We start from the raw sequence: 134,865 nt of genomic DNA on the forward strand, positions 1-134,865 counted from the left end.
GACAAGAGAAGGTAAACTCGCTGGGGAAGGGGGTGCCACTGAAGACGCTTTGCCGAAGCGGCCTCGGCAGTCCAAGGTATTGCATGGCAAGGGCTGGCAGGTGCTTACTCAGACTGTACATCGCGATGACAAGTGTTTTAGTTCTGAGCAGCGGCATGGATTATACCAGCATTATGTTTTAGGAATAAATCTGTACAGTCATGAGATATCGAACAATGCAATGAGAGAGAGACGTTCTTCATTTCGCAAGGTGGCCACAGTCGTATAGGTACTTTGTGCAGTTAATATTCATGAAGTGGGCGTGGAAGTGGCGTCGCATAGCGAAGACCGCGGAAAAGACTCCTCCGCTCTACAGCATGACCACGCCCACTCCTCCTTTCAGCCTCGTGCCCGATAGTAACCTCGGCCACACCTCCTGCTCCTGCCCCCTCCCTGCCTGGCTCTCTCCTGTCTTAGGACAGCCAATGAAAAGCCAAGAACCGCCTCACGCTCCGGAGACCGCCCTTCTTTCCCAATAGGAAATGGCTTCCCCTCACTTTCCAACAAGCTAGAAGCCGCCCTCACGTGTGTGCGTGAGGGGAGGGGGGTTGGAGAGGGCGTGGATAACCTTTGCCTCAGTTAAGCGTCGAAATCCTTGCTCCGCCCTTTCCCCACCTGTTAGCCAATGAAAGGCGGGAGCCGGGACTCTCGCGACCAATAGGCCTGGGAGGAAAGCTACCCGGGGTGCGGTTTAGATGTGGGGGTTGCCGTGGCGGTGCCGCCGCTGCTGTCGCCTGGCTCGAAGGGGCAGCGGAGCGGGTCCGGTTGGGTGGCTTGGCGGAGAAGATGGCGGAGGAGGGCGGCGGTGCTAGCGCCAGCGCGGGGACGGGGTTCCGAATAGGCGTCAGCCTGGCGGAGATAGCGGAGTCGTTGGGCTCGTCCGAGCAGGCGCTGCGCCTCATCCTGTCCATCTTCATGGGTGGGTAACGAGCGGTGCCGGGCGACGGGACGGACGGGACGGGACGGAGCGGTGCCAGGAGGGAGGCAACGAAGCCTGCTGTCCATGTGCGGGGCGAGGGGGACCCATCCGCGCACGAGGCGAAGGAGAAAGGTGACCATTGGCCGCTGCAGCGGTGCCTGCTAGAAGGAGGTGCCGCAGCTCACAGATGGTCCGTGTAGCCCGAGGAAAAGCCGCACCTGCCAAAATCCCCCTTCCTGTGTGCACCGTTACGTATTGAAAATGGAACCTCCACCTCCAGAGGCAGCGTGCCTTTGAACGGCTCTTCTGGCAACAGGAAGGATAGAGCACATGTGCTGCGCACGGAAGGAGCCAAGTTTAGTTCCTGGCATCTGAAGCATTTTCGATAGCGAGTGCTAGAAAAGATCTCTGCCAGAAACCTGCCCGTGCCACAACCTGCCTGTCACGAAAGGCAGCAGTGGGATAGGTGGCCTGATTCAGAAAGAACAGCATAATTGAATAGAAGTTGCTGAAGAGGGTGGGGGAGTGAAAAATTTGAGAGGGTGGATGCTTTCCCGCAGGAGCATCTGGCTGGCTGCTGCTATAAATGGGATGCAGTGCTAGATGTTCCTTCCAGCAACATAGTTGTTACGCACTGAGTCTTCTCCTAGCCTTGATAACAGGTGTCTGGCTAGTAATACTGGTTTTTATAATAGGAAACATTATTACTCATATTTTGAGCAGCATACTGTGTCACTGCAGAGGAGGGGACAGCAGGACTCCTATATCTTTAATAGATACGCAGAACAACTTGAGTAAATACAGCAGCCCGGTATGACACCCCCCCCAACTCTCTTTTCTATTACATACTGTCAGATGAGTTCACAAAAACTTAGGGTATAATAAACTTGATAATCTTTGAGGCACTCTCTGTACTTCTGGTTATGGGTATCACCAGTGATGTACCGTTAAGCTGTAGCCCTATAAAATGAGTGAGTGAAAACTTGCAAAGAACAGGGCAGCCGGGCTGCTTTGCATTTCCATGCATGTATAGAAGAGGGAAACAGCAGCTTTTCTTACTTCAGTGCATTTCCTCTTCTTGATAGTTCTTAAAGATATGCAGGCTCTGCCATCTCTTTCACATCAGTAGTCATTTCTTGAATATAGCTGCATGAATTGGTTGTGACTGCTCAGCATTAAAGGTGTAGAGCAGTAAGCATGCAGGCAAGAAGAGGACAGCATTAGCCATGGATTTTATAAATGGTGCTGGGTGGAGCCCAGTGATGCAATTCTAAGCATACCTTCATGAAAGTTGGTTATTTTTCTGGAATTGGTTAGAACTGGGGTGGTTTCAGTTCTAGTAGTGCTCCTCCTTTGCTCTGACAATACTCTAGAAATAAGGAGGCAGTTTCTTGTGTAATTTAAAGTGAAATAGAGGCCTCTTCAAAGTAGTAAGTAAGATTGCAAATGCTGTACATTGCGGTGCTCATGTCCCCACAAGGAAAGTGGTACAGTTAGCCAGTTACCCTGAGGAGACAAGCGTTGCTTCACAGCAGTGTTTTGGAATTTTAGCCACCTTCTTAATATGTTCTACTTTCCAGCTCTCTTCTCTCTCCTCCTCCCTTGCAGCTCAGTGCTGCGCATATGTAGTCCGCTGCTTTGTTCAAAAGAGTGTGAGCTGGAGCACTGGTCCAGCTTGACATTACAAGAGAAGTAGTGCAAGACAACTGACAGTGTCAGCTAACCCAGCTAACCAGAAAGAAAGCACCAGTGGGGGGAAAATCTGTGAGAGGAACCTGCATGTCTTTTCGTGTAGGGAGGAAGGTATTACTGCTTGCTTCAGCGTTATTCTATCACCCAGGGTCGAGGGGAGGTATCCTACAGCTTGAGAGCAATTGGCACATGGTTTTTAGATATCTATGGGGCGCATGTCCAGGAAAAGAAAAATAGGGCTTCGCTGTGTTCCCTTTTAGTGTAATGTATGACATTCTGAAAATGGAAATATGAAAAGATTTCTGATGCTGACACTTGCAAAGGTGATAGTAACACTTTCTGATAGAGCCACTGCTGCACAGTGTGCTTTGAAACGGGACATTGTAAATTTGCAGGGTGTGGGGGGCGGGAGGGAGAAGGTAGTATCTTTTGCGTAAAGAGATACTAAGAAAGATTGTGTGTGTGAAGTCTAACACCAAGAAAGATTGTGTGTGTATTGGCTCAAAAGTAAGACTTGCTAGGTTCAGTGAGACTTGGACATTTCCTAGGAAGTAATTTCTACTTTGCTACCAGAGGAGCCAATAATGAGCCTATGCATGAGTACATGGCAGTAAATTCTAATTAATCTGTGTTCAAAAGTGGGTTGTTTGAGACTATCTTAAGTGTATGCAAGTAATAGAGCCATTGGGATGTGCTAAACATTAATGCTTAATACTGCCTATGCTCACTTGATTCCCACGCGAGCCCACAAAACTATGCAAGTAAAATATGTGTTACACAAAAGTCTTATGTATATCTGGTAAAACTGTCCAAACCTGATAGGGTATTCCCTATCAAGGTGTGGCTACCCTAATAGTAGAAAAGCAGGGAGTGCTAAAACATGGTTATTAACTGTGGGATTGAGAAATTTGCTAATTTTGCAAACCATGTGAGCGTTCTTGTGTAGATGTAATGTCTGAGGGTAAGGCATTGTCAAAATCTATCCCGTCTTGCTGATGGAGTGCTATACACTTGAAGTAGCTGATACCATTCTCTTGCTGTACTTGACAGTCAAGAACATTATCACTAATCTCAGGATCCTCCTAAAATTAATTGTTGATCTTCACTGACAGGTACTCTGGGATCCCTTTGTTTTCGAAACAAATCCATGTTTATGAAGCTGGAGCCCCATGCCATTTATGCTTAGTTTTTCAAATAAGGAACCCCTCTTCTTCCATTCCTCCACCTTACTACCAGTGTCTGTTGACTTCTGGCTGAAACAGACTTTGCATTCTTACTAGTGTTCCAGACATCCACTAGCCTCCCAGCAATTGCCTTCTGTTTCGTTCCCAATAAAATTGGGTGCAAAGTACTTCATCTATTCACTTCCTTTCAGTGTTGGAACTTTTACTCACACGATATCTTGTGCCATCTTTAATTAGACTTTACATTTTTGAGGCTACTGGAGAGAGGATGGAGAAGAACAGAAAAGAATCTTGAAGGAGGGTTTAAATGATGTTTTAGACATAAATGTATTAAATCATGTATAGCTTTATTCTTACCTGTTTTGAAGTTCAGGCAGTATTCAGACAGATACTCTATGCCTATCTGAGATTATCCTGGTGCCTGTATGACTGGTTGCACTGACCTTATGTGTAAGGCGTGTATATTGAGGAAGTGGCTGCCTATTCCTTTTTTCACTTTCCTGAACGGCCCGCTTTCCTACTCCACCCCTGCCTTAAAACTGTGCTAAGGGGACTGCTCTGCAAGGCTCGCCTGCATGGGACACTGAGGCTCTAGATAGCCAGTGTTCTCCATCTTAAGCTGAGAAGGAACCTTTGGGATAAAATGTAGGCACACTAGCCATAGCGCATATGAAGTTCCTACTGTGCACGTCCCGCCACACTTTTCAAACCATGTTTACTACAGCTGTTGCTCTCATGCTGTAAATGCAACCGCTCATTCATTTTATACTGTGTGATTTACATTGTAATTAGCTGTTGTCCTTTTGCTAGAGTATTTTCCCAACTCCATCGGTATGTTAACATTTATATCTCACTTTTCCTTCAAGGAGCCCATGGCTGTGTGCATGCTGTTCCTTCTCTCATTTTATCCTTACAACATCCCTGTGAGGTAGGTGAGGCTGAGTCAGTGATTAACATAAAATTATCCATTGAGCCAAGTGCAGACTAGGATCCAGGTCTCCCGCATTTCAGCCCAGCATTAAGTACTACACTTCACTTACTCTGCATTTGTGTGCTTTCAACTGCAAAGCTGCACCTGAAGCAGCTTCACTCGTTTCAGGAGAGTGCCTAATTACTAGCATCCTTCCACCCAAGGGTGTTGTGTAATACCTGCAAAATCTCAGCCCTTTGAATTTGCATTCAGGAGTATCTTGTCATGATCCTGAAGTTTTAATAGCATTGATTTCCATGCATATACTGCAGCTTTTCCCAACTCTGTGTCCTCTAGATATTTTGCATTTCAATTCCCACTAGGCCCAACCAACATGAACAGTGGTCAGGAATGCTGGAAGTTATAGTCCAAAATATCTGGAGAGGAACTAGGGTGGGCAAGTCTTATATAGTAATTCTGATGATTGCATGTCAGCACTCTCGTGTTCATTTTAACCAGATCATCTGTACATTAGCACAGAATTATTTACTATTCATAGTTAAGAAAACTTCAGGGCTTCTGGTACTTTTTCGCATTAAAGAAATGGCAGTATTAAAGATGGCAGTATCTTAAGCATGGCATAGCATTAAGTAGTCTTAGGATTTGATCTTCTGGAACTCTCATTCCTCCTGCATAGTTTGGCTTTTGGTTTGCTTTTGCTAGATGTATTCACATGACTGCATGTTTACTTAGGTTGCGTAAGGTCTGCTCCATTTCCACCAACACTCACTTGTGACTGTGTATCTAAATCCCTTCCACAACCTGTCTCTGAGAAAGCTGCCAATACGACTTCTGTGTCAGGCCACTGGTTGGTAGCAGCTTTTCAAGGTCTTGGAGGCCTTGAAGGCCTAGCAAAACCACCTGAATTTCTTTCACTAGGGATTCCAGGGGTAGATCTACATGTGGAGCATGTGTTCAGCCACTGACCTGTGGCCTTCCCAAGGTGCACAGTGGAGGCCCAAGACTGTAGCAGAACCAGAATTATTTCTTATTCATTCAAGCTGTCAGGGTGATAGAAACATAAATAATGTATCTGATGTGCTCTTGGTTTATATAGCTGACTCAAAGACAAGGTAATGGTTCTTTAGAGTATTACTTGAGGGCAGGGGCGGCTGTTCCCTGAGACAAACTGCGACAGCCAGCTGAGGCGATAGTTTGGGAGCAGTATTATAGGGACCAGAGCATCAGATGGACAAATGCAAAGCGAAGGATGCAATTAGCTAGGAAGCTCTGTGCAAACCCCACTGGTATGTAGTATTTTGTGCAGTTTCTGTTGGCATCAGCAAAGCTTACACAAGAGAGCTTTTCAGTAGATTGCACCCTATCTGGGATTATCTTCTCTCTTAGTATATGAATTTCTACCTTGGCCCTAAAACAATCCTAAACTAGCTTAGAGTGCCACAGTCCAAAGTAGAATGAAAACATTTAAACATGCAAGGTATCCAAATCTTTAAGAGTCCTGTAAAACTGAGCAGATCCATCTCCAGTTGGCTCAGACTATATACACAGTGTTGTGCATGAAGATTGCTTGCTTTTTATATGGTGCACACAGGGAAATCCTCAGATACTGTGCGGATTCTGACGACTTGTGACTGGAAGTTTCATGGTCTTCAGACCTGTTATTTTAGGACCGCTCCACAATTTTTGCCAAGAACTACATGTACTTCCCACAGTCTGTGGTATTCGGTGTTCTGAGAATCAGTGTTTTTCTTCTACAATTCCTTGCTTATGTAGCTATGAAGATAAGGTTAGACATGTAATGGACAGCAGCTATGATGTATCACAAAGACAAGGAACATCACAGGCAGTAATTCACATCATAATGTGAATCAGAAGGGTTCTGTGAATTTTGCCCTTAAAATGACCTGTTTGTCTTGGATCCAGATCACTAGAGCCACTCTGATCAAGGTATATAGGCGCTCTCAAGCTGGAGATAGACATTAGTTTATATTTTCTTACCCAGAAAGTTAAAATGGTAGGATATATAGTCATGAGCAATGGGTGTGTATGCATGCACATATATAATGCATAACTGTCTTTCTGAAACGTTAGTTATTTTATAGTTGAATAGTCCAAAGATTCTGGGCTGCTTCCTATAGTGCTTTGGAAAATCAGGCAAGACAGAACGATATTTAACCCTTGATTCCATCAGTAAATCATTAAACCTGATACCCATCCGTAGTATGGATTTGAACCTTTGGAGCTGTCCTGCAGTCTTTGGTCATAAAAAATAACTTATCAAAGGCATTTCTTCAATTTTCCAACTTAAACAGAGAGGTAAAATGTAGCTTGCCTACAAATCTAATATTAAAATAACAGGGAAAGCTTTGTGGGAGAAAGGGCATGTGGGCTCAGAAATAAACCACTTCAGGGGAGAGGAGTGCGAGATCTGATTACGGCATCACTTCTACAATATATGGTAACTGGATAGTCATATTTATAGCAAGACTGATTGCAGTGGGGAGCAATTGGTCTTGTAAAACGTGGCTAAGCTCTGGCAGTGCTGGAGCTCAAACGTGGCTAAGCTCTAAGCAGTGCTGGAGCTCAATGTACAACAGGCTGAAGGAGCCAATGTCGGTCTTAGGCAAGGAAAGAACATGTGGGGAGAGGCGCGAGTGGAGGTGGCCCTTGCTCAAGAGACTTGTGCCACACAGAAGTGTAAAAAGAGCTTCAGGATGGACTACAAAAAGCTTGAGTGATGGAACAAATAAACTGCCTCAACAGATTTTTATCACGAAAGGAAGTGTTGCAGGAAATCCTGCCATAGGCTTCTTAATAACTGCAATACATTTTGGAGTAAGAGATGTATGAAATAAAGGAATTTATATGAGAAGAACCTTTGAGGAACAGCGCCTATCCTCATGTATTGCATGATACAGTTTTCTTCTGCAGGATCCCAGCCACTGAAGCTGAGCCATCTCCTATTGGAAGCAAGGGGAAGCTTTGCCACGCAGCAGCAGTGTCCCAAGTGCACCCATTAGTCAAAGCTTTTCCTAGCTTCATCTTCCTAGAATTTGTTTGTTAGTCACATGTTGGAAACAGAAGAGGGAATGAGATCACACAGTGAGATTTGCCTGGGACAGTATAAACCATGTTAAAGTACTTTTCTACAGAAGGATCACTAAATATGTTAACAAGCTTTGCTTGGATTTTGTGAGCTTGGTAGTCATGTGTTAATTGAGGTTCTGCTTTGGTGTGGTGGAGAGGATGTTCCTGTGTCATGTAGGTGAGAGGTTGTCTTTGAGTCTCTCTGTTTCTCTTTTCATCACCACTTTTCCTTCCGTAAAGTGGGTATTTTGCTGCCGGGGGGGGGGGGGGGGGCGTGCAAATGCATGCTTTGGTATTGGGGGCTCAGATCACATCATTGCCCAGTATTCCATTTTTTGGAAAAGTTACTTATTTCTGAGATTCGGATCTTTGACATGGGTATCAGAGCAAGAATCTGTAGGTTTAAAAAAGAGGCTTTGTGTTTTGGTGGTGCAGAGTCTCCAACTCTTATCTTGTACTTAGGTTTTTTTAGCAAGCTGTTTTTCTCTTAGCTGCACCAGTTTACAACCTGGGAAATGGACATTTTTTGACTGGTTTTTACCTGCCATAGCAGCAATTTTGTCAGATTGCCTACAGTATATTCCGTAAGCCCAAGCGTGCTCACTAGCCCAAAGGGTTGTGTAACCTTGGAATAACCAGTCCCAGGGGTGCATAGTCAAGTTAACTTGTGTCATTCAACTGTTACTATATCAGGACAATATTTGGAGGAACAGGGAAAACACATATTAGCCAGTGATTTCCTGCAGCCTAATTCAGGTTGTTAAACTTGGCTTGGTCCAGCAACCAGATTTCTCCCCCACTTCTGGCTAATTCAGCCCTCCCTAATGTCATTTGGCGCTTCCCCCACCCTCAAACGAGGCTTTTTTGCATAACTCCTCTCTTACATTGCTGGTGCTAAAAGTGAGGACTGCTTGTCTTCCAGACTGGCAGTGAATGGACTTGGCCAGCACTTGGAAGAGCAGCTCCCCCAAGTTTTACTTTTCACACTGTTCTTTGTTTAGGATTTAGTGTTTTGGGAGTAATAAACTTGTTCTCTACACCAGCTGGGTTTCTGTTTGTTTCAGGAATATTCTGTAAACCTATGTTGTAGAGTAGGATAAATAGCAGTATAATAAATATTTACACAGGGCTTTTCCTACCTCCATATCCTTACAGCCTTCTAAAGTAAATGAGTATAAACTTCCCTGTTCCAGTCCTTACCGAGCTTAAAGTTAAATGTGATGCGACATCCAGTGAGTTCATAACATCTGAACAGGAGACTTAGAAGTCCATCTACTTTCAGTGGGTTCTGGAAGAATCAAAGGGGCAAGTGGGTAAAGTTCAACTTTTATAGAATATGTTTGTGTTCATCAAGGCTGATTTGTGTTCCCATTCTCTCTCTCTAGGATACCCTTTTGCCTTGTTCCAGCGCTATTTCCTTTTCCAGAAAGAGCTCTACCTCATTCACCTGTACAACACGTTAACGGGGCTCTCACTTGCTTACTTCAACTTTGGTAAGGGGGCTGAGAAGATGGCTGCCCACCTAGTGAGTACCAGAGTGTGGGAGGGTGTGTGATGTTGCATCTTTGTGCAGGTTCTAATCATCTTCATTTGCCCTTTTAGGGACACAGTTCTGCCACTCCTTCATATGTGTCTTCATCCAGTTCCTTATCCTGAGGCTCATGGGCCGCACAGTCACTGCTGTTGCCACAACTTTCTGCTTTCAGATGGTAATCATGTTCTCTCTGTTTCCGTTTGCTTTTCTTCCCTAACTTGATGCTCTTCAGAAGTTTGGGATGTCAACTTCCATTCATTGTCAATGGTCATGAATGCTGGGAATTGTCATCAAAAACAACTGGAAGATACCAAGCTGTGGAAGGCTCGGCAAATACTGTGCGTGATTCTTGGGTAGAGGATATAGGACCTACAGCATAATGTATGATCATGCCTTGCATTTTTCAGTCATATCTGATGTTCGGCTATTACTTCACTGCCACAGAACACTATGACATCAAATGGACCATGCCACACTGTGTCTTGACTCTCAAATTGATTGGTAAGCAGTTCTGTTTCTGAACCGCAACTTCCTTCCAATATTGCTGCTTTACAGTGCATCCTACATGTGTCTACTCAGAAAGGTCCCACTGAGTTCTATTGGGCTTACACCCTGGTATGTGGATTACTATGGGATTACTGCTTTAATGTGTTGTCCTGGAGGTCCCATAGTATCTTTCCTCCTGGTTTGCTAAAAATACGCACTTGTGTGATAGTATTCTCTTCTTGGAGAAATCTTGGAGCAGCTGACAAGGAGCTCAAAACCAAGCAGTGATTAGATCTACACCAACTGAGCTTCAACAGTTATGCCTCTTAACTACTTATTGGGTGTTAAACTTTTTGATCATATTGTCATGTGTTTCTCTCTAGGCTTGGTCATTGATTACTATGATGGCAGAAAGGAAGTGGTGAGTAAAATCTGATTTCCATTCCCCATTCCTCTAAAATCAGGAATTACATTCAGGGACGTGATTGTAGAAAAAAAATGTAGCCATTAGGAAAGGATCCTGTGGCACATGCTGGGTCATTCATGAATGTTGGATTCCCTCCAGAATGTTTATAGAAATTGTACACAATTGGATTTTAAATACTTACCAGGTGTTGACAAATAGAAAGGAAGCTGCTATATCGGAAGATTACAAATCCTAGTACCATAAGCTGGCTCTACATACAAAATAGGGCTGGAGAGCAGACTCTGAATACCTTTAATAACAGACTTCTAGCTTAAAACATCAAGGTTAGCTTTATTAAGGGAATCTGGATCATAAAGGAATTTATTTTTATAGTTCCATCTTTCAAAAAGTTGAAGAAAGTGGAACAAAATTCATAAAACTCGTGTAATGTTTCTGCCTGCAGGCATATAATTGATTATAAATCAGATAGTATTATGGTAAAACAGCCTCTCCATTACATAAATATCCCTCACATACACAAAAGAATGCTTCCCATGAAATGAACAGGTATGTATTTTCATTGGCTGGACAAGAAAAGGCATTTTATCCAATATACATGAGGATTGACAGATTAGGCCACTGAATTTAATACTCAAGTCGTATTAAAGTTGGAAACTCTGTTCACAGCCTTTTTATATTAATTCCTCTTATCTCCTAAAGCATGTAGGAAGTATTAACCCATTCCATACCTGTTGACAAGGGATTATGAACAAGCTAGAAAGGAGAGTGTGCCACTCCTCCTCATGCATTTGCTCACATGTGCTCTACTGAGTCAAGGGCTGTTGGAAACAAGATCAGAAAAAGCATTTCTAAACCAAGTATGACTCACATGTAAATCTGGGATCCTCTTCAAGTGTCTGAGCAAAGACTATACAGAAAAATAAGAAATTCTGTAAATGTGCTCTCTGCCCGCCTTGTATCGTACAAAAACCTTTCACAAAACCTTATCTTGGCCGGGACTTTCAAGTCGCCGATCTTCAAGTGGGGTGGGCATGGAGTGTGTGTCGGGCAGGGTCACTTAGTCCCTTGGAAAGCATGACTTGTTATCAGCACACCAGTTGAGTCAAAGTCTCTGCTGCCAGTATATGTAGTTGGCAAGCGATAGTCCATTATCAGGATTGCTGATGCCACTATGCCAAGTGGTCTGTACAGATGGCTGGGTGGGGTCTTCTGGGTTCTTGACAGTGGATCTCATTACTCATGAGACGGAGACCAACTGAGATTCACCAAAATCTCATGTAGCAAGACCGTTTAACTCAGCGCTGCTAATGCTGTTTTTATTGTGACAATGCAGGAGGCCCTGACCCATGAACAACAGCAATTTGCTGTTCGGGGAGTTCCTTCTTTACTAGAGGTCTCTGGCTTCTCCTATTTCTATGGTGCCTTCATGGTGGGGCCTCAGTTCTCCATGACACAATATCACAAGCTGGTCAAAGGCGAGCTCACGGATGTTCCAGGCCAACAACCCAGCAGGTAATCCACTGTGTTGAGGTGCCCCAAGCACCAGCTCCCATGTACCCATTTGAGCATGCAGCTGTGTGGTTCCTTGTGTGCTAGGCAGTAGCGCTTCTAATAAAACGTGTTGCACTGTGCAAGGGCATTTTAGGGTTCCAGCTTAATAAGGGCAATTGCTTTAGTGAAATGCAGAAAACGTGTGCACGCTTTCGCTTTCTCACGCGTGCACCCCCCCGCCCTTCTCCTGAAGCACTAGATTATAGGATGTCTGATTTTTTTGTCTCCTCACTTATTTCACTTTCAGCTTTGTGCCTGCTCTTAAGCGTCTTCTCCTGGGACTCTTCTTCATGGTAGTCTACATTATAGCAGCACCATATGTTTCTGAAGAATACCTCATCTCTGATGAGTATCTGGTAAGTAGTACTAGAGGGAATGGAAGGTTAACTCCAGAAAGGAAAGAAAAAAATCAAAGGTAAAGTCTTAGGTTTAAAAAAAAAAATCAAAGGTAAAAGAATAAAATCAAAAAATTTTGAAAAGCTGAGTGATTAAGATAATGAAGTCTTTCACTTCAGACCATTTTTAATCACAAATATCCTGAACAGATAGAAAGCATGTCCTTGTAGTTCACCATGCTGCTGTACCTAACAGCCTGATACTTTGTAGCCTACATGCTGTAACTTATTCAACTTTTCCATTTGCAGCTGGGAGGCTTTTGTTACTGACTCTTAACAGTTACAACGTTTGTTTCCTAGGGACCAACTTGCCTGTTATTGGTTCTTCTGCTTCAGTTCAACAAATGCTATCTTTTCTGGTTGCCCCATGTATCCCTTTCATGAGGCAACATAAAAATGTGCAAGAGAACCTTTAACTCTCTAATAAAAATGAAAGCTTACTTTTTAAAACCTCTAAGTTTTAAATCACTTTTTCAGTATTAGGAATGCATTCTAGACACTCCATTTCTATATGTTTCTGCTCTGTGCTTCATTCTGTGTTGGCTTTTCTTTAGAAAGTGCAGGTATCTTATGCAGCATACTGTGGTTTCCCACTGGGTTCTTTCTCCTTTGGGTACAAAAACCCACCTGAAGCTGCCCAAAATACTGAGATCTTGTGGGATGGGGCGTGTGTGTGTCTGTCTCCGCATCTTGCCTGAGCATGGCCATATTCAGTGTGCTGGGTCTCTGTATCGTTGCAGCTTTGTGCCCAGGACTCTTTTCCGGCCAGAAGGCTACATTTGGTGCACGGCAAATTCTGAGACTGGCCCAGCTAAATCCCGTCATAGCAATTAGGCTTCAAATGAACTTGTTCTCTCTGGACTTTTAAACCGAAATTTCTAAGGGAATTTGCAGCCATTAAAATATTTGAAATTCCAATTTATTGTATTTTTAAAAAGTTGTTTAAGGCGCTTTCATAATTTCTGACATTTTACTGTGACACTCTGACACTGTAAGCAGCCTCAGGAAGTCAATGGTTTTGAAAGGCAGCTAAGAAATAGATGAAATAAAGTTAACTTTAGAACTTATTCTGATAGCAGATCTGTGATATGAGATTTATATCTTCCTACAGGAGCAAAGCTTCTGGTTCCGCTGCTTTTATATACTCATCTGGGGCAAGATAATGCTCTACAAATATGTTACATGCTGGTTAGTCACGGTAAGCTTGGAAACTAAACATGGTATGCAAGCCACTTCCACTGGTTTGGTAAGGTAAGATGATGCAGGGCAACTTTATCTTGTGCAACTGTGATTTCTGTTGCAGGAAGGAGTCTGCATCCTAACAGGTCTTGGATACAATGGAAAAGATGAAAAGGGGATGGCAAAGTGGGATGCTTGTGCCAACATGAAAGTGTGGCTCTTTGAGACAACTCCGTATTTTACAGGGACCATTGCCTCCTTCAACACTAATACCAATGCCTGGGTGGCCCGGTAAGCAGTGCTGACAGATATCTGGAGAACAGTTTTAATCATACCTGAACAGGAGGGTGGCCTTGCTGTGAAGAGAGTTCTGAAGATTTTTGCTCAAGTGCTGAAAAAACATAGAATTCTATCCTGGGGGTAGCAGCTTATTTTTAAAAGCACATTTCTAGCTTTGAACAGTTTGGAAGTGTGAACTGTGTCTCCAGAACTAAAGGAGGCTCAATAAGAATTCCAGTGGGCAGAAAAAGATATCCAGAGCTTCTTGCTCTTAAGATTGGCCAAAGTAGTCTGACAACAGGGATCAGCAACAAGGCTTACACCAAGACCCTTGAACGTGCTTGGTAAACCCCTTGGTTTCTTGCCATTGAGGTGTCTCAGAAGCAGTGGCAGGTTAACTGGCTGGCCAGTCAAGCAGAAGCAGTAGGGGTTGGGGAAGGAAGGACAAGAACATGTACCACTAGGCCTCTCAAAAATGTAAAATTTGTCTATGGCCTTGAAAGAAAAGGTTGCTGTGGGCTCAAAAAGGATGTGTACTTTCTTATTAAACTCAGTAGGACTTACTTCTGAGTAAACATGCTTATTTTACTTAGTATTTCAAGCTGCCTTCCCTTAAATGGTCCTTCATCAAGTCATTAACCAGACAGTTCTATTTATTATTTTCTAATATTTCTGGGTACACTTGAGCCTTTGCTGGATTTATGGGTTTGCTTCTTTTCAATGGGGAAAAGTTCTTTGCCCCCTTTTTAACTTGGTAGCCATCTAGCAGTGTTTATGGACAGAGATCCTTAATTTGTGAATAGGCAAAATATTGGTTATTATAAACTGAACACTGTAACCATTAGTGACTTTTAGATTGAGGTGGGTACAACACCACATCCTTCCTCTGCTCCGAAACTTCTACGTCACTAATTGAGAGGGAATTAGACATGGGCAAAATGTCATGGTATTCCTGCTCAGAAATAAAACTATTTTCTACCCTTGGAAATGCCCTCCACGTGGCAAGGTAGTAGTAGGACTTCTAAACAGAAAGTCTCATTTAGAAATTAAACCATTGTAGTTCTTACATCTGTGTATATTTCTGAGGGAATAAAAACAAAACTGCTGCCCCAAACAGAAATATTTTCATCAAAGTTATAGAAGTCAAAGTTCTAGGTTAGCAGAACAGATCCTAATTGTGTGAAGCAAATTAGACTATAGCTCACATCTTGCCATTATTTATTAGATTTATATCCCAGCTTTTTTTTTAAAGAACTCAAGGCAAGTTACATCATTTTCCTCCTTCAGTCCTCACAATGACAACTCTGTAAGGTAGGTTGGGCTGAAAATCACCCAGATGGCTTCATGGCTGAGTAGGGACTAGAACCCAGGCTGCCTGCATCCTTAACCACTACACCACACTGGCTCTTTCAGCCAGGCCTACATTACAGAATTGTTGTTATAAGATTAGAATCAAGATCCCATCATCCCATTTACAGCCTGAGTGCACTACCTATCTGGCCCTGAGGGCCGCAGTTTCAGAAATGCACTTATGCCAAGTTTTCTGTGTCCTCACCCTGTGATCCTGATACAATTTCCAAGCCGGTAATACTGACTCTCTGCTCAATCCCCACACATTTCCCTTGTTGTCTAATGGTAGCAATGTTACAGCCAGGGAAATAGCGGTCAGGTCCCTGATTTACAGGCTAGCTCTATGCCATGTGAATCACATCATGGAACACAACAATACATTTTATGTACCTCTCATTTTTTCAGCTGCTCAGATACAAAACAGCTATATCTCAGTAGAAGACATTCTTCTAGACATAAGGCTTCAGGTTCAGTCTACCATTTCCACTTGCCTCTCATTGCATTTTACTAAACATCTAAATAAATTATTTCTTTCCCTAACCGTGAAAGAGCAAAGAATTTCAGCCATGGGTAAAGATAAGGGTTTAATCTGTGCTAGATTCTACTAGTATTAACTGCTAATTTAGAAGCAGGGTTTTTTTTTTTTTTTTTACCCTGAGTCTCCTGAAGCCCAAAAAAATAAAAAAAGATTGCGCTTCCTTGACCCTTTTTCTGGACCTTCTGATTGTTTCTTTCTGGAGACAATAAAAACAGTGATTGTCTTTTAAGTTGCCAACCCTAACAATGTTATTTTTTGTTCTCCATCAACAGCTATATCTATAAAAGATTAAAATTCTTGGGAAACAAGTTACTGTCACAAGCCATATCCTTATTTTTTTTGGCTGTCTGGCATGGACTGCACAGTGGCTACTTGGTGTGCTTCCAAATGGAGTTCCTTATTGTTATGGTTGAGAGACAGGTGAGCAGCTTTTAAAAGAACGATTTAATAATTAAGGTAATCATCTGGATACTCTGGTTTACTTAGGAAAAACTTCGTTAGGTGAAATGTGTGATGGTACACATTATTGTCTGGATGTGGCAGAACAGTGAGGCATTGAAGGCAGTTATTTGTGACCTCTTGTTTATCTGTTTCTCCAGTGACACCCATTTGCAGTGATGTTCACAGAGGGATGTATTTGGTTTTTTAACCTGTTTTTTAAAATAGAGGATGTAAGATGTTCCTGTGCAACCCTATCCTAAGTGCTTACTAAATACAAACTTATTTAAAATGTAATGGATCAAAGTAGTAAACTACCCTGTTGCACTTCTTTAATTTACAGCAGTCTCATTATTGCAATGTCTAATTTTGTTAAGACTTGAGGCAAAGCAATTTTAAATGGCACCCTATGTAAATACCAGGTAGACAATGCAAACTCATGGCTTGTTTTAAAACAGCCGTTGTTTTGAGCCTGCTGCTGCTACTTATGGCCTGCTTCATACGACTGCAGTCTCAAGCCACTGACAAATTGCAGTTACGCACAGCTACTGCTTTGTCTCAAGAAGTAGCTGCACCAGAGAAATTGAGGTAGACTTTTGAAGTTGCATCATGAGCTTAAGGGGGGGAAATGTCACCCATTGTGCTTAACTGTGTGTGGGTTCTTGACTATTACACAGCATGAGACATTGTTTCTTTTGCAGCTTATCAGCCTCGTACAGGACAGTCCGTCTCTGACTTCCCTGGCCTCACTCACCATCTTAAAACCTGTCTTCTATGTCCTTCAGCAAGCTATCCACTGGATGTTCATGGGATATTCTCTGGTGCCATTTTGCCTCTTCAGTTTTAATAAGTGGATGAAGGTACTAAAAGCCTGAACCCTCTGAAAAGATGACCTCCCCACACTTAACTGGTAAGAGGAAGTAATAGTGGCTTATCCAGCACTGACCTGTGCATTTTTTCCTTCACAGGTATACAAGTCTATTTATTTTGTAGGCCACATATTGTTCTTCACATTACTGTTCGTATTGCCTTACATCCGAAAAATACTTGTGCCACGAAAGGAAAAGTTAAAGAAAGCTGAGTAACAACCAAAAGGTGAGAAATTCTTCTGGCCTGCAGTTGCTTAACAATACTAGTCTTACAAGGTATGCAGCTAAGTCATTTTACTTTTTTTATCTCTTTCAGATTGTACCATGTGTGCATTTATTATGGGGATGGTTGAAGCATCACCTGCCAAACTTCTGCGGTCAAGCCCTGCCAGGGTGACTAGGGGCAAAAAGAGCACAGGGGCTAAGACCCCAAAATGAGGGGTCCTGGCTGCAAACTCCTCCACCCCATTTACAGGTTGCCTTATCTTTTAATGTCTCCCCATGGACACTCCTGTTGCTGGAATTGTCAGATGATTGTAAAGCACTTGATGCAGCTGCCATCTGGGAATGGAGCCACCACTTGACTTTTTCTACTGAACAATTCTGCTAGATAAAATTGGTCCCAGTTGGTTTTTCATTCATGCTTGGGAATGCTTTTTTTCCATTAGTTTCTGCAACTGGTACTGTTTCCATTGTATCCTCACTTCCTGGGAAAAGGCAAAACCCAGTGTTGTATGTGGGCTAAGATGAAGTATGAGAGATATGTTCCTTCTTTGACAGATGTCACATCAAAGCAGAGTAAAAAACAAAAAACTACGGAGAACCGCTCTGGGTTCAGAGTTGGTATGTGCTGCACTTCCACAGCAGGTACCCCCAAGTGAGGCTTGTTATTCTGAACCCAAGGAAGTGCTCCCCTCTGCACTTGTGCAAATCAGACTAGAAACATAAAAGTAATTTGCACATGTTTCAAGTGCAAAAATTTGCTTGGAAAGGCTGCCGAGCCAGTGACGACCCTTCCAGTGTGCCATTTAGGCACGGGGGGGGGGGGGGTTGCCCCTGGCAACAGCATGCCTAGCATCGTCAAAAGCAGCAAGATTTTTGCTGCTCCTACACAGCTCCTTGCTTGCCTCTGCCCTTTATCCACAATGGGACCAGTTGCCTGGGTTTGAATAACATGACAACCCATCATGGATAAAACTATCCACAGGATGTTCTGAGGGGTTATCTGTGTGGCTTCCTGGGGGAAAAAAGCCACACTGCAGTTTTTGTCCAGACAACCCCCCACAGTTAATTACTCATGATGGGCTGCTGTTTGTGCAAACATTTTTTTTTAGCTAGTTATCCACTACAGCCTAAGAGCTTTTCCTTGGCCAATCACCCTTAGCTCAGATGCCATCAGGGTACGTACAAAGCTACCATGTGTTTGCCAGTCTATGCATTCTCCTGTATGCAAAGACACAGCCACTTCACTAAGAAAACTTTTATTTGTCTCAAAAAATAAAGGAATTTAAGGCTCTATTTGCCCTAAAGAAAGGATACACATGCGCTCTCCCTCTAAAAAGAGAGAGTGAATGCATGCAAACACAAACCCTGCAATGTACAGGATAGCAGAATGAATCTTAATTAAATATATTCTTCAGTAATAAGCTCATACTACTCCCCATACTTCTTCAAAAGCTGTAGTGATCTTTGCACAGGTCAAAGCTGCAGAGAGTGGATAGTTGCTGATAGAAACAGACTTCTCGGAGTAGTCGACATTAACCTAGAAGAGAAAAAGAGCAACCACTTCAGTCCGCTTCTGTCTTGTATTTTCGATTCAATGCATTATTATTCAAACCAAAGATAAGCAGCCTTCCCTCCAGAAGGGAGCTTGGGCTACAGCTCCCATAATCCCTCATCACAGACCATGCTGGCTAGGACTGATGGGAGTTGTAGTCCAAGTCATCTGCAAGGCCACAAGTTCCTGACCCAAACCATTTGCTAATTATCATAGACAATATGAGACAAGATGGCCCAACAGTCTGACTCCATATAAAGCAACTTCCATGTCCTAGCAGAATCCCATATAATTGCTATTTACTAAATCATGAGGCAGAGCTAAGCTAGCTTTTCTTAAGCCCCACTAAACAGCCAGGAGGCTACATCTTTTCTACCAAGACAAATTTCTTCCATTGCTATAAGAGGCATTCCTCCTCCCTATAAAGCAACCTCCCATTAGTACAGTACGCTACAATTCTCAAATGTTCCACAGCCGTAGCCCTTACCATATACCTGTATGGTATGTAGGTGTAAATGCAAACTGCTATCTATATAGTGTCTTGTCCTAAGGAAGCGGGAGGTAGGATGTGTCGCCCATAATTTACAATTGTGAAAACACAATTTTTCCCTTACCGAGCCATGGGCAAAAGCTCCAACGATGATAGCTATAGGGTCTGCAGTAGGAACAAGATCACGCACATCTGTCACAGTAGCGGCTGAAAAGGATGTGGCTATTTTTGTACAACCTACAGGGAGGTGATCAGTTACAGGATTCTTAATAACCTAGAGGCAAAAATATTAATTTAGGAGTAGAAACAACCATCTTTCATAGAACCACATGATTCTAACATACAGCATTGTTACCTTTAATAACTTCTGAGGCCCATCAGCAGCTCTTACGCTGAATTTATGCAGCAATTGAACTAAGGAGAAACAGAGGTACGAGTTTTACTTTGGAGTTATAAGATAGACCAGCACTTCATCTGTTTCAGAGTTCCCTGCCCTGATCCATTCTGACTAGTAATTCAAAGGGCCCTTTTCTGTAGACCATACCTGCACAGTGACCCACTAAATGAACATTTACAACCTATGTCCTGCCTCTCAGGACCACATGCAAAACAGAAGCAGAACTGCTTTAGAACAGAAGTAGGAAACTGGTGGCCCTGCAGATGCTGGATAACTGAGCACTGGCCAGGGCAGATGGGGAATTGGAGTCTAACATATAGATGGCCAAGGGTTCCCCACTGCTGCTTTATAGCATCTATTGGAGTCAAACATTTATACTGATGTACGGTTGTCCTGAAGAGCCGCACTGCAGTTACTTTTAAGCAAACAACTGCAGTGCAACTCTTTTGGGCAGTTAGTAGCCTGTAGCATTCAGTTGTGCACTAAGTACCACAAAGCCAGTAGAATGGAGTGTCTGCAGACCACAAATAAGCAGATTATTTGTATATTCCAGGAAAAAGAACTTCAGGAGAGGTGGGGCCCATTTGTGCCCGCTCCCAAGACCACAGTTCCCTCCTCCAAAAAGTAAAAAAATAAAAAAGCATCCTTTGCATAGCCAAATACAAAACAGGTCAAATTTCAATTATGTACAAAGTAAAGTGGACCTTTTTAGCACTCTGCAGTGGCCACAGACACCATTCCCACCACCAAAAGGTGTTTACATCAGGAGGATGCTGTGAATTTGGAAGGCATGTATACTATCTGCTTCCAGTTTAGTTAGGACCACCATATGATACCAATGTGCCACAAGTGTGGCACACGGAACTACATGAAGATTCCACTAATTTGTTTATTCACTGGAAGACTGAAGCCCAAAATACTTTTTTTTTTAAAGTTCAATGTGTACATAGCACGCGCGCGCACACACACTCCTAGTTCCCAACGTTCAGTCTGCTCCCTACCTACACAGAACCCTATGGAAGGCTCATCCACCATTTTCTTCCATTCCTTCTGTACTTTCTAGGCCTTCTCTTGACTCCTATTTTCAGTACATTACCTGATTCTTTACAATACTTATGGATTCTCTTTGCTCTGAGATATAATGCATAATGATTTTCTGCTGGGCAAATTTACTATTTTTTCCTCACTGAAGCTGCAGTATGTATCAATATTTTCTCCACAGAAGTCAATGCAATAACATCATAATGGTGAACAGCTGGGATAATACAGGTAAATCCAAACTTGAACAAAATAGGTCTTTTCAACAGCTTCATAGGAAGAGGAAACAATCCAGCTTCTGCTTCTTTCATGCTTCTGTCCCAGCCCTGCCCTGCCATCTGCTGGCCACCTTCAAGCAAAAAGGGGGAAAGTGCCGAACATGCATACCAGAAGCACAATGTGACAAAAGGCACAGCTTAGGTGTGTTGTCCCACTGCAAAGACATTTGCAGCCTGTCTACCTCATGACTGGCAATACCAACTAGATTACTATACAAACTTAAGTGCTGCCAGGTGATGAACTGTTACAAGTATTAGTAAAATAGACCTGTCCATGTATAATGGAATCCAGTGGAGTCCACCTGCAGACAGACCTGCACTTATCAGAAGAAATGGAAGGGTGCTATTCTCCCTTGCTCCCACCACACTCTTGAAATCAGTTCCAGAAGGGTAGGGGATGCCCTGGAACAGACTGAGGAATTCAGGGGCTGCAGGCAAACAGGAAAACCCATAGTAGAGTTCTGTCTCTAGATGGGCTTTCTAGTCTTTTGACACATACCCCCTTTTTACTCCTGACATTATATACTGTGAGGGGGAATGAATCCTAGTTTATGCTTACCCATGAGGCCACAAAAACGATCAAAAGTGCGAGGAATTCTTGTCTGGGGGTTAACTTCAATCAGGACATTCTTTTCTGTGTGAATGTATACCTGGAGAAGACCAGCTCGGTTCAAGGGACTGTCCATGAGCATCAGAAGGCTCTGTAATGAAAGGGAAAAAGCTAAGGCTTTTTTTAGAAAGAAATGTCATTGTAGTAACGATTGTCAAAAGATTTCACAAACATTGTGGAAAAAAGGCTAGGCCTAAAGAAAACACTCCAAGTTTTGTGAAATAGTAGAATATAGAAAATATTTAGGAAAGTTTGTGGTTATAACCAAAAATAGAACTATCCACACTATTTTGATGGTCTTTTCATGAAATAAAGTAGCTACCAATCCATATTTCAGGAATAGGTCCAAAATAGGTTGTTCATATTAGCTTTACTGTATGGCCAATATACAAACATACCTGGTGGGTAATGTCAGGTCGACTCCTTCCAGGGTCCCGGCCACTCCGCAGAAGCAATGATTTATGCTTATCACAGTTCAAAAGCTCATATGTTTTCCCAACCTGGAACAATATTTCAATTTATTTGTTACCTTCACTAGGTGGCTTTTAGTATTTTGAAAAATTCATTAACAAGCAGTAACTATAACAAGTGGTGTCACATTAAGAAAATGCTTACTAGAATAAAACTGTTTTCAGTGCAGCTCCCTAGGCCACTAACTCTAGTCAGCATTACCACTGGGAGGGCTGCACTCCAAAACATCTGCAGAGCATCAGAGTTATTTCTAATTCTTGATGTTTGCTGCCTTTGAGAATGACGATTCTAATAAATTATAATGGCCAATAGTTGGTTTGAGATCCTTCACCCTCCATGAACCTAATTATCTTCTAAAGCCATGAGAGACTTGGACTACTCGAGCAGCAAAATGAGGCAGCAGAATGGACGCTACCACTTAGGCAATACTATTCGTGCTCTTCCCCATGCACTAATCTCTTCAAATTAAAATGCAGCATAGGCTATGTTAGCTTTTGAAGATCATGGCTGCTTCTAAAGGAAGCGCTAAAACCAGACCACTTCTACCCCACCTCACTGTACTGCACCTCTTTCGCAGCGCCTGTGTAACTAGCAGGGAGCGTCAGGCTCCGCTAAGGCTAATGCTTCCATCACAGCCATTCCGGCCTCCCAGCAGCTTCTCCCTGCACCTTCACAGTCTCCAGCGACGCCCCCTCCAGGATCACCAGCAGCCGCCTTTTCCCCGCGCGGCGAGGCTCCACACCCGCAGCATCGTCCGCCGCACGCTTTCGCACGGGGCCCGCCGCCGCCATCTTAGAACCAGAGAGGCCGCATCGCCGCGCGCCCCAGACGGGCTTCTAGCTCGTCGAGGTTAAGAACTACTTCCCGTTCGAGGCATATTTACTTCCGGTTCTAAGACTGACGGGCGGGAATACTGACAGTGCAAATTAGACAAAATGCTACCACGTCTCCGTCCGGGTACCCGTTTTCCCTTTCCGAAAATGATCTCTGAAGGAAAAGAACAGCAGCGGGATACGCAGCGTAACGCGACAGTTCAGGCCGAAGCGTTTCGGAAGTAACATCTGCCGCGGAGGTTGCCTATCCGGGTGCCATATTGCAAACGGAAGAGAGTCTGCGCGGGCGCCGCCGCTCGTGGGGCGCGTCACTTCCGGTGTCCTTCTTTCGCTGGAGTGCGGCGTGGTGGCGGCCGAGGGTGAGCAGTCGACGCTGGGGCTGTTGCATGGCTGCGGGGACTTTGTGGGTCCAGCCGAGCGCGGCTTTTTTCTTAGGAATAAGCCGTGTCGCTCTCAGTGACGCTACTCTCAGTGAATGTGCACAGCGCTCCCTTGGAATGCTAGTCCGGTGGGAGTGGTGGAAGGCAAAGGCTGAATGCCTTACAATAGCTGCTTGTTTGCCGGAGTTAGGGCTGCCCACATTTTAGCTAAAAGTGCTATCACTCTCGGTTTTGAGCATCTGCAGGCTTTCTTCCTCTGGTGAAAATCAAAATATTTAATGACATGTAGTGCTTTGGGCATGTGCAAAGAGTGATGAAATGGCATTTAAAAGGCTGTGCCATTTTTTAAACAAATAGATCTCTTAAGTATATGCCTTACTGTGAAGAGGATGGCTTTTTTAAAGCCTGTGATGCCCTGATCCAGAGCAGGAATGAAATACTATTCCATTTGAGAGAGGCAATTTCTGTTCTCTGTTTTCATTTTAAAAGCATCTGAAGTCTAATGGTGAAGAATGATCTTATATTCACTTACAAAATATAAATGCAGATTAGGTAATTTATTCAATATGGTGCTTTGCTTGATGCAGTTCTTAAAGTTGCTGGATTCTTGATTCAGAAGAGCTGCATGAAAGAAATGCTAGGCACATACTTTTTTAATGATCATGCACTATTTTGATAGGAGAAGAACGAAATAATGGTTAGCCAGCAGTGATAGGCAGGGTGTAAAAGTTTTGATAGGGGAGTTTGTTGTTCTTCATATAATGTATTTTGCTCATTTTGTGGTCCTTTCTCCATATGAAGGTGACAATGTCTCAGAGTCTGAAGGACTTCGCTGGGCGTTTGCCAGCTGGCCCTCGTGGTATGGGCACTGCCTTGAAGCTGCTGTTGGGTGCTGGTGCTGTAGCCTATGGTATCCGTGAGTCTGTCTTTACTGGTAAGTCAGTTTTAGGAGTTTTACATACTCCTTTTTCCATCTTCTGTACAACATTTGGTAACCATTGGCTGCTTTTCTTTCTTTGCTTCAACAGTGGAGGGTGGCCAGAGAGCAATATTCTTCAACCGCATTGGCGGAGTTCAGCAGGACACAATTCTTTCTGAGGGACTGCATTTCAGGTACCTAGCTTTGGACAATTCAGTATGGGAAGAATGCTTAGGATCTGCTAGAGAGTCTCAAGACGGTGTCATCCCAAAATCAATATTTTCCCACCATACGCCACTTCCACAGAGATTTCCCATAAAAAAAGGCTGAGAACATAAAAAAGCCATGCTCAATCAGACCAAAGCTCCAGCATACTGTAAACGTGGTGGCTAACCAGCTGCGCACAGGATCCCTCAATCAGGATGGGTGCAAGACCGCTGCCTACCCAAGCTCCTCAGCAACTAATGTATGTAGGTACGTATGCCACCTCTGGTAAAGGAGGTAGCACATAATCAGCAAACCCGTTAGCCACTGATAGCTTCCTCCCTTACGAATTTGTCAAAGCTTAATTTAAGTTGAAGTACCAAGATCCTTTTACGAACTTCTCAATTTGTCAGTCATTAAGAAGGTAATATTTCATCAAATACTGATATAATTTTTGTCTTTGCTAAAGAAAAAGTGAGCCCTAAAAATTGGGCTAAAGACACTGAAAATAATTCGCTATTGTAGTGTATTGCTACAAATTGGAATAAAATAATATGTTACTGTGGCACATTATCAAGAGAACACATTGTCTAGACAGCCATGGTAGCGTATTTTTTTCTCACACCAAGTAAGAAAGAGATTTCTTTTTTTCTACATACCTGTGATACATGTGTAGCTTTTTACATCCCTTATTTAGTGAAATCTTTCTTTTTATTACTTCCCAGAATTCCCTGGTTCCAGTATCCAATAATTTATGATATTCGCGCTCGGCCACGCAAAATCTCCTCACCAACAGGATCCAAAGGTGAGGGCACGGGTGTGTGGTGGTCTTTGGTTTTATATCCCAGTCTTCAGGAAGCACTTGTTTTTACAGTAAAGTCATCCAGTGAGTTTCATTTGAGAGTCGAACTGGGATGTGAGACTGCTCAGTCTGAGTCCAGTGCTATCCACAGATTCCCGCATTCTTGCGTTGCCACTTAATGGAAGGGCATGTGGTTCTGAAGGGAGAGAGTCAATAGCAACAAAGAGGTGTGACTTGGCAAAATCTGGGTTGAAGCTTCTGGACTGTGGCTGATTTGATTCTAACTCTAGATCTGCAGATGGTGAACATCTCCTTGCGTGTTCTGTCACGGCCCAACGCTACAGAATTGCCCAGCTTATACCAGCGTCTTGGTCTTGACTATGAAGAACGAGTCTTGCCTTCCATTGTCAATGAAGTACTCAAGAGTGTGGTGGCAAAGTTCAACGCCTCACAACTCATAACCCAACGAGCTCAGGTCTGTTGCCTTTACTTGAAGGAGCGAGCTTTACCCACCCAGCATGACTTTTTGTGGAAGGGTAGGCTAAAAATGTATGTGTGGGGGGGGCAGTCTGCATACTTCTAGCACTGTTTTAAGGAAATTCCCAGGGGAGGGACAGAGACATTTGCAAAATTCCTTCAGACTTTAAAAACTCGGGCTGAAAGAGAGAGCTGCTTTCTGCATTCATAGAGGTAGATGCCAAAAAAAAGCTGTGGTGTCATCATTTCAGGTATCTCTGCTTATCCGTCGGGAGTTGACAGAGCGAGCAAAGGATTTTAGCCTTATTCTTGATGATGTTGCTATCACGGAGTTGAGCTTCAGCCGGGAGTACACAGCAGCCGTTGAGGCCAAACAAGTTGGTAAGTTGATACTCGGCATCAGGGATGGGTAGGGCTGTCTTGCATGGTCTGTTGTTTTAAATAAAGATACAAGCAGTGATGATTTTTCGCCCAGAGTACTGCTAATGATACAGGCGTGCAAGTAAAATGTTTGTGAGAATGCAGGTTCTCATTGGGATTGCGGTACTGGTGGCCTAGTGATTTGTGTTCATTCACAGGTGAGAGCAAGAACTGCTGTGGGGGCAGGTGTTGGTGCTCCTGCTGATGTCGTGCACGGGCCTGGTTCTCAGCCAGAGTCTACAATACTGTTTTGGATTGCAGATGGGGAATAACATGAAAGACATATTGGTTACTCTCTAGGCCTTTGCAGTACTTACATGGTATAAGAAGTAATGCTCCTCAGTAGAACATGTAGAAGCCTAATATGTCAGGTAGACGGGTGGGCTAGAAATCTTCTTCTTGGGATTTTTTTGAGGAGGGGGATTCAGTTGTGTCAGCCTCCATCTTTCTGAAGCATTACAGCCCAGATAAAAGGTTACCATCTCAGGAAGAACCGGCCCGAAGTTTTGATCCCTTTCTTATATCTCTCAGTACGCTAAATACAACTGTCTGGAAACAAGCGCTGATGAACATAGTAGGGCCATTCTAGGATTGCCTTTGGAAGTTATTGGCATGGAGAAATTTGGGTAGATGATCTTGAGGAGATTGCTCCTGATTCTCAGAGGTCTGGCCTGCTTTCTTTTTTCCCTAGCCCAGCAAGAGGCACAGCGAGCTCAGTTCCTGGTGGAGAAGGCAAAGCAGGAGCAAAGGCAAAAGATTGTTCAAGCCGAAGGGGAAGCAACAGCTGCCAAGATGATATCCTTGCTTTGCTGTGGGAAGGCAGGCAGCTCCGCGAAAACAGCCCCTGAACTGCCAGACTCCAACCTTTTGTGTTTGTACTGATACAAGAGGCATCACCTTGCAACTGTAAAGAAAACATCACCAGTTGCTGGTCACCAGGGGGCATTGCTGATTGAAAATGCAAAGAGGGGGGATTACAGGGATAGCAAGGCATACAGAAGATGATGAGTACTGAAAGGCTGGGATGTTCCATTGCTGGAAAAAGACAAGCAGTGGTTTGACGTTGCTGCCTCCTGAGAATTTTTTTCTCTTCCTGGAAAGAGAGCCAGTGTGGTGTAGTGGTTAAGAGCATGGGACTGGGACTCAGAGGATCTGGGTTCGAGTCCCCGCTCAACCATGGAGCCAACTGGATGACTTTGGGCCAGTCACAGACTCTCAGCCCGACCTACCTCACAGGGTTGTTGTGGGGATAAGATGGAGGAGGAGATGTAAGCTGCCTTGAGCCCTTTGTAGGAAAAAGGCAGGATATAAATTGAATGAATGAATGAATGAATGCCTTCCTCATCTTCCCACCTGGAAGCAAGTAAGGTGTATTCAGCGGATGGGAGATGTGGAGTGGCAGTATGGAAAGGAAGACCACTCCTGCCAAAGCAGTATCCCTTCCAGGGGCTTTTTGTGAAGCATTAGGATGAATGCATTTGCAAGGTGGTGCAGCTCGATCCCAAGCGTGTGGGTTCTGGAAGGTGGCAACAGGCTAGAGCAGAATGGGCGGCACGTGGCCTGTGGGCCGTGTGGAGCCCCCACCCCGGGCAGACTCTGCTGCTCTCTGCCGCATGTGCTTGCTTTCAACCAGAAAAAAAAGATTTTAGTGGCAAATGGATACAAAAGCTTAGAATAAACAAGTTTAGCTTACTTTCAAGCTAATTTTATTCATTCTAACATATACATAGTAGTAAGCAGCAGCAAGCAGTAATTTTCCCTTCCCCCTCCCTGCTTTAGGAAATAGGAAGGAGTGTTTAAGTGGGCCCAGCAGAGCAGAATCGCATCCAGGGCTGTCTGAGGTTGCCCACCCTCTCAGTTAGACAGTAGGGCCCATGTTCCAAAACTTTGAGAAATGCAACCTGAACCAGCTTTTCACATTGGTGACGCTCTCAGCAAGAACCCAGGTTACATAAAGCTGCGCAAGATCCGTGCTGCCCAGAACATTTCCAAGACGGTGAGTTTGGGGGTGATGGAGTTGCTCTCATGCACCTGTTTCTCGCACAAGCGCTCCTTGTTCGCTGTATCAGGCCAAGTGATGAACCAAAGGCGAATATGATGCTTCTCCTGATGCCGCTGCCCCTTTCTAGTCCTTGCTTGCATTTGTTGCTCTAACAGGGGCTGGAGTCTCTGACCCTTGTTTTAAAAGTAGACACACATCATGTTCAATGTGCCACACCTAGCCGTGGACACTCACAGACCCCAGTGTCTATTGGCCAGGAAAAGGCTCACAGGAAAAAGAAGAGAAGCAAAATGAAATGCCTAAATTCAATGACTGATGGACCTGGATTGAAAGGAATCTGACAGAGGAGGATTAAAATAGTCTGTGTTCAAAGTCATTCTGGAGTTTGAAATTCAGCTCTTACCATTTCAAACCATTTTGTTATTTTCTGGGACTTAATAAAACTGCACTCATAACTGGTTTTCTCTTCCACCTCCTATTGAGTTTGGCAACCACTTTGATTAAAAATAATTGCATTTCAGTGGTGTATTTTAACTTTAAACAAATGTTTGTTCCTTGTTTCCTCCCCCCCCCCCGCCCCACTGCACAATGTAAGTGAAACCTTTATTTTAAGATTTTATATGCCATTTATATTTCCATAGAAAATCTCTAGACAGTTTGCAGTAATAAAATTGAAAATTTGTCCTTTCTGCTTAGTCCACTGACCTTCTGTATCTTGACTGACTCTCCTCTGTATGTGTTTCTCACAGATTGCTGCATCTCAGAACCGTGTGTATCTCACAGCAGACAATTTAGTGCTGAATCTACAGGATGAAGGTTTTACTAGGTGAGATGCTTTGAAGAATAGCTCCTTTCTAGACTTTTTGCTTTCTTGTGAGCTGCATCCTTAATTATGATTTAGGGAGTATTCTGAAGGCATCTGGTGACTCATGTGCAGTTTTGAATGGGCACCACCTGCCAGGTCTTTATCTAAGCTGCCTTGAGGTTGTTGGGGGTTTTTTAAGGAAAAGCATAGAAAGAAAAAATATCAATATGCACCCATTTACCTTTCTTTCTGAGTGTTGCATAAATGCAGATGTACTGTCAGTTCTCCAAGCTGTGCATCTGTCTTTCTTTCACTCACTTTTTCATGGGCACGTGCCTGTGTAAGTACTGTGTAACTGGCTTCTCAGATCATTCTAACCAATCCTTTGTTTCTGTTTCTTTTTCCTCCACCACCACCTTTTTGCTTCTCCAAAACCAGAGGAAGGTAAGAGGCTGTCTACTTTATTTCAATGTGTTATGGAGTGATGGTGGAATAGTAAGGGTACGGTCATTAACTGAATTGAGTTGTCTTTAGCTAACTAAAAAACCTTAGTAATTAGGGAACACATCTGAACAAAAGGCACTTTGAATATAACTACTTGGAATTTTGCAGCATCTGCCACCTTCATTTCTCAGGAAGAGTGAAGGAGGAATGCCTTTTCCGAGATGGCCCCTGTTGCCATGTGTGTCCCACCTAAAAGCATTGTGTACTGTAACAGGGAAAGGCAGTAATGGTGTTAGGAGTCTTACTTTGATGTGAGTCTTGGTTGTGGAAAAACAGGACTGGGGAAGTGAATCGGACTTGGCTTGTGTTAAAGGTGGTTCTGAGTGGAGCACACAGAAAGGCAGGAGATGGGTTTTTAATCACGGAGAAAAAGAGCTGCAGCTCTGTATGAGGGCTGTGGGCTGGGCTCAGTATGTCCACTTAGGAACCAAACTAGGCATGAAGTCCCCCGACAGTGAGTTTTATTTGTTTCAATTGAAATATAGCTGCAGGGGCTAGGAGCCTGGAGTTTGGGGTGGGTGTTACCCCCTTTCTTGCGTATTGTTTTTTTCCCTATCAAATAGTCTTCCTTTCCCAGTTCCTCTATCATGCGTGTCCATCTGTGTGTGTGTGTGTGTGTGTTGGGGGTAGGGACAGAGAGCCAGCGACTCCACATATTTACCTTCCTCAACTACTTTATGGAGAACAGACAAAGAAGGGACATCTACTTTCTTTTTCCTCTGCTGAAACTGGCAACTTCCACCGATTGCTTTTCAGATGAAACAAGCTAGGAAGAGAGATTGTTTGCATGTCTCTTGCATATTGTCTTGTTTGACTCTGTGCATGTACATTAAAGGGGGGAGCAACATTATTTCTACTACCAAACACTGGCCAAGTTCCTTCTAGATCAGCCCTTCCCAACCTAGTGCCCTTCAGAGGCTTTTGGATCACAACTCCTGGAATTCCCATCCAGCAGGGCCACTGACTGGGAATTCTGGGTGTTGCAGTCCAAACAGGTCTGGAAGGCACAAAGTTGGGGAAGGCTGTTCTAGATGGAATTTAGAACTCTGCACTTTCAGGGCTAATTTCACTGCTTACACAGATACTTTTGAAGTGGTCTAACAAGATAAGGCTTCCCAGAAAACTTTTAACTGTAGCTCCAAACTTATACCCATTTACATGGAAGTAAGTTCTATTGAACTCAGTAGGGTTTCTGTCTGTCTGTCTGTCTATTTATTATTTGCGTTTATATACCACCCTAGTAGCCCAGAGGGCTCTCTGGGTGGTTTACAAACAAGGCATACATAAGGTTGTCTGCTGTTTAGACAATCTGTTTATGCTTGGATGAATATCCTGATTGTCTCAGAAAGCAATTGTACAGATTGGAAATACTAGCTGATACCAGCCATTTATGTGTGGGTCCCTATTGCTCTCCGATGTCTCCATGCCCATGTTTTCATAAAACCAATTTCTTTCTCTCCCAGTGACAGCCTCCTGATCAAACAGCTGAAGAAATGAAGCTAGGGTTGCCTCCTAGAACGATCCAAGTGACTGGCTGCCTGGCTGCCATTGTGGGAGGACTGTGGACAGCATTGGTAGTGCCCTGCCCAGCTCTCCTGCCCATGTGTATTCTCCTTGGCCCGCTTCAGTTATCTTCACTTCTGTCATCTTCCCACCTCACTGCTAATAAGTCCTTTCTGGCCATGCTGGCCCGTTTCAAGAACTGCCAGCGACGGGAACCAGCTCTAGAATCAACGTCGTGATGAAATGGAGATTCGGCTCTTGCCCCATTAGGCACTGACCCCGTCTCTCTCAGCCTGAAGGAGCGGGCAAGCAGAGAGAGGCTGTATTATGCTGTCAGCAATTCTGTTTGCTGCTCGCCTCTTCCTTCGGGACTTTGTGAGCCATTGCTCATCTCTCACTTCATTGGGTGTCTGCTCTCTGCCCCCTCCCCTGTCCTGTGTTGAGCACCTAATCTCAGGAACAGATGGGTCATGGGCTACTGCAAGTGCTGTGATTGCCATTCATCTAAGTTCTATCTCCTTGTGATTCGCATCTTTATAAAAATAAATCAGGTCCTAAACTCTTCCAGTACTATTGTAAGTGGTCTGTAAATATTCCATCACCTTCGCTAGGCTTCCTGTTCAGTGTGTGTGCCAGGGAAATGACATGTGGCCTGCCAGATGCTGGACTACAGGTCCCATTATCTGACAGCTGTTTCACCTTTCTTGAAATGAAATACATTCTTTTGGTGTACCAGCTCTCCCACACTCTAGCAGTCTTTGCCTGATAACACAGGCGGTCTCGGTGTTCAGGACTACTTGGAAATGGCCTTTGTGGGGCATGCTCAGAACTTCTCAACTGTGTGGATCTATCCAATATGTCAGAAGCCATGATAAATATTGTAGATTACATTTGGGAACTGGTGTCTTGCTGAAGCAAGAAAATGGTGGTTGGAAGGTGGGTGGGATTCTTTGTGCCTCGCTTGTCACATTTGGATTGCTTCCCTGTGAGGTTTTGACTCAGCAGTTTCTTCCTCATGGGTGTTGGACTGCAGCAAATCAAGAAACACCCTCCCTTTTTGGAAAGGTCCTTGAACACAGCAGGTCAGTCCTGACAAGGCTGCCGCCGACCACAACATCGATATCTCTATTCCAAACTGGCCAGCTGCACCTTCCCTTCCACTGTAATTTAGTTGATATGAAGGAAGCACCGTAGAAATCTAGAGTATAGATAAGGAAGTCTTATCAATGAGTCTTAATTTCCTTGGGAACTCCCTAGCCCACAGAAATTCTTTTGAGATTTCCTGCATTTTTGGACTCCTGGGCAGAGAATCAAGGCAAAACTTCCTTTAAATACACGGAATTGGAACCTAGTAGAATTTATTGTCTTGCCTAGGTTAAAGTTGCCCTATCCATGTGTTGGATTGCTTGGCAAACATACTGAGTCAATAGTTAAAGGAGATTAAATGAAAGGGGCCTGTCATTCTCTGTGTACAAACTCCATGAGGCTGTCTCCTGGGAGAAGGATAAGGCATGGGAATAGAGGTGGTAGCTAGTCTTGCCTTGCAAGATGGAGCCACAAACATGCCAGTTTATCACAAGGACTGATTAGGGTTGTCCTGACCCTCCTCGAAAACTGAAACAGGTTCCTGAGAGTCCTTGGGCACTTTGCACTTGCCACAATAGTTAGGCTTGTTGACAGTGTGGTCACTCATAGCTTCTTCTGAGATGACTGCAGGTCATGATGACTGTGAGACAATTGCTCCAAGCCCTCTTCTCCTGGATAGAGTCGTTGATTTAGCTGCAACAGCAGAGTGCATGGGGCAATGGCTAGAACACAGGTAAAAGAAATAATAAAAATCCAGTTGTTTAACATGATGATAATGACAAAGCAACCCCACACTACATTCTTGCGGAGTTGACCAGTGGAATTTTACCATCTGGTACTGGAGCTCCTTCAGTGTGGTCAACCAACTGATGCTCTGCAGTGTTTATATCAGAGATTTGTAAAACACATTAAACTTCTGTGTATCACTCGATGTTAAAAAGAGTACAGTAAATTGGGAGTACAGATGTGCCGATTTGGCTTCTGAATAGAACGGATGAGATCTACTCGTGATAACTGAATCTTGTTCCGGATCAGATGGCTATGCTGTGGAAACTGGAAAGGCAGTTCAGTTCGGCCAGGAGACGGTGGCTGATCTGTTTTGTAACTTCAAGTCCCCATCCCTTGAAGTATCAGAGGTCTAGTCTGAGGATGCGCTTAGTCAAGCCTTGCCTTCGGTGGCTCAGTGGCATCTCTGGCGTGAAATGCCTTGACCGGCAAAGGCTGGTGTGTGCTGTGGTCCCCTCTAGGCAGACACAGCCTGTCCATGCTTGGCACGCATTGGTGACAACCCACTCGGAGTGCCCATTCCAAAGACCGCTTGGCAACCAGTATAAAACCACAACAGTTCAACTATGAACTGAGGTAGGTACATGGATCATATCTTGCCAATCTCAGAGCAGTTGCATTAGCTCTAGGTCCGTTTCTTATTTGAGTATAAAGTATGGGGTTTACCATTTAAATCCTTTAATGACTCTCAAGATACCTGAAGAGGTATATGTGAAGAGCTATTTAACAAAGGAATCATTTGAATACTTGCAAGTTTTCAGGTCCTTCTCAGAAAACTTCTGTCACCATAAAGCAGGGGTAGGGCTGTGATGAGGCCTTTCCTATACTGCCTTTGGAAGATGCCTCCTGGGCAGAGCATCTGGGAAAGGCACTCTTGCCCTCAAGTCTGAGTCCGCTCTTGCTAGTGAAAGGCCTCTCTACTTGCCCAGATGTTTTAGAACTTAGGTTTTTGTACAATGCTTGAATCTACTTTGTATTTTTTTCTTGCTGTTACTGGCTTATGCTGCTTTGTGGCACTTAATGTTTCTGCTGCAAGTTTCATAGCCACACAGACGGTAAGATGGAGAGCAGGCCAGGACACTTGCAAATGAAGGTAACCATTGACTGTCCCTGAACCAAGCACTAGGTAGTCCAGTCATATGTAATAGTGTAATAATAGGATGTGGCCACAAGAGGGCAGTACTCTGTCAGGAAACCCTATACCAAGGGCTATGGGGGAGGGAACTGCTACCCCGCAGCTGTACACTGGGGGGAGCAAATCTTAAGTCAACGGGTGCTCCCCAAGTCATTAAGGGGCTTTTCTCCTTTCTACTACTGGCAAGCTATTATGGCAGGAACACAGAGCAGGAAGAGGATTCTTAGCTGCTCATGAAGCAGGGTCTCCTGAGGGCTTCTTCATCCAGAGCAAAGTGGATCCTTGCAAAAGTAATTACCCAAAAGGATTTCTAGTTATTTGTTTCACTGAACTTCTCAGACATTCCATGGGGTTAGGTGATATTAAAAGAGAGTATTGTATTCCAGGTTGTATTCTCTCAGGGTTTGCCCGCCAAGCTCTCAGGACATTATTTTGAGCTAAAAGTCATAACACAAATAATATTGCACCTACTTTTGGTTTTGTTTGTGATGCACTTCAGGAGTAGATGACTTGGCTGGAAAGCAGGCCTTCCACCCCCCCCCCCCCCCCCGGCAGCCTTGGACACGATGCCTGTAGTGGGAGCAGCATAGTTGCTTTGGAAAGGGTGAATACTTACCAGCCCTTTGTCAGATGTTACCCCTTTTAAAGTACACCGTCAGGTGTAGCTGTGAAGCCCCTTTATAGCCCACTAAACTTCCTAACTAAGGCCATTACAAAACTTCTGCTAAATGGCATGTTCAATCATAGTATTGTAATTGGATTAACTCCAGTAAATACTCTACGCCGATCTTTTGTTCACAGGCAGCAACTGCTGTTCTCCATGTAGAAGAATGTTCTGTGCCAGCGATGATGATATTCCTCTCACAAGGCATCCCTGGCGGCTCACATAGTCCTCTCAGTTCCATTTTCTCTCTACCACAATGGCCCTGTGGAATCAGGCGGAGAGAGAATGGCTGGCCCCACGCCACCCACTCAGCTTCATCATGGCCAGGTGGAGACTAGAGCCTGGATCTCACAGGGCCTAGCATAGCACTTAACCACCATGCCACACAGACCCTTACGCTTTGGTCCTGCAAGTAAAGCACCAGGTTTTTGCATAAAAACTCAATTTTTTTACAATTCACTGTTAACATTTTGTTATGGGTGCCTGCCATGATTTGAGGAGCATTTTGCATCCACTCTCACCATAGGATGCTTCAAGTTCCCAATTCCTTTAGTTTCTGCTGTCAGAGTTCTGGTTGACCCTCCTGGGAAAGGCAAACTCCAGCATCCTGCACACCCAAGCAAAAGGGTATCCGAAATTGTGGCTCTGTGTCTCTCCACTTGCCTAAGTTTTGTTGATGTTAGTCGCGAAGTCGTGTCCGACCCATCGCGACCCCATGGATTACATTCCTCCAGGCCTTCCTGTCCTCCCCCATCCCCCGGAGTCCACTTAAGTTCACACCAACTGCTTCAGTGACTCCATCCAGCCACCCCATTCTTTGCCGTCCCCTTCTTCTTTTGCCATCTATCGTTCCCAGCATGAGGGTCTTCTCCAGGGAGTCCTCCCTTCTCATTAGGTGGCCAAAGTATTTGAGTTTCACCTTCAGTATCTGGCCTTCTAAAGAGCAGTCAGGGTTGATTTCCTTGCTGTCCAAGGGACTCGTAGGAGTCTTCTCCAGCACCACAATTCAAAGGCCTCAGTTCTTTGGTGCTCAGCCTTCCTTATGGTCCAGCTTTCACAGCCATACGTTGCAACTGGGAAAACCATAGCCTTGACTATATGCACTTTTGTCAGCAGGGTGATGTCTCTGCTTTTTAGTATGCTGTCTAGATTTGCCATAGCTTTCCTCCCCAGGAGCAAGCGACTTTTAATTTCTTGGCTGCAGTCCTAAGTTTACCAAGTTCGTATTAACTTGACTGTGTCTGCACATGCACTACTGTAGACATCAGTCCATCACAAGGTGCATTTAAAAGGGCAGCTAGATACTCCGAAGTCCCCTATCTGTGAGCACAAAACTGGAAAAGCTGCGTTCTTGCTCACATGCAGAGCCATGCAGGATACGGGAAGCTTTCCCCTTTGATCTGAGGGAGGGGGCAGTGCTGGAGCAGGCCTTCCCACTTCTTGATTTCCCCCCTTTTAGATTGTCTAAACGGGGTTTATGAACTTCCAGTCTCCCTCTTCCTCCTTTGTCTCTAATGTATGCTTCCTCCTGAACAGTCAGTATGTTAGCAGCTACTTTAGCCTCTGGAAAATATGTTTGCATCAACTCAGCTAATTTCCCCACAAAAACAGTTCTCTTCAAAAGCTTAAATGTTTATTAGTCTTGTATTTAAATTGTTAGTTGTTCCGCAAAAGTTACTTCCCCCCAAAGAAACTTGTGCATTTTAAATCTGGGTTTATAATCAATAAATACATGGTTTTGGTATTCTGATAGGTGATTCTGGGTTGCTTCCTTTGCCACGGGTGTCCTATTGCCAAAGCCTAAAGGTCCATTTTGGTGAAAGTGTGTCTAGTAGGAAATGTGCAAGTTTTTATGCCCGTCTAAAAGGTACACATCTGGCAGCAGTGTAATGATATCTGGTGCTGACTTGGGCAGGCATGAGCAGACCCCACATTTGTAGGATCTGGTTTGTTCTTCCTCAAACACTGAGATCCACCCACCAGAGATAGGAATAAAATAATGGTTCAGGAGGGTGGGCATACAGTGAGAAGTCAGGCTGAGGGAGCTTCTAAAGAACATGGTGGGCTGACTTGTCCCCAGCTGTTCTTTTTCAGCAACTATGGTTAAGTGGGGGACAGCTTTTAAATGCTGGTTTTCATTAACCAAAGAGGAGTCAGAAATCCTTGCCAATTTATTATAAATCACCCAGTGATCTACCAGTAAACGTACCTTCTGCCCACCCCTGGTATAGAGTGTGTGCTTTTAAGTCAATTCCCTGCTTATTAGCTCCAAACATTTTTGCATCTTGAAGCAAAATGTATAGTTTTGTTTAAAAAATCAGAATTAGAGTTCTCGGACAGAGGAAGGAGGAAATAGCCGTGCCCTCTGGAATGTGCTGCCTGCAGCGTTTTGCTTCACAGGGGAACTTCTAATCTGGCAGCGGTGGTGAGCCCAGAAGTCTCACCCTGCAATTCTGAGTTCGAAAATCCAATTAATAATTAAACAAAGCAAAGTCTACTAATGAAACACACCTACTAGTTTTGTCCTAAAGTAAAGGCAGCCATTCCTTTAGATTAGAAGACTGTCTCTTTCAAGAGGAACATGGAAAGGTTCAGTTGCTAAATAGAGGTTACAGTTGAAGTGGCATCCCTCTGTTGTTGATAAGAAAATGACTCAAATGAGTAGCAGAAAGAAACTGGACCAGGAAGAAAGTAACGCTATAAAAGCAATATTTAATCAAAGGCAGTGTAACCAGCTTCCTGACCTGGCAAGGCCTGGTACCTGGAAGGGCTCAGAGGTCATGATGAACAGAAGACTCCAGGGCCCATGATACAGAAAAGAGGCAGGAGGTTTTCCAGTCCTGAGAGATTGGATTTTGTCTGAGCCCCCAAAGCCTGACTTTTAAGGCAGGGGCAGGAAAGACCTAATGCATAAACTGGTGTATGTGAGAATCCAAGAGGAATGGGATGAGGGTGGTCGTGTCACAGTTGTTAGGGGCCACAAGCGGCACATCTGCTGAGAATGCATCAGAGGTCCCTGCAGCCCAAAACAAAACAAAACAAGCCCATACGGAAATGCTCTCCGACAGCAAAACGAGTCGGTGAGTCCTAGCTGGGAGAGAGCCAGATTCATTAATAGGAGGAGAAAGTGCCACCTGGATGGTCCAGCTGGGCAGGCTGTCCACAGTTCGATGAACCTCTGGGAAAAGTTCTGAGCAGAGCAGAAGGCGATGCCTGCTGCAGGTAAGACATTCAGGCAGCCTTGCTGGAAGCTGCATGGCATTACTTTTTCTTCAGAGAGCCCTTTGGTTTCTTCTCCCTCCCTGAAGGCCAAGGCCCTTTCTCCTCATGCCTGCCTTTGGTGTTTTCTAAATTCTCATAGAGGGTGAGTTCCTCCTTCTGCCTGTGTAGAGGAAAAGGACACAGAAGATGAGTTAGGGCAAGCTGAACCTGGCATATGGAAGGAAGTCAGAACATGGGTGGCTTAGATGTAATACCAGACCATGACGTGGTGTTCATGAACCAGCCTCGTGAGCACGCTGTCCCTTCCCCTCCAATGTGGGCATGCCCTCTCTTCGTGGCTTGAGGCAAAGCATCTTGTCTTTACCAGCAGACTAGAATGGAAATTAACATTCAAATCCTGGTCTCCAGTCTTGGTTTTCAGGTTGCTGTTTGCCGAACCCTCATTTGCCTCAAGCCAGGAAATTAGGGAGCTGTGCATTTGCAGGGGGTGCAAGGAGGAGAGCAGAGTGCTTGAGGATGGAGATCCTGCTAGGTTTATTCAGGTAGTGTCAAGCCATATCTGAGCCACCTGAGAGAGGCTCTCAGATATAAACCACTGCGACAGAGTCTCGCATCAACCCAGTTCTGTGCTTGCGGCATACATGTGTGCACACCGACAAGTCAGAGTCTTGATCAGCAAGTGCATTCCCATGCTAAGGAAAGCTATTGGTCCTTATTCTTGCCCCAACCCTTATGATAAAAGGGGCCAGTTAACTTCTTTTTTAAAGCAGCACAGACATAGTAGAGCCAGAAGAGCTGGCAGGTATTTTGGAGGTCATCTGGTCAAACTTTCATCTCCAAGCAGAACACAATTACAGCATTCTGTATCTGAATATCCATACTCTGCTCAACCACCTCCATCAAAAGAGAAACTACTATCTACAAGGCAGCAGTTCCACTAGGAAATAACTCATAAAGTCTGAAGTTTCCCCTGATGTTTAGCAGAAACCTTCCCTGTAATTTCTACCTGCTGGGAGTTCTGGTCCTGTGTTCTGCAGCAATGAAGAAGAAATCTGATTCATGTGCTGCAAGACAACCCTTCAGATAGTTGTGGATTAACTTTATCCAGCAGAGCATACCCAGCTCTTTCACTTATTCCTCACAAAACTTGGTTTCCAGCCCCTATTTATATGCATATTTATCTTGTATCTTAGCAGTGAAAATCTTTCAGAAATACATTGAAAAATTAGTGGAAATTTGCAGGGGTCAAGCGTAGTGCAGATTCAAAGTGAATGAGGCTGAAAAAGCAAACTATAAATCTGACGTTTATGTGTTTTAGAATTTGCCTCCAGAGTGAACAGGATTGAAGAAAATTGTCACCACCAAATTACCACTCTCCAAAAGTGACTGTTGCCTTCACCATGAGATACTTACCTGGATGATTTTCGCGAAGCCTTTGGATGTGAGGACTTCTGTGCGGGTGGGTAGGTTATATTTCCATACTCAGACTCACTGACTTTTCCTTTCTAAATATTCAGCAGAAAAAAGAAGAGGAGGTTTACAAAGTGGGGCGCTGTGGGGCTGCAGTGCTGTGTGCGATGACTGGTTTCATTTGTGCCCATCTTTCTACTAAGAAAATGGCACTCCAGGCAGCTTACAATCAAGTAACATTGGAATAGAACGGTAGTTAAGTGATGCAGGAAGCTTGGCTACAAATCTCTAAAGCACAAAACAAATATAGCGAGGATAGAACAGAAACAGCATCCCACCCAACATGCCAAAGTTCAGCTTGACTAAAAAGCACGAGGGTTGCCAGCTGTCAGAGGAACCATGAAATGGTAGCAAACTTGTCCTCCCTTGGCTGGAAGTTCCACAGCCTGGGAGCTGCTCCTAAGGAGGAGAACTTGTGCTCGTGCTCGTGCTCTTGCACACACACAGTGCAACGTGAGCGCTAGAAGCTGGATTTATATCTCCAGCCACAGCAAAAGACACCAGCCAGTTTCTGTCCCACATTGCAGAACTATGTAACTCCATTGTCAGGCTCCCCTGGAGAGTACACCATGCATACCTGAGCAGCAGTCACATGCCTGTCCGGGTTCCGTACCTGCATAATATCCAGCTTTCTCTTGGTGACCTCTATAAACTGGCAGATGGCCATGTAGATGAACTTGTACTGGGCTTCAGTTTGCACCATTCCTGAGCGCTGGGCCCGAACCATCTGAATGACCTTGGGGATATCTATGTCACAGTCCAGCCCTGGGACAGAATGAGAACAATAAAGGGGAAGGAGACAAGCAGTCTGGCTGAATACAATGGGAATTGCACTAGGCAGATCATCAGTCAACGCAACGGGGTGGGAGCAGGCTGTGTCTGCCTCACAGTCCCGGCGCCCTGCCTGACCTCAGACTGATGTGCTTTTCCCCACCTGCTTTCAGCTGACAGCCACACTCTAATGCCAGACTCCTGGATTTATTCTAGGGGGGACACCTGCACATGCTCTGATCTCTCCAAAGGCATCTGGCACGCAGGCAGAGTTTGACTCCCCGAAGCGGGACATCCTGCTTGAACACTCTCTTTGGAGGTACCAAGTCCCCCCAGGCAACCAGACGGACCATGTCCTGTGTGATGAAATGGGCTTCAAGAAAGATGCCCCCAGCCAGTCAGAGGGTGTAACTCCTAGCCAAAACAGGCTGCAAGGCCTGGCAGAGGGAGCAAGCAGGTAGTTGGCTGAAGTGAGCCAAAGCTCCGGAAGCGAACCTTGGTCTTTCTCCCTTGTCCTCTTTCAGTTGTGCATTTAGCAGTAGCACGTGAGACCACATGTGTATTTTACTTCCATTACATGTAAATTCTGTATGAAGGAAGCCCGCCAGTGTCGCAACGAGGAGAGGCTTAAGCCAGGCCAATCCTGTCACTGGTTGAATCTCCCTTGGGGACTGTGTTTACTGTAGGTTGCTGGCGACTGGAATTAAGTTGTTTTTCTTAAGGATTATCATTATTGTAGTGGTTCTACCCACCCACATGCCTTACAGACATTACTTTAAAGGTCATGTGCCTCCTTGTCATTTGGTTGCTGGGCAGCGTCTACTGCTGCGTGGATTGCTCCTCTCGGCCCCGTGCTGCAACGCGTGGATCCGCAGGGGCTGCTGAATCCTGGGGGTTCTGCTGCTTTTCTGGGTTGCTCCGAGGGTCAACATCATTACCGCCTTCACCCCCGCCCCCTGGCTCAACCCTGTGCCTTCAGGTGCTCCATTCCCCACTGCTGCTGGACATTGTCTTGCACAGTGCCATTTACGCACACACAACGGTGGCAGCCTGCTCTGACTGTGCCTCCATCTCTCCTCTCCGTGTGGCTGAAAAAGCTGCTCTGCCTATGCCACCTTGAGTGACCCTGCCCACTGTTCCAGCAGCTGCCACTCCAACAAGGGGGAAAATGGCGAGGGAAAGTGGGGAAATGCTTCCAATCTAAGCATTGCATTCCCCAAGCCAATCCCGCCTTCTTCCCTCCCACAGCAACTTTTAAGCAGCAGGAAGAGAACCATTCAGATTGTCTCTCTCCTAGGATCGTCTATGCCCTATTTTGCTGCTATGAATACATCACGAGAGATGGTAACAAGCTCATACCGAAAGGTGGGAAACCCAGCTCTGGAAAGTAATGCCCTTAAGAATGGAGGGGTGTGACGCCTCAGTGCTGGTGGGAGGGAGCAGAGAAAGAGCTTTGCCATTTGAGCTTGAAAGAACAAGACCCTGGGAAGCAGGTGGGCAAGTTGGAGAAGTTATTGCTGGTGATCTCATGCGCAGGGCAGCAGGTAACTGCAGTAGGTATGTGTATAAATAAAAGAAGCAAGGTAGGTCTCCAGGAAGTTCTCATCAAAAGAAAATGAAAACCTTTAATACTGCCCATAGGAACTCTCCTCCTTCAAGGAAGTTGGATGTGTATAACAATACCTGCCAGCCAGGTGTTGCCAAATGGATAGATTCCCATATTCCCCTGTCCTTGGGGGTTTCCCTCAGGCAGCTGGTTGGCCACTGTGTGGATGGCATGCTGGACTAGACCGATCATTAGTCTGAAGCAGCACTGCTGCTGTTGGCGGCCATTCCTGGTCAAACATTGGAGCTTGACGCTGACAGAATGATCCTAGAGAAGGGCTATTTTTGGTCAGCCAGCATGGTTGGCATGGGGATGCCTGAAGTCTGCCTGGCGGGAAGGAGTGGCCCAGGGACGCAGAAGAGAAGCGACCTCACCTTTTGTTGAGATCATATCCACGATCATGTCAATGACGATGATGGTCCCTGTGCGACCAATCCCAGCACTGCAGGGAAAGGCACAAATAGGTAAGAAACTGCCCTGCTGGATTCTACCAGTGTGGTTTGCCTGGGACTGTGTGTCCAACAGGTTGCTCTAACATCTTGATGCCTCCAGAAAAGCTCCAAGCAGGGCATGGCCCTTAGCAGTGGCTTGTCTGGCGCCCAGAGGCGTCCTGCATTTAAACACAGAGGCTGCAGCAAGTTGTGATGTCTAAAAATTCCGGAGAGATCCACTGCCCTCTATGAATCTGTTTAATCGCTTTCTCCCGGGGCTTGAAGGAGCGGTCATCCCACTTCTTGTGGAAGGGAATTCCAGAAATTAGCTCTGCGCTGTGTGAGCTCTGCCCCTCAGTCTCACGCACAACTTTCTTCTTTGTAGCAGTGGCTACTGCCGCGATCGTGCAACATGCACAGTACGCAGCCCTCTGAAGCAGGCTGCAACCTGTGAGTCCTGCTGAAAAAGGAAGGGCCGGCACGCCCACTTGCCGTGCATAATCTCCCACTGAAGGAGATCACTAGCATCGCAACCTGCACAGGCGCTAAGAAGTAATGGAAAAGCAGGCCTCTGCTTGAGTTGGGAGGGTTGAGACTTTTTTTGTCATGTGCCCTCAAAAATGTAGCTATATGCTTTGGACCTTGCTTGCAGCAACCTGGAATCAGCAACACACCACTGGCTTTCAGGGGGGCATGTCGCCTTTTCCAGATTGGTGTCCTCTCGTGAGCATGCAGCCTTCCTTTCTGCTTGCTGAGTATCCAGCAATGCACTGTCCCTGAGCGAACCGGTGACAGCTCACTCACCTGCAGTGCACCACGATGGGCCCGGCTTCTGGGACGCTCTCCTGCTGCTGATTGATCTGGGTGAGGAAGCCAAGAACTCCTCCGGGCTCACTGGGCACTCCATGATCAGGCCAGCTCAGGTACTGGTAATGCCAGATGTCTCTCACAGCCCCACCCTAGCAGGTAACAACAACACGTCTTTGTGTGGCTCATGTCTGCTGCCTCTCTTCTGTCATTCATCTGGTCCCCTTTGCTCTTCCCATCATGCTGACGGCCAGCAAAAGAGCACCTTCTAACTCCGAGGGACAACGGCCAAAGTGGAAGAAGCCAAAGTGCAGCTCTGCTGGACACTTTAGATGCATCCACACGAAAGATCTTCCATGCAAACCCCAAGGAAATAGGTGCATAAGAAAGCTGTGCTTTTCTGTAGCTTGAATGTATTGCAGGCAAATAACCTCATTTATTTATGTATTTATTCATCCATCCATCCATCCATCCATCCATCCATCCATCCATCCATCCATCCATCCAACTTAAATTCCACTATTCTAGTCTGAAGACTCTCTAAGCGGAGAGAGAGAGAGATGTGGTCCATATTAATTATTCATTCATAGGCGGGGAAAGTACCATTTGGATTTTCTGCCACAGGCACCAAAATCTTTTACTCCATGCCTAACGACCCTGAATCTAGCTAGTCCCTCAACCGGCCAGCAGACTCCCATCTTAACAGCCTTGTGCCAAGTGGTGGATCACGTCCCACCCATGCTGCCTGTTACAAGGAGCTCTTGGGATTTGTCCACCTGCCGTGATTTTTCTGGAGCCAATCAATAATAGTGCTGGAATTGCATAGCCTTTGTGATCCATGAGATGTTCCGGTGAACAAGGCAAGAGGAGAAATTTTAATATCTGAAGTCACCAACTGCATCCAGACAGAGAACTTTATTTATTACATTTATAGCCCACTCTTTTTCCCCTGGCAAAGAGCCCAAGGGAGTGTACGCAATCCCCCCCCCTCCATTTTCTCAACAACCCTGTGAAGAAGGCCAGGATGAGAATCAGTGACAGGCCCAGAGCCACGCAGAGATGGCCAAGTGGGAAACAGAATCCATACCTCCTGAATCCCCGCCCAGCTCTCTAACTGCTACGCCACACTGCCTCTCCAGTGCACTGCAGCCAGTGAGCAAAAGGAATTGTGCGACACTGCCCTCTTTTTTTCTTTCTGGGAAGAAAAAAGGCAGGGGAACTACTGGAGAAAAGTGGGGAGCAGAACTAGCAACTGAAGATGTCACCTGGGCTCCCCATAACAGTTTGTGAATGAGGCAGTATAAAGACAAAATACAAGCCTTACCTGGAGGTGCCCATGGAAAGCAAAGCAAGTTAAGCTGCTGCAGGATCATGGTGAAAAGGAAGAAATATAAAACACCACCAGCAGCAGGTGATACTTCTGTGGCTGCTTCCACACTAAAGAAGGGGTGTGGTGGGTATGACTCTCCTTTGGCTGTGATACTACAGAAACTGGCCACAAAGCTTTTTTGCAGTTCAACCTGTAGCCAAGATAACACTGTAGGACCTTGCAGAACCTTCCCACTCCTTAACTGGGATCTTTCTCCTCAAACGGTGCTCCTATCTGCTCTTTTCCTGAATTTCTATGGATATTGTTTTCGGTTTCATGCATCCCTGCCTCCCACTTCTAGGTTGCCATCTTTTGCTTCTTAGATTTTACTTTCCTTTAGGATCTAGATCAGTTAATGATATTGACCATCCCCAGAACTTGCTGGCAATGCATCGGACCATGAAATAACTCCAACTAAAACAGTTCTGGACTTACAAGCAAAAGACTCCACATTCATCCTGCCACCTGGAGACCTCTGCTTTATAGAAAAAGAGCTCTGGAGGTATCCTGTCCTCCAGACCTGTCTACAGCTATTTCCCAATAGCCTTCTATGTGATGGTCCTGACTCTGCTGTACCTGACACCACAGTCCTGCCAGTCTCTTTTCAATGAAAACAGTATCCTGTTCAGCACAGGCTGGCCAAGCTAATGGTTCCCACAACAGTCTCCAGGGACCATTATAGGATAGACGGGAAATCCCTGTCTGAGTTGAGGCCCAGAGCTGCAATCTCAGAGGAGGAGATCCAGGTTTGATTCCCAGCCTCTGCTTCTATGGAAAGATCTGTGGCAACCCTTTAAATGGTGAGCTCCCAACTAAGGACGTGTTGAGGAATCTGCTCTGGGGGTAGGAATCAGTCGGATTCCCAGGGCCTGGCTCCCCAGGACTCTGTTCTGTTTTGTTGCAGCCCTGAGTCCAAGTTCCTGGCAGGCAGGCCCAGTGCTCAAGCAATGCGTGCCAGGAACTGAGCCCCGTGTGCACGCTGCCCAAGCAATGCCCCTCTTCTGCATCATCTGCAGCAGCCTTTGCTTGTGCTGCACACAACACGGAAGGAAGCTGCCAGTTGTGCAATCTTCCTTCCACAAGTGTTTGTGGACTTCCTTTCTGAGACAGAGCCAAGCGTGAGAGAAGTCTGTGCACACTGGAGGGACAGATGCCGTGGAGCTTCACTGCAACCCTAATCCTAACACTGGGGGTGGCAGGAGGGGACCTTGGGCGTGGTGCAGGTGGAGAGGGGGAAGCTCTGGATGCAAAGGATACAGAGGCCTCTCAGCACCCACCCACGTTCTCAGCGCAGGAAAATATTTCAAGCAGGAGGAAGAACAACCATTAGTTTGGAAAAGCTTGAGCTCTTCAGCCTTGGAGCACGGTTACAATTAAAGGATTGTTGCTGCAGGGGGCCAATCTCATGGTCTCAGGGAACATTATGAACCAGGGTGGGTTGTTGTGCCATCCAAACCTGGAACATTTACTGTGGGTTGGCTTGCTTGTGTGCAACACGCCACCAAACAACCCACGGCTCATTGTATGGATTGTTCTACCCATGATGGGTTGGCCAGTTGTCCAGACTTGGATGACTGTCCCCATCATGGGCCAAGGAAAGCAGTGGGCAAGCTCTTGGCCAGAGTAACACTCCCTGCCCATTCGCCACTCTTGCCAAGCTTCCCTGTGCTGCTGCCAGGGCCAGCTCTCTCCCTCGTGGCCCAATGGCACTTCGGGGCAACTGACATGAGGTATGTCTCCCTGCCATTTTTGCTTGTTGCAGCTTTTTTCCACCTTTATCATTTTTTTCCCTTTTTCAGAAGATCACGATCTCTGGTTTGGCAGACAGTTTCACAATCACCATTTCAAGAACCCAGGCAGCACATAGAGGAACTGCCAGCAGGTGGTTAGACTTGGGGGGTGTTGTAACTACATCACTCTTGTTTAGTTATTGGTCACATGGCCTCTGAGATGCGGGAAGGAAGATTCACATGCCCATGTGGGGGCGGGACAAACAGAACAGCTTTACAATTACTGATTTGTGAGGTGTGGCTGCAGGAATATTGTACCATTGCTGAATAATTTCCATCTTGGAATTATTTTGTGGGACTTAGCTGGTTGGAATTGTTAATCCTCTCCTCAGAGGATGAGAGAGGCAAAAAATGCTATTATTGAAGCTCATGATATATGATTCACTGATTTGGACATAATACTGAGGGGTAGTCCAGCAAAATCCAAGGAACCTTAAGTATAGGGATAATGTGTATCAACATGGTTTGATAAAACATGTTTTGAGGTAAAAAAAGCACTTAAGGCCAGTATATCATCAATATACAACAGTTAACTGCAGTACTATCTTAAAAGGCTTTATAAATTCTGGATAGAAAAATACAAGCCAATGATGTATTCTGATAAATTATTATTTGTAAAAGCACACTAAATGCTTTTGGTCAATAGTTACAGCTGCATTAGACAATCTCTCAGGCTTAAGAACATACATAAGCCATGCACAAGTTTGGGAAAAATATGTTTCTGCAGCTGGTAGGGAATCCAAAAAATGAGATTCAGTGAATTTCCTTCTTTCCTCTGAGGATATTTCTGATTTTTCACACTGGACTCTGGTGACCCAATCTGAAAGAAAGATACTAATTTCCCAATAAAATCTGAAAAGGCTCCATGCCCAGATTTGGTTATGTCTGAACTATTTAATGACACATCTATGTCATTCATTCATTCATGGCTCTATTTAAACAAAGTAATTGCTCTGTTCAATTACTGGCAACTTGTCTGGGATTATTATAATTCCTAATTGCAAGGAAGGAAATAGAAACAATATTTCCAGCTATCCTTGCATCAATCTACTTTCAGTAGCCAGTAAACTGTATGCCTGTTACCTTAGTAATAAATGTGCTGCCTGGACCGAGGAACAAAATGTTCTGAATGATGAGCAGGCTGGCTTTAGAGTTGGTAGATCAACACTCAAACATTGCCTCATCTTAAAAGCCATTTATGAAAAAATACATAAGCTCTCCCAGTAATGCTGCTTTTGTACATTTAAAACCGGCTTTTGATTCAGTCCCAAGGGATAAGCTATAGGGTTAGCTTTATTCCCCTTCCATTAAAAATAATTGCTCTGACTATGCATTGATATCGGAGGACAACTGTACAGGTGAGGTGTGGCATTGAGGGCACCCTGACTTAATTGATCCCTGTTACTCAGGGAGTTAATCAGAGCTGTAAACCTGCACCCACACTACTTAATTCGCATCTTAATGAGCTGCCTAATCATGGGACTTCCAGGTCCCCAAACTGACTACAATTAGTATCACTGTACTCTTATATGCAGATGATGCTGTCCTTCCTTCCTTCACCAAAGTTTGTTTGAAATGAATGTTGAGAGCATTTATAACGAAAATGCCTTAATTATCAATGTTGGTAAAACCAAAATTACGGTCTTTTCTAGGTACTTCTCCCTAAATAAGTGGGTTATAGGTGGTCAGAACATAGGAAAGTTAAAGAGTCTAAATATTCTGGTCTTTGGGTGGCCCATTGGTCCTCTGCTATACAATCAGCATCTAATTGTACCAAAGCTCTATTCTGTTGTTTTTATATTAGAGGAAGTCAGTTTATTCTTGCTCCGCTCCAAATACTTAAGGCTTAGGTGTTGCTACAATTGTTTGGATTCCCAGTGGGAATCGGAAATTTTGCTCCCACTTCAGAACAATTACTCTGAGTCTTTTTATGTCAAATCTTGGAATACCTAATTGTGTGAGATCAGCAGTATTACAGCTTGAGACTGCGTCATCAGTGGAACGTACTGCTTGAAAGTGGATGCTCAGACACTGGTTAAACTTGCCTACGCAAGCTTTGATTCAGGATACTTGTCCCTTCTCTGGGAAGACAAATACATCAGTGGTCTAAAGCTGTCACAGATGAACTACTTATCCTAGGCTTTTCTGATAGCTTTCTCTTCACTCAGGGTATTTCACAAGCAAAATCTATTCTTGCATTCCCAATTAGGGATATAGATAACTAATATTTTCTTATCTGCTACCTGTACTACCTGTTCCCCAATTTACTCAGGCTTGACTTTTGATATTCAGAATGGTGCAAAATATCTTGAAATTTTATTATTCCTAAAAATCAGACAATCTTCTCTAAAACTAGATTCAGTGTACCCTCTGCTATAGTAGATGGTCATTTCCAGGGAATTCCCTATATAAACTGCTTCTATTTTGCCCATGTGGAGATGCAGTGATAGAGTTCCTACCCTATTAACTTTTCTCTTGTAATATTGATTCAATATGACATATGATTTCAATTTTAAATAAACTTCCTGGAAGACCTACTGGTTGGTATGTGACTTGGCTATTGGGTGGTATATACATGAATTTAATAATAAATTACTGACAGATTATTATTACATTGCCTTTATATCTTATCTGTCTTTGGCAAGTAACTCAGCGTGGCTTACAAAGTTCTCCTCTGCACTTTATCTTCACCACACCTGTGAGGTAGGTTAAGTTGAGCAGTACTGACTGGCTGAAAGTCACTCAGTGGGGACTAGAACCTAAATCTCCTAAGTCCCAGTTCAGCACTCTTAATCACTACATGTAATGGCTCTCCATTCTAACACCAGTATTGTTGCAAACATTCATATGTAACACAAGCTGTTGTAAACTTTCATTTTCTGTAGTTAAGATCTGCAAGGATATTCTCCAGATTTATATGCACTAATTTATTGATAGTGTTTTAAATATGTTACTGTTTTTATGTTTTAAATATGTCAAGTGCTGCTGTTCTTTGAGTTATCTATTTTGTCTTATCAATTATTTGTGTTTTAAATGGTGTGTGACTAGATAATAAATACGATGACAATGCTGTGTGCAAACATTTTTAAACTTAAAAAATAGCCACAGTTGTGCAACTGCGGAGGCACAGAGTTCCGTGAGAGTGAAAACAGGGAAACTCATTCCGGCAACGTCCTGGGGGTACCAACCCCAGCAGAGCTCCAAATAGGGTTTTCCTTGTTTTGGCGTGACAGCGGCGAAAAGATGAACTCATGAAAAGGGGGTGGATGAGTGAGATCCTCATCGCTTCTGCTTTTGCCCCGACTGTCCTCAGGGTCCTGCACCTTTTGCACTTTCCTCTAAGGCACTAACTGCTTGGGAAAATACAAAAGTGCATCTCATCCCACTTTGTGGGGAAGGGTATTTGATAGCTAGCTCAGGCTCCCTTTTAAAATAGGGTTTAGATAAGGCCATGGGTATTTTTTGATAGGGACATATGGCTATATATAGAGGAATGGACAGGGAGGGAAAGAACAGGGATTCACAGCCCTCTTGTGCCCCAAGCCCCTGCCTCCCCTTTCAATTAAAAGCTAAATAAACGTTTAGCGGAACATCTGTGCAAATGGTAGGTGTGTAACCTTGCCGCTGTTCGAGTTGGATGGATAGATAAACAGCGTTTGCACTCCCAGGATGGAATTTCTATGGTGGAGCAAAGCAGAAGTTATAAATCAAATGCAAACCCTAACCATTTAAAAAGAGAATGGAGGATGTGTGCAGGCGAGGAAATTTCTTATCACTAATTTCATTTTTTTAAAACCACCCTGATAGGCATCTGTGATACCACACAAGTAAAGCGAACTAATCCCCTAAACCACTGTTCATTACAGACAGTGTGCTGAAGCTGTGAGGGCAGGGACGGAGACTCTTGGACTCTGCTGCTGAGCTTCGCTATCCCTGTCCTTGCTGAGGGCTGCTCTTCCTGTTTCATTTGTCTTCACCACTCCCTTACCCTTCTTCCCAGTGACTCTGTCTCACTCTGTCACCTTTGTCCTCTCAGCAGCTCATTCTTCCAGAGACTTCTCTCCTCCATCTCTTCCTCTTCGAACCTGCATTTTCCTCCTATATTCACTGTCTGCCCAGCTCCAACATGCCACTCCTTTCCTCCTTCATTCCATGTTCTTTGCGCTTTTCCCAGCTCCCATTCCAGGGCCCATCAGAGGAGCAGTTCTTCCATCTACAAAAGGAGTAGGAGTGAAAAGGCCAGAGGCAGGCAGCCCTCCATCAAGTCACTGGCCTTTTCTTTCCTTATTTCTCCTTTTTAAAATGGTATGGGGCATCAAGCTAGAACACATGTGTTCTCCAGTGTAAGGGGAGGAAAGCACCAAAACAGTTGTTTCCCCTTTCCACTGACTCTGTAGTTACTTCTCTACACTAAATGTGTTCCTTCCCCCTATGTATAACATGGAGGGGGAGAGGAATGCAGTGACAGATCCCTGAAAATACTGCTTTAACACTACAGTAGTCCCCAGGTTACAGACAAGTTCCATTCCTGAGAATGTCCTTAAGTCGAACGTTTATGTAAGTCAGAGCACATGAGTAAGCCAAATGTTTGTCGCAGTATATGTATGTACCTTTCTATGCATACAAAACACTTAAGAAACACTTCCATATTCACTAAAACATCTTAAACGCAATATACCATTGTAATAATGGTAATAATACAGTAATGATAAAGTAACTACAGGTACTGAAGAGAATCTGTATGTGTGCAGATATACAGTACTGTAAAAAAACAAATAAAAGAAACAGTTCTTAAAGGAGTTTAGAACATTTTTGAGGTAGCATTAAGCCTGACATTAACTGATGATGATGGAGATTGACCTGGTGCTAGAGAGGCAGGGCTTGATTGTGCTGCTGGAAAGGAGAGTGGCTAGCATTGGAGTGGCTTTCTTGAAGTCGGCCTCAAGGGTTGTTTGTACACCATGTTCTTTTTCTCATCATAAATGGCTTTATGGCAGCTGAGGGCCCAGTTGCAAGGGCAAATGCTGCAGAAGAACCAAAGGGAACTATGCACCCTACACAGGCCCGAAACACCCTGGCTTGGGTATGCTGGAGCTGACTTCCAGAATGAAAAGCCACGACTTCTGTATCTCTAGGGAACTAGGTGCCACTGATGACGCCTTGCCAAATGTGTCCCATAGTTCTCTAGAGATACATCACACCATTCTTCGAGACAGTTATTTGCTAGAAGTAGGCAAGGCTATCTTTAGAAAAAGGCTGTGAATATCTCTAGGAAATATGTTACCACTGATGACATGTCACATAGTTTCCTAGGGATATTTACAGCTTTTTGTTATAGATATTCATATAGGGTTTATGGCAATCCACGTGTCCGTAAGTACAGGTTATTCATAACCTAGAGACTACCTGCATAGGTAAGTCCTACTTTTTCCATCTAGAAACTTCTGATATTGTTCTGTAACTTCTCAGAGGCGACAGGAACAATTTCTCTGTGAGAAACCTCATAAGATATACCATTGCCTTTTTCACAATAAAACACCATTTTACTGACAACTATGGCTTCTTCTAGTGACAAATAGGCAAATACTTTGCAGATCAACCGCAAGCAGAGGAAGAGGCTGGCTGCCATGTGCAGCACAGTGGTGTGCCTCATACCTCACAATAAAATCATTCAGACTTTCCAGTTACCTAGCACGTTTCCTGGGTAAGCCACAAAAAATAAAAAAACAGCAAGTTTCTCGCTAGCCCCTTCTTTGAAACTTAACTAATTCTAAAATGCTGGGATCAATTTTCCTGCAGATCACATTTCCGAAACAATTTGCTGAGTACTCACATTATTGATTGGTGAAAGACGAAGCTGTCGGAGTTTATACTCCAGGGATTCATGTTCTCTAACATTCTCCACTATGTACGGCCCGTACTCTTTGGTGCTTCCCACCTCCGGCCAGTAGGGGACACATTTGTTCTGTCAGGGAACAGGAAACAGTCATTCCTATGGAGCTTGTGCCAGACAGAAGGAAGAGGATAGATCAGAGCTGCCTCTAAAGTAAAACTTGAAGCAAATGTGTGCTCTAAGCCTCAGGTGAATACATTTTGTAGGGAACCTAAAAGAGTTGCAGTGTGACTCCAGCAAGGGAGGATGTACACTGGAGCCCCCTTATCTATGAGGCAAATATTCCCCGTTATATTTTCATATCAATTACTGCTGTACACATTAATGAGCACAGTGCAGGATCCGCTGTTCATTATGCAGTCAAGTGCCATGCTGAAATGGCTAGGGTTATAATTGCAGGAGAAGTGTGAGCTGTCACATGTGTTTTATTATTTGCATTTCTGTGTGTGCACAAGCCACAAGGTACTGTGCTAGTTTCACAAGAAGTGGGAGGTCATTCTGCTATTTCACACCTGTTTTTAAAAAAAAAAAAAAGTTTTAGAAGTCCAGTAAGTGCAATCACACCTTTGCAGCTGTGCAGAAATGCAACTTTTAAAATAGATTGTCTGATTATTCACAGCTGCATAGGTTTGCTGAGAAAAATAGCCTTAAAAATCAGTCCTATCAGAATTTGGGTGAAGAAGGACAAGGGATAGAAAAGAGGTAGAGAGTAAAGATGTAGGGCATGGGGGAGAAAATATAGCTAAATGTTGCTAAACGTATTCTGTGGCTTTAAAGCCATTCCCATCAGGAGGTGGTTTAACGCTGCTAACTGGAGCACATACATTGCTGCTGGGACACCCTGGTTCTGTGCACTGTGAGAACACAATCAAGCACTGAAACTGGAGAAACTGTTACATAGTGCTTGGGGTGAGGGAATGAAACTTTGTGGGAGGAATGACATCAAGGTAATGGACTGCACTGTTCATCTTACAAATGAACCACATGTTACATTACCAAGATAAAACACTTGTACAGATTAGGCCCAACTAAACTTTCTGTGTAATGGACCACCTCTTCCATGAGTGATTTAGAATGGATGAGCAGCAGGGAGACAGGGAAAGATGATGATGTTGTAATATGTTTTAACTGGTATATTTTATATTGTTTTTAAATATGCCTCTGTGAACCTCCCAGGGAACTTGGGCTTTAGGCGGTATAGAAATTAAATTATTAATAATAATAATAATAACCCTTCTCACAGCTGCTGCTTTGCCACTGAAAATCTGATTCTCCTTCCACCCGCAGAACCCCTTCCAAAACCCGTCCCCGTGGGCTTCCAGATGCAAATGCATCTGAAACCCCGTGAGTCAGAACAGTTGCTGTGGGTGGTCCATCTTCAGCAAAAGCACAGTAGGCAGGGAAGGTCAAACAGCAAAGGTGTGATCATTTCGCTGCTCCAACTGACCCTCTTCCCACACTGCTTTGCAACACACAGACTGCTTTGCAAGTGCACTTCCAAATGATTAACTTTTCTCAGAACTTTTCACATTCCTCTGGGACATGAAAACTGAAGAAAGTGAAAGATAAGATATACTGGGAAGCTGGATGGAAAGGTACTTTGTTGGAAAATCATAGATGCCCTTACCCTTCCTTTCTCCACCTCCCGGGTGGTCATTACAATGATGCGTGAATTTTCTTGCCACACCATCTGCCAAAAATCATGGACTGTGGCATCCAAGCAACCTTGGCTGGCAATGTACATTTTACTGCATTCCTCAGGACTGAAGAGCTTGTTCTGCAAATAAAAAACCAGGAAATTTTTTAAAAGACCAGGAGCAAATGCACTCCATCTCTTTCTTTCTGCCATCATAGCAGGATACTTTTTCTTACCTGGATGTAGTTGGCATTGATATAATCAGACCCACAAATGTTTTCATCTCTGTCTTGGAGGATCACCCGGGAATGGTCAACTAGAACAAGAAAGCACTGATGTCACCAAGGTATGCTTTTTGTAAAGTAAACTTTTCAGCCAGCTCTTCCATGGCCCAGGCCAGGCATAGCAACCAAGATACTGGAACAAAGCTAAATAAATAAACAAACCACTCTCTCCTTGCTATAAAAGAGGGGTGCAGACTTATTCAGAATTAGCAAGCCAAAGCAGTGCCACCCTGCTTCTTGGGGCTCCTTCTAGCGGTTGGGCTTAAGGTCTAAGCCTTGCCCCTTGGAAGAATCCCAGTAGCTTGCCTGGGCTGGAAGCAGGTACCTTGCAGGGCAGATGAGGTCTGCAATACAGCTACCACAGGACTAGCCAATGGATTCAGAGGAGTTTGGTTTTCCCTGAATTTGGTTGTTCCCAAATTGCACAAATTCCACAGCCTTGTAAACCAGTGTTTTTACTTTCCATAATTCTATGCAAATTTAATTGTAGAAACATGCAAAATAAAAGACACCCCAAACACTGAACATACATTTTTTGAGGGGATTTGGGAAGATTTGCATTTGGGAAGATTTACACACTTACATTTGGGAATGATTTACATTTGGGAAGATTTACACACTTTCTGAAGTGAGAATTTGCACAATGCCTATGAGCACATTTGTTCAAAATCCATGATGGAATGAAAGACTCCACGAAATGCAGGAACTACACCACAACATTAATGGGTTGGCAGTGAGCTCCCTCATTCAACTGTTTAAGAAGGCACACAGACCCAGAAAAAGAATGGGATACTATGTAATTTATGCAATTTACTACCACAGGGTACTATCTACCACCAAAGTATCTTAGCAAATTGGTTAGATCACTGTCACTAAAGGGAGAAAAGTATCTCCTATAATTCTGGGGGGAAACTGCAGGATAAGGTCTTAATGCTGTGGTTGCCCATTGCTGGAAACTGAATGTTGCACTAGAGGAGACTTATCCAGAAATGCATCGCTGAAGCTATTATTTCTTAGGTAACAACAGCAAGCATTCCAAAGATATAATCGCATATCCACTGCCGCAGAGCCACCTTGGGAGGATTCCAACCATAATTTCTTGATTCCCCGCTCCCCTTTTCTGTGTTGAGAACTTTTCATTCTGCTGCAGTGAGCAGGCATTGGCCAAATCTACACATGAAACAGGATGAGTAGATGGAAGTCTTCTTGAGTGAACTGCTTCAAACTGCAGGTGGGTGGGTAGGTGGAGGTATTATTTTTGAATATTTGTGTGTGTAGAAGAACCTTCCCTGTAAGCAGCTAATTTACACCAGAAGGTGAACACAGAAAGATTTTCACGAGTCTTGCTTTTTGTGAGGTTTCTGCTTCTAGGATGCTATTTTGCTTTCTTAAAGGAAGGGAGCACTCAACAATATGATCTTCTCCAGACCACTGAAATGGTACATGTCAACCTGTCACCGTAGGATTTCTCAGAAAGAGAGGTGGAGTTCTAGACTTACATGGCAATATGTTCTTATAGCGATTCTTGCCCTTGTTTTCTGGTCTCTGGCCTTCATGCCGATCATACAAGTTCTTTGTTTCTTGCTTTTGCAGGCTCTGAAAGAAGTAGCAATGAAGCAGAGTGCTTAATTATGGCATGCAGCTGGAGGAGACAGACTCATCATACAGCAGAGCTGCAAACACTTGAATGCTATACTTTACAGAGGCACTGTGGCTGGTCACTTTGGGCCCCCTGGGTCAGGATATGAGTCATGGGGAGCAAGTGGGCCTCCAGGACAAGGATATTCACCTCTGCTTTAGGTATCAACCACCCCATCTTCCTTGCCTCCCTCTGTTGCCTATTATATCAAATGCCTGGGAATACATGCTGCAGCGGAGGGCTTCTTCTGTGCAAGGTGCCTTGACCAAGCAATGGCACTGTGTAAGATGAATTACTGCTGTTGCTAATTATTATTATTATTATTATATTATTATTATAATAACAACATTTCTATGCCGCCCCTTGCCGAAACCTCGGGGCGGCTTACAACACGATAAAATACAATGAAATACAAAGGCATGCTGAATGGAAGTGGCGAAAGTACTCCCTAGTAAGGGGTAGGTTAGCAACAGGGCAGAAATCCTTGGGCCATGGGGTGGGATCTAGTCCTGGTGATGCATTGCAAAGAAGAGGAAATGCCACAATTCTCCACTCACATCAAATTCCTCCCAGAAACCACCTTTGGCTGCTTCTTCCATTTGGCTTCTCTTGTTAAGCATTTGTACTCTGTTCTCGATGTCAGCTGCATTTACTCGGGTAGCATTGAAAGGCTAGGGAAAGAAAGAAATGCATGGAACCAATACATTACTTTCCTCAAGTCAGGAAGTCAGGTAGGGCCAGAGAGCATTATCTTTCAGCATCTCAGTGTCTAGACTAATTTGTAAATACACTCTTGTTGCACTCGTGACATAAAGAGTAGTCTCGTGAGCATTCTGAAAAATTCTTCAAAGACAGTCAGAGAAAGCTGGAGGGGAATCTTAGAGCTGTTGACCCACTTTCTCCATCTATTGTTGACCTAGGCTTATCTCTCAGCTTAGCAGCTACTTTCCCTACAGGTTAGGAGGGTGGGGAACAAGGAAAATTATTTGCTAAGCAGAGAGGAAAAAATACAGAGATGAACAATGGAGAAACACATGATCTCCAGGACAGCCTTCAGAATTCTTAACAGTCAGAGTCTGTTTCACACACAGTTGCTTTTCATTTGATGAATGTAATATAGAGTCGGGTTCTAAACAAGAGGCAACAGAAAATCCAAAGTGACTTGGAGGGTGCTGTATTTGAGATGACATAGCATTGAATCATCTATAAAGTTAGATTTGCAGTCATACACAAATGCAGAGTGACCATCCTTGTATTCTCATAAGTAACATGTCATTCAAGAGAGCTTTTGAGAACTGTCTCAAAAACATTGTCTTGGTATGTTTGTTTGCTTATGGTTCACATATTATGCATATTTGTACAGGTTCACACAATCACATGACCATGAGTGTTGGACATGCACCTTGTGATTTCCCTAATTACCCTCCAGGTGTGCAAGTAGCCACAGGGTTGGCTTCCAAACCACCACAGAACCCTACAACAAGCCATGATTCTGGGGTGGTTTTGAAGCTTCTCCAACAATCTAGCCAGCTTAGGTAACATGGCAATCCATACACTCAGGAGGTGATAAGGCAAATCATGTGGAACATGGTCAGCATACATATGGCAGGGAAAAGAAGCCATAGCGGGTGACTGTGGGCATCTAGACACTATGTAGTGAGGAGCCTCTTCCAATTCAGACTCCACATGACACGTACCTGTATATGAGAACATCATGTGCTGTCAAGTTGCCCTCAGCTTGTGGCGACCTGTGAATGAAAGCCCTCCAAAATGTCCTGCCCATGACAACTCCATTCAGCACTTCCAAGTTCAAGGCTGTGGCTTGCTTTATGCATTCATTCCATCCCATATTTGGTCCTCCCTTCTGTCTTCTGCCTTCAACTTTTCCTAACATGAATGTCTTCTCCAGTGAGCCTTGCCTTCTCATGATTTGTCTGAAGGATGACAGCTTCAGTTTTGGCATTTTTGCTTCCAGGGAAAGCTCTGGGTTGATTTGATCTAGAACCCATTTGTTTGTCTTCATGTCAGTCCAGGATATTCATGAAGTTCTCCTCCAGGACCACGTCTCAAATGCATCAATTTTCTTCCAGTCAGCTTTCTTCTCTGTTCAGCTTTCACACCCATACATTGCAATTAGGAATACAATAGTTGGGATGATCTTGACTTGGTCTCCACTAAAGTATCCTTGCACATGATAATCTTTTCCAGTTCCTTCCCTGCCGCCCTTCCAAGTCTCAGTTATCTTCAAATTTCTTGGCTGCTGTCTCCCTTTGACTGAAGCAAGGTATGAGAACTATTTCACAATGTCAATGTCTTCATTATTTACAGTGAAGCTCTGTAATTCTTCTGTGGACATGATTTTTGTTTTCATAGCTGCAGTCCTGCTTTTGTGCGTCGTCTTTTCACTTTTATCAGCAGTCATTTCAAGTTATTGCTGCTTTTCTGCCATTAGTATGGTATCATCTGCATATCTTAAATTGGTGACATTTCTTCCACCAATTTTCACTCTGTACCTGAATATACTGTCGTGTTTTGCAAACACATTTCCTACATGCACACATGACGTATTTATAAAATTATAACTTACATCCCTTTGGCACCAGGTTCAGACCATCCTCTACCACAGGGCATTTAATTAGTTTACTGGGGTTTTGTTAGATGCTTAAACAGTTCTTATGATTTAATTTGTACTTGCTAGTGCAATTTTTTGTCTGTGTTTAAATTTGGTTTTAAATTTGTGTAAGGCATTTTTAGATGTTTATAATGTTGTTTGTATTTTATATTGTATTTTATTTGAACTTTGGCTATTGGGCAGTATAAAAATAAATAAATGTTTCTTGTAAGACTTTACAATGTGTTAAATTATCTTTCCACATCCACTGTAGAATAATAGGCATAGAATTCTCTAGCCTATCATCATCATCATCATCATCATCATTTTCTATGCTGTCGCACTGCTGTAGCTTTCTGGCCAGTTTTCAACAATCCATAAAACAGACAATAAAATACAATAAAAATCATAAAAGCAGAAAAACCTGGAATGGGTCATCCCCTCAAGCCCCTAGGTAAATATCCCCGAAGTATCTCATAAAACAAATTTCCACTTACTTTGAAACTGCATAATCTGATTGTCACTAATAATACCAACAGCATTTCTCTCACATTAAGGTACATCCCTTAACCATGTTCATGAATATTCATGTTCAATAATTTTACGAAGCAAATCTTATCTGCTACTAACCATCATTACCTCAGACCATGTTATTCATTGGTTATGTACTTTGACATCTTCCCTAACAACTATACTTCCTAAGTATCTAATAATGTCTTACCAGTTATAATATTACTAATTAATAAAACTTTCTCACCAGTAGTTCCTTTCATGGGGGTAACTGCACTGCTTGTATACCTAGATGCCTTTATGAACGCAGCTCTTCCACCACAACTCTGCTTTTTAAACATTTGCTACAGCATTAACTATTGTGCGAAAATTATATTTGAATGTGCCTCTAAGCGTTAAGCAGACAGACACTGTCCTTGCCACTGTCCAGATACACCATCAAAACTGCCATTCCACCCACTTGGCTTCATCATCCTTTCCCCACACATGCAGCTGTGCCACTGCTACAATATGGGTAGGTACATTATTATTATTATTATTATTATTATTATTATTATTATTACATTTTAATAATGCCCCTTACACTTGGCATCATCAAAACCTGTGGGTCAGGTAAAGTTAGTTTGCAAAGCTGCTTCCTCCTTGGATGTACCAAAACAGTACTGGAGAACAACAGCAACAATATCTTACTTCTTTGCCGCAGCACATAACACAATGGGACCGAAACATATGAAGTTGAATTTAATTTTAAATTGGGTGTTTTATGGATGCTGGTCTTGTTTTTCTTTTTAAAAACAAATACATTGTTCTTTTTAAAAACAAATAATATATATATTATTTTTGCTGAGCTCTCTTTCTCTTGTACATTCCTTCAGATGTTTAAAGAGAAGCACTTAACAGGCTGTACGTATAAGTAAATGACATGGAACAAGCCAGCGCAGGTGAGCTAAAGGTCTATGTGCACATCCACATTTACCTGTCGCAAATATACATGGGATCCAGATGCCTCCTCAATACCTGTCTTCTTAAAATGCTCCACCAGGTCGGCCAAACTTCCAAAGTTCTCTGCACCCCCAATAGTGTATTTCCCCTTCTGGAGGAAATAAAAAAGAATTGTTCATTCATGTCTTTTATGTCATATCCTTTATATATGTCTAAACTCCTCGTTCCCATATATTATTTTGTGGAGGGCTATCACTAAGACCACATTGTGGTGCAAAGTGATAATTCTAATGGTTAGCATTTGCATAGTAATTAACTAGGCCCATAATCCACTGGGAAGATCTCCTCTGTATGCCTCACCGAAGTGAATGGGAGCTATGCAAGCCACTTTTACACAGTTCCCATTCATTTCAGTGTGGTGCACAGAAGAGTTTCCCAATGGATTATAGTCCATGGATCTGATCTGCCTTTGCCACTCTGCACCATTAAGTCATCCTAAAGCAATTGCCTTTGGTGGCCATCTCACATTCTTGGGAGGGCCCCATCCAGTTATTACACTGAGAAACAAACTAATGACTGACTTGGCTTCGTTGTTCTGCAACTAGCCAAACGCCTCAAGTCGGTCTGTTAATTTGGGTCACTAACTCCAATTGCTGCCCATAAAAGCTGGTCCACTGCAATTTCTTGTGGATTATTTCACGCGTAGATTTGTCATGGATTCATTCAGCTCAGTAGCTGGGTGTCCAGGGAGTTAGTGACCTGTTTGCCTCTGCATACCATCCAGATTATGTATAGCTGCTTATGCAAAGGAGCTCTTAAGCATTACACTTAGCCAGAATTTTGCTCTAATTGTGGAGATTTGCCTCAACTACATTTGTTTTGGATTGATTTCAGGCCATCCAGAATCTATGTCCAAAGTGAATCTGCATCACCACAAATTCAAATTATTCCACTTATCCCTAATATGGTTTATAGAAACAAACATTGAAATAACAATTTGTACACATCTAAGCAAATCTAAAACCATAAAACAACTAAAAACAAGAACTGAAAAAGCAGGCCATCCAGATAGATTGCTGAAACAGTGATACATCACCTTCCAAAAGCTCAACAGAAGACTTAAGTTTCTATTTGTCTTTTAAAGAGAGAGGAAAAAATAAAGCTATCTGAATATCATGAGGAAGGGAATTCCATCATGTAGGGGGCTTAAAAGAACTTGTTCCTGACAAAAATGGACTGCTGGCTGCTGGCTTCATAAATGTCGTGGGGATGTGCTCATGGACTCATCAATAGCTTGCCTAGAGGCCTCTCGCCCTTCCCAATACTCAGCCTCAGTAATTCATAATGGGAGGAAGCAGGTTGTGTGGAGGCCTTTGACATGTCTTAGGTGGTTGGACATTACAGAAACTCTCACTCTCCTGCTCCCCTGACATGCATAGTATATAGACAGACTGTCCAAAGTCCTCACAAACCTGGTGTAAATCAGGCGGATGTTCTTCAGGGTGAGAGTACACACTGGAGAAGGCCACCTTTTGTATTCTCAGGGAAGCTGACACTAGAGAGGGCCTGTGGTGCTGCTTCCTTGAGTAAAAGAGCCACCACGGACATCACTGTGCACATGAGAAAGCGTCAAACGGCTCTGTGTGTAGGTCAAGCCCTCCCCTTGAGAATACCTGTCTCCAGTGAAGTACAGATGGGCAGCTGACAGAGGAAGCCTAAAGCAACCAGGCCAGGCACAGATTTCCCAGAAGCACAGAAGCGGGTCTCTTAGGATTATTACGTAACTCTATGAAGCCACAGAAAACGATGGCGCTATGCAAATCATCATCTACAATCAATCTGGATCATTACTGAACCCGACTGGGAAGAGTTCGCACCTCTCTGCACTTACAAAGTAAAAGATTATCATCCTTGGGGTTGCCAAGTACCAGGTTTTCACTTGCAGCTTCAGAGTTTTAACCCCTCTCTAAGGGACAGAATCAAGGGGAAGGCTAGAAAAGTTTTCACCATTTGTGCCCCAAGTCTGTCAGCTTCTAACCTGAAGTGTCTGCAGGCTCATCCTTCAGCCCCTGCTTTGTCCAGACATGGCTGAACCCAACTGCAAGCTCACCAGCTCCACCAAATGCCATCCTTAGCATCCTTGTTCTCTCTCCCAAGAACACCTGCCATCTCAGTGCCTTCTATGGTGCAAGAACACAGGGGTCCCTTTTTAACCCCTCTTACCCTTCCTCAGACTATCACCATTGTCCAACACGCAGACTTCCACTTCCTTTCCTGTCCGGGTTTGCAACCTTTCCTTTTCCTATAGCTTTCACTTCCTCCCACTGCCCAGTTGTTTAGTGTTGCAACAGCAAACACATGTGGACTGATATAACCACCCAGACGTGCAGGTCTAGAGTGTTGGATTTAGGACTGGAGAGACCTGGGTTCAAATCTCCACTCAGCCACAAAGCTTATGATTTGACCTTGGACTAGACATGCTATTTCAGCTAACCTCTCCCATAAGACTAAATGGGAGAAACCTACTTTCAGAAGGGTGGCTTACAAAGCTGATAAACAGTATAGCAAACAATACAAATATTATACTCAAAGGTTTCTGGGTGAGACTGGGACCATAGCATGGAGAGAAATGCCAGCCAGGAGTGCTTTGAATATTGCTGTGTATAAAGAGGTTTCCAGTCTCCTTTCCCCCCTTCTGTACCCCAGCTTCTTACCTCACACATGATCTTGATATGGGTGACTTTCATGCGCACTTTTGGGGTGCTGCTGGCTCCAGCCGGCATAGCATCAGTCCCGGATTTAGGTTGGTCAGTCAGGACAGACAGCACAAAATCACCAGGCTTGCTAAGGCTCTCACGCACCAAGAAGGTCCATGGGGCAGCCTTGGTTTGGAGCATGGTTTCAGCCGCTGGACCAGAAAGATGCCCATGGTACCACCTGAGGAAAAGGAAGGGGAAAAGGATTACTTAGGCTCCAGGAAAAGAGGGTGACAGTGGCTGGAACATGGCTGGTGTAATGGAAACTGCAGGGGACATGTACAGTTCAGGGAAAGGAAGGAAAAGGAGACATATCAGATGCCCTGGGAAGCCTAGTGCTATCCCAAGTTCAGCTGGAACAACAGTTCAGTACTGAAGTTAGACCCTTCCTTCTTTCTTTTGCACAGGACTAAAAACATTTTGAGATGCCTGTATACCTTATTGTCACTAAATGCTCTCCACTGTGGACATGTTAATGAGCTTCTATTAGACGCTTCTTTTCTTCTTCTTCTTTCTTATTCCATAGCCTCTTTACAAGGAAAAAGCATCTGGCATGTTCATGAAAAAGTGCTTTATTATGGGAAAATGAATCATGCCACTTGTATAAACAACTCCATAGAAACTGAGAGGCTCGAAGTATTAGCCTTAGGAATGTACTGCACAAAAAGAAAAATGTGACAGTATGACCTTTCCTTTAGGGGTGATCTGTGCTGTTCGGAATCCAGTACAGAAAAGTAGTAGATCATCTCTGGGAAAGAACTGGGCCTATTCTGGGGTAGCCCCAAAGCTTTCACAAAAAGTCAAGCCAGGGCATCACCATTTCAGTAACAATATTCTTAACAGTTGTGTTGAATACTTAATCCTGTTCTTCAACCAGGAGTACCGAGTGAGTAGTAAAAACATGCAACATTAAGACTGCAAAATGAAGAACATAGAACAATTAAAATCCTTAAAAGCAGAAGCATTATAATTAAAATCTGTCTACTTAATGTTAATGTTTGACATAGCAATGATAATATTAGTAATAATAATCAACTACAGTAATTTACAAAGCACCATTACAACTGTTTCCTATTTATTACCTCTACCTCAGCAATCTTTATCACACTACAATAAAGTAAGTCAACTTATCACATTACGAAGGCCAAAGGTCCCAAGACCATGTTTGCCTGGAGAACACATGAGCACCACTAGGACTGGATCCTAATCAGTTGCAGCAACGCACGAGAGTTGAGGCAAAACCACTCTGAGAAACACGGAAAGCAACAACCGCCGCAGCCGGGGGGCCCTCTGCAGGCACCACCAGCTTCATCAGTCATGCCAGAAATCCCCCCTCAGTAGTCAGGCTCAGAAGGATCCAACAGACAAGCAAGGATGGGCAGACGCCCCGAGCACCACCCTCTGAGGGCACACAGCTGTGCCAGCCCTGTGTGATGCTGATGGGATCTTATGCTGGCACGGCACTCCCAGGCTGACACAACCCTGAGGAATCTTTGGGCGTGCAGGTTTCCCATTCAGTGAACCCCAACTGAAGGGAACCTCAGAAAGTTAATATGCTGTTGCATGCTCACGGACTACTCAGATGTGACAGAAACGTGCCATCTGAACACCGTGCAGAAAAGGCTGTTTGTGGGGGAAGGGTTTGGAGCAAAGAGGCTAGGTTTAACACCTCCCACCCCATGTTTGTCCTCTCAAAATTTCTGTCTCCCAAAGGGGCTTTTCTTCTTTTTAAAAAAAATATGACATAGTGAGACACTGTGACACTGTGGTTCACTGGAGAGCAAATTTGGACACAAGAGATGACTGCTCAGCCACCTGGCCAGCGGCAAAGTGTCTTCAGTTCAAGGGGTGACATGTCTTACTAAGATCATGGAAACTGGGGGAGAGCAACAGATATATTCAAGATTATGCTGCGTGAACCAGAAAAGCGACAGCCCTCCCTAAACTGTATTCCTGAGATCTCCATTACCAATGACATGTGAAAGGGCTCAAAGTGTGTTTCCCATTTAACCAAAAGGCACTGCAGTTTCATTACATTCTTTGCCCGCATTTTGTTTGAAAGAGTACAGCTAACTGCCTCACAGACAGACAGACAGACAGACAGACAGACACTCACACACACACAACAGCCCAGCACCGTACTACACACTGTTAACTATTACTTCTGAGCCATCTCCTTAGTTCTGCTGTTTTCAGGCAACACAAATTAATGTAGCGCTTTATATCTGTACTTCTCTGTAACAAGCTGAAAAAAATCAAGCGTGCAAGTATCACATAAATACTGGCAGAATAGAACTGAATTAAGATCGGGGCAGGAAATAATGCAAGTGGGAAAAGCACTAAAAAGCACGCAACATTTCTTAAGACTGAAATGTCTGAGAAAACCACAAGAAGTTAGCTTCATGGTGGAGGGTATTCCATGCTGTCGGGGCCATCACTGGAAAGCATTTCTCTGTTGGCCACCCGCTTCACCTCCGGTGTCAGGGACACCCAAGAAGAATCTCTAAAGCTGCCACATCTGGGCTGAAACGTGTTAGCCCTCTGCCAGGCCATTGCTGAAACAGCCACTGGCTCGCCAGGGCTGATGAAACATGGAGATGCAGCTGGCCTCGTTCAAGTATGGATGACACCTTGGCCTGTACCTCCAGATAAACTCACTCAGCACTGTCTGCATCTAACAGTGAGGGGTCCTCTTGAGCCCCAACTGGCAAGGAGCAGAGCAATCGTCCTGCAATAGCACTTTTGAGAATCCAGCATCCAGTACGTGGAGCAGGAGAAGCCTCACTGCACTTGACCTGGAGGGCTCAAGGACCTCTCTGAGAGCGGACGGTCTTCTGCGTAAAGCTCTCTCCTGTCCAATCCCAGGTTAAAGATGAAGAATCAGGAACATCAGCCCATCCACAGTGAGCACCTGAGTGCAAACTGCACAGGCCGGCCACTGAGCCCCTGGTCACAGACCTCCACATGGCAGCGAGTTGTACTGCACAGCTATTTTTTATGTATGTATGAATGAATGAAATTTGTATGCCATCCAATTACCAGCGTCTCTGGACAGCTAACAACATAAATAAATTAACGACCCTCTCTGGCTGCAAATCCAATAAAAGAACCCAAAGGGCAGGGGAAGTATTTGAAGTCTCTCTGGGCAATGCCCAGTGTTAAAACGTGCTGCACCTTGGCAGCGGGTATTCCCCTCAAGATATGGTCCCAGCTGAGGCTTACAAAGCTTGCACTCACAGATTGTGAACCTCTGCAGGTGCACAAATATAGCAGTTTTGTTTTTAAAATGCACGCATGTTTATGGAACTTTTTCCAATTTTTCTTTTTTAAAAAGTCCTGCCAGCCACTGCCTACCCAAGTAGCACTTTGAAGGGACTGTCAGTGGCTGCCTAAACAGGAATTGTGGAAGCCAGTGGTCAAGCACAGAAATTCCTGTACAGAAACACAGAAAGATACTTAAAAGCCTCACTGAGAGCATCTGAATTTAAATAAGTGGAGCAGATAATACAGGGAACATAGTACTACTCAAATCTACTACTCAAGGAGAAGAATGAAAACGAAATTTTTGAAAAGCAAAGGAGGCATGATGCCGCAGTAATGGGAGCCTCCATATCCCAGGCTGTGAGTCAAATTCTGCTAAACATGGCCACTTCAAGAAATTCCTGACTCATGTTGCTGAAATTAGGATGTACAGGAGGAACAAGAGGATTGATTTGATTCTAACCAACAGGAATGACCTATCAGATACAGTGGTAGCTACAGGAACTCTGAGGGAAAGAGATGACATCATCCTTAAATTGTTTATTTTAAAGGAAGCAAAAGCCAAGTGTAGACTAATGTGAAGCTTGGATTTTTGGAAAGTCAGTTTTAATAAACAATTATTAAGTAAGTTTCCATGGCAAGAACCTCAAATGAGAAAAGGTATCCAAGATCAGTGGGAATTTTTAAAAAAGCAAATTCTAAAGGCACAAGTAAAAACAATTCCAGTAAGAAAAGTGTGAATTGGTCAACCACAAATCTTACTGGTCTACTCTAATCTCACATATTCACTGGGAAACCTCCCTTGTGGATTGTGGGAATGCTGCGGGCTTAATGGCTGTGCTCACAAAATACAACATGCAACCCTGTGTGGGTTCTGTGGTTCACGTTTTAAAAACATAATCTATCTGACAGATGATCAAGTGGCTTCTGCATCATCCTCCCTGCTGGATGGCTACAGAAGCTCCTGTAGTTACCTCTCTTTCCAGGAGACTCTCTGGTAGTTGTATGCCACTCTCTGCAAGGAGCACAGAAACTATGATCCTGGGTTCAGACAACATGGCAAGCCATGGTGGTACAGAGAAACCATAGTACAAACCATTTTTTCCATATCATGGTTATTAAAGATTAAACATCTCATAGTGAAATAGCTCAAGTGGGCTTGGACAATATGAGAAACCAACAGTGGTAAAAACCTCCAACTGTTTCTTATCATGTTGTCTGAACGCAGCCAATGTATCCTTACCTCAGTAAAGCTTTTGATAACATGCCCCAAGATAATCTGATTAGTAAAGTAGCTAAAAGTGAGCCAGATGGAACAACTCTCAGATGATCCACAGTTGATGACACAGAATCAGACTCAAAGACTGCTTATCAATGGCACCTTCTCAAACTGGGGAGAGGTAACAAATGGGACACCACCACTGGGCCCAGTGCTCTTCTCCATCTTTAATAATGATTTGGATGAGGAGGTACAGGGAATGCTTATCAAATGTGCAGATGAGTATGCAGTGATGGCAAAATTAACTAAGTAAGTAAATAGAAAACGTGACTGAAGAATTTAATGACAAATGGAAATTCTATTATACCCAGTACAATTAATAGGATGTAAAAGGAAGTTCTTTAAAAAGTAGCAGATGAAGATAGTAGAATTCTGTTGGTTGAAGTCACAATGAAACTCAAAAAGGTGCACCAAATGATCACCAGGAAGCGTTTTACCAAAAACTACATACTCTACTTTTGCAAATGGATTATCAAACTCTGTGCTTTATGGGAGACTTCAATGCAATTGTAGATAAAAAATAGACCATAAGAGTGAGACTAAGGAGAAAAAAGGTAGGAGGATACTTCCAAAGTCTTGCTTTAATATGTTTGAAGAATTCAGACTGACAGATGCTTGGAGACATAAAAATTCAACTTCTGCTAAGTACACTTTCTACTCGAATAGACATAGATCATGGTCCAGAATTGATACGATTTGGATAACCCCAGATCTAGTCCCAGATTTGTTAGAAGTTGAAATAGATACAAATATCTGGGCAGATCATAATCCTATAACCATGACACTGAAAGGGACAATAAAAACACCCAGATGGGTATTCAATAAATCTCTATTAAAAGATAAAAAGTTCAAAGAAGAGATAAACAAGGAAATGGAATTGTTTTTCCAAGTTAATAAAGCTGAAGAAACCTTTTGCAAAATGTTTGCAATACAGCTAAAGCCTGTGTTAGAGGTCTGATAATAACATATTCTGCAAAAATAAACAAAATGAGAAAGCAGGAACAATCTAAATTAGCAGAGGAATTGGTGAAGCTTGAACAGGAGCTCCAGGAAGACCCATCCAAAAAAGACCTTAAGACACAAATGAATATTCTAAAACACAAACTGAACCTCTTGGACATAAATGAACTTACTAAGCAAATGAAATTGACTAAACAGAACTTTTTTGAAAATGCTAATAAACCAGGGAGATGGTTAGCTTATAAACTAAAGGAGGAAAGAGAAAAGAGACTAATATACAAATTGAAGAATGGAGAAGGATGATTGCAGGTACAAAGTACGTTAATTAAGAAAACAGTGGAAGCCTTCTTTGCAAAGCTGTACCAGAATAAAGAAACTCCAATTGAGAAAGTTAATGAGTATATCCAAAAGGGAAATTTACCAAAGCTGTCGGAGAAATATCAAAAAATATTAAATGAAGAAGTAACAACAGCAGAAGTAACTGAGGCAATTAAGAGACAAAAGAATGACAAAACCCCAGGCCCGGATGGGCTACCAGCAGAGTTTTATAAAGCCTTTGAAGGAACCCTGTCTATGCCTTTTAAGGATATATGTCATGCAGTCTTGTTAGATGCTAAAATACCGAATACTTGGACAGAGGCAAATATTACCTTAATATCGAAAGAAGATACGGACTTGACACAGACCCAGAACTATAGACCTATATCACTTTTAAATGTGGATTACAAAATCTTTGCCTCTGTAATGGCAGAAAGACTGAAGAAGTATTTAACAGACTTTATACATCCAGATCAAAATGGCTTTTTACCTAAAAGACTAATGAGGAACAACATGAGAATTATTTTGGATATTTTAGAGTATTATGAGGTTCACGCTGAAAAACCAATGGCATTATTATTTTTGGATGCACAGAAGGTCTTTGATAATGTTAACTGGCAATTCATGAAACAACAATTAGTGCAAATGGAATTTGGTGAAAAATTTATTTGTGCAATACTAAGCATCTATCAAAAACAGACTGCCAGGATTATACTTAATGGAGAACTTACAAATACTACAGATATTCAAAAGGGCACAAGACAAGGATGTCCTTAATCACCATTGTTATTTATATTGATTTTAGAAATGTTAAATAGAAATATTAGAGAAGACATGGATATTAAAGGCGCTAGAATTAGAAATGAAAGCTATAAACTGCAAGCATTTGCAGATGACTTAGTTTTTATTCTTAAGAACCCTTGGTAACAATGTCCAAACTCTTACAAAAGATAGAAGAATATGGTGAAGTTACTGGGATGAAAATTAACAGAGAGAAGACAAAACTGTTAGTGAAAAATCTCACATTGGAGCAGAGAAAAACTCTGATGGAACAAGTAGATCTTCAAATTGTTAAAAAGGTGAAATATTTGGGAATTTTTCTTACGGCTAAATGCACTACATTGAAAGAAGATAACTATGATAAATTAGTTAAGGAAATTAAGAGTGACCTGGAAAAATGGGCTAACTTGCAATTAACTTTGTTGGCAAGAATAGTTAAAATGAATATATTACCAAAGTTTTTATTTTTATTCCAAATAATTCCCATAAAAATTGATAAAAAATTTTTAATGATCTAAATACCCAAATTTTGAGATTTGTATGGAAAAAGAAGAAACCAAGGATTAAATTAAAAATGCTTCAGGAGGCCAAAGGGAATGGGGGTTTTGGTCTTCCTGATTGGATGTTGTATTATCAAGCTTCTATCTTAACATGGCTAAAAGAATAGATAACTTTAAGAAATAAGAGAATCCTTCATCTTGAAGGGTATGATTTGCAAATGGGCTGGCACACTTATATGTGGTATGAGACGTGTAAGGCACATGGTTGCTTTTTAAATCATTACATTAGGAAATCATTAATGTCGGTGTGGGAAAAGTTAAAGACAAAACTGCATATTAAATTACCAAGATGGCTTTCGCCTATGGAAGCTCTTGTATACCCAAATGCATTGAATTTTGATGTGATTATGAGATATGATTGATATTCTGGATAATGATGATTGAAACTGAATCAAGAACTACAAGAGCAAGGAATTAATATCTCTTGGTGGCATAAGGTTCAAATGCAATCGAGATATGTTAAAGATTATAAAATGTGGGGTTTTTATAAGGAGTTAACAACATTTGACCATGTGATTTTAAAATCAGATGAGAAATGATTAAAAAATTGTATAATTTTCTTTTGGATATGAGAATGGAAGATGAACAAGTTAAGGAAACTATGATAATGTGGGCACAAAACTTTGGATACAATATTGAGTTAAAGAAATGGCAAAAGCTGTGGGAAAGAAATAGTAAATTAACATTAGCAACCTCATATAAAGAAAATCTGTATAAAATGTTTTATAGATGGTATCTATCACCAAATAGATTAGCTAAGATGTTTCCAAATATGTCAAATGGATGTTGGAAATGCAAACATAAACCGGGTACCTTTTATCACATGTGGTGGACCTGTGATAAGGCAAAAAAATACTGGGTTAAAATACACAAATGGCTTGAGGGAATGTTACAAAAACCTCTAATATTTAAACCTGAAGTTTTCTTATTAGGCATTGTACCTAATGATGTTGGTAATCAAGCAATGTATCTGATTTTACATGTAACTACTGCAGCGAAATTGCATTTGCCCAGCATTGGAAGAGTGAAGAACCACCTACCGATGAACTGATTTTTTAAAAGATCTTGGATTGTGCCAAAATGGACAGATTGACTTTGTCTCTGAAGGAGAAAGAAGATACAGACTCCTATCAAACATGGAATTCCTTTTATTACTGGCTAGAGAAACGGGACTATGCATAGACTTAAATATGTTTATGGATTATCATAAAAAGTATGGGGGACTGACCCAGTAGGTCTGATGCTTTTGATGACTGATGATTTTTAGTTTCTTTTTGTTAATTAGTAGAAAAATAACAATAAAACTTATTTTAAAAAAAGTAGTTGATGATTGATAATTGATTTGAAGCGACTGGAAAGTAATTCCCTTTTTTTCTGATCTTCCAGAGAGTATTGAACGATATTTTCAGTCTCTTTGAAATTTGTGGGTTTGAATGTATTGGTGATACTTGTTCATAACCCCTTGGTAATTTTATTTTACTATATATTTACATATCTCCACACCTTTCTTTGTTCTATATTCCATTTATGTCAAGAAAAATATAAAAATAATATATATTTAAAAATGTGTAGATGACACGACATTAATAATAATAGGATAATGCCCCAGAAGCTAGAGACAAAATTCAAAGTGATCTTAATAGGTTGGAGTGGTAGCCTGAAATCAACAGAATGAAATTTATTAGGGACAAATGCCAGTTGGGTCCTGCATGTAAGAAAAAGAAACTAAATTCATAGTTACAAGATGGGAGATACTTGACTCAACAATCCTACAAGTGAGAAAGTTTTGGAATTGTTGTAAATCACAAGCTGAATATGAATCAACAATGTAATGTGGCTGCAAAAAAGGCAGATGCTATTTTGGGCTGCATTGACAGAAGTATCACTTCCAAATCATGTACGAATACTAGTTCCCTCTACTCAGCACTGGTTAGGCCTTATCTGGAGTACTGCATCAGGTTCTGTGCACCACAGATTAAAAAAGATGCAGACAAACTGGAAACATTTCAGATCAGCGCAATACAGATTATCAGAAGGCTGGAAACAAAACCCTACAAGGAGAACATGAAGAATGGCGCATGTTTAGCCTTGAGAAGATTAAAGAAAGAAATTATGTGAAAAGTTGTCACGGAGGGGAGGGCCAAGATCTCTTCTCAATCACCTCAGAGTACAGAACACAGAATAATGGGCTCAGGAAGCCATACCGCAGCTGAACATCTGGAAAAGCTTTCTGACTATTAAGGCAATATGACAATTCAGCCAATTACCCAGGGAGGTCGTGAGCTCTCCCACATTCAAGATACAGCTGGGCAGCCATCTGTAAGGGATGCTTTAACTTGGAGTCCTACACTAGGCAGGGAGTTGGACCTAAAAGCCTTAGGGCCCCTTCCAATGCTACTGTTCTGTGATTCTCTGGCTGTATAGCTTTTGAAAACTCTGGGAGAAAAGATTAAGAAAAGATTAAGAAAAGATTAAGAAAAAAGGCATGATGAGCCAAACCTGGCTGTTGATCATGGCATGGAGGGCAGCAAGCCAGTGCTGTCTGGGGACTTGCGGGGCAGCTGGTACTGATGGGTGCTTGGGAAGTGTGGCAGGAGTTTTTGCTGCTCTTGCCAAGTCAGTTGATAGCCAATCCCTGATGCCTATGATGCAGTCAGTTGGCTGGGTTCAGATGACCTGATCCACTGCAGGTAGAACCACCCCATGAATTGTGAGGGTGGTTTGCTGCCCAGCGAGACTCAAGCAAGCCGCCCTGCAAGAATCAATCTGAGTTTACACAACATGACAAACTGTTGTGAACAGCAACCCCTGATGGGTTTTGGTGTCATGCAAAACCAAAAAATATGTTCTTTCACTCAAGCAGAGGAATATGGGTACCAAATGTTCCAACCTCAAAAGGAAATGGCGTGACTGCAACCATACAGTCAACACTGTACTCTCAGATCACCATCCTCCAGTTCGATGGAGAAAACCAAATCAAGAATGCTGGGCTAGACATATTCTGTAATGACCTGTTGGGACAGCCCCATGGTGGCCTGAAATCATAAGCTGCCCCAGCAGTCCAAGCATGTATTGAAGAGATCACCCAGGTCATCTTGATGACCGTCTGAGACCACATTTGTCAACTCAGGCATGGAGACTGATGGGCAGTTGTGTGAATGGCATGCCAGCAGTAGAATCCTTTATCTGTTTCAGGTACTCAGAACAAAGTGTTCTTCTAGCTTTATCAGTTGTAAGAAACTGTGCAGTTTTTTGGTCTTTTCCCCCTTAACAGATTGATTGATGGTGAAAGGAGAAAAGGTCAGAAGCAAGGAAAACAAGGGAGGGCTATACGTAATTGGAAGATAAGTTCATCTGGAGACCCACAGTTCTTACAGAATTCTGTGAACAAGGCAGGAGTAGTCGTCCAATAAAAGCAGGAGGACTTGTCTAGAAGCACCTGGACACTCAAGTGGAATTCCTTCCATAGACTGCTACCACAACCCTCCCTTCCCAATCCTGGAGTCAATGCTGATGTCGCCCCAAGTTCTCAGGACACAGCTAGAACTCCTCCCAGTTTCCCCTATGGAGGACTTGGTAATGCAAATAAAGTTAAATCACTGATTGGAGAGATTTGATTTTGGTCCAACCTGAAGGCATGTTGGGAAGGTGATAAGGCACCATTGAGAGGAGAGAAGCACCAGAAGAGTGAAAAGGCTCAAGTTGTTTAACTGATATTGTCAACAAGCCAATTGATACCATACCTTGCACCCTACCAAGGGTAAGAAAATACTCTTGCTCAGAGGGCCATATGCAAACAAAAACAAATGAAGCTGCCAGATGAATTGTTCATCTAGTCCAGAATGGTTTACTCCAACTAGAAGCAGCTTTCCAGATTCTCAGCCAGACAGTTTTTCTCAGTCCTGCTGCCTGGAGATGCCAGTTATTGAACCTGGAGCATCCTTCATGCAACACATGTACATTCTCACTGAGCTGCATCCATTTCCTACTGCTTTTAGATGGTTACTGTCATGCTACCATGGGGTAGGTTCATGCTAAACACTCTGAAACAGTGAGGAAGCACGGATGGGAATGAGTCCATGAAAAACCACTCAGTCACATGGATTCTGGAAGGGTACATCCTAGATCAGGTACAGGTACACACAATCTGCAGCAAGGAAGCCAGATTTTCTACCAAAAGCTGCACTAGATACAATGTTTGACACATGTACAGGGCTGGCTGACTGGCTTTTTCTTTTTAAAGCCAGATTGCCATCAGGACGAAGGGAAAAGAGTCTTCAAGTCTTTAATCCTGCCGCGGTGCCAAACGGATCCTCCCCTTCTGTGCTTGTTATCTGCAAAAAGTAGAAAGCTCCCAACAGAGAATTCACGGCTAAGGGGAGATTTGAACCAGAGAATTCCCAGGGCTCTATTCTGCATCTGTCTGTTATTAGATATGCCCATTTCCAAAACGGACATTTTGAAACAATATGTAATATTTCTCAAGGGGATGGGCCAAACATTTCAGCCTGTTTGTTTTCCCTTGATGGCAGCTCCCTATCATTCCATATACACAGCAGAAATTAAATTCTAATTGCAGGGATTTTTTTAAGGAAATAGCACAGTACACATTTTCTTTTCTTTTTTAAATTGGCCTACAAATTCCATCATCCATTATCATCGGTTGCACTAGCTAGGGCAACTGGGAGTTGCTGGTCAAAACATCTAGAAGGCCGTAAGTTGCCTATCCCAATATATCCCAATATTTGTTTTTCTTAAAAAAGTAAACAAAGCCAATATAGTAAGAACTGCAAGGAAGAAACCCAGAAAAATAACACAGGCAAAGCCCTTCTGGTGTGTTCAAGTCATGCTGGGATCATTCCAGTGATCCTGTCAGCCTCATGGACTGGAATGGACTAAAGGAGGGGCCGGACTTTACTGACTGTTGTTACTGCTTGTTAATACTGGAATTAGAGGCATCTGAACGACATTGTTTGGTTGAGGTCAATTTAGAGTCTAACGTTTTGAAGTTCAACAACTTTTTCTTTGAATAAATACATTTGCCTGAAGGTTTGTTTATTTATTTATTAAATATTTTTGTTTTGTGACTTCTGTGGAACCTTCATGATATTTTACTACTACTTTGCCAACTATTCATTCTAGCTTGTTTCACTTTTTCCCCCTCTCATTTGGATTGCCCCCAAAGCTGAAACATTCTCTTTTTCTGAATCTTTTTACAGAATAACTACTAAGGCTTATTTTAGTGGGCCTGGGAGTTAATAAAGCACACTTGCATTTAAAGGCTATTTTAGTTTTGGTATGTTGTTGTAAAAGGAAATGAAAAAGAACATATTTAAAGATGGCCTTCCTCTCTAAGTATGAGTGACAGTTCCCCCCACCCACTACCCACATTGCAGTTTATCTAACCCTCCCTTCAGTGGATGTTTCTAGGCAAGGCTTTCATTTACTGAATTATGGTGTTGTCCAGATGACACAGTGTTTCTTGTACCCTCCTTTATTTTCCCATCCACCCCTCATTTATTTATTTTTTTACTGCAGAAAATTCATCAAGGAGAGAAAGACTGAGTAGCTGCATGATGCCTTCAAACTGAACGCACTAGGAGCACTTCATCTGGAAATACCCAATATTTATTCCTTCAGTAAAATGGTAGTTTTGCCTAGTTTCTGGTTTTACTTTTGTTGTGACCATGTTCTGCTCTTTTTATCCTGCTTTGATATGATTTGTTTTAATGCAATTGTTTTATCATTACTTAGTTTTTTATGTTTTTAATGTGTACAGTGCCCCCCAAAACTGGATATTGGATAGTTTAGAAATGAAATAAAATAATAGAAGTCTTTTGAAAACTAAGAGTCTAGTAATTTGCAAATATTAATATCATTAATAAATTAATGTATTAATTAGTAAAAAGAAAAATCAGCCCAATGTTCTTTAAGAAATTGAAGCTGTATAGATAATCCTTCATGAAACATCTCAGAAGGGCGTTCCATTCAATTCAGTGAGATTTACTCTCAGGCAAGTGTGTAGGACTAGAGAAACACCTTGTTGCAATGGTGTTCTGAAAAATAAATAAATAAATAAATAATCCCCTGACTTAATTCTATCCTTTTCTGTACTTCACTTACAGTTTGAGTTTCGTAATAGCGACTATATTTTTCAGCCATAAGTTGACACCAATAAATGTGGACTATTGATGATAATTAGGAGCTCCAAAATACTGGTCCTAGCATACTGTACCCCAGGGTACAGCTATACCTGTCAGTGCCATGACATAACCTGTTATGTCATAGGTACAGTGTGAAGGGTTTCAGAAGTTGCAACTTTGGGGGCAACATCTGGGGTTTATTGGCTTTTCAGACTCCAATTCCCATTACTTGTCACCACACAGTTTAATTGGCTGCACCACTTAAATACTAGCCAGTTAGTAACATCAGTGGCAGCGTTTCTTACAGGATATCTTCCAGTTCTCTGCAAAGATGAATACGAGATTCAGGGGTTTGTGCATGATTGTGTGTCTAATGCAAAACAAGTTCTGCACAGTCTAATTCAGCATTATTTTCATCTTTAGGAAAGGAAACAAATCATTAGTATACAGCAGACTGTAATGAGGAAGAGGCCATGACAAAGACCACTGTTTTCACTTCCGCCGATCAGAACTAGCCCATCTGAACCAGGTCCAGAAAATAAACAAAGGCAAATAATATGGGCCAGGACTAAAAGTGGTTATCTCATCTGGGCCCAAAGTTGAGGCGTTTCAGTATTTCAGGCTTTCTCTCTTTACAGGAGCTATCAAACGGTTGAAAAGTCAAATTCGATCAGGCCTGTGCAGCAAGGAAATCAGGGCAGCCCCATGTGTTGCTGCCTACCAGGGCCTTTACAGTATTTGTCTTTTCTGCATAACTAGGGCTGCAAAAACTGGGTCGTTGCCAGGCACCGGTAGGTTGCCCACAGCTCACTGGGTCACAAGCCGTGCGTGCAGGCCTGGTTAGGCCTACGATCAAATGGGAAGGCATCCCTCTACTAATGAAACAAATGATGTGCCTGCTTAAACGACTGCTTAGAAACCCCAAAGGCTCCTACTACCTTCCTTGCAGAACCTTTCCTTGGAAAAAGCAAGATGCCCAGAATCACAGAGCTGCTGTTCTCGCTCCTGTAAACGCTACCAAAGTCCGGGTCAGGTGGTGGCTAGGCGGGCCCGGCTTGTCTGCAGGGAGGAAACAGTTAAGCCCCGGGGACCTCGACGAGAGGAAGCCACGTGATGGAAAATCTCGGGTGGGGGGGAAGGAGGCAGCGCTGAAGAGCTTTCGTAAGTGCCTGGAGGACAGAACTTTCCAACCGCAAGGGAGGAAGCAGCAGGTTCCCTGACCAACTGCTGCATTTTGGATGCACACACACACACACACTCACACACACACCCAAGCTCACAGGGATAAACCGCACAATGTCCTGCCTAGACACACCAGGCGGGAGGACAGGCCTGGCTCTGCCATGTCGGCTCTCAACTACTCTTTCTGCCTCCTCTCCTACCCCGGATTCCCAAGGACAGTGAACCCGGCATATAACTTTCTGTGCTGCGAATTTGATAAATGTGTGACAGAAGCGGAAAGGGATGTCGGATAAAGCTGCCTGGAGAAAGAGTAAAGTTTATACTTGTTAAAGATTAATTGCACCTCGCTGCACATTTCAGGCAAGGTCTCAGTGTCTTACATATTTAACAACATGCCAAAAATAGCAAATCAGTGAGACAGAGGAAATCCACTTTCCAAATATAAGTCAGACCAATACTGAAAGTTCATCACATTGCGATAGGCAGATAGGCAGATTGTGAGCCGAACAAGTCCCCTGCCCTGTGGGTTTCTCAAGGGAAGAAACGTTGAAAAGTAAAAGGGGAATAATGGGGCTGGGCAAACAAATAGCTCAGCAGAACCTGGGCTGAGGGAACAGAGAAGGGGTGTTCACACATTACACAGAATTCGTGCTCATGCTAAATGAGAAACTGCCTATGTGGATCTCCACAGGTACCAGAACTTTCTGGACTCGTACAACCAGACAACAGGAGGGACACATGTAGCCTGGTACCTGCACATCCTGTGCCTTGTGGGTTAAATTTTAGGCAGCCGTATAGTGTGTATTTTTGGTTTTGAGGATTTTTGACGCTGGGAATGATTCTTTTGTGGGACACTTTGGAGGAGGAGGGATAGATTTAAGAGACTGGGGACACCAGACGGAGAGTGAACAAGAAGCAGCCGCTGCACAGCATCCACGCAGGAGCAGCTCTGAAGCCAGGGAGACAGAGGCTGAGGCCTGCAGTTGCCTTCTAGTCCAGGGCAGCAGAGATGAGGGACCCTAGGCCAGCCTGGCCCATCCTGGAGCCCCCCGGATGCTGCAGTCTACAAATCACAGGGTTCCTCGCTATTGGGTGTCTCAGCTGAGGCTTCTGTGAGGTGAACCAGGTCAGAGAAGGCACTCACCAGTGAATAACTAATGTATTGGTCTGCATCGCCAATTGTTTAGATTAGTTTAGATACATAGCTTAAATTGTATGGCAATCTGATTTTTTTCCTCTATTGCTTCCTTCCATTTTAACCCACTTTATTAAACTACTTCTTGTTAGCAAATATTTTGGACTTCCATTAGCAGTTTATTTCTAAGTTTCATGGTTGTGCTTTAGGGTGGGTAGATAATTTCTTTTAAAATTATATAAAACTAGAATACTTCAGATATAATAGCTTAGGTAGAAGTACTAACTTTTGCAGAGAGTAAAAGGTGACTGAACACACTATAACTTTTCCCCATGTGTAGTAGTAGCAGTACTGTATTGCTTAAAATAGATGTTTAAAGTAGACCATTTACTTAAGATCCCCCCTCCCTGATCTTATTTCTGCTGTTTGTTAATCAAGAAACCTTAATATGCAGCATCAATGTAAGGGTTTGGATATTCTGTTACATGCCGTTCAGTTGAAGGAGTACCCTTTGATGAGTAAAAGGATACTGGCCTGTCATCTGGAAATCACTGTATGAAAACATGTACCCTGAATTACATGTGAATATCTCTGCATGTGTAGAGATCAGCAATTGGCACTGTTCATATGTTCTATATACAGATTGAATGGTACATGCACATAACTATACATCTATGCAGACCAATCAGTCCTGCCCATGTGTTAACTGTAATGTGTGAACACCCACAGGGAGAGGCTGGACAGAGAAAGCAGAGGAGCAAATAGTGTTCATGTACAGGCATAAGCAGGCCTGTTTTCTGCATACCTCTCTGTTGTCGGATCGGAGCAGTTCAGTGGATACCTCAAGTCTATGATGGTTCCATCTTTATCTTGCAGGGATCCTTGCTGCTGTGTGTAATATTCCACTAATTCTGACAAAGTGGCAAACTTTTCTCCTCCATAAAGATCATAAAAATCCCCTGTATTCTGGATACGGATGTGGGTTACCTGGTCACCAACCCTGTAGGGAGAAGCAGATCTAGTCAAAGAAGGCTGGTGGCCCAGGGAAAAGGGGTGTGGGGAGCAAGGCAAGATGGGACAAAGCTACCTCTACTCCTCTTTCCCTGAACTCAAAAAATGGCAGCCAAGGGACTAGGGAAGGGTTAAGCAGAGCTTTGCTCACCAGCGCTTAGGCTCCCATTAAGTATCAGGGCTCAACCCCAGAAAATATTAAGTAATAGAATCCGAACTGTTCCTCCAGACTAGAGCTCCAGTTGAAAATTCGTGGCAAAGATGAGTGAGTGCATAAGAAATTATAAATGGATGCCCTTATCGTTTCTTTCTACACTTTTCATTTCTCACCTAAGTTGCTAAGGTGGACGAGAGTCATGGCATTAGAACTGCCACTGTCACTTTAATTCTGTAAAATCCCAATCCCCTTTCAGGTTCTTCTTCAGATGAAGCTTCTGAAGAATTGTGTATGTCAGAGGAATGTTATAAGATTCCCATGGAGTTTTTATATCTAGCTAGCTAAGCTGAGGGAAGTGGAGAGAGGGAGGAGAACGAGGTTTAGGAGAGCTGGTCCTAGAAGACACAGGGAATCAGGAAACTCCTCAAGGAGGTCTCCGAAGGAAGGCCTGGCGCAACAACCAAATGCCTGGAACAGGTCTTCTTGCTCCAACTTCTGAGGACTTCCCAGAAACTGTCAACCAGCAGAAGTGTTAGGAAACGCGGGGCAGAAATACGGCTGCTACCAATCTGGCATGTCCATGGTGTAGTTTGTTGGTTTGTTTTGGAGTTAATTGTCAGAACATTATTAGATAACTATTTTCTTTCCTCAACCCTTTATTTTTGGTAGTGTTTTTCTCTGGATTCCCCTCCTGAACAGAAGTTGCCAAATATTAACTTACTCCCTGACTCACAAAGAAGAAAAAGGTTAGGCTTCGCTGCCAGGATTGCACCTGGAGACAAAGTGGTCTTATGAATAACACATGGAAGGTATCGTGTGGCAATTCCACCTTTTTAAAAAGGATCTGCCATAGTAAGAAAGATAAAAGAAATGGTGGAACAACAAGAGAAATCACAAGAGGAAGATCACATCTAGAATCCAGATGAAAATCTAAAAATGAGGCAGGACAAATGACGCACTGACAGGCCGTATTCAAGGACCAGAATAAGTTTCAAGAGTGGGCAAACCCATCAGCACCTGCCAGCCATGATGGCTGCATTCCCTCCAGTAGCAAAGACACCAGCTTCTGTTTATCATTTACTCGGGAAGGTGAGTAGCGTGGTGCTGGTGTCTCCGTGTGGGCTTCCCATGGGCATCTGGCTGGGCATGATGCAGACAATGCTTAGCTAGCGAGGTCTTTGCTCTGGTGAAGCATCGTTCCGCTTATGTTCTTATGGAGAAGGCGGCAGGCGCCTAAAAACCCACTGGCAACTTTATCCTTGCTTTCACTCTGTCCGCTTGCCATTCTCCTCCTCCCTTCCAGCCAGGCCCTTAGGGCCCCTATTCCGGTCTGGGTCTGTCTTGTCTCGAGGATAAGTATGGGAGACCACCCAAGGGTCGGAGACTTGTGGCTGGCCAATTACCTGACAGAAAGAGAAAAGTCCCCTTTGTTCTTCCGGCTGGGGCGAGCCAAGAAGCTGCCATGAACTCCTCGTGCTTTGAGTAAGGCTTCTGCATCTATGCCGCTGAGATCACGGTGGAACCACCTGGTGAGGACAGGGAATAGGGGAAAAGGAACATCATAAACCGGTCAAAGTCTAGTTCTTTTGAGGAAGATGCCTCAAGACCCCATCAAAGAGCCAGAAATAAACAGGATTGCCTTTGCACCCCACACTCTACCTTCCTAAGTTCCAGCCAAGCACTGCTTTACATAAGACATGGCCTGTCATTAAGCAATTAGCATGAATGACATGCTCAGGTTAATGCTACCGAACACAATTTCACCTCATCTGAACATGATGCTTCTAAATAGGATCAGTCTACACAATCGACTGTCATCATTAAACGCTTAATAATCAAGTGACGATGCAAATATATGTATGACTGAGAGCCCTCCCCCACTTCTTTTTATATGTTCTACACAATTAACAACAGCCTGGAAGATACAAAGATAGCTGGTGAATCTCAAGGGGAAAATGACTACATTTCTGTCAAATGCTAAAGACATAGTAGCAGATTCAAGATTTTTTAAATTATTAATTTTTTTACATTATTCATATAGTTACTGGCCTTTATGCAACTTTCTTAACCAAAGAAAAATAGGAAGCATGGAGATTTAGAGCTCTTAATTCTCTCTTAGTTCCAATACTGAGTGTTGTGAGTGCCAGAGTGCCAGGTCTTTTACTGTTTTGATGGATTTTATTCTTTTAATTCTTGTTCTTATTGCTTGTTTTATTGTAAGGCCCCCAGAGAGCCCTTTGGGCTATGGGCCACCATATAAATGCAATAGCTAAATAAATACTCAAGCCCATAAGGCCAGGTGCAGTTAACGGAATAGTTTCCACCCACCACCACTCTCTTGTACACACACACACACACATATACACAGAGCGCATAGTCCCAGACCCAGTTCGAGTCCCAGTCCTTTCAAAGCCTTGGAAAGATGGGATTAAGCCTCCACTTTCATTCCCAGCACTTTTCTTACCTCATTATTGTTGTAAGACAGCAAGTAGAATCAAAAGTATGGTAAAAAGAAGAAGTAGAAGAAGAAAAATTAAATGGAGAAGCTCCTTTTAAGATGCCAGTAAAAGAGAAGTGGGGGTCCAATGTGGAGAGGCTTCCCAGCGTCAAATGCTGCTTCCTTGCCTCCGACCATCTACCTCATGCATCTCCTCTGCCCTCCAGGTTTCCACGGCGCATCCCCACCCTGCCTGCGCCAGTAGGTATGAGCAGACAGAACGAACTGAGGCAAATAGTGAATTCAGAGCTGATGTTTGCTGTTACAGGAACAGGAAGCATATCTAACATCGCTGCTCTCCACTGCAAGCTGCTCTGCATGCACTTCTGCTTCTCCTTTTGGCTCTCTCTCTCTCCTGGCCCCTCCTCCCATGCACCAGTGTTTCTGACTTTGTTTGCTGGAGTTCGTCGTACATCTATAACGCAGGCAGCAAGTGCAGTGCAGCTCCTTTGATTGCCGCCTGTGGAGAACCAACACCAGCAGCACATGAGTCAAGGCAGTGGCATCCCAAAGGTTTGGGATATGGGACAAATGCAACATGCTGGGTGAAAGAATGGTGCAGAAAGGAATGGGATTGTTGCCAGGGTTGCCATGGGGCAAGGAATCAACCTCAGGTACTTCAGATGCAAAATTAATACTAAGCAGTAGCCTGCCAGTTGCCCAGTGAGGGAACTGCCCAGCCAGGTTCACAATATAGTCTGAATTTTTTCAAGTTGCACAGAACTGTAGTTCTGGTTGTACCATAATTTAAAAGGAAAAAGGGGGGATGTTTCCTACATTGCCCTCAAAACACCTTTATCATCACATTACATTTATATTCTGCCAACCAAGTTGGCTTACTGAGCTCCATTTTATCCTTAGCATAAGAACCCTGTGAGATAAGTTAGGCTGAGAGCAAGTGACTAGACCAAAGACATCCTATGAGCTACAGGGCTAAGTGGGAACATAGAACCTGGGTCGCCCAGGTCCTCGGTCCCGTGTTCTAACAACACTACACTGGGTCACCAATTAAATTCAGTGGATGGATGATTTCAGCTTACGATTTCAGGCTGGTTTGCAATTTTAAAAAAATAGTAAAGGAAACTAAGTATGGCTAGTTCAAAAAATCCCCTCATTAAGCTTGTTTACATATTTTTAATGATCAGCTGAAATTTTGCAAAGAAGTCTGGGAGTGCCGTTCTCAAATCGTATACACTTCTGCAGCATTGCAACAGGTGCTAAGATAGCTCCTTGCAACTGTAAAATATTTTGGATTGGCCTAGAAGAAACATTTACGAAGAACGAATTACATATCATCTACCTCTGCTTTGCAGGCTGGTTTGCATGATTTCCACAGCTGAGGCAAGCCACCACTGTGGCTTATTTAAGCCACAGTGCATTCCAGGCACACATTGGACACAGTTCAGTTTCTCACTTCCTGGGTGTGACTTGCCATGTTGTCCAAATTTGGGTGGCATGGCTTGCTGGAGGACTAAACAACCCTCCAGTTGAACTCTCAAATTGCATGACAAGCTGCACCCAGGCAGCAATTATTAAAATCATACACTGCACCTTAACTTAGGATGGCTTGTGTAAGCCATAGCGTAGATTAAAATCCCAACAAACATTTCTTCTTTGTGGAGTGGTGTTGAAAGGGGCCAGCTTGTCTGAAAGAAGAAAGGAGGCAGAGCATGGAAGGATGTGCATTTAGTGCTTTCCCTGCCTGTTGCATTTGTTTTCCCACAGCTAAAGGTTAACCTTTTGCCTCAAGAAAGAAGAAAATCAAGAACAGTGAAGAATGAAAGCGTATGAACTTGTCTGGTACATGAAGTAGCTCAGTAATGTCTACTCCAGCAGCAATGCACCGTGGGCTCTTTTCCTGCCTTTCTACCTGACATCCTTTTACCTGGAAATGCTAGGGGAAGAAACAAGCACCTTCTGCAAGCAAAGATGATGTTCTACCGCACAGGCGGCTAGACCTCAACTGCTACTCAGTAGCTTTTGTTATTGATGTTATAAAAGGAACATTTAGGGCCCATTCAAATATTGGTTTTAAAGTCCTTGTCATTGCTCCTACCACTCAGACAGGAGCGAGCAATTTCCAGGGGCTGGAGGAGCTACGCTGCCCAGCAAAACCAACTGGGGTCCATGTCGCACCGCTGTGGTTACTCAGTTCCCTGCACTAGCAGCTAAAAGTGCAATGATTTCACAGAGAAACAAGCTGAGCAGAGAGCATGTGCCCTATTTCCAAGCAGAACTGCACATTCTGGAGGCTTTTGGCAATACAGTTCTACTGGCAAACAAGGCACGGGCTCCCTGCACATCACGTTTTCCTGAAAAATTGCCACGATTGTGCTGCTGACACTACAAAATTGATGGGGACAGGTGATACAGCCGCTTCCTCTGAGAGAGGTGGGTTCAGCAGCGTGATTTTGGCAGGAGGGTGCGCAGCGATGGCCCTGGAAATGCGCAGCCCATGCGCCACCCACCCCTGACTAAGACTTAGCCCTTGCCTGAGCCTCTAGCTGTGCTTTCCACTCTACAGAGATAGGCAGGAAGAGGAGACAAGGGTAAAATGGGCATCTGTGTTGACAAGAATTATTCTGCCATGACAAACAGATGCCAGAACATTTCAAGCAGAATTAATTAATTTATACAAGCTTTTATCTATTGCCCTCCATAGCCAAAATTGGCTGTCTGAACAGTTTACAAGAATGAAATTGCAAAGACTCTGGGGCTGGGAAGAAGCAGCTTTCCCTGACCCTCAACAGGACAGGCAACAGCCACTGAGGCTTTGGGGATGGGACTGTCAAATTCTAAAATTAAGCATCAGCCACCAGACCTCAGGTGCACGGCGCCTCGTCAACCTAGAGTGAGCTATGAAGGGCAATTACAGCAGGTTTCAATGAAAGCAAAGAAGCTATTCGAACCAAGCACTGCAGCTTCAGAAGACCAGCAAAATGACAGCATTACTTGTTTTGTCATTGTTTAAGTATGAAACAACCCTGAAGCAAAAACAGGAAAGCAAGAAACATCCCCAGAAAGACATCATGACTGACGTAACATTTGGAGGCCATGTGACTGATCGGGCGGGATATTGCCTTTGCATTCTGCCAAAGTGAGCGGGCTCCTGAATATCCCCGAAACCAGTTTTAGCAAACCTCAAGTCCATTTGGATGGCAAACCTTCTGGGTTTACTTTCCTTACAGTCTGTTCTCCTCACATGCACACACACACTTTCCAGTGAAGTTCCCCAACTCTCCTAGGCAAAAGATAGGAACCACTGTGGGGTGAGACGTACCTGCAGGATGGCATCAGGACCCCAGTGTGGGGTCCCCACTAAGAAAGCCGGAGAAGGCAAGGTGCTGCACTCTACAGTCCCTTCTGGAAAAAAACAAAACAAGACCAGAAACAATACAGACAATATCCACTGAGCTCAGAGAAGGATCAAAGGATGCCAGGAATAGGCAAAGTACCATTCATTTTAATATTTTCCATATATACACAAAACAGCTATTCTTACATTCAATGTATTTTGTTATTTTTATTGTTTGCCTGCTTGAGCTACCAATGGGAGGATGGGGTATACACATTTTAAATAAGTAAGAACATTGATGGGATTAAATGGTCTTACAGTAAAAATCCTCTTTCAATTTTGCTACGTTACTGGGTTGATGATAATGTTGTGTGAGTGTGAATATTTTCCTTAAATTCAGTTACATTTTAATAGGTTTCCCCAAACTGCTAGAAATTAAGGGCATGGTTCACTTCCTTCCCCCAGAGGTCCAGTAAATCGAATAATTCGCTTGTTATTGTCACATTCCAGATCACCCAAAACTGTTCTTTATTTTATCACTTTATTTTATGACCATTTAAGTAGCTACTCACAGCCGACCACCATAAAAATCGGCTGTGACCTCTCTGGGCATGTTGACAGTGCAGTCCTAAACTTGCCTACTCAGAAGTAAGTTCTGTTGCAGTCAGTGGGGCTTACTCTCAGGAAAGCGGGCCCATTATCGCCGCCTTAAAAGAGCTTTCCAAGTGACAGTGCACAACAACGCACTGCCACCAGATGCGTAAGTACTAAAAAGTCAACATCTGCCTGAGAAATAGCTACATGTGCTCTTCATTTTTGCTCCAGTTCTGGGTTTGGGACCCCAGCAGGCGGCCCAGAGCAAGAAAACTTTTCTCTGGGCACCTCATGAAATCCAGACAGAAAAGGCTCGGAAGTCAAGTTTACCTGCTCAGGACAGCAGCCCCTTCCTTAAAGGCATAGATGCGGTGGAAGCAGTAGAAACCACCCCGTTCAGAAGGCTGGTCCCCGTGCTCAAGGCTCCCTCCTGTGCTCTAGCGAATGTCCCCCTGCGCTGTAGTTAATCAACACACAGGAAGGTGCTGGGAGGGGAGAGGCGCAACCTGGGGAGCAGCAGGTAACCAGGGGAGGGATCGCGCTCTCCCCGCCCCGCGCACCGTCAGCGCCGGCCGGGGGCCCTCCTGAGGTGGCTCCGCAGCTGCCGCACGCAGGGGGCAAAGCAGCGCCCCGGCCCGCCCCGATCTCGGGGCCCCAGCCCGGCGCCGCTTGTCTCGGCCCCCGGACCCCCGTCGCCGCTGCCCTCATCTCCAGCCTAGCCGTGCCACATCCTTCCGAACACGATTCAGTGCATTTCAGTTCCAGCTTCACCGCCTCGTCGGTCCAGACAGCCACCGCTTTTTTTTTTTAAACTGTAAATCATTTCATATTCAAACTCACTCATAGCCTCTAATTCAAGAGGACTTTCTTTTGTTGTTAAATCTTCTCTCTAGAAAGGAGACGATGCACATGCCACCGGAGGATCGCCTCAAACGAAAGGAAGGAGCCCTGTTTCTGTTTCGTGCATGAGTCAATTATATTTTTTTCACTCACCGTTTTCTCTATACAAATTGTGACCAGGATGTGCTGAACTGCAAATGGAAAACTTTCCAAAGCATGTTCCTTCGGACTTAGTTTACACACACACACACCCCTACGCGCATGGAAGTCACAGACTCTAACCATTCTTCCTAACAGCATTAAGAAAAAGGTGCTTTTGGTTTTATTTTGTTTTGCCTTTTGGAGAAGCATTTACCAATATCCTGCTATGCATTCAGCACAAATTTATTGGCTGTAGCGATTTCTCCCACATGCAGGCTTCTGTTCCCCAGATAGCAGGCACTTGTGGCAGGAGCTGAAAGGGTGAAGAGAGCTGTTTTTGAGTTACTCAGTAACTCAGGTGCTTTCTCCAAAAAAAAAAAAAAAAAAAAAAAGCTTGGTAATATGATCGTATAACACCAATCAGTACTGATTGTAGTAGTGACTCATGAATTTAAGATTCCTTGTCCTCCTGTCCCTTCTTATATTAAGTTACTCCTAAGATCTGCTATCTAAAAGAGCTATAGAGTTTTGTTTTAAAGACATATTCTAAGTCACCATTTTTAAAGAAATGCTCATCAAAAGGAAATACATTGTTCTTGTTAATTATCATTCTTCTGTGCTGATTCATTTGTAATCTTGAAAATACCTGACCTGAAGTGACTAGAAATATGTAAAACAGCTTCCATAAATATTTGGGACTGCTACTGGAAATATGCCCTTGTAGATAGTGAAAGGCATTACTGGAAGTTCCACACCCAGTGTTTGTTTTCATGTGTGTCTGCTCTGCTCTGCTCTGCTCTGCTCTGCACAGAAGCGGCCACTATCACAAGTTGAATGCCATACCCCGAGTGCCATAACCACACATTTTGAGTAAACTGGTCTCTAGCGATATGGAAGTTTCAGCTAATTCACAGGAAAGGGGCGAACAATTTTAATATCCCCATAACTTGGAGAATCAGTATCAAGCATCTTTTTCCTGTACTCATATTCATGACATGTTTTCTGCTAGCATGGATACACCTTTCTGACTGCAGTGAAAACTCTCCTCCACCCCCTGCCCATTCACTTCTCACCAAGGGTGATTTTTGTGTGCAGAAGAGCAATGGGCTTCCCACAGCCCAGCACTCCTTGCTTGCTCCGGGTTGTAAGGTATATTGCCATTACTTGTTTTTCGGGAGATCAACAGATCTTTTGATCCCACTCCCTTCAGTCGGATACTTGGCCTTGTAGGTACCATGGCAGAACTAACAATTCCTATTAGTTAACAATTACTTCTGTTCCAGCATTTGTCTGAGCATATGAGCGCTTTAAGTATGTACAAGGAAGGGAGTACACATCCCACCCGCTGTGTTTCCAGGAATGTCAATCCAGTCCCACTCAATCCAGACCCTGTCCTATCAGGGTTTTGGATATTGCAGACTTCTACTTGTATTCCAGCAACAGTGTCTCTCAGACCTTGTTGGTTAAACATAGCAAAGTCTGGAATAAAGAAGGCAGAGGAACTGTGGGGCCAGTAAGCACAACCAGGTCCCCAGTAGACACTGCATCCCTCTCACAGTCAGGTGAACACTTGAACAAGGCTTTGGACTATGAATGCAGCCAATCCCAGATACAGCATCTTACAGAAATATCCTTCCCACGCCCCCCTCCTGCTCTCCCAGCCCAGACTTTTCCCTATTTTGTTGTTACAACCTGGAACTGAAATGCATTTAATTGGCATTTGTTAGCACTTGATAGACACAGGACACTTAAGGTGAATTAAATAAGTATCTTCAAGTTGTGCAAAAACTTTTCCTTGGCATGTCCTAGGAAACTGGTAGGGGTTATAGGTAACTCTAGGAAAAACCAGTTTCAGCCTGCAAGGTTGAAACTGTGGTGGAAGTTTGCCTTCCAGCAGGACAATGACCCTGAACACACAGCTGAATGACACCACAGTGGTTTTGAAACAAAAACCTGAATGTCTTAGAATAGTCTAGTCAAAGCCCACACCTCAATCCAACTAAGAATTTGTGGCAGGACTTGAAAGCTGCTCTCCCCATCCAGTCTGACTGAGCTGAGACAGTTTCACTAGGGGGAATGTGCAAACATTGCAGATCCAGATGCACAAAGCTGTAATTACAGCCCGAGTGTTTCTACTATATATTGACTTAGGGACGATACTTATGCCACCAAGTGCCAATTTGTTCTTTACTGAACTTTGTGCCATATAAAAATATTTTGCAGCGTCACAGCATGGAGTATCTTGTATGCATCAAGTGCTAACAATGCCAATTAAATTCATTTCAATTCCAGAACACATCTGGAAATGTGGAAAAGTCAAAGGTGGAAACTGTAAGGCAATACTTTTCTTTGTTGGAAAGCATTCTAATATTGATACCTCTGTAATTAAATCTGGGTCATAATGCACTGATGATCCTATCCTCTCAGAAGCCTGGAGAATGTCTGTGGGTGTGTGTGTGTGTGAGAGAGAGAGAGAGAGAGAGCGCGTGCACATGCTGACACACGCCCAGGTAGAGTGTGGCAGTGTCTGATCTCTTTTTTCTCACATTCACCCAGAATGCTTTCCTGTGAAAACCTAGTGTGAGAGGATGAGTCAGAAATACACTAGGAGGTATTTACAAAGAAGTTTTTATTCACAAGCACAAAAAGAATTCTCACAAAGCACAAAATAAGCGCCATACACCTGAGTCTATTTGTTCAATACTGGAAAAATGAAGAATTATTCTTCGACGAAATGATTTTGACTTTATCACTGAAGGAGAAAGAAGGTACTGACTTCTATCAAATTTGGGTTTTTTTTATAATTGGCTGGAAAAACGGGACTTGGCTTAAAGATGTTTTTATGTTGTTATAAATGGATTTGAATATGACTATAGAATGTTAAAAGATACGTAGTAGGGGGCTGACCCAGTATGTTCGATGTATTTGATGACTGATGTTTTTAGTATTAGTTTAAAAATCTTAATAAAAACCTTTAAAAAAAAAGAAGTCAAAAGGCATTCCCATGATGTTGAAAGAAATCACTGTATCCCAGTTCGGTAGCCCATACTGCTGCAAGGACAGGGACATGATCCAGCCAGGTGAAGCTAGCAGCCTTTGCTGCATCACGATGCTGCCACACCCCCGGTTCCAACCCCGTGTGGAGGCAGCGTCATTGGAGGAAGGAATATGGATTTTAGCTTTCCAGACATGCTTGCAATTTCAGGGTCCTGGGACTCATAAGATTTTATCAATCGGGCAAACTTTAGGACTCCTAGAAAAGAAAAAAAGAATGAACCTTGTGATGATCAATCTCTCCATGGCCCTGACATCCTTTAGATTTCCTTTAAATTATCAGGCCACATGATCTCCCGGGAAGTGTTCTTTGGCTACCCTGAGCAATGGATGCCTCAGACACAAAGTGTGTTGCATGCTCCTACAGGCACAAGGGACTAGAATGCCTTCCCCTCCATTTCCAAATCATCAAGTTCTCCGAACCCACCTTCCCCATCATTGCTGAAACCATAGGCTTTGATCACATCCTGCTGAATCTGAGTAGCCACAGGCAGCAAGAATTGGAGCATCTTGCCCATGTCATTGCAGGCATTGTCTCTTGCCTCTTCCATGCGCTGGGCATTTTCTGGTGAACCAAAAGCCTTGATCACTTCAGCCAGGACCACTAAGAAAGAAAGCAAAAGGGCTGTTATACTCCCTCAAGCAGGCACAATTTGCATTTACTGTGCATGGGTCCATAGGATGGAGTGGACCCACCCTATGGGTCCATAGGGTGGACTGAAATGGGCTGCACTGTCACCCTCACTCCCTAATTTTTTTTTTTTTAAGAAACGAAATGCTGCTTACAAATTTATCTTTAAAAGGCCTGCAAAGCTGATGTGCACTCTTGTTCTGGGGAACGTGCTAAAAAAAGTGGGGTGGTACATTGTGAGCAGAACAATCGGGCACCTGCCACATGCTTCTCTTCCCTCTTCCTAGTGCTAGTAGCAACATGGTCCCAAACCGCCTGGGATGAGCAGCACCAAACAAGGGACAGACCCAAGAAAGCACGCCGAAATGAGGCTTCTGAGAGGCAAGGCCTCCCGGAAGGAAAAGCCAGAGAGAGATACATCCCCTCCGTAAGCGGACGTTAGGAGGAGAGCAGTGCTCGGAGCCCGTTTATAATTTCCGCTGAAGAAAGCATCCCGACAAGATTTGGAAAGCATTGCACGGTATTTGCGCCTGCTTGGCTTTGCCGGTTGCAGCTGCTTTTTGGAGCGACCCTCCTTGGCACGCTGCCCACCGCGGACGTAAACCGCGGCTGAGCCCTGGAGCGGACGCGGCTCCAAAGGCGCGCCTCCGAGCAGACGCAACTCGCGCTTCTGCCGTTGCGCCTAAGCAATCGCGGCGACTCCGGGGCAGAGCTTCCGGGTCAGGAAAGGTGGCTTCCGTGCAGAAGTAAACCCCAGCACCTGTGCTTAGAAATACACTCAGTATTGATCACCCAGAATATAATCCGGGCTCCACCGCTCCGAGGAGGAGGCAAGGGGCAGCCTCCGCTCTGCTTCCAGTGCCCCGTCGCTGCGAGGAAAACGGATTCCACCAGGCGGGCATGCAAGTCCGATCCCGAGTCGCTTCCCGTGCGTGTCCACTCACCTTTAGCTTGCTCCACAGTCAGAGAGACGGGCTGCGCCTGGGCTGAAGCGGGCACCGGGCGCTGCAGACTTGACATGTCGCCGGATGGAGCGGGCAGGCGATGCGGCTCGGGAGAAGCGGGTGGCGGACGCGGTGCTCGGGCGGCGCCTCCTGTGCACTCCCACGCCTGCCCGGCGCGGCGCTTTCGGAGAAGGAAGGCCCAAGCCCAAAACGGAGGAGGGAGGCTTATTCCTCGTTCGCGCTCCCGACGAGAGACACAACGCCCCACCCTCCGCACGGGCGAAGAACCTTCCCCAATCCCCGCCTTCCCACTTGCGTGCTGCAATCCGGGTGGAGAGGAGCGGGAGTGACACACGCTCGGGAGCAGGACAACGGGCTGCTTGTGACGGGCATGGGCTCGTAAGAGAACGGTCAGCCAAGCTCCTAAGGAGGTGGATTAGGCAGAGAGAACTAAATGCAGCCTACAGATGCAGCGACATCAGGATCTTGATTGTTGTCAATGGGAAACAATGCGGAGGACCCTTTATCTGGCGGCCACTGTTGGAAATACATCGCTAGACATGATGAATCCAGATCATTCAGAGGCATTTTTTGATGTTACGTTTGTTACTGTATTCTCGTTTTTACCGAGAAGTGATACACTACTTCTTCCGCTCTAGTGACTGCCAGGGTCCTATTATGGTCTGTGCGGCCCCATTGCAATGTACAATTGATTTATTTAGGAAGCTTCTATGCCGCCCCATTCGCCGAAGCCTGCTACAATAGTAGCAGTTAAGCTACTGGTGTAAATAAAAATCGAAGCACACCGGTTCAAATTTTTTCGAAAATATTGGAACAGCTAGAATTGGCCATCACAGTACTTTCCTTGAACATGTAACTAAACTAAATAAATGCATCAGATATATAGCTTAATCTATCATTAAACCAAGTTTGGAAAGGCTTTCCACTAAAGCAGAAAGCCTACTAGACAAATACAAAAAGAGCTGAAATCACTGAAACAGCAATGTCGTTTGGCGTTTGCCCACGAGGAACAGAATACGGTTTAGGTGATGGCGAGCGAAATTGCAACCCATCTTCTGTCTCCCCGCTGGTAATACAATACAAATTACTGTGTACAACCCCCTTCTCGCAGCTCTATCTTTTGTAGGACTAATATATTTACTATTTCAAATAAGGTTTGCGCACCTTAGTGCTAATATGCTAAAGTAATGGCTCTCATTGGTCATAGTTTCTAAACGCTACGCCTTCCCTCATGACGAATCTCGGGGCGGGGCTGCGCCAAAAAAAAAAAAAAATCCGATTTTTGAAGCGGAAAGGAGGGAGAAGAACGGCTCCAGTTACAAGGGTTTGCTTTGTCTCTCCTCTGAAGGGGCCAGGTTTAATCGGTGGTAGAGTGTCATAGAGAGGGAAATTAAATAATTAGGCACTAGTTATTATTATTACATTGCATTTATATCCCACCTTTCTTCCTCTTGTAAGAAACCCAAGGTGGCTTACAAGGTTTCCCCCCACTTTCTTATCTTCACAACAATCCTGTGAGGTAGGTTAAGATGAGAGGCAGTGATTGGCCTGGTCACCCAGTGCCCTTCATGGGTGAATAGGGGCTAGGACCCGGATCGCCTGAGTCCCAGTCCAACACTGTAATCACTAGATCACACTGGATCTAGTTTTCAAACTCGAGGCTTAAAAAAAAAAAGGCATGAGTTCTGCAGCAGGACTCCTACACAAAGCCTTGCTTTAGGGGTGTTTCTTGTACCACAGACAGATGCTCCAGGCAGGTGGCCTGGTGCTCTTAACTGTAAGGACATCGATTCTGCCTTACCTTCTTTTTTCTTTAAGAAAAAGGCAAAAGAGACAGTAGGAAGACTTAGGAGGATTACAAGTGCCAGGCATCTCCACCCTCGTTGAACGAAGTCAGGGAGCCGTACTGGAAGCACTGAAAGGAGGCAGTTGCCTGACAGTGAAGGCAGCCGTGAGGTGTGCAGGGTCGCCCATCGCCCTTGTCCAAGAATGCCAGCATCTCTGGCTTCCTCTGCTACCTGAAGCAGTTGCTGCCCTAAACCATTCCCACCCTTCCTTCCGCCTGCCCCTGCCAATAAAGCTCGTGGTTTCGTGGTGCTATTGGGCCTGGGTAGAGAAAGTGCCAGCTTTGGCTCCCCAGTGTCCTAATTCCATAGAGGCTGAGGCATCCTGCCATTAAAAGCAGAGTAATCTATAGTATGGCCCCATCCACTGTGCCAAGCTCCTGTAGTGATGAAAAAAAATATCCTATCCTGTTATGGTAAGGACACAGAAAGCAGGGGCAGCTCTTCCCTGCCCTCTCACTACTGACCTGTACTCAGCACCACACCAGGATTATCACCCTGCCACCGTTACACTTACCCTATTTCTGTGGATCTACACAACAGGTGGTTCATTAAGAAGTGCCATTTGGGGGGATGGTGGTCATTCATTTAAGGCAAGTATTGGGAATTCTTACCTAGCCCTTCTGACTTCCCACACTCAGGCAAGGACTTGCTCTGGATAATGGAAAAAGGGGTGCGTGCCCTCTCCCCATGTGCACAAACCACTGTACAAGGGGACTGTGTGCGTTAAATCCAGTTCAGAAAGGGAGAGATCCTATGGGTTAACTTGTGCAAAGGTCATGTTAGCTCACGCATGTGTTTATGTATCTGCTCTTTCCTCCACTACATGGAACAAATCCTCAGTGAACCCAATGGTTTTAATAGTCGATCCCCATCATCAGGGATGTAATACAAAGTGAGAACAGAGAAAACATGTTCCCCACCTAAAAACCATTTTGCCAATCTGGAAGCCTTTTGCTCTGTCTCTGTCATCTGGGGCTTCTGCTGGTATACGCTCAAACCATCTTCTTCCAGCCTTTGCTCAGCACTGTGGCAGCAGCAGCAGCACAGAACTAGAACCTACAGAGCAAGGTGCAGGTGTTGCCCAAGGTGCTAGATTAGGATTCATCCACCCAATTGCCAAAGCATGCCAGGAAACATAGAGCAGCAAGAGCAGTGGTGAACGGACCTACCGGCACACCTCTGACATCAGACTAGAGCAAAACATTCTGTTTTCAGGTGTCCTGTTCCACTTCCATACTTTGTAGCTAAAGACCAGGGGAAACAGCTTCAAAATCCTGATTTCTTTGATAACAGATCCTTGGGTGTGCAAACAACATGTTTCCAGAATGCCTTTTTGTCGTTGCTTGGCTGGCTTTTTCTTTAAGAGCTGCATTTATATATAAATTATTAGAATGGGATAGGGGGAACTGAGTGTGTAGGGAGATACTTCTCCCATAGTTGGGTATCTTTTAATGTTCTTATGTAAATATATATGAGGACAGATCAAGATATACAACCGTGAGATTAGACACACACACGGGGAGATCAAAGAATCACAAATTGCTACTCAAAACTGCCACGTCTAACGGGATGTGCATGAGTTAAAGTACACCAACTGGAATGGGTGAAGGGAAAAGGGGCAGCTGCCATTGTGGAAAGTCCCACTATGCCCTGCATCGCTTGGTCAGATTAACTTCCCCTGGCCAGTGAAATGGGAGGGGAAAGGCCATCCTGAAAACAGTCCCGCAGCAGTCTAGTCCTGCAACCATCCGCATTCCCTCAAGGCGTGGCTAAGAGGGCAGCTGCCCCTTTGATACCATCCTGTGGTGCTAAGCACCTCTTGATTTGGCCCAGTCTCTCAAGGGTTGAGCAAGAATATGGCGATGCCTTCTTGAAAAGTCCCATGATGCACTGTTCCTCTGGACTATCCTGTGTATCAAGGTGTGGAGGAAGGAGGTTGCATTCTGGCCCTTCATGCGTTCAGTTTCTGCTGATTAGCCACATCTGCCCAAGGATGGGCAGAGAAGAGATGCACGATGGTCTATGCATGGCGGTTTCTACCGCCACCTTCCAAACTCCTTATTGGTGTTTCACACCCCCTTTCCCCCCTCCCCCCACCCCCACCCCACATGATTGTTCTGGTTTCTTCACTCTTCCCTTGAACAACATTAGGAGTTGTGTCATTGTGCAGCTTCCCCCTCGCCCAGGGTTTGGTTGGTCGATTTCCTCTTGGAGAAGAAGCAAGAGGGGTGATGAGGTCATCATGGGAAATGGGTTCCATTTAAAGGGGCTTGTCACTTTCCTTTTTCAGGTGACTGAAAGAAAGAACAAAGAGAAATGAAGAGGAAAGGTGAGCTAACTTGTTCCCGTAAAAATTCATTGCAAGACAGTCTCTGCTTTCAAAAGAACTAGCTTAACAGCTTTTGCTGGTGGCTCAGTGCTCAGCAAATCTCAGGAAGAGTCTGAGGAAGGTGATAAAAACATAGGACATAGAGCGAGTCAGAAGGGGCCTCCTGAGCCATCTAGTCTGACCCCCAGCTCCAGCCACCTCCGATGTGCATGTCATGTTGGTACTAAAGGGAGAAATTCTGATGGATGCCTCTATTCTGCTGTTCTCTCTGGAAATACTGAGACACAACCCTTACTGCAATTCCTATTCACTCATTTAAATGGGAGTTTCTGCAGAAGAACATCCTGTTGGAGTGCATTTTGTGGGTCAGGTACCTGCTGCCCACTCTGGCACTGTCACTGAGCTGCAGATCTGCAGCCTCAAATGCTCTCCTTTTCATACATCTGCCATGCAGTATGGCTCTCTCTAGTCTTAGGAGAGCCACTTAACAGGATGAGGAGGATTAAAGGCCCTTTAAAGGCAGGCACTCAGCTGATGTCAGCTTTGCTTGTTGTGTATCTGTTTGATTTATGTCCCATCTCTGCAACTGGCTGCCAGGATGACTTCCCAGAAGTTAAAATTACAATAAAACATATTAACACAAGAACATTTAAAACACCACACTATTTTATTTACAGAATTTGCACCCTCTCTTTTGACAGGCATCCTCAAGACTGCTTACAAAACAAATTCACATAAAAACTTAACAAATGTCAGATAAAAAATAGAAGATGAAAATGGCTAATTAGAATAAAAATAGCAGGTACAACCAGAAAAGTGATCCTAAATACCGTTACAAGCCCATGAGAACTGGACAAATTTTGTCTGGTGCCTCAAAGAATACAATGCAGGCATTACATGAGCATGCCAAGAAGAGAGCTCCTGATTCTGAGCATCAGCGCAGAAAAGGCCCAACTTCTGAAAGTAAAGGCACCCAGATGAGCCTCTGGGGATGATGCCAGCAACTTGCAGGTTTATATAAGAAAAGACAGTTGAGACACCCAGCATTTAAAGGTTGAAACTAGCACTCTGAACTGGGGCCATAAGAACCTGAGGGCCAGGGAGTATGTGTCAGCTCTGGAGGTTCTGGCTATGGGAAGCAGTACTAGCTTACAATCTGACCACCACACTCTGTGCCAGCTGACTTCCCAAACACTCTTCAAAAGCAGCCCCACATACGTACAGTAGGCTATCTTCTTTCTGGGAGAAAGAACCCGAGTAAGGCCTTAAAAACCAATTCTGTGCAATGGCCAGCAAACAAAGTCCTAGGTGAACCCTCAGGCTTAATGTCTGGCCAAGCCTCACTTAGCACACACTCCTGCACACTAGTGTGCGTGGGTAATACTGGTGAGGGACACTAGCTGAGCTCCCTTTCAAAGAAGCTAAAGAATCCCTGAGAAGCTGTCAAGGAAACCCACGCTGTCTGAGAAACCATGCCTCTTTCCTCCAAACTGCAGTTAAGCAGAAGACGTTCCCTGCCTTAGCTTTCTGACTGGCCCCCTCACACTGGTGACGGAACAAATGCGCCCTTCCCAGCAAGCCACAAACCTGTAGTAATCTTCCTGTGTGGGGAGCGGCACTCCATGCAGAGGGTGATGCGCGTGCAGCCACTGCTGTTGTTCCAGGGCCAGGCGCTGCAGCTCTGCTGACTGTGCATGCATGGCTTGGAGCTGATGGGCTGCAGACATCGGGGCAGAGAGAGAGCCAGGGAGGTCTCTGTAGGGGGCAGCTGCAGCCAAAGGGAAAAAAGAGAACAGACTGACAAGGAATCTGACGGTCAGGCCTGCCCCAGAGCACAAGACCTTCGGGAGTGGGGTGGAGCGGGAGACTGGAGGGGCACAGAAGAGGCAATGGGTCATACGAGAAAGGCAGAGAAAAATGCCCTCCCCTGCATCCCTATCAGGCCCAGCTGCTCTCCCCCCCCACCCTCCCGAGGCCCTTATACTTCCCTCATTTCCTTGTGTTACACAGGCCCCAAGCCCCGAGCCCAGGCCCAGACCTAGTGCCAACCTGGGTCTTCCCATCTGTACTTGCCTTCCCTCAGACCCACTGATACAAGTGCACTTGTGAGTTTACACTTATTGACTTTATTCAACCACTTTAATATAGTGATGTTTAATGCCATTCACAATAAGCTCCCAAATATTTGTCCACCTTCTCAGTGCATTTGCACTCCTTGATAAGAACACTGTAAGCCAGGAGTGGGTTTAATTCGCACTAAGCAGTTGGGTAAAAATACTAAAACAAAACAATAACAATAAAAAAACTGCTTGTACTTTTTTTACATACTTGTATCTTCATGTGTACAAGGGCTACAGACTTATTTTTCTACGAAGTGAAACAGAAAATGTGGTGAAGGGAGCAGGTTCTTCTGCCCCTGGCCTTCTCAGGGGCAGAAGAACCTGCTCCTTGCCCAAGCCTTCTTGCCCAATAGCCTTCTTGCCCAATAGTTCTTGTGTGGCTTTCCATACAGTTCCTCACCTCCGACTTACCATGGCCTTGGTGCTCCAGACCTGGCACTTTCCCAGCTCCCATTCCGCCCAGCCTGTCTCTCTGCATGGCCCCCAAATCTGGGCAAGCCCCTTTACTCATAGACTACTCTGCCAAGCCACCCACTCACCACTGCAAAGTTCTTACCAAAAAGCTGGTGGCGCAACACCTCATTTTCATGGAGTGGGTGAGGAAGCAGTGGATTAGGGATAGTACCAGCGGGGTAGGGTATCCGGGTGAGATGAGACCCAGAAGCCAGGGGATCGATAAGAGGGTGGACAGAGGCCGAAGCTGCAGAGAGTGGAAAGGCAACCGTGAGATCTTGATGCAAGAACAGCGTAAGAAGTGTTGCGTGCGATGTACTGGATCTGAGTACATTTTGCTCCTGATTTTATATATCTAGGCTAATTATAAGTGGCATTTAACAAGCATTTCTTTTAGTAAATGCTACACTGTTGATGTGAGATTGAACCAGAGGCTTCCTTTCCTGCTACACAGAGTCCTGCCACTACACAAGCCCTCATGAAGAGGCTCTTGGTAGAGCCCATCTGACCATCCAACAAATTTTTAACTTGCACAGATGCAAAAATCTACAGCTGTATGGGCAATGGGATCACAAAATCCAAAGGAACAACTGAGGAAAACTTGCAGCCATTATGGAGTGGGATAGCAATAATCTGCCTTACTCACAGCCTCAACTAGTAGAATTGGAATAAATTAATTGAGCAATGATGTGGCATAAAAGCCTGCCTGATTTGCATGCATTAGGGAAGTGGCAGAATTCAACCATTTTTCTGGAGTAAAATTTAAATCACCTTAGTGAACAATTTTGACACATTTATGTATTCATTTACATACAGGTCCCAGGCACCCCACCCAGTCATGACCTCATCCACAGCGAGGAGGGATGGAAGGTGCAGCCCGGAAGCTGACACAGCCAGCAGTGAGGAGCCTCCGGATGCTCCTTCCAAGTGATCAGAGTTTAGTTTATAACCTGTCCTGAGAGCTATGATGGCTTAAAAACACGCAGATTCATGATTAAGTGGTTGACACTTCCAGGCTAACAGGAGCTGCGCAGGTGCCAAGGCTTAGTGTTCTCTGTGTTTCAGTGGTACCATGTCAGACAGCAAGTGGGGGGTCCCACCTCTTGAAGGGTCCTCCAACACAAACATTACCTGCCTGTACGAAATGCATGTGTCACTAAGAACAGCTGCATCTTAGAACTTTTGCTGACCTGCTAGGTTCCTGTGAGGCATTCTTTGTTCACCCAGCGGAACACTCACTCACACAACCCCCCACCTGGTATAGCCCTGGCACGGGCCTACCCTACCGCACGAGCAAGGGCTAGGCCACAAGGTCACGCTGCACTCAGACAAAATGCTTCCGGAGGGAGATCTGCGACACACTTACAGACTGTGCTGGAGGCAGCAGCTCTCCTCACCTGCATGGATGGCATCCTGCTGGTGGAGGTGGAGGTGGGAGTGGATGTGTGAGTGCTGGTGATGATGGGGGGTCACGTTGAGCATCTGCAGCCGAGCCAGGGGGTCATTGCTCAGCGCAGCGACTCTCTCCGCGTGCTGCCGCTCAGCCGCCAGTCGCTCGGCGTAAGACATGTCGGGGCGCAAGGCTGGGCCAGCTGCCAAGGCTAGCCGCTCTCGTTCCAGGTGCCCCAGCCCTGGGTGGAAGGGGAAGGCAGGGTGCAAGCCTGGGCCTGCCTGGAGAGCAAGCCCGCCGTGGCGTGGGAAAGGATCCATGGCGGCACTGGGCACAGCATGCAGCTGCTCCAGTTCTGCGGGCTTGACTTCAAAGCCAGGCTTAAGGCGCTCACGCAGATCACGGTCCCTGAGGTCTCGCTCACGGGCCTCCCGTTCTCTGAGCTCTCTCTCCCGTGCGGCTGGGTCGCTGCTGTAGATGGCCGGCACGTTGTAGCCCAGCAGTCCGGGATCTACGGCTCCCAGTGGTACGTAGAAGGGATGGTTGCGGTTACTGGGAGACATAACATGGGGCCGGGCATACTCGCTGAGGGTGCGAAGAGCTGGCGTGTCAGGGCCCAGGTACGGCGGGACAGTGGCCACTGCGCTGCCCTGCTCAAAAGATGGGCGGTGAGGCACGGGGCCTAGAGATGGGCACTCCACGGGTCTGCCCTCTTGTGCCACCTTCTGCAAAAGATCAGAGAGACGACGTCAGTGGGGGACCCTCTGACAGCCCAGGGCTGTACACACAGTTGACTCTGCCTCGTGCCGAGCCAGGTTGTGAGCTGCTTTGGCAAAATCTCGACGGAGAGCATCCCCAGTTTGGATCACCTGGTATAATTTTAACTGGAAGCATCAGAACCTGCACATGGGAGCTTGGACATGGAAAGCAGCTCTTCAAATACTCACCACACTCCTTTCCAATTCCCGTTCCTTCTCCCTCTCACGCTCCTTCTCGCGTTCTCGCTCCCTTTCGCGCTCCTTCTCTTCCCGAGCCTTCTGTTCAGCCTCTCTGCGCACCTTCTCTACAAGATCTGCCCGTTTCTTGGCCAGTTTGGAGCCATCCAGGGGCACAAAGTAGAGATCAGTCCGTGAACAGGAGTTGAAGCCACGATCCAGATGTTTGTTGAACCTGTGGCAGGAAGAACTAAGACATTAGCCTCCAAATAAGCAGGGAAGACCAGATGTGATGAGGCCAACTGAAAAATATGCCCCAAATCAGAATGGCAAGCACAGAGCTGTGCCTTCCACTGCCAACACTTTTCTTCTAGTGCTCCTGAGAACTGCACTAAAAAAAATCTAACAGTTTTGCTTAGAGGAAAAACCAGAATTTCCACTAAAACTCACTACTTGGGCTGGGAGCAGGCAAAGTGCACTATAGGGCATTAAAAACTGTTCTCTTTTGTCTGTACTAGCAATCTTATTCAGAACCTCTTCTGGTTTTTGTATATTTCACCATGCATTTCCACCACTTACAGGTCTGTCAGGGATCTGTCCTTTCCTGATTTTCAGGAATAAATATTTGAATCATTTGGCTGCTACCTGTCTTTTAGATTCCAGCTGTTGGGTGCTGTTTCTCCCTTCATTTCTGCTGTCCAAGAAGCAACCCTTGGTTACTCCTCTACACAACATTTCTGGTTATGAGCCTGCATACTTTCAAGTAAACTTTTGCTATTCCTCTTGTTAAAAGCTGCAATACTCAGGAAGCGGAATTCTTCAAACAGTTCTTCATGTGGTTGGCCTGGGATCCCACAGAAATGGGACATGGATACAGCCCATAAATCCTATCACCTCTTCCCTTCCAAGCAGAATTGCATCCTTCTCTCAATCCAGGCTCTGCATGCTCCTGTGTGTTGCAGAGAGCATCTCAGTACTCAGTCGATGGGTAAATTAAATCTTTGTATGGTAAGGAAGGATCCACAGCTACCGCAGGAGGCATATCAATGTAAGGTGACTTGAGCTGATGTTGCAGCATCATTATTTTTCAGGTTCATCTTGGAAACCAACTAGTCAGGAGATGCAAAACCAGGAGTCCCCTCTGGCCCACAGGGAAATCACACCAGGGCTTTGAAGCCTCAGGCTGGTCAGTTTGTTTCTACTGTAAGGTCATGCTGGAGGTTACACCACTAAGCTTTAACTCTCACCCAGGCCTGATTCACCTGGAGCAACGCAGCCCACCACAAAATCCATCATAAAGCTGTGTTTCTGCTGTCTGCCAGGGACTGGAAACTCAGTGAGTTAGGCATTAGGCACAGCAGATGGGTTATGCCTGGGTTGGTGGGTCACAGGCTGTGCAAGTCTGAGGGCTTCTTCCCTCTGTTCTGCCTCCTCCACCGCCTGCTGCTGCTCTCCCCTCCACCGCCTCTCGTTTCCTCACCTGGCTGACTGGCTGGCATGACTTGGGACATCCACCACTTTGGGAGCCGGCGAAGGACTGCGGACTGGAGGCATCGGGCTCTCCGGGGGCTCGTATTCTTCCGAAGGCTCTTGCTTGATCTGGGCTGCACTGAGAGGCAGTGGAGGCAAAGGTGGGGGAGGGGCGGCCAGGCTGCCAGAGGCCGGGGAGGCAATGGGGGCTGGGGAGGGGGCCTTGTAGCCACCAGCTGCAGGGGAAGAGGTCAGCCGGTACCCCGGTGGCGTGGCTGCATGGAATGAGGATGTCGAGGAGGCGGGCGGAGAGCCCGGCTTGTAGGGGGCAGGTGGCTGGAAGGTTGGGGATGGCGAGGCGGTTCGCTTTCCGTAGGGGGCCACAGCAGGGGGACCCACTGGGGGGGAGGCCGTCTTGTAGGGGGCTGAAGAGGAGGAGGCCATTGTGGTTATGACAGTGGAGAGAGTGACTGAGGCAGAGGTGACTGGGGGCCCGGCCCCATGAGCAGGCGAGGGGGGAGGAGGGGGAGGAAAGGTATAGGTGGCGGCGCTCTGACCCTGGGGATGGTTGCAGACCCCTGGGAAGGTCCCCTGGGATGACGAGGAGGAGGAGGAAGAGGAGGAGGAGGAGGATGACGAGGCGGAGGGCGCCTGGCTGTATGTGGCATGGCTGTGGGGGGGGTAGAGGCGCAGCCCGTAGGCCGCGTGGGAGGGGTGGTGCGGCCCCGGCTCCAGCGGGTGAGAGTAGCCGCCGGATGTCTGGGGTGTGGCGGCCGCCGAGGGGGAGAGGCCAGTGCCGCTGCCATGGCCGTGGTGGAGCTGCTGCTGCTGCTGCTGCTGCTGCTGCTGCTGTTGCTGCTGCTGCTGCTGCTGCTGGTGGGCGGCCTGGCCGGGGAAGGAGGCGGGGGGGTGGGAGCCGGAGTTGCCCAGTGGGCGGCTGTAGGGCGGTGGGCCCTGGCTCCACACGGGCTGGGAGGGCATGGAGGGCTGGGTGTACTTGGGCGGCTGGCTGGAGACGGAGAGGCTACTGGGAGGCGGGAAGGAGTGGCCGTACGAGGAGCTGTAGCTGGGCAGTGCCTGGGAGGGGGGAGGGAGGGGATACTGAGCCGAGGAGCTGGGCGGGGGCGGGGGGGCATACGGGTAACGGGAGGGCACCGGGGACTTATCCTGCCCCATCCCGTGGGGTGACGAGAGGTGTCCACTCAAGGCCTGCCCCACCATTCCCGGTGAGCTGGAGGTGGCAGCCATGTTGTTGAGAGGGCGCAGGGCCGGTGGGGGAGGCAGGTTGGCTAAGACGTGGGGGAAGGTGGCAGCCGAGGAAGGCAGCACTGACGGGGAGTTGTTTGGGGGCGTCTTCTGAGGGGGCAGGCCACCCGCCGCAGAGGCGAGGGAGATGGGGGTGGTGGGGGGAGGGTTGTGCTTGGCACCGAGGGGCTGCTCACGCCCCCCTGGCGGCGCCGGGATGCCCGCCCCTGCGCTCACGGCTTTGGGGCCCATCTGGACCACGTTTGCATTAGGGTAGAGGGAGACGTGGGCGGCGCAGGAGGTGGGGGAGGAGGAAGAGTTGGTGGACGGCGTGGGAGTTGGCTGGGAGGCCTGGGCCTGGAAAATCCGTGAGGCCTGGGCCTCCAGCTGGGACTGATAGCCACTTGTGGGCCCCTGAGGATGGCCCTCCCCGGGTACACTGAAGTTGGACTCTGGGGGCCGGGCTAGGCCCTCTGTCAGGGGGGCCGGGGAGGGGCTCTGGGGAAACAGTGGCGGGTGATGGTAAGATCGGGGAGGTCCTTGTGACAGCACAGAGGAAGAGTCAGAATCATTCTCCACACTGCCAGGGCTGTAGACGCTGGGAGAAGTGCTCCGGTTGTCCTGGTCAATGTCACGCGGGTCGCTGCTTGTCTCATCGTTGAAGCTGTGGCCGTCTAGGCTGTCGACATCTGAGGGAGACTGAGGCCGTGGCAGCTCCTGGGTTGGAGAGACGTGGCAGTGATTACGAGAGGCTCCCTCTAAGGAGGGCTCTGGAGGTAAGTAGAGGGCAGAGCTCCAGGGCCTGCTGAAGGCAGGAAGAGGCAGCCGGTTCGGGTGAGAACATCGCCTGATATAACAGAAGAGGGCTCTGGGCTGGATGAGCCCAGAGACGCCAGGGGCAATGTCCCTGTTCAACGTCCAAGGGGCAGGCACTGCCAGAGACATTTGAGCCATGCAGGGACAGGACGGTGGCCAGGGCAAACCAACCTCTGTTTTAGTTTTCTTTGGGGCATTGGTGTCCTCTCCTTCACTCTCTGAAATCTCCTCCGGCCGGCTTTGTTTGCTTACTTTAGGGGCCATTGTCTCTTCCACACGACCTTTCTGCAAAGCAAAGAGAGAAAGGGGGGAGGCATGTTTCCAGGAAGTCTCCTCTTCAAGTCCTGCAATGTAAGTTCCCCATCGCCTGCCAGCTGTGGGAAACGTAACCTAATGCAGCATGCAAGTGAGAGCGGCTGCATCTGCTTCCTGTCATTAGTCACATGGTGTTCTTATGTCAGAAATCACACAGTGAATGGGAAAGGCACCACTATGTTAAGCAGTTAGTCAGACTTTGCTATGTGCTAATATCACAGAGAGTGAGGGAAATGAACTTCAATTAATGGACTACCATTGTTCCAAAGGAAGGGGTGCTTTCCAGAATGGCTCATCTTTCTGTCTTTCTTGCAAATAAAGGTGAATGATGGGGAACTCTTCCTCTTCGGAGCAATTATTGTTCTTGCATTAATTTACAATGCCCTCACTCTCAATTGCCCTCACTTGCCTTCAATGATGTCATCAAGCTGCAATGTCTGATTGACCACATCATATGATATTACTTCATTGCATAATCTCTGGATCCCCCATATGACTAACACAGGAAGGAGCAACAGGCTAGGGGAAACTACCACCAAACATTTTATTTATTTAAAATTTGTTTCAGCTGTCTTTCAGGGCAGAAGTCCTCCCTGGCAGCATGTATCAATAAAACATACAAAGCTGGTATAATATTAAGAGCAACAGAAGTAGTAAGAACACAACAAAAATAACAACAAGGCCAGTAATAAAAATAGAAAGGAAATCAGTAAAAAACCTCAGACAATCTTATTAAGAAAGGGCCAAAGTAAAACAGTTAGTTTTCTAGGTCATCTTAAAAACCTGCAGGGATGAAGCATGTTGGGCTCCTGATGGTGTGAGACCACTGCATTTCTCATGTGCAGTCACTGCCCCACTGCTCTCACTGGTGGGCTGACCTTAAAGTGTGGCTAGGCTGATACGGGTTTAGGTGGTCCTTTACATCCATCCATCCATCCATCCATCCATCCATCCATCCATCCATCCATTTTCTATACTGCTGAAAGCTGAAGCTTTCTGGGAGGTGAACAGCAGTATTCCAAAACAGTTTAAGGTTTGAAAGGTAAAATTCAGCACTAACTTGGGCTCCGAGACACACCGATAAACAATGCAGGTGGTGCAGTATGGGCATTATAAGGTCAATCTGCCTTGTTTGCACCAATGGCCGCATGAGAATACGCTACTGCAGGAAAATGACATCATTGTCAGTGCTAAACCAAAAAGTGAGTATCTGTGCTATGTAAATGTCTTTTGAGAGAAATCTTAGCACCCCTGACGCTGCTTGCTTTTGACCCCCCAGTAAAAGCTAGAGAATATTCAGTGCAGTTCTAAGTAAGTGTGTGTAACACTGTGCATTGTGTTTGTACTATGATTTCAGCTCCTGGCTATATCCAAAGCTAATTAAATGTTGGCTAAACGGTGAGATGTGGGTATGCTGCCTACCTTGGTCGTTTGCCGAGATTTCTCAGCTTTGCCATCACTGCTGGAAGTGCTGACACCACCTGGAGAAGCTCGGCCCCGCGTCCTGAGCTCTTCTCGAGGCCCAGGAGTCTCCTTCTTCCGACCACTCCGCATTGACATCTGTGGATAAAAGTCAAGAATAGGAAGTGGGTTATTTCCACTTGTTTTGCACTCTTTCCTGCTTCCTCAAGCCTGCCTCCATCTCCATGCTGCTCTGACAATCTTCAGAGTCAATTTGCTCAATCACTTTGAAGCACAGAGCTGTTAGGAAATCTGACACCTTGTGCCACAGCCTCCGATGCCAGTCCCACCCTGTTTTGATTCTGGCCCCAACAAATTTTTGCCAGTCCAAGGTAATCTTTGCAGGGACAAGGCAGGTGGGGGCATGGAGTCTGGACTCTGTATTAATAAAAGTTAAATGTCACATGTCTCTGAGATTTAAACTAAAAATATATTGACATGGGACTTTGGAGCTGCACTTTTGATCACAAAATGCAATATGAGCCCTTCCTTGCAAACCATCACTTCCTCTCCTAGCATTCCTTCATTGGCCTTGAGGGAAGAAAAACATTTGGTGTCCTGTACTTTCCTTTCTATGCAATTAGTGATGCACCAAACTGGACAGGGATCCACCCAGGGCTCTGTCAGGCTCCTGGTTTTGCTCCCTCCCTGGAACGGCAAGAACAGCGGGTGCCCAGTAGGCCCAGCCAAGCGACTGGTGGGCATAGTTGACCATGATTTGTGCAGGCCTACCTGGAAATAATCAAAAGGCCAATTTCTTTGGGGTGACAAGACTGAAAGAGCTTAAATCATTAACAGAATAAAACAGCTTTCAGTCTGTGTTCCCCCTGGTCTTCCTTGGAAGCTTGTTGGCAGGTGCTCAGTGTTGGAAGTCAGTAATGGTGGACAAGCCTTCTGAAAAGTATTGCCCATCACTGCTGATTTCCCTTTATAATGTTCAGCTGAGTGTGTGCTTATTGCAGGTGCATTGTAAGGGAATGGTAAGGCGTGATGCACATGGCCAGTACCCTATATAAATCAAAGAGGTGGTCTAGAGCATGCCCTGGAATTGTCTCCAAGGCCCAGGAATTCTGGGCAGGCAATTCAAAAGGCAGGAAAGTTTTAATGTGAGTGCACCAAAGTCCCCACTGCTTATCTCAGGGGTAGGCAACATGTAGCTTTCCAGATGTTTTATCGTGCAGCTCCCCTCTGCCCTAGCCAGCAAAGCCCATGGCAAGGGATGTTGGGAGCTGGAGGGTCTCAAGTTGCCCATTACCTAGTAAACCCCAATTTTAAACCAGTGGGGACTGACAAGTAAGAACACACTCATTTCCTTTTTTAGGCTAATTTGGTTCTGCCACGCTACTGTAACAGGGAATAAAAATATTGGAAATCATGCTTTTGTTTTTAAAAGTGATTAGAAACTCTTCTTCCTTAAATTGTCGCAAGTTACTGGTGACTGTGACAATCCATAACAACAACATAAGCTGGGGCACCTTTGGCTTAGTTTATTCCTTTCTAGAAACCCACTCCTCAGCATTTCCAATATCCTCCAAGTCTCCTCTCCAAACTCCACCCCCATTCTTCCTCCCTCATTGCTCACAAGTATTCACCACCGTTCATGTACTCATACTCCTGGGCACTTTTCTTCTTGTCATTTATTTATTATATCTCTCTGCTGTTAAAATTACTTCATTTCAGATTATCAGAGTCTTCTCCTTTCTCAAGCTCTTGCTCCTTTCCTTCTGGACATTTTTCACTTACGGAGTCTTTATTTTGTCTAGTCTTCATTCTTTTGGGTGTAGGGTCCCCATTCTCCTTTGTCCGGGTAGATGAAAACATTAACTTCTATGCCTTCCCCCACACTGCTATTCCTTGGGAAACTGAGGTGTGAGCCTCAAGGTACTGCAGAAACTCCTTAGGAAAAGGGCAGCAAAAGGCAAAGGAACTCTGTCCAGGTAAGCAGAGGGTTTCCAGAAATTTCTGAAAGAGAGAATTTTGTTAGCAGAGAGAATAAGAGGCCTGGAAGTGCTAGTACATGTATCAGAATTAGAACTTTCCTTTACTAAAACTCAGCTCCTTTCTTTGAGTCTATCATAAAACAAATTGCATAGTTGATGACATTTCAAGTTGGTCACTGGAAATAAAGGGACATACTCCTGTAGCACTGAACTGAAGCTAGTCTACATTTATTTATTTCGTCACATATTTATATGCTGCCTGTAACTTCCAAAGGCCTTCCTAGCCAGCTTACAAGTAATTACAATTACAATTTATTTAGACCAGCCTCTGTGAGCTGGATTAAGCACCAGAGCCAGGAATCCTCTATCTGGCCCATGGAGGCCTGGTTCCCTCCCTCCTGGCTTGGAGCTCACTGCAGTTTTGGGAAGGAGGTGGGAAAATAACAAAGAGGTGAGCAGCACGTTAAGGGCTACACGCTTGGCTGGCACTTAGGAGTTCCTACAAGCAGTGGCTGAGTCCCTTCCTTTTGAACACTGCTTGTCCCCACAACTGGCCAAGCATATGTGGTATGCAAAGAAGCACCCAACACGAGGAGGTGCAGGACAGCGAAAGCCACCCAGGCCAGTGCACGGGCTGGATCACCCACCTAGTGCTTTGGCTGTGGCTTCACCTCACACCAGCCTTCTTCCACCAGGTGAAGCTCCTGCCCAGTAAAAGCAGGTCCCAGGTGAGAGTGGCTGTGCCCTGACATCATTCACCCTGAGGGTGAGGAAGCTTTATCAAGCCTCACACCTGCAACTGCCTCCCCAGACCTGACTTAGGCCAGCCCATTTCTAAAACTGGTAGGAAAACATAAAAATATGTAATTCATTAATGCCGATTGCAAAAAGGCACGATGCTATCACTGCTGTATTTTGTTGCTTTTAACTAGGATGGTTCTTTTTGTGCTTTTAACAGTGATATCATCTCCTTGACTCCTTGAGAATGCAAGGAAGCACAAGTGCACAAGAAATGATCTTTACAGGGGGTGCCCAAGTGTATGTGCATAAGACTCAGAAAGCAAACCACTATTTCTCAGGGCCAGTCTTTGCAGGTCCCCAGAGCTTTTGTGCCTCTTTCCTGATTTCCACTACCTTTCTTGGTCCAGCGCAACCTGGCAGTCATGACCATGTGGACGCCATGCAACACAGGGCCCTGTTTATGCAAAGTGCTGCCTGCATTGCTGGGACCAATTCCAACCATGCCAGTGACACTGTTCACATCTGGTGTTCACACAATATAGGGCAACTGGACCATACAACATGCAGCTTCCTTGGCAATTACACTGCACTAATATTAAGTAAAACTGGTCAAGGTCTAAAGAATTCAGTTCTAAGCACAATGTTGTTTGTTTCATTTGCATACTGTCCCACAGTCAAACCTCTCTGGGTGGTTGCTACAGTCCATAATAGCATATGATAAATATACAATAAAATATCATAAAATCAGAAAAATATTTAAAAGTTTAATTAAAATGGAGAATATAAACAGACAATAACAAGGAATAACCAAAAGAGGGAGAGAAAGAGACTTTATTAAACACCTGGTGATTTCCCTCAAGCCCCTGGGTGGCTGAGTAAGTCTTTAAAAGCTTCATAAAAGAGGGCCATCTTAACTTGGCACTGAAAAGTTGACAGATTCAGGCTGCAGTGGGGAGGTGATTCCATAGATGGGATGCCACCACCAAGAAAGTCCTCCCCTTTCGTGCCACCCTCCACCCTTCCTTCAGGGGTGGCCCTTGGAGGAAGGCCCCTGAGGTTGTGCTGGAATGCGGCTGGGAGAGGCCCTCCAATGGGTATTGTGGTCCTAAGCCATGTAAAGCTTTATAGGTATTACATGAGTTGTAACTATCTAGATTATCTAGTGTCCTGCGCTCCAGTTTCCCTCCATGTACAGCCTCCACAACACAAACAATATTCCAAAGTTTTCAAAATCTCCCATTACATTCTTTCTACCCCAACTGCTGGTGCTATCAGCCATTTCTATACTGCTTCATGCGACTGCATCTGTGTTTTTCAAGTCTGCACTAAAAATGATTATCTATTAAAAGAACTTTCAGTTTTAGGTTCGAGAAGACGCTTTTAATGGCAAAGTCATGCCTACAGAAGAAACATCCTTCATCAACATAACTGAAGAGTCTGCTTTTGTCTTTTGCTGCTTCTCATGCTTGGAAATCCCACTCATGACAGCTTTGCCTGTGTGGGATTTCCAGCACAAAACATCTCTCTTCCTTCAAATTTTGCATTTTCTGGAAGTAGCTTTTGGATGATCTGTGGCAGAGGAATGTTCTATATATCCACTGTCATAAAGAGGTCACTACCTGGTGTGGAGTATACACACTGGGACTCTGGGAGTTTGCAGGGACAGGGGACCAATGAAGGTGAACCAACACAAGAGACTGATTGATCCGGATGGATTTCTCACAGCTCTTGGGGATTTTCCTGTCACCTCGTCAGGTGAGTCAGTCAAAGCCCTATTTCACCTCCAGAATACGGAAATGGTCTGGTTGGATGACATGGTTGCTTCTGAGCATTCTCTTGCACTGAGTAGAACCAAATGAGCTTTCTCATTTTTTAGGAAGCCAGGAATGTTCAAATGAGTGGGACATGCCTAAAATGGCCTTGTTAGAAAACTCATCACAGGTCTAACTGAGCACGAAGAGCACATTTCAAAGCCCACTCCATGCCAATGAGAACAGTGAAGAAACTGTTCTTTGCCACCACTGCAACTTCTCCCAGGTCACCCAACAGTGGTTTTTTTTTTTTTGGATGGTTGAAGGACTCATTGTATTCTGACTCACAAGAAGTAAATGGGTAGCATTTCACAGTGCATTGTGACCAATCCATGCAATACCGTGTAGATAAAACCTCTCATAACCATGCCATCTTGAATATCAGAGTTGATACAAATCTGGTGGATGTTGTTTTGGCCTGCTTGTCCAGCTATAATAGACACTTTTTAGTTAGTACAGCTTGAGGGTGTTGACAGGATCCTTTGAACAATGAGGTCCATTACATGTTGTGCCTTGCCCTTCCTGGCTTACAGAAATAGCTGGAGATTGACAGACTGGCTCAATGGGAAGGGCTATTGGCCAGTTTCTCCTAACAGTAAGGAGTGATCCTATCTTCCATAAGGAGGTTGTAGTAGGCCCTCTGCTAGAAAAAAAGAAAAAACACCTGTATTAAATCATTTTTGGCCAATGATCACCATAAATACTTGGGTAAGGAGTCTCAACTCCAGATGAAAATGACCATCTAGATCCATTTCAGATGTACTTCAGGCTTGACTGTGGAACAGAGATTGTGTTGGTGGACAATCTTTGCTGGGAACTCAACAGGGCCGTATGCCTGTTTGTTCTGCTGACCCTCCCAGCAGCTCATGCTCCTTCTGAGGCATTTTTCTGAGGTGGGACTTGACACCACTGTTATTTGGCAGCTCTGGTAGTTCTTGGAGGGGCAAATTCAGAAAATGGTACTGGGGGATTCCTGTTTGGTGCTGTGGTGTTCTGCAGGGTTCCATCTTGTCCCACATGAAACTGCTGGGAAAGACAGTCTGGAGTATGCTCATGGCAACCAACTTTATAGGCCTCTTCAAGCACACTATTTACTGTCTTGCAAGAATGAATGAGAAGAGATGCACCGAAACCCCAGCCACTCCACTTTCACATCTGCAGCTCTGTACCTGTGTCTACACAGGAGCACCTCCTGTATTTGTGGAGGTGCTCTATGCCATTAACAACACTAATAATCTCTCATTTCCATTTGGATCTAAGGAAGTTGTTCTAATTGTAAATCAGTGCATGATGAAGGTGCTGAACTGCATCAAGGTGAAAAAACTGCAGCATAATCCAGAGAAGGCAAGCATATTCTTGGTTAGCCAAACAGCAGATTGGGAAACAGAGTTTCAGCTACCCTCTTCCCAAAGACTTGGGTGCAGGATAGGTGTACTCCTGGATTCAGCCCAAACGTGAAGGCCTATGTCCCCATGGTGGTCAGGCAGGAGCTGTACCTGTTCCCAGAATTTTCTGATTCAGCTAATGAGTGACAATACTTTAAGTTTCGGAACTTGGCCATGAACTGGCCATGGTTACTCAGACCCTAGTTACATCAGGTTTGGACTACTGTAATATGCTGTATGAAAACTGTTCAGAAAATTCAGCTGGCCCAGAATGCTGCAGCCAGACTATTGACTGGGGCTGGTTACAGGGAGCAGGTGACTCTGTTGTTACAACAGCTTCACTGGGTGATGGTCTGTTTCCTGGAGCAATTCAAATGAATGAATGAATGCTTTTAAGTGCTGGTTAAAACTTTTAAAACCAAGTATGGTGCAGAGCCAGGCAGCCTGAAATACCACATTCTCCACATGGACCTTGCCAGGTTTGAAGATCACTGGGGGATGCCTTCCTCTCAGTCCTTCTAGCACTGAAAACAGATTTGATAAGAACACAAGGACCCTTTCAATGGTGGCTTCCAGGCACTCAAACTTCCTGTCAAGACTGGCTAGGATGGTTTCCTCTCTTCCATCAGGAGGCCTTTGGCATGTAAACTCATCTAACACAGAAGAATTTAGTTGGCTGCATGCTGTTTCTTTTACTGTTGTATTTTTAATTGTGTTGCAGTGGGTGTTTTTAGGTAATGTTTTAAGGAAGAATTTGTTTTTAATCTGGATTTGATTACTGTTAACCGCCTTTAGTGCCATTTTGGTGAGAAAGCAGGCAATAAATTGAATAGATAAGGAAACAGTCCTCATTGCCAAGTGAAACAAACCTTAAGAATGTGTAATTGAATTTAATAATATTAATCCCACTGTATCTTGCCCCTTCCTTCCCCTTCATTTATTGTCTTTCTCAGTGTTAATATGTAAATTTTAACAGGTTCAGGGGCTTTTTTTGGATTTGGCTTTCATAGGCATATAAAATTACATGGCAAAGGGACAACAACTCTAAGTTAGAGAATCTGAGGTTTAAAGCACCTGTTAAATCTTGCCTTAATGCAGTCCCATAATCCCACTATATTATCATCATTCTCTGTCACAAACCCTGGCCATACAGTCTGAAATACAACATTTATGGATTGTATTTCCATCCATCTATCTATTTTATTAACCTCTCTCACAGCCTAAAGAGCAAACAATTTTTTTTCCTTCTTACTCTTTGGATAACATAGATAGAAAGAATACTGAACCATCTCTTAAGAGAGCAATTAATACAATTCTTGCAGGTTGCTTTATGTACCCTGGAGAGAAGACACTGCAAAAGTGAAGCATTATTCGTCTAAAGTGAATTACATATAAAGTGTTGGTCCCTAATATTTGCAACTTCATGGAGTTCATAGAATAAACCAGCTATAAAGGACACAATCCAGTGGCAAGTTCTGCTTCACAAGCCCCACTTAAGAGAATGGCAGTTGTATTGCAACAGAGTAGGGTCCTTGCTCATTACCTTTTTTAGGGCTTCTACAAAATTTCCTGGTAGAATGAACTCAAAGGCATGACTAGTGTCTGGTCAATTCTAGTGTCTGGTCAATTGTAATGATGCTATCTGCAAGCAAACTCTTCTTAGCTTAGAGGGACTTAAGTTCTGTATCAACATGCATATGGTTGTGTTATAAGGAAATCTGAGAGATAAAAGTTTGCAAGCTCCTGTGGATTTGTGATAGTAATGAGCCAAAATCAGGACAGGAGACACATTTGTAGTTCTCTTTTTTAACAATAAAAAGATTCAACCTATGAAGTTTGCATTAGTATTAAGTAAGAAAGGTTGCACCCATCAGACTTTGAGCTATTTTTGTGCCGAACACCTTTTTACATATATTAAAAACCATCTATTCTATTGCAACAGAAACTTCCTTTAGAATTCTGAGACTCTGTAGGACTACATAAAAGGGAAGGCAACTACACACTTTTGTGAAGGACTCTTGTTTGGTTAAGTATTGGTGGCACAAGGTAGCTAATGTGATCTCCAGTGTTGCTTCAGCCCAGAGAAAACGGTATACAAATTGTATACATTTGAAGAAAGGAACCTGTGCAAGGATTTTAAACTGGGACGAACTGCTTGCAAATATACATCTATCAAGGGGACAAAAATGTGTACACATTTTCAAGTAGCTTTCTAAAAAATTGCAAACTGATGTACAAGCAGGACAGACCAAAAATGCCTGAAAAAAATGTCTGTGCTGCTCCTCTTTGGAGTCCTTGGAATTCCTGAAACTGGAGAGCAAATGCTGGGAAACTGTTTCCAATGGCAGTGGAAAACTGTACCTAGCCAACCAGCTTATTACTTAGCATAAGCTGGAGTGTGCCCCACACTCACCCATCTTAGTTTGTGGAACCACTAGCAGACCCATGGCCAGAAATACTGTGGTGAAGTTCAGGGGTATGTTTCTCAACAGGAGGCAGTATGTCAATGTGAGCAAGACTATGTGAATGAGGCAACACAGATCAAGCAACACTGAAAGAGTCCATGTCACAATTCAGTGGAGTCGTGTTCTGTGGTGGCCATCAAGTTTAGAGAAATCAAGTACTATTTACACATTCATACAGGATCTTGTAGCCAGATGCTAATGGACTGAAAGGAGCTGTGCATCTGATTTAAACTTAGCTCAGAATAACACATACCGAAAAGGAATATCCAAAAAAAGTGACAGGTTAATCCTGCTTATCTACTTTGGCTAAACGAAGGCTAAAGCAGGATCCAATACCTCACAAATTATTTGTGGCCGACTTTGAGAAAGACATGGTACAGGCTCTCACCAGTCTCAGATCACAGAGCTGGAAGAGAATTGGAGGTCATGTTGTTCAAGCCCTTGCTTAATGCAGGGGCCTCAGACACCATAGAAGGAGGAAGAGGGTCAATGTCTTTTCTAATTCTCTGCGATCAAAATTATAGGATAATAGCAAGATGCAACTGCAGTCATAGACGTAGCTTCTCGAATGGTGTCCTTACACAAGCAATGGGATCCTACCACAAGATCTTTGAGCTGCTGGCCCTGAGCAAAGCTGGGCCATAAATCTAATCAAATGCAAAGAGAAGGAGGGGAGAACTGGGCAGAGCTGGGCCTTCAATTTAATCAAATTTAAAAGGGAAGGAGAGGGGGAAAATCTGCTACTTAAGTTCTGAAGCCAAAACTAAACATAACAATGACAGATCCATGGCTACAAAGGTGAGTCTGCCCTAGTCACATCTTAAGTGGGCAGTAATATACAGTGGCAAAAGGTACTGAGCCTTCCCCCCCCCCACCCATGTCTATCCCAGAAATCCCTCCCTCCCTCCCATCTTAAAAAAGGGAGGGTGGGAGGGATCCCCCCCCCCCCCAATACTGGAATAAGCTTTCCTAGAAGAAAAGAGTTTTTTGGGGCTGGCAAAGCTGAAATTACAAAAGAAAGAATGGAGGAAGGGAAGTTGCCCATGTGCCTCTCTGGTACTTTCAATTACACCACACCTGCAGTAAGGTCTAATCTGCCATCATCATGTTGGTCTTGGCAAGATTTGGGGACAGGAGCGGCAGAGAGGAAGGAGTGCTGAGGTAGAGGGAACAAGATACCACGTAAATCACTATTTCTCATACCGCAGTCTTCAGATATCACTGGCACGATTTATGACCCACCAAGCCACTAGCACCCAACTGGCCACATACTGGGGCTTGCCAGGACCTTGACAAACTGACTCCTGTTTTGCAATCTCAGGGAGGAAAGAAAAAAAAGTTTCTTAATTCTTTGTAAGCTGCATTCAGTTTGGTTGGTCTCAGTTGTGCAGGTCTGATTTATATTAAACTGATGTCAGGCCTTATGTTTTGGCCTTTGGAAAAGCAGTGGCTGGACAAATCATTCTGGGTATGAGATATATTTTGGTCTTCATTGTCAGGGAGTTTGCAAAAAAGCCTGAAGTGCCACTTTTCATTTAGTTTCTGTCAATCTCAGGAAACCCCATAAAGCAGTCCCATTGAACAGGGCCCAGAAAAGAGCCTTACAGATTCAAGAAGCTGCAAGAAAACATTTTAACAGGCCCCAACTGGTTGCAGTTACACAGGACCAATGTGCACGTGCACATAAACATGCAACAACCAAGACCGGTACCTGCAGTTCTGGAATGTGATCTCTAAAATGGAGTTCCAAGCATATTGTATGGCAAATAACAACTTTGTGGAAAGCCAAACTATACTCAGCAAAAGCAGCTTGGCTCTGAAAAACTTGGCCTGCATGAATAGTGGAACATATTTCCCTCTCTCAGCTCAACTTTGGCCTTCCTTTTCTTGGAGCTCATTTACCATTGCATTCAGATCTTTGAAGAAGCCCTTTTCAGTCTCCTTCACATTCTTATTTTAACCTTTTTTCATTTAGAAATTTCAAAATGTATTTTAGATGAGCTGGAATTCAAACCACTACTCATCATAAAGTTCACTGGAGGCCCTTGGGCCATTCCTAAGCAAGCATTCCTAAGTATCAACTATCTTACAGGGTTGTTGAGCTCCTTATATGAAAGACAGGTACAATATAATTAATGCATATGGGGAATTCCAAAAGGTATCTTTGGTCAGTGATCAGCATGACAGACGTGGGGGCAACAAAACAAAACAAAACAGCAGTTCTGCAATTGTGTTGCAATGTATATTTTTAATAGTGTTCTCAAGAAAATTAAAGTAGGTAGGCAGACCTCTTGAAGCCTCTTTCTGAGTCAGTGGCAGCAAGGACATTTGCTAGGCCAGAGACAGGCAAAACAAGTCTCCATCTTCTTTGGAATAATCTTTCCCTCATTTCCCTCTTTCTGGAAAAATTCACCTGCGGTGGCAACATGACCCAGGAAAAACATCCATAAACCTTATACTGCCTACACCTGTATTATAAAAGTGGAAATATTATTCAAATTTCCACCATACCAGAATTTACAGCCAACTCATAACTCTGTACTATCAGTGGCTCTTTAGGGTTTCAGGCCAAGATGTTCTCCATGTTAGTTCTCTGAATCTGAATATAGAAAGCACATGTTCTGACAATGTATCATGTCTCCCTATTGATAATAAAGCAAGTCTAACTATGGCCCCAATGATTAAAAGAAAAAGTTAGAACTGTCCACAAATGACTTCTTGGAATTTTCTGTTTGTGAGCACAGAAACTGGGGAACCATTTCAGCAAATTTCCCTAGGGGAGGCTAATTCTTCAAGTGTTTCTTGTGTTTGCAGGAATGTACCTTCTTTCTTCTTTCCTGATTTTTTTTCTTTGCTATTGCAAGTGGCAGCAGAAATTTGGCATCCACTACAATGACCCAACCATAACATTTTTCTAGGCATTGTGGGGAAGAAATGGCAACCCAGGAAAACATGGTAGAGAATGTTCAGATAAAATTTAACAAAGTGGCCTTTTTTTAGGGGATTGAAGAGAAAAAAAGATACATCTCAGAAAAAAAATGTTTTCTGAAACAATCCAGCTCAAGTTTTTCAAAATATTGCTCAACGTAACTTAAATGAAGCAGAGCAAATGAGGGCAAGTGAAGGTGTCAAAAAGGGTTTTTTTGAAATCAAGCCATATTCATTTTCACCTTTATTAAGAAGCCACTTGGCAAAGCCATTGAGCCATGGAGACTACCCCCTGATGAGCAACACGGAAAGGAAAAATAACCCCCCAAAATTCATGGAGCTCCTGACTCAAAGCAGTAGTGTCTGACTCTTGTCGAACTCACTGGCTTGAAGCAGGATGTAGTATATCCCAACAGATACTTTTTTCTAGAACAAACTCCAGATGTGGAGGCCTGAAAATTCCCTGGCAGCTTGCTGCATTCTTGGTATGTTCAATGGAATGGATTTTCCCCCTACAATTTAAACCAAATCTCCATCCTCTAATTCAGACCTGCACAGTTTATGACCTACATGGTAACCCTTTCTGTTTTCATAATCCTATATGGGACAGCATCAGATGTAGTGACCATTAAAAAATGGTGGACAGACTGTGTTTGGTTTAATGGGTCACAAGTCATGCAGGCCAAAGCACATTGCCTCATACAAAGGAGGTATCTGTGAGCCTTTTCTTCGACCTCTTCGTCAGGTCATTCTTTTGAGTTTCATAAAACTGAAACCAAACTGCTAAAGGCAAGCAGGTTCTTGTTCTGGTTCTCTGTGCTTGCAGATTTCAAAATGGACAGAGATGAAACCTGAATAGCAGTACTGGAATGAATTATATGAGACAACTAACAGGGGAAAAATGACGACGACTGCTAACTACTCTGGACTGTTTCAAGGAAGATATTTCATGAAGTAGAAAATGTGAGAAAGCCAAATGGTACCCCTTCTACCAAGGCAAGCCCAATGCATCTGGATGCAAAAGACAGAAAGACCTCAAGGCAGCCTCCCCTGATAACTATCATGGGGCAAGGCACAATTCAGTGGGATGTCCCCTACACAAGAGTGTCTTCATTTCAATAAAAGTTATGATGGTTTTCTTGCTGGATTGTACCCCATGAGAAATTTCTCTTCTCAACACAGAGGCCCCCAAAATTCATTGGATTATCTTGCCTCAGGGCAAAGCTGTGTCTGGGAACACTAATAATGCCAGCTTAGCTCAGTTCTCCCCCTAGTTTGGTTCCAAAAAGACCAATGAAAAATCTGGATTTTCCTTATTCTTTCTCTGCCCCAGTTTGCCTCCCACCCCTAACACAGGCATGGACCCAGGGATAGACATCCCTCCAGTCTATACAAGTCCCTTGGAATTTTCCATTCCAAAGACCAGTCCTACTGTTTGTCAAGGTGAAGTGGCCCAAGTCAAATGACAGACCTCAGATTACTAGTAATGAGCAGCAAATCACTTTAGAATTATAATTTTGCCCATCAGTGAAGGGCACCAAATCATTGTGGGTTATCTGTATTCATTCCCTGCTTTCCTGGAATTCTTACCTCCCTGTCTCTTTTCCATCCAGTGTTTCCTAAATGATGCCATGACATGGAAGTTTGCACTGGGAGGACGAGAGGGAAGCAACAACAATACATAAGGAGAAATAGGAAAAACCAGAAGTACTTTCCCTAATTTATGTACATCACACAAACATCTATGCGTGCAGAGATGGAACATACAATGGCATTAGACAAACACACAAACTGACAGAGAGTATAATTTAATAAAGGATTTGCTTCCCCCTGCTAGGGCTGTCAAGACTGTTCAAATTTTGTATGGTACAGGAAGGCGCTCAAGGATTAGGAGGAGGAGCCAAAGCTTCTGGGGGCTATATGGATTGGGTGGAGACAGGAGTCTCTTCTTTGGGGGTCCGCTCTTCCAGGGGTCTGTAGGATGATGGGAACAGTCACAGTTGGAGCAGTAGCATCTGTTTTTCTACTGCCTGATGGAACACACTGCTTATGTAGGATAGTAGATAATATATGGGCAGGAAGCCCACTATTCAAATTTTGTCTCCGACAGGCATTCACTAGGTAACTGTTATTGCAGCTTCTGCCTCCTACCAGCAATATGGAATAAAACTGGCCTACTTTGCTGGGTTGTTGTGTGTGAAGCGATCTAAACACTGTTAGGGCACCACATAAATGCTAAGTTTTATGACAGAGTTGAACAGCAATCTGTTTAGCTGGGCTCTCAGTAAGCACATGGGAGATGAAATGGGGATTCACTGCACAGAGCTGAAGTTGGAGTGCACTGTGGCCCTACCGGGTATCTGTCGGTCTGTCCTGGGAAACAGGGCAGGAGTCTAGGGGGAGGGTCTGAGAGGTCACCCTGCTCGTTCAGCTCCTCCAGGAAGCCACCTTCCATGAAAGGAACACAAATGCACTGCACACCCAGATCTGAGTAACACTGTGCACTTTCTCTCTTCTTCACTGAAGCCTCCGTTTATCTACAGGCTTAGTTTTCTACAAATGCCATCTAGTATGCGGGGCTTGTCAAATACCCAACCTTGCCTTTCTGAGCAGGTACCCTCCCCGCCCACCGCCATCACCCCCATGAGTAGCAGAGCTACTGATCAAAATTCTTAGAAAAGACGCCTTGGAATGCCAGCTTCCCGACTCTATGGAGCCGCAGGAATCCGTTCCGGGGGCCCTCAGGAGTGGGGGGGGGCGGGTTCTAGCTATGGGGCTCTGCTATGGCAGAATGCAGTTTTAGTGTAAATCTTACACAGCGTGGGGGTTTCTTGCCCGAGGTTCCGATGGAAGGTGTCTTACTCTGCGAGGCCCCACGGATCAAGTGCAGGGTTGGACTTGTTCTATAGAGTTCCATGGAGTTGGCCATCTCTGGCTTTGTGAAGCTATTTGTTAGATGCTCTTTTGGGTTCTCTAAAGCGCTTGTATCTCTTCCGCAGAGCGGTCTACAGGGACGGGGAGGGTCGTTAATAGCTTTACGAGCACCCCCCCCAACAAGTAGGGGGTTGTGCGGCGGGGGGGGGATGCTCGTAAAGCACGATCTCCGGGGAAGGGGGAATAAACATTCTCACCGGCGCGTGGGGTTAATTAAGCCCGATTCGTCCTGCTTTTTGAGAATCCCCTTTTCCCTCTTCGCACCCACTTCTTCCTCCCCTAATCCTTATACGAAGATAATGAGAATACATGGCCAGGCGGCACCTCCCCCCACCCCATCGCGTCCAAAACTGCACGATCCGTGGCGGAGAGAATGGATACGAAACAGGCGAGCGATGGGGCGCTAGCAGGACTCGCACTTACCGGGCTCCGGAAGGGAGGTCGAATGAAGCGGGGAATGAAGGAGAAGGAGCGCAGGAGAGACTCGGAGAGCCAGCCGTCCTTCTTCCCTTCCTCCCTCCTCCTCCCTTTCTCCCCGGGACTTCAAAGATGGGGGAGTGGGAAACAGACCCCCCCTCCAGTCTCCGAGTGGCGTCTGTCGGCGGCGCCCCCCCTGCGCCCCCGGGTTCAGGCGCCGCCGCCCGTGCCTGTGCGCTCGCCCATCGCAGCGCCCGCCCGCCGCCTGCCGCCTTGGCCACCTCCCATTTCCGAAGAGCCCAGAACGCATAAGCAGCCCCCTCCCTCCTTCTTTCCCTCCCCCCGCACCTCTCTTGCCAACTCTCCGCCACCCGCCCCCCGTCCGCGCAAGAGCTCATCGATTGCACCCGGCGTCGCTCGCCAGAAAAAAAATGTTTGCGCCGTAAAGCAAAACTATGGGGAGGGCGCCGAAGTCAGGAGACATTATATAACGCTTGTAGAAAGACGGCGGGGCAGGGGACGGGGCGACCTGTGCGTGTGTGCCTGAGGAGGACCAGAGGCAAGCGCGGGGAGCGACATGGGGGCCAGCGGGGGTGGGGGAAGGCGACGAGGCTGGGGCTGCCTCCCGGGCCTTCGCCTTCGGGGCTGGGATTGCGCGCAAGCTACCCCCGGATTCGGCAAGGTTGTGGTGCCGGGATGATAGCGGGTGTGGGTGTGTCATTCCTGCTACAACGCTATCAAGGCACACTGAGTTGCGGAGTCAACATCATTGGACTCAGCAGGGTTAATGCCAGGTCCATGGAAGACGTACAACATGTACGAGGCTCCCGTCCTGCGCCTTCTAGGTTTTGAATGGCGACTGTTTACCTCCCCTCCCTCCCCTCCCCTCCCCGCGATGCACTCGCTGAAATCCGGGAACGGAGTGTTTTGAGAGACCCTGCCTGCCAGGCCCTTAACATGTCTAAGAATGAGAGAAAGCTGCAGCTCGCAAGGGAGAGGAGACCAGCAAAATTGGCGAGAATATTAAACTGTCTCCGGCGAGCTGCAGCCGCTCAGGAAAGGCTGCGGTTTGCGTTGAGGTCCTGACTCCTTCCCCTTCCCCTCCTCTCACGCCCCCTGCCCCTCTGCTCTCCCCCTTTCTCTTCCCAGCTTTCCTGCTATTTCTCCTCCCCTCTCAGTCCCCAGTACAAAGGAATGGGAGATGCCTGGAGCTTTTTTTGGCAAGGCAAGACTCAGGAGCAACAGAATCTAGGAGAAGAAAAAATGAAGGAAGAGACGGATCGGATCCCGCAGGAACTGGATTCCCCAACAAGCGCTCCGTTCTTTAAAACAAGGAGGAGCGAGAAGGCGAGCAGGCAAACGCGTAAGGCAGCAACCTCTGCTGAAGTGGTGGCTGGCAGGAAGGAGACGGTGGGGAGGAGGATAGTTAAACTGAGCTAATTCAGGCATGTACTTAGGATGTACCATTGAAGCCTCATTTGGTCTCTGTATACTATTAACATTTGGTGAAACGGTTCATTTAAGTGCCAAAGGGATGTGCACATTTTGAAACAATTGCAACCACTTCTGGCAATTCATTCATGTAGCCAACCTTCGGAGCTGGCTTAAGCTATTTTGCTGCCCTGGGTTTGTTCATTTAATTTATATTATTTCTATTCTGCTTCACATCCAAACAGACTCCAGGGGCTGACCAGTATAAGGCTAAAACAAATAGTAAAAACAATATGTTAAAAGCATTTTAAAATAAAATAATATTAATATCATGGTTGAAAAGGCTTCCCAGAATAAGACTGTCTTTAGCAGGTGCCAAAAACAATGGTGTTGGTGCCTGCCTGAGGCAGAGAAACCTGCAGAAATTGGGGTGCCACACTGAAGGCTCTTCTCTGTGAGAAGTCCCTGGAAGAATATTCCTTAAGGACCTCAATGACCAGGCAGATTGGTACAGAAGAAGGTGCCCTCTCATATCCTGGTCCTAAATTGTTCTAGGGCTTTGTAAAACCTTAAATCTGGCCTAGTAGCAAATTGGTAGCCAGTGCAATTTAGGCAGTTCCCAATAACAGCCAAGCTGCTCCCTTCTGCACTAGCTGAAGCTTCTGGAGAAACCTTAAGCATAGTGAAGTAATCTAGTCTTGAGGTTACCAGCATTTGTATCACTGTGGCCAAGCTAACCCTGCTATGGGAGGCCATAGCTAGCAAACCAATTGGGCTTGGCAAAAGGCACTCCATGCCACCATGATCATTTTGGGCTCCAGCAACAACAATGGTTCTAGGAGTACCCCCAGGCTATCGACCTTATCTTTAAAGAGAAGTACCGCCCCATGTAGAACAGGTCATTAACCCTTCTCCTGGACTCTGGGTACATTCACCAACAGGACTTCCATCTTTCCAGGATTCAGCTTCAGTTACTGGCCCTCATCCAGCAACATCATCACACTTGGACGCTGATCTAGGACTTGCACCTTCTCTCCTGATGCAGTTGTCACTCGGAGATGGAGCTATGTGTCATCAGCATACTGATCACACTTAACTTCACATCCTCCGATGTCCACTCTCAGCAGCTCAAACTGATGTTACATGACACTGGGGACAATATGGCACCCCATGGAATCCCATAGCTCAACCGCTGGGGTTTCAGGAACAGTGACACAGTGTCACTCTCTAAAATCAACCCTGCACATAAGACCAGAATGACAGCAGGTTGCCTCAAATACCCTGCTCATGTGGTCATCCAAGAGAATACCATGGTTAATGGAATCCAAAACTAATGATAGAGCAAGTAGAATTAGTAGGGTCACCCCCCCACCCCAATCTTGCTCTTGATGAAGGTCATCCATTAGGACAAACAAGACTGATTCAGTCCCATAACCAGGTTGAAACCCAGACCAAAATGAATCTAGATGATAAGAATCCTCCAAGAGTGCCTACAGTGCTCTGCCACCACCTTCTTCACCACCCTTCTCAAAAAAAAGAGGTATTTGTGACTGGATGGTCCTTATCAAAATACTGTTGGATCCAGCATGGGTTTTTCAGAAGTGGTTGCACTACTCCCTCCTTGAGGACAGCAGAAGCTACTCCTTCATGCAGAAATGCCTTTTCCACTCCCTGGACACACATGGTTACACCCCTCAAATAGCTTCTATCTGCCAGGAAGGGCAAAGATCAAGATTTCAACTAAAATAATCTTCTCAAGAGGTTTCAGGATTACAGCTTTTTTTTCATATTGCACACAAGTGGAAAGCCTGAAATTGGGAAACCCTGGGATGACACCATGGTCCCCACATTCTCTTTGAATGCAAAAGCAATGACAGCTGCAGAAATGAGCATGGGAGGAGAGAACTGGAAACACGGGTGAGCCCACACTTCAGACCCTGTCATCCAGAAGGTACTGTTGTGTTCCACCTGGTCACTATGTATAATGTCAGGTCAGTTGGGCCAACTCAGCCAGCTATCATGCTAAGGGTGTCCCTGATGATTCATGTCCTCTGCCCTGTGCGTGTGCACATGTGAATGTGCACACAGTTATGCACACTCATAGTCTTAGCACTACAGTAGTGCAAGCTGCCATATAGACACCCTTGCCTGATGTACTTGATGGGTGGATAAGTGAGAGTACACTTGAAGAGTTGTTCAACACCTTAAACAGGACAAATACACTGAAGAGGAAAATGCACAGCTTATAAATAGCTATACACCATACATAAACACATACTTTTTTTTAAGGAAGCAAAGGATTCATGAAATATAGGGTATTCCTGCCAGGGAGTGGTTAGTATTTTTGGTGCTGGTCATGCAGATGAGTAAAGAGGAGGAAGTTCTCATCCATGCATTACTAGAAAAGTAAAGCAAAATTCAGCTTCTAAAGCTTAATTCTAAAAAGCTACAAAATGTGTTGCTTATCACTAGTGACACTGCATGTACTATCCAATAGATTCCCATGAAATTTGGACAATCAAATCCTGCCTGTTAGTCATGAAACCAATGTATTTGCTAGTTGCAGGAAGAATAGCATTTTCCCAGTGACAGAACACAAGTTCAATGCTTAAAAAATGCAGTATCCCCACAACAAAGGAGCTTTAAGGAAGGAAGAAGTTAGGATCCTTCACAGCGAATTAATAGTAATTGCAGTTTCTTGTGTCAAAAAAAAAAAAAAAAAGATTGGCTGGAAAGGTCCTGTGAAGGGCAGGGGAAGAAGGTGCAACTTTACCAGACGGAAATATAAGCAAAACAGAATGGTTGTAGGATGGGAGGAGGTTAGCTTCTTGGGAACTTTGGTTCAAGGAACCACACATGCACAGAAGTACATAACTTGCTTGAAATCTCTTCAGATTTTGGGTTGGTTCTCCTAAGGAGTTGCAGTATGAGGTAAGCTGCAGACTCTCAAATGCATGTTTGCACTATAGGTTCTAGGCCCAAAAGGATTAATTACTTTAATTATTTGGTTCCCCACAGGCAGCTGGTTGGCTACTATGTGAACAGAAGGCTAGACTAAATGGACTTTGGTTTGATATAGCACAGATCTTCCTATGTTCTTGTTAAATAAATATTAATAGAAAAGTATGTCTTTTATATAAAGCTAAATGGAGTGCTTGGGAACAGATATTGCTTCCATTTGGTAAATCTAGGTAAGCCAGTTTATAGCACTTGCATCAGATTAGGATGGTAAAATCTTGGAATGAGGATGGATTGTACCTGTTTAAATTGAAAATAGGATATTTATATGTGATACTGCTATACTGCTTAATATAATAAAATCCCTAAGTGGTTAATAAAAATCCCAAGTGTTCTAACATTTTTAAAATGTGCCCCTACATTAAAAGTACCCTAGAAGCCTAAAACTATCAGTACAGAACAAGCTGGCCCAGGTACTTTCTCCCTGATATGCCAGTTATTTTAACTTCAAAGTAAGTTTGCCTGTAGTTGTTGCTGTTCATAGCATTCCTTGTTTACAGTCTGCAGTGGAGGATACTATTCTGTTACCCCAAGATTCTATCACTGCATTTTGATACATCTATAAACCAGGTCTGAATCTCTCCCTTCAAAAGATTAGAGATGTTCTACATATTCCACAGAATGGAGAAGTAGTATTCTGAACTCTGCCATTTCAGACAGATGACATAAAACACGTATTTTTGAATGTTTCCCCATATGAAAAGTTTCTGCATGAAGCAGGGGAGCAGGTATGTTAAATGTGCTAGTTAACTACATGCAAGGTTATTTTTATGCAAGTATTCAAATATATGACACATCGATGCTCATTCTGAAACAGTACAGAATGTGACCACCTCAGTCTGTGACATAATTTAGTATAATGCACAATAAGGTGTTTTGTGCAGTGCGGGGTGACTTGAGTCCAGTCACCATTTAAGTTACCCAAAATCTCCCAGAGCGATGATGTGGCACTGAGAGAAATTTGAATGATGAGTTGACCCAGTAGCTTGGCACTGCTTGCACTTTCAGAACAGAGGGCTAAAAATAAACGAACCCACGACCGGGGTTCTGTCAACTACCCAAGGTTGCCGGGTGGTAGTGCCAACTCCGTCCTCTGCATTCTTTAAACATATGACCCCCTCCTCCATGTCAGAAGGCCTGGACCATGTGAGGGGAGACAATAAACAAGGAACGTGAGAAGGAGCTGCATGGTGGACTCACCCCACATGGTCTGGGGCAGCCAACATGATCCAAGTGTGCAGGGAGGAACCACAGGGCAGCACTTCCCATGCCACAAAGGTATTAAAGTAGCCCTTTTGATTTCTGTTTGGTTCCAAAGTCATAGAGAGTGCTGCAGTCCAGATAGAGAAATGCCACCAGTCTTAGAAGCATTTTCTCAGGTACAACAGCTGAAACTAGTGAGTAGTTAATATTATACCATTTCAGGGTCTGGTCAGGGAGTAGCCATGGTCGTGCATGCTCTGGTTACATCCCATCTGGACTACTGGGATTCGCTTTACATAGGGCTGGCTTTGAACACTCTTTGGAAACTTGGCTAAGGCTGTAACTGGCAACAGTTTAACTGGCTTCTGGTCTGTTGCTGGGCTCTCAGAAAGCTCTCTATGTGACTTGGGATCAGGCTATCCAAAGATTGTCTTCTCCCACACCTACCCACATTTTAAGAGCTGAGGGGAACCCTCTTCTTGGTGCCACTGTTATCAGAGACAGGTCTGGGGGATGGCAAAAGAGGGCCTTCTCGCAGGAGCTCCTGGCCAAGGGAGCCCAGGGTAGCCATCCTCCTAACAGCATTCCACTCTTTAGCAAAGTTCTTTTCATTCAGGCAGGCGTTTGGCTTAGAAGCTGTTGCTGAAGGAGGGTTTAATTGGTTGGGTGCTGTTTTATTGTTTTGCTTTTAATTGTATTTTTAATTTGCTTTTATGTTGTTTTAGTTAAGATTTTGTGTTTAATCTGCTTTTACTGTTTGCTGCCTTGAGCAACACTCTTTAGCATAAAGGGGGGATATGGATCATGCTGGATAGGAGTGAAGGTCTATAAATTGTTTTAAAATTACAAACAAAGATCCATGGGCATGTACAATGAAACCATAGGGTCAAAGTAAAATTCATAGCTTTTGCTGTGAAAAGTATTTAAATTCTAATTATTTTATATGGTTAATATACTGTACATATTACATTCATAATTTTCATTTTTTCATGTCTAGAGCACTCATTAACATGAAAATATGATAATTCATCTTCACAGTAAATACATAAAGAAACACAGACAGGAAGATTGTTAATATACCCATTTTACAGCTGGAGAACTGAAGTTGAGAATTGCCTTCAGTTTAAGGCCAATATTTATATATTAATTACACAGTATGTGGTTTAGCAATTACAGTGTTTCATTTGAAGTGTACATGACTAACCCTTGCTTCTGAAATACTTTAAGAAATGTCCAGAGTATGATGTAAAGAAATACAGATTGTAAAATTTGGGACTGAAGCAAGTTTCTGATCAGAACTCACTCTGAATATTTGTGAAATACAAAATGCAGTAAATCATCAGTCCAGACTTTGTTTTGACTTGTCATATGAGTAATCATGACAGTTTATTAGTAACATTTAGCATTTCTGTAGTCCCGGATAGAATTCAAAGAATAAATTATCTCATTCATTCTTGCAACAATCCTGCAAGGTAGGTTAGTATTACTATCCCTGTATTTCAGGGGAAACAGAGAGACAGACTTGAAGAAGGCTGGGTTTGTGATGGGAGATTTGGACTGATGTTATCTTCTCAGATCATTTTAATATAAAATTTTCCCAAATGTGAGACTAATGGAATGTAATGTGATTCACTTCCACGATAATATTTTTAACATTTTAGCCTTAGCCACTGTGCTGTTACATTAGCTCTTATGTATTAGACAGAGTGTATATAATATTAATTTATGTAATTATTATAAGCCTCCCAGAGGTCTTTACATTAATGCTGTAAACCATCAAATGGCATTTATAGATCACAGGCGTGGCTGAACATTCTAGCCCTACAAATGGTAGGTTGGGGTCTGTATGCATACATGGGTGTGGATGGGATTGCTGGGGGAAGGAGAAGTTAAAGAGCTTCTTCCTCCTTAGTTAGTTAGTTAGTTAGAAAATTTCTATGCCGCCCCATTCGCCCAAGCCTCGGGCAGCTCACAAAACATGAGTTACCCTGGTTGCTTCTGAGTTGCTGGGTACCTCTTCCACACACTCAATCAGGATCACTGATCTAGCAATGTCAGAACAATCTCCTGCTTTTCCCTGGGATCATGTTGGCCACGTGACTTGCCCACCCGGCACAACACATTCAAGTGTTCAGAGAGCTTTAACTTTATTGCATCAGTATTAATTCTTAACATTTGTATCGCACATATTCCTGTTCAAAGTGCTTCACATGCATTTTTAAAATAATCCTTACGACTGCCAGGTGAGGCTCTTTCCCCCCATTGAATACTCCATTCCCTCACATTGGCAATTGCAAGGCAATTGCTTGGGAAGCCACATGTTGGCAGTGGGTAAGCCCAAAGGATCACAGCTCTTTTGCTCTTCAGACTCTCAAAATTCAAGTTAAGGTCATCTGTACTCTCTTGCCTACATTTACCCCATCCACTGACAGACATGCCTTGCATTGATCCCCCTTCATTCCTCCACACTGTTCCACACTATCCATCCACAGACACCATGTGCATCTATCCCATTCTCTTTCCGCCTTACCCTCCTATGTTCTCCCCCACTCCCATATCTTTTCTCTCTCTGCCACTCCATGTTTGCTTTTCCCCTGCCAAGCTCTTTTCAGATGCTTCCAGCCTGCAGTGATCAAGCTGCCACTGCTGCTGCAGGAGATCAGCAAGCTTGGAGGCCCAACTGTGGTGTGTAGTGACTGGGCTGTATTTCCAAGGATGCCACAGTGCTCTGGTAGTGCAGTTTTATTCCAGGGCTGCTGCTGCAGTGACATTTAAATTGTAAACCACCAAGAGCAATATATTTTAGGAGGCATTTAATGTGTTTCAGCAGATCAATGGCCAATATGATCTAAGCTTGGACATGTGTGTGCTTGCATGTCCTTTTTTACAACAGCAGCAGGACCCCTGTGAGAAAGAATGGGGGGGGGTGCTGGAGGTGGGGGGATGGCACCCAAAACAAGGACAACCTGTGTGCACCCTCTGGCACCCAGGTTGCCTGTCAGCACTGTTAAGCGTCGTCATCACATCAGTATCCCATACTGCAGATAGGTAAACATGGGCTGAGGGAGGGTGGCTTACTTGAGGCCACCTAATGAGTTCATTGCTCATAACAGCCCTGCCCAGCAGGTCGATATCGTTATCTTGATATTGCTGACAGGGTTGGGATGGTTCAAGAGAATATCGGTTGCCGCCTAAAATCACCTGTTGGCTTTGTTGAAACTGGGAACTTTCCAGCCTATTGCTTACCTGTATGCAGCCTGCATAATTACACAGAATTAAACCAAATTTGTTGTAGTTTACTCCCAACACTGTACAAACCTGAACATTTACTCAGAAATGCATCCCACTGAGCTCAATGGGAATTTCTCCCTTGGCAGTTTGTTTAAGTTTGCAGCATCCTGTCACAATGCTGCACCAAATATTGCCCCAAGTTAAGGGTCCAGTAGTGGAAATGCCCTGGCTGAATGTCCCCCTCAACACCAAGTGATTCTACTTGGCTTCCAAGTACCAGCTGCAAACCCAGAAGGAGGTGGCTGACATCCCCACAACTGGCAGCAGCCCATGGGGGTGATGGTGATGGTGTGGACATCTTTAGTCCTATCTTACAAAACACCAAGCCCCTTCTTAAAGTGGCAAAAGTAGGCGCCGACCAAGGATCTTGCTCTCCTTCCACGCTCATGCGTGTGTTAATAATACCCATGAACTGGTCTAAACTGGAGTCTGTCGGGAGCAGTGCCTCCAACACCAAGGGGAGTTAAGCAGGCGCCAACGTCGCTTTCCAGGGGGAAGAGTGCCCCCTACTGAGGCATCTTTGCCACTGCCTCTCGTATAGTGCACGTTTTTCACGTGTCATTCCCCCAAGCGCTCGCTTTTGCCACTCTTTCGCTGAAGCGGGTCAGGACTCCATGCCTGGTCTTTGCTTTTGCCGGCCTGCAACTAATCAACATGCAGAGCCTTGCCTGAAGGATTACACAAACCGCACACACTTCAATTGCTTTCTCCCTCCCCCTCTTGCCTACTTTGCCTCTCTCCATCCTTCCCTCCTGGAGCCGGTCCCATCCCCCCTTTTTTCCAGTTACCAGGCAACGGCACAAAGGGAGAGAACTAGTGCGGAGGCCGAGAGAGGGCCCTGAGCCCTTGCAAGAATGGAGGAGAATGTGATGTAACCCGTTTGGAGCCTCCGTACCTGGAAAGCGAGCAAGGCACAATTTGAGAGCGAAGGCTATTGAAAGGCGAAGGCCGGGGAGGGGGGTGCTTCGGACAGAGGGACACACCGCGATCATGTTATACAAAGGGCAGGCAGGGCAAGGAACCAAAATGCAGCAGAAAATTACTAGCAGCCTCCCCAGAGCAGACCAAACTGGAGCGAAGATTAAAAAATCCAACAGGCACGATTTTGATTTCAGGAAGGATGGCTGATAATAACCTTTAGAAGGGATTTTGACTAAAGGTTCTAGCTGTAACTTCTGTGTGGAACTTTTGCCTAACGATTGTCACACGGAATTATTTATAATTCAACAAATTCAAATTATGTATAATTCAACAAAAGGGTGGTGTGTAAGGGAAGAGAAATCCCCCCATCCATTATAGTCGTGGTCCTTTATAACCATACAGTTCCCTTTGAATTTATATTTTTGTTTTTCAAATCTGAACAGATTTGCTATACAGCAAATCTGAACATGTGTAGAATGCTTTTACCTCCCCAGTAAAGCAAGCAACTGCAACCCATACTGCCTCAGTCTGCAAAATGCAGCAAGCCATGGCACTGAAGGCATTGAGGACAGCATGGATCCACTTTCTTCCCCCTATTACACAAGGTCAGGGGGTGAGAGAGGTATGGGTGTCGCAACGTGACTAGGTTTGCACAACACAACTCATCATGGGCTACTACCCATAATGGGTTGTCATGTTATGAGAATCTGGACCAGTTTCCTTGGATTGGCTTGTCTGTGGCAAGCCACTCCAACAACCCATGAGTTGCTGTAGAGGTTGCACCCTTGATGAGCTGTCATGGGTGCAGGGAATAAGCTACTGAGCCATTTGGTAAAAGTGGCAAAAAAGCCCCTTTCACCTCTTGGTTCCTGGATGACCACCAGTGCCAGCTAATCCAGTGGTGCCCAAACAGCACTTGCAGACAGCTGGCACTGGCTTCCCCCATTCTTCCCCACAATGGTGAACTGTTTTAAAAATTCAGATTGCAAAATCTAGCTATTAAGCCAGCTTTTGGAAACTCCCATTTTGACAGCTACCAGCCGTCACTTTAGAGTGCCTCACTAGCACTTTCAAGTGGTTGCCAAGCCTTTTTAAAAATTGTCTCTCTTAATTTTTGGAAATACTATGAAAATTGTATGCATGTATGTATTTATTTTATCTGCTTAATTTTACAACAAATGTTTTCATTGCACAGCAAATGTTAGAACTGCATGGATGCAGGAATGGGGATCCTCAGATGGGCACTGTGTAAGAGTGACTGCTGTTAAGTTTCGTTTTCCCTTTGGTTAAATCTGACAGCTGTCAAAAGACAAGTTGTCACATGTAGCCGAAAACAGTAGTTAAAAGAGGGGTGTAAATTTGCTCCATTTACAGCAAATTCCTTAGAGTATTGGGTAGAGGGAACTCAGGCAAGGGCAACCTTTGGACACTTGTTCCTGAGAGTGGTTTACCTTGGGAACATGCAAAAATTCAAGATATTCTATTTTACTGGAGTAGGTGCTTTTGACAGCTGTCAAAGTTAACCTCCATTTTGAAGCAAGATTTAGATTGGGTTGAAAGTAGCAGGAAAGTACACAGCTGTATTTTATATACCTGTATATTTCCTGTGTTTCTTCTCCTGGTTCACTGGATGCAATGTGGCTTATTCACATGCAAATTTTGCACTACGTGACTTCAACCATAGATATGGTTCTTGCCTCCAGTTAACAAAAAAGGGGGAAATCAAACAAAACCCTCTGGGAGAAAATAGTTCAGCTGACCTCTTGCAGGAACTCTCTGGCTGGTAAGGGGCTCAAGCTAGGATGGCCAGGTGGGCAGCCAGATGCTGCCAGTGGGAGTTGTGGAATGCAGCAGCACTGCATCCATCTCACTTGAGGCAGCAAGATCAATGGGCCCTGAATCTGTTGCTTGAGTGCTCTTTTGGAAGTTTTGCCTGTTGTCCAACCAAAATATGCCTTTCTGTAATTTAAGGCCAGTATTTCATGTCCTACAGTCATGCATGATAGATTGTTTCCCTCTTTTCTGTAATGACAACCCTTTTGGTACTTAAAAACTGCTAACAGACCCCTCTTTGGTCTTTTCAAGGCTAAGCATATCCAGTTCCTTTAATCTTTCTTGTAGGTCTTCATTTACCCTGAGCTTCTTTGTTGTCTTTTACTGAACTTGTTCCATTTTATCTAAATTCTTCTTAAAAGTGTAGTGTCCAGAACTGGACACATTTGAGGTCAGATCTGACCGGCACAGAGTAAAGTTTTTGGAAATTTTACATCTATTGATGCAGACTAAGATTGCATTGACCTGTTTGCAGCCACTTCATACTGCCAATTCATACTCAGGTTGTGATCAACTATAACTTCCAGATTCTTATTGTATATAGCATTATTAAACCAGATATCCCTCATTTTATACCTGTTTTCTTGATTTCCTTTTTCCTAAATGAAGAGTTTTGTGCATTTGTTTTGTACACAGACAAATAGCTTGTCTGTTATTTTCTACCTGGTCTTCTCAGCTCTCAAAATTATTTTGAATTTTGTTTCAATCTTCTAAGGTATTCACTATCCCACTCAATTTTCTGTCAAAAGCATTTCCCACACCCACCACCACCTCTTGATTTCTTCTTCCTATTGTATTTTCCTGCCATGAAATCTTATTTAAGTTTATTAAAATCAGTTTCCCTGAATTCCAAGGGAGTTTACAAAGGCATTTTGGTGGTATTTTACAGTCAGCAGATCCACATGCTTTCTTGGCTGCTTCACAAATAGTGAAAACAATATTATTTTCCACTTCTTGTAGCTGTCTAACAGTTGCAAGTCCCTTCATCTCTCATAGCTGCATCTTGCAACAGTCCATGTTTTAGTGCTACCTCAATGTACAAGTTCCTTTGTCACAGCACTGTGTTACAGGTTTAAGATACCCCAAACATTTTAACATAATTTCAGCAAGAAAGGGAAACTACTGATCTGATTGGGTGATCTAGTAGCTTCAGGTTTTAGATTTTTTTTTTCACAACGGGAAGATGTACAGATTAAGTGCAGAAAGAACAAATCCTTCATGTGACTGTAACAGAATCCGAGCGTTCAGTCCATCATTGAATCAGCAAGTATTTTAAAGAACTTCCTTGATAAATCTGAGCAGCATGCCTTTTCTTAAAAATATGTATAACAGTTCTTAAAAGTCAAAATATTCTTTGATTGCCATTCTGTGTACCATTAGAAATATCTGAACAGATTCCAGAGGCATGGCCCCAAAATAATAGCATCTGTACTTTTAAGAGAAACAAAGGCTTTCTTGTTGGTTTTCTAAATAAATTTAATTATTTATTTTTAACATTATGAGGGAACACAGAAAATTTAAATGGAGGAAGGCTGCCTCGTCTGTGCTGGAGGGACATTCCAGAATCATACTGAGGAGTGCAAACAATTTTATTTGAACAACAACCAAACCACTCAGAAGCTGGTAGAGACATAGAAGGAGGTGGTTGGGAGGTGGTAAAGTCATGGACACTGTTTGATGGGTGTCTGTGGCAACAGCCATGAGGTGTGATAGCTACATATTCCCAGATGCAAATAATTATTTGAGTGAAAATATCTTGATATTATACAAGGAACGACCACTACAATACTGGTAGGTGGGGAATCCAGTATGAGAAGTTGTGTTACAAAAAGACTGAGGGCTTTTCCACATTGAATATTTACCTCTTATTTAATGCTATAGAGCACACTTTTGTGAAGAAAACTGGAAACTGTCTAGCAAAAAGCTAGACAACTCCCTGGACTGGGAGAGAATGCATTGTCCTGTTGGAACCCTGTAGGGGCTACACCATCTCCCTGCTGCTGCTAGTGCTTGTCTTCATTAAAACCTTTGTGATTTTGTTGGGAAACAAGGTGTATGGGGAGGGCACACTGTGCTTCTGAGCAGAATTGGGCTCCTAATGGCCCTGTGGGATCTGAGCTCCAACCTCAGATAATTCTCCCCTCCCAGACCACAAGTAGCTATTTGGTGGGCTGCTGGGAACTCAGCTGTGCTGGGAAGCAATGCATGTACTCCTTATATACCTTGGTTTCCAGAAGAATCACTGGGAGATGGCAATGGAGACAAGTGAAGGCTACACAAATGGCCATGGCTAGCTAAGAAGAAAATTCTGCTGTATAAGCCTTATAGAAATTCATGGGAGCTCTTCTCATACATACCTCCCATTTTGGATGCTTCCAGACAAAGCTTTCATGGAGCAACTACCCTGCCTCCCTGAAGGAGTTCTAGTAGTAAGTGGGTGTTCCCAGGTGATCACATGTTCCACTTATAATCCATCCAATTTTCCTATTGGATGGGAAAAAACTGTTGAGGAGGAAAAGGTGGCATAGTTATGCAATAACCTGGATCTCATGTAATGGAACTACATGTGTTGTTTAACCAATGCACTACCAGGGTAGAGTGGGAATGACCCAGTGTGCTGCCTCCCGAGTGCTTGTTTCTGCTTTACATCTGATTTGGTAAATAACCCAGGAACATGCCATCCCCTAAACCTGGCACAAATGGTGGGTGATTGTTAGATTAGTATTCTACATTGTTTAACTGTAAACAATACAGAGTGCCAGGATCACACCACCCAACAAGTCAGGTATGGGGCATTCCTGGGTTGTTTACTAACTTGGATGTAAAGCAGAACAAGGAGTATGCAGGAGGCTGTACATAGTCCAGCACAGTTGATGCTAACTGGGGGTTATTTCAGTAGCTGGACCATGCAAACTGGGCAGCTTATTTGACAGGTAATACTAAAAGCCTTCCGTGGGGGAACACGCTTCTTCTCAATGAAGTGTGTGCAGGAAGCCCCCCAGTAGATTGTGCGCTGTGTTCAGCCATGTGAAACAGTGAAAGGAATTTTTTGCCTCAGGATCCAGACTACCTTTTTGTACATTTAGAGAACACATGAGTGAGGATGAGCACGGGGGCAGGGACACGAGCATCAGCCCTTCCAGCGTA

At 44.6% G+C, this 134,865-nt stretch overlaps 6 protein-coding genes and 1 non-coding gene across 10 annotated transcripts; 2 read left to right on the top strand and 5 right to left on the bottom strand.

Moving 5' to 3' along the window:
* Positions 1-724: 724 nt before the first annotated feature.
* LPCAT3 (lysophosphatidylcholine acyltransferase 3) lies at positions 725-17,535 on the top strand. The gene is made up of 13 exons (XM_044449630.1): positions 725-958; positions 9,238-9,345; positions 9,455-9,561; positions 9,794-9,887; positions 10,256-10,293; positions 11,633-11,811; positions 12,098-12,206; positions 13,357-13,443; positions 13,549-13,715; positions 15,864-16,011; positions 16,731-16,889; positions 16,998-17,124; positions 17,215-17,535. Exons 1-12 carry the CDS (start codon positions 826-828, stop codon positions 17,112-17,114), a joined length of 1,446 nt encoding a protein of 481 aa, XP_044305565.1. The 5' UTR covers positions 725-825; the 3' UTR covers positions 17,115-17,124; positions 17,215-17,535.
* Positions 17,536-18,363: 828 nt separating this feature from the next.
* Positions 18,364-23,004, bottom strand: EMG1 (EMG1 N1-specific pseudouridine methyltransferase). The gene is made up of 6 exons (XM_044449632.1): positions 22,628-23,004; positions 21,887-21,988; positions 21,438-21,579; positions 19,521-19,579; positions 19,290-19,439; positions 18,364-18,660 (listed from the first exon to the last, which is right to left on the bottom strand). Exons 1-6 carry the CDS (start codon positions 22,748-22,750, stop codon positions 18,547-18,549), a joined length of 690 nt encoding a protein of 229 aa, XP_044305567.1. The 5' UTR covers positions 22,751-23,004; the 3' UTR covers positions 18,364-18,546.
* A 74-nt stretch (positions 23,005-23,078) lies between these two features.
* PHB2 (prohibitin 2) lies at positions 23,079-31,375 on the top strand. Its single transcript, XM_044449631.1, has 11 exons — positions 23,079-23,151; positions 23,974-24,106; positions 24,201-24,285; positions 25,021-25,100; positions 25,388-25,572; positions 25,826-25,955; positions 26,686-26,789; positions 27,913-27,990; positions 28,746-28,822; positions 29,240-29,245; positions 30,769-31,375. The coding sequence occupies exons 2-11, from the start codon at positions 23,980-23,982 to the stop codon at positions 30,800-30,802; spliced, it is 906 nt and encodes a 301-aa protein (XP_044305566.1). The 5' UTR covers positions 23,079-23,151; positions 23,974-23,979; the 3' UTR covers positions 30,803-31,375.
* A 4,723-nt stretch (positions 31,376-36,098) lies between these two features.
* On the bottom strand, positions 36,099-85,783 carry PTPN6 (protein tyrosine phosphatase non-receptor type 6). Of its 4 annotated transcripts, none has more exons than XM_044449687.1 (16): positions 85,719-85,783; positions 84,780-84,862; positions 80,406-80,528; positions 78,640-78,834; positions 62,175-62,397; positions 59,495-59,611; positions 55,955-56,068; positions 55,258-55,354; positions 53,711-53,790; positions 53,466-53,615; positions 51,779-51,910; positions 42,784-42,938; positions 41,923-41,990; positions 39,785-39,936; positions 39,115-39,206; positions 36,099-37,861 (listed from the first exon to the last, which is right to left on the bottom strand). In XM_044449687.1, exons 2-16 carry the CDS (start codon positions 84,791-84,793, stop codon positions 37,741-37,743), a joined length of 1,833 nt encoding a protein of 610 aa, XP_044305622.1. In that variant the 5' UTR covers positions 84,794-84,862; positions 85,719-85,783; the 3' UTR covers positions 36,099-37,740. The 4 variants fall into 4 exon arrangements, with proteins under 4 accessions (XP_044305622.1, XP_044305625.1, XP_044305623.1 ...); XM_044449690.1 differs by lacking the exons at positions 84,780-84,862; positions 85,719-85,783 and adding exons at positions 81,467-81,724; positions 83,051-83,073; XM_044449688.1 differs by lacking the exon at positions 85,719-85,783 and having other exon boundaries at positions 84,780-84,866.
* A 3,521-nt stretch (positions 85,784-89,304) lies between these two features.
* Positions 89,305-91,274, bottom strand: CUNH12orf57 (chromosome unknown C12orf57 homolog). Its single transcript, XM_044449685.1, has 3 exons — positions 90,999-91,274; positions 89,851-90,027; positions 89,305-89,622 (listed from the first exon to the last, which is right to left on the bottom strand). Exons 1-3 carry the CDS (start codon positions 91,072-91,074, stop codon positions 89,474-89,476), a joined length of 402 nt encoding a protein of 133 aa, XP_044305620.1. The 5' UTR covers positions 91,075-91,274; the 3' UTR covers positions 89,305-89,473.
* A 658-nt stretch (positions 91,275-91,932) lies between these two features.
* Positions 91,933-91,993, bottom strand: LOC123033270. The gene has a single exon (XR_006416591.1). It is a non-coding gene; the product is annotated as a U7 small nuclear RNA (small nuclear RNA).
* Positions 91,994-93,701: 1,708 nt separating this feature from the next.
* On the bottom strand, positions 93,702-120,188 carry ATN1 (atrophin 1). The gene is made up of 10 exons (XM_044449699.1): positions 120,028-120,188; positions 107,144-107,362; positions 105,362-105,499; positions 103,796-103,909; positions 101,574-103,525; positions 100,106-100,328; positions 99,166-99,883; positions 97,872-98,015; positions 96,783-96,963; positions 93,702-95,160 (listed from the first exon to the last, which is right to left on the bottom strand). The coding sequence occupies exons 2-10, from the start codon at positions 107,219-107,221 to the stop codon at positions 95,127-95,129; spliced, it is 3,582 nt and encodes a 1,193-aa protein (XP_044305634.1). The 5' UTR covers positions 107,222-107,362; positions 120,028-120,188; the 3' UTR covers positions 93,702-95,126.
* Positions 120,189-134,865: the final 14,677 nt, after the last annotated feature.

Source organism: Varanus komodoensis, unplaced genomic scaffold, assembly GCF_004798865.1.
Source record: "Varanus komodoensis strain SLA01 unplaced genomic scaffold, ASM479886v1 scaffold60, whole genome shotgun sequence".
Taxonomy (NCBI): Eukaryota; Metazoa; Chordata; class Lepidosauria; order Squamata; family Varanidae; genus Varanus; species Varanus komodoensis.

Excerpts from the sequence above, each read along its gene's own strand:
- LPCAT3 (XM_044449630.1), top strand. The coding sequence starts at position 826 with ATGGCGGAGGAGGGCGGCGGTGCTAGCGCCAGCGCGGGGACGGGGTTC. Across the intron at positions 9,346-9,454 it reads ACTTGCTTACTTCAACTTTG|GGACACAGTTCTGCCACTCC; the intron begins GTAAGGGGGCTG and ends TTGCCCTTTTAG. Across the intron at positions 16,012-16,730 it reads TTGTTATGGTTGAGAGACAG|CTTATCAGCCTCGTACAGGA; the intron begins GTGAGCAGCTTT and ends TTTCTTTTGCAG.
- EMG1 (XM_044449632.1), bottom strand. The coding sequence starts at position 22,750 with ATGGCGGCGGCGGGCCCCGTGCGAAAGCGTGCGGCGGACGATGCTGCG. Across the intron at positions 21,989-22,627 it reads CGTCGCTGGAGACTGTGAAG|GTTGGGAAAACATATGAGCT; the intron begins GTGCAGGGAGAA and ends ATATTGTTCCAG. Across the intron at positions 19,440-19,520 it reads GGCCTCAGAAGTTATTAAAG|GTTATTAAGAATCCTGTAAC; the intron begins GTAACAATGCTG and ends TTTTGCCTCTAG.
- PHB2 (XM_044449631.1), top strand. The coding sequence starts at position 23,980 with ATGTCTCAGAGTCTGAAGGACTTCGCTGGGCGTTTGCCAGCTGGCCCT. Across the intron at positions 25,573-25,825 it reads TCATAACCCAACGAGCTCAG|GTATCTCTGCTTATCCGTCG; the intron begins GTCTGTTGCCTT and ends TCATCATTTCAG. Across the intron at positions 26,790-27,912 it reads AAGCAACAGCTGCCAAGATG|ATTGGTGACGCTCTCAGCAA; the intron begins ATATCCTTGCTT and ends CCAGCTTTTCAC.
- PTPN6 (XM_044449687.1), bottom strand. Across the intron at positions 78,835-80,405 it reads GACTTTTCTCTTTCTGTCAG|GGTTGGTGACCAGGTAACCC; the intron begins GTAATTGGCCAG and ends TTCTCCCTACAG. Across the intron at positions 51,911-53,465 it reads GGGAGGTGGAGAAAGGAAGG|AACAAATGTGTCCCCTACTG; the intron begins GTAAGGGCATCT and ends GTTCCCTGACAG.
- CUNH12orf57 (XM_044449685.1), bottom strand. The coding sequence starts at position 91,074 with ATGTCAAGTCTGCAGCGCCCGGTGCCCGCTTCAGCCCAGGCGCAGCCC. Across the intron at positions 90,028-90,998 it reads GACTGTGGAGCAAGCTAAAG|TGGTCCTGGCTGAAGTGATC; the intron begins GTGAGTGGACAC and ends TTTCTTTCTTAG. Across the intron at positions 89,623-89,850 it reads TTTCAGCAATGATGGGGAAG|GAGTCCTAAAGTTTGCCCGA; the intron begins GTGGGTTCGGAG and ends TTTCTTTTCTAG.
- ATN1 (XM_044449699.1), bottom strand. The coding sequence starts at position 107,221 with ATGTTTTCATCTACCCGGACAAAGGAGAATGGGGACCCTACACCCAAA. Across the intron at positions 105,500-107,143 it reads CTAGACAAAATAAAGACTCC|ATGTCAATGCGGAGTGGTCG; the intron begins GTAAGTGAAAAA and ends TTTTATCCACAG. Across the intron at positions 99,884-100,105 it reads GGGAATTGGAAAGGAGTGTG|AAGGTGGCACAAGAGGGCAG; the intron begins GTGAGTATTTGA and ends GATCTTTTGCAG.